Source organism: Phalacrocorax aristotelis, chromosome 1 (assembly GCF_949628215.1).
Source record: "Phalacrocorax aristotelis chromosome 1, bGulAri2.1, whole genome shotgun sequence".
NCBI lineage: Eukaryota > Metazoa > Chordata > Aves > Suliformes > Phalacrocoracidae > Phalacrocorax > Phalacrocorax aristotelis.
Window position 1 is genome coordinate 12,484,654 of NC_134276.1, and position 142,322 is coordinate 12,626,975.

Genomic DNA, 142,322 nt, shown 5'->3' on the forward strand with positions numbered 1-142,322 from the left:
GATGAAAATCAGGGGCTGAGTAGTCATACACAGCTTCCAGAGTGGTGGGTGCCAGGGGACACACTTTGCCATGAAACCAGCTCCATTGGTGCCATTTTGGGCCCAGGTTTGGCTCAGACAGTATTAGGGAAAGTCCCTGTTGTCACCTCCTCTTCAGCATCTTCCCACAGAGGCAAAAAAGCTCTTCAGTAACTTTTTGTTACGCTCCAACACTGGTGTGTTCTTCCTTGATAGATTAGATGTTGTTGATGCTAGAAGGACTCTGTTCCCTCCCAAATCCACATAATCCCGAAAATATAGGAATGGATGAAGTGCCCCTCTTTGCGTACCCCACCGGGGATGTACAGGTCCAAGGGGTCAGGGAGGGAAAATGCCTCCACATATTCTTGTGGACTCCTAGCTGCAGCAAACCAGTAGGTAGCACCAAGTGCCTGAAAGTCAGGAAAATAATTCAGTGTCTATAGCAGAAGTGGAGTTTTTGGGGTTAGGAGCTTCAGCTTTAACTGCTCAATAATCTCCATCCTTCCCTGGTGGCTCACAGCCACCGCTCCAGGGATGGGGTAGCTGTGAGAGCCAAGTGGCCAGTGGTAGCATCAGCTTATAATGTGTAACTGATAACTCCCAGCCTGTAACTCCTGTCCATGGAGGGGGAGGGATGCAGGAGCAAGAGCCAGCACCCCTGCCTGCTCCCCAGGCCGTCAGGCTGGGCATGTAGATGTAGAGCTGAGACACTCATCCCCAATGACACCCTTATGGCATGTCACCTGCTCAGAAATAAAACCCCATCCCTACAAATACTGTGAGGGATTAGGAATTTCTCAGCATTGGTCAGACTGACAACAGAAAATTGAAGAAGTCCAAGCTTTGGTGGCCTTTTGACACAGTGGGGAGACGTTTTGATGTGATAAATCAAGGCTTGGCGGAGTCAGCTGCTCCTTGGTCCAGTGTGGTCCCTGTGAACCATGAGATTTTTTTTCTTTTCCTTTTTTTTTTCCTGAAATATTGACAAGACATTTTCCTCTGCTGAGGGAAGCTTTTCAGCAGCTGGCCATGGTGCAGACCACGACAGGCACTCAGAGTATCTTCTGGTTATTCCCCAGAGAGAGCGGCAGGAGGCACTGCAAGCAGATCTTTGATGCTGCAGATCAGAGATGGACCCTGGTGAAAACTGGAAGCTGGATGAAACCAACTGGTTGTCTCATGGTGGGATCAACCCCTTTGCCAGTGTGAAAGGAGGTAGGACATGACTGCTGATTTTTAATCCACCCAGTGAATGTGCTGGGAGCCTTCCTGACATGCTGCTGCCCTGTACTGTGCTTGCAGTGGTCCCAGGGGTTTTGCTGGGCTATGTCTAGCACAAGGCAGTACTCAGCATGAGGGTGGGAAAGGTCTGACCCAAACTGCAGTGTCTTGCCAGGAGCTGGCACACTGACATAGGCTTATCTTCCTTCTCTGGAGTGGCCTTTTGCCAAAAAAACCCCAACACCCACCTTTTGGCAAGTTAATATGCCACTTGTGCTAGACATGACCATCCTCATTCTCCACAAGCAGGACTCTGCAGGCAACAGTAGTTGGGGAGGAGTGAGGAGGAGAGCTAGTAAAATACCCCCTTCTCTCTTCAATCATATTTGCATGGGACAATTTAGGGTGGCTCCAGGGAGACACACTGTCCCAGCGGTGACAGGAGGGCCAAGGGCTGCCCTGGCTGGGGCTTCCTGTGCAGGACCATTCAAGGTTTCAGGCCACCTTAGCATGACACAAGGCCTCCCAGCCCAAGGCTGGGGTCCATTGCTCTCCAAAAACTGCCAACATCAGGAAAGCACTTGGGGCAGATGCAATGGGAAATAGCCAGCAGAACCATTTCCTCTATTGATTCATCTCTACCTAATATCCAGCCAGCTGTTGTAATTTGCTTTTTAATCTCCATTCAAACATTTGGCAGAAGCAGCCACATGTGCTCCCTGCTCAGCCCCAGCTCATCTTCATCACCAGAGGTCCCTGTCCTGTGGGCCAGGACAAGCTGCCCCTCCTTGGGCAAAGCTCCTTCTTTGGCTGGGGCAGACTGTGCCCTGGACTAAAACCAAAATAAACCCACAGCCTTCCAGATGATAGCACCTTGGGAACAGAAACATTTTTGCTTTGGTAAAATGCTGTGCTTATCTCCATCTGTTTCCCTCAGCTTCCTGCTGATAGCCAGATGCCTGGGGAAAGGGAAGGGGACAGTCCGAGATGTGGCATTGCCTCCTTTTCCATGAGAGTTGAATTAGATAAGGAGGTTTATGCTTTTGAACTGAGCAGCCCTGGGATCAATCTCCCCAGCCAAGCACCACTGGGTGGCATCCTTATGATAGCACATCTGCTGCTTCTGCAGGTACCCAGCCCAGGGTGGCTCCAAGGGACCAGCACAGGGACGCTTGCTGCAGTCCATCCTTTTTGCCAATTAGGACAGTCTCTGCTTCTGTTATTTTTCTAAATCTTTACCATGTGTGTGGTCTATGTTACCATTTATAGGTTGGTTTATGCTGTTGGGTTTGGGATCCCACTGTGCTTGGGTCTGTAATGCAGAGGAGGGCATAGTCGCTGCCTGCAGGAGTTTATAAAAAAATCAAACTAGTAAAAAGTGGATATACATTGGCCCTTGGTTTTGTATGCAGCCTGTTGCTATCCTAAACCAGCGGCTCACAGCTTTTTCTAACTGATGGGCCTAACAGCATTTTATAGTGGGGGACAAGATCTCTTAGAAATGTCACAGCTATGGATTACTACATGGTGTCATGCACCTGCCCACCTGCCCTTCTTAAACATCCTCCTTGAACCCCCTAGGAGCAGTCCGCAGATTTTGGACCAAAAGGGTTTTTAGTCTAACCCATGCATTGAAGAAATGCCATGAACCTAAAAGGAAAAAAACCCCAAAGCCAACAGGAAAAAACCCACTGTGTGCAAATACTTTTTTAAAAATTGCATTGAGTTTCTGCAATTTAGCAGCATTTTGACATTGAAAGAAATGTTTAAAAATAAAGAAATCCCCACCAATTCCAAGGCACAAATGGCATTTAACACTTGGCCACATGCTCCTATGTGGCTGCAGGTCCTTCTGGCAGTGAGGGATCCCTGTCCGCTGTGGTCCGCAGCTGGGAGCAGGTGAGGATGGGTGGGCTCATAGTGGCATTGGGATCCAAAATAATCTCCCATGAGCTTTTGGTGAGACTTACCACCAGCTCAAGAGTTTCCAGAGCTCATGGTCTAACCTGCCACAGGCACTGAGTTACAGTAGTATTATTATCAGATGACTTAAAGGTTTGCTCAGCCTCTGAAAAATCCCAGCTGGAGCATTTTCCTGCTCCCACTGGTTAAGTCTATGCCAGCTGCTATTGCTGGAGGAGACCATAGCATGCAGGAAAGCTCTGCTGTGGGCAGGATGCTCCTGGCCATGCCCTGAGACCCAGGTGAGCTGTGGAAATGGAGCAGAGAGACATGGCATCACTGCAAAGGGGAGCAAGGCCAGGGTATCCCAGTGTGTGCAGAGACAGGGCAGCAGAGCTCTTGCTCTTTGGCAATACTGGAGGGGAATAAGGGTTCATCCTGCTAAGTCTCTGTCTTGAGTTGACTCTAAGGTTTTTCAATAACAGCCGGATTAAAAAAACCCACACATATAAAGGCTGTCAGGGGTGAACTGGAAGCAAGTTGAGCAGGGGCTTATCTGCAATGTGATTAAAACAGCGTTGTCACCCCAGCTCTCCACACCTCCCTCTCCAGCTGACCTTTCCAAGCATTTGTTCTTCTTCCCTCAGACAATGAGCTCTCTGAAGGTGCCCCAGCCCTTTTTGCTCTGGATCAGCTGGGTAAGTCCATCCATGATACATTTTCCTCTTCTGTTTTTCCTATGTAGAGTAATTAGGAGATAAAACACAGGGCAGCTGCTGAATGCTTTCCACTGCATAAATTCATCATCACCACGGCCTCCTTTCTGTGTTGCTTTTGAATGCCATCCCTCAGAGGGATGGGACAGCTCGATGCTAGGTGTGTTTAGTACCTTTCTGTGTTAAATCTATGCGGATTTTTTTCCCTGGGAGAGAAGGTCTCACCTCTTTGGTGGAGAGCACTCTCAGATGCTGCTGCTTCTTGGCCAGGGGTTTGAGGTTTAGCCCACTGCCTGCACTGGAGCTTCTGTGACTTTCTGGTGCCTTGCAACTCAGTGAGGGATTTCCCCTGCCCCCCGCCAGGAGGCAGAAGTAGAGGTGTGTAAAGTCAGAATGACGAGTAAGACACCTAGGGAGAAAACAACCTCAAATGAGCTGAAGGCTTCAGAGGCTGAATCCCTGGGGGACCCTATCTGGCAGTAATCTCCCCTTAATTCCAGGGCAAAGGTCAAAAAAGATGAGGTGCTCAAGGTAAGGTGGGGGTGAGGACCTGAGCTGCACGCTGGGAAGTTTCTGCAGGAGGTCTGACATGCAGGGAAGGGGGAAATCAAATCCCCAACCCCTCCTGAGAAAATGGCGAAGGCTGGAGGTGGAACACGCAGGAAAGTGTGAATTAGATGTGTGGGGAGAGACACCAGGCTCAGGGCTGTGCACCTTTCCTTGCTTTTGGCAGAGTGGTGGGACCAGCCCCGCGCACTGCAATGCCCATCACCTTACACAACCGAACACCGGCCCTTCCTCCCAAGGAAAACACACCCTCCTCTTCACTTTCAGGGCAATGAATTTGCCATCCTTGGAGATATTCAAAAGCTGTCTGGACGTGGTTGTGGACAACAACCTCTAGGTGGCCCTGCTTGAGCAGAGGGGTCGGACAAGATGACCTCCAGAGGTCCCTGCCAACCTCAACCAGTCTGTGATTCTATGACTTCCTTGTTGTTCTGGGAACCCACCTTGTCCCCAGTAAGGATGCGTGCACTGGGCTGCTCACCACATGTGGCACTGGTGGAAACTTGGGGTAGGAGAGTAAAAACTGCAGGAGCCCAGAACAGTGATTTTTATTCTGTGCAACTATCTCTGCTGGAAACCTCTGCTGCTAAGAACCAGGACCTTGAAAATATTCCTATAAATGCAAAAAATGCCTATAAACTGTATGATGCCTCGCTGGCTCTCGAAGGGATGGCTGGGCCAGCAGCTGTCCTCACTGGCAGTCTTATACACTTGATCGTATTTTAAAGGAGTCCTTGTGAGCTCTCTCCACTTGGTGTCAGGATAGAGGCTGCTCTGACACCCAGAGGAGTGTCTAACAGGGAATGGGAAAAAAGCCAAGAGCCTTCCCTTGGCTGCTTCACTCATTACCAGATTGCTGTTAAAACAAGTCAAGTAACTTTAAAATGCATTTTCTGTGACACAGCTTCCACCAGCTCCTTTTCTTCTTGATCTTCCTCATCTTATCCCTTGACTGGTGCCCATTTCTCCCTACCTTGGCAAACCCTCCAAGTCTTAGCAAACATATTCAGTGACAAAGAACAAACTCCCTCTCCCACATAATGAGATTTGGCTGGTTTTAGCTGAGTAGCAAAGAAATGCATTAGCAGCTAGACAGATGTTTTAGACCTTGACCCCTGGTCAAGGGGCAGGACCCTGGAGGGGCAGGGATCAGGGCTGTAACATGGGACCACCGGCTTCCTGGCATCCTCCTCATGTTAATGGATAAATAGTCTGTGCTATCCACTGTAATCCATTGACTCCTGAGGTGGTGGTTGGCATCTCCCAGGGCTTCTGCACAGCCCCACTCCCAGCCGAGGGGCAGCAGGAGCTGCTCGGACACCACTTTCCTCTGCACAGCAGTATTAGACATCCCTCAGTCTGGAAAAGATTATTCAAACCAGTGCTTGTATCACCTTACATTTCCACTCTGCTTTCTAAACACAGCACAAGACATGATTGCTCCATCCAAGGTAGACAAGACAGACAAAGGATGTGAGATAGCAGAACAAGTAATGGAAAACTGATCTCTCCTCTTGCCTCCCTCCCGGCTGGTAAGTTTTCAGCTGGATCAGTCTCCTGACCTGAGTCATGCACAGCTGCGTGGTCTGCGGTGCCAGGCAAGCAAGGGGGTAAGAGCAAGCACATGTTGGGGAGGGAGAGGACAAGACAATCTCAGTAGCAGCTCAGATTTGTGCTGTGTTGAAGTGATCATGTAACCAGGGCCTGAGAATATCAGGTCAAATATACTCAGCCTTGGTCAAACCAGCCACCTTGAACAGCAGGAGTTATTAGTAGAGGAGCAGAAAATAAAGCAGCATTATAACAACAACATCCTGAGACAAAATATCAGTATTGTAACAAAGCATCATCACCATAAAAAAATCACAGAAAAGCAGGTCTGAGTGGGACTTTAAGAGGTCAGCTACACCTCTCCTTTGCCTCAAGGCAGGATTAGCACCTCCTATTCACGCATCACCCCACATGGAAGACCAGCCTGTCCTAGCAGCCTTCCCAGGCAAACCACCCCAGTGCTTCACTGCACAGAAAGGGTTTTCTTGGTGTCTAATTAAAATTCTGTAATTTAAGCCAATTATGCATTGTGCTGCCAAAGGCAGGCATAAGCAGGGAAAAGCCCTCCCATGGGTCAGACTGAGAGTTTCTTGTCCTCTGTGTGAGGGCTGGAGGAGGATCCCAATGGAGGATCCCTGGATCGCATCATTTTTTTCCTGATCATCAAGCCTGCCTTCACCTCCAGTCCAGCGTCCAGCTTTCTGGCAGCTTGTCCCAGCCTGCTGCCAACTGCAAATGTAAAAAGCCGTGCTTGGATTTCGAGTCATTCGTGGGAATGCTGATCAGTACCAGATTTATGAGACGCTTTCTGTGTCGCCTCATGCCATGAGTAACTAACCTCCAAGAAGGGTTTTGACCAGTCATGCAGCCATCTGTTCATACTTTCTCCTAGTCCAGATGCCCCTCTTCTGCTTATAGTGATACCATATGACACAGTGTCAAAAGTCTTATACACCAACATATATGGCACCTGCACCTCCCCCCTCATCTACAAGGCTTATTACCTCATCACAGAAGATTAGATGAGTCTGACTAGCTCTGTTCTTGCTGAATCTGTGATGGCTATTACTCATATCCTCCTTTTCTGCAGGTTTGCAAAGCCTTTGGTCATTCTAGTGCTTCCAAGGGTGGAATTAACAATGACTGGGAAATCACTTCGTAATTCTTCTTTATCTCCTTGTCTTGAAGACTGGTGCTGTGCTTGCCATTCCCAACCTTTGGAAACCTCTCTGTGGTCTGCTGCTGTGTAAGTCAGTGCATGGGCTCACCTGTACCTTGAGCAGTGAGTACATTTCTGAGGTTCCCTGGAGAAGTACCAGGCAAGGGAGGCAAAGGTGACCAAGGGACAGAGCAGCTTCTATGAAAGCAGACACTGAGTAAACTACAACTCGATGACATGGACAAAAGAGGCCTGAAGGAGGATATGGTAGAAGTACAAGACTTATGAATGGCATAGAAGTAAATAAATGCAAGAGACACATGGACATACTGGAGATAGTCCAGCAAAGGGCCACAAGGATGATGATAGGACTGAAGCATCTCTCCTGTGAGGAAAGGCTGAGAGAGCTGGGTGTCATCAGCCTGGAGAAGAGAAGGCTCAGGGGGATCTCATCAATGTATATAAATACCTGAAGGGAGGATGGAAAGAAGACAGAGGCAAGCTCTTTTCAGTGGTGCCCAGGGACAGGACCAGGGGCCACAGGCACAAATTGAAACACAGGAAGGTCCCTCTGAGCATCAGGAAGCACTTTTTTTACAGTAAGGGTCACTGAGCACTGGCACAGGTTGCCCAGAGAGGTTGTGGAGTCTCCATCCTTGGAGATATTCAAAAGTCGTCTGGACGTGATTCTGAGCAACTGGCTTTAGGTGGCCCTGCTCGAGCAGGGGGTTGGACCAGATGGCCTCCAGACGTCCCTTCTAACCTTAACCATTCTGTGATTCTGTGAAATAAGGAAAGGCTCAAAACAACCCAAAGGAAGTATGTCTTCACGCAACACACAATTGCTTTGTGCAGTTCACAGCCACAGGATGTCCAAGGTGCCAAAAGTATGAATGGGCTCAAAAAGTGATTAGAAAATGTTCTGGAAGAGAGGTCTATGAAGGGCTCTCAAACCTGATGATGCAGCTACAACCTTTGGCTCAGGAAGGGAAATGGGATCATGTACTAGAGGAAACAGCATTTGTACTTGTACTGTTCCTTGTATTTTCTCTTCAGTCATCTACCAGAGGCCATGTGAGAGAGGGGACACCAGAGGCTCTTAAACTTTGGTGTGATCCAACGTGGTCTTTCTGGTCTTTCCTTAGGTCCACAGTGACTAACCAGAAGAAAAAACCAAACTAAACCTACTCCTCCTCTTCCTTTCCTTTCTTCATCTATCTTGCCTCTCCCACAGCTTTGGCTGCTGGATTTCAGCAGATATGAATCAGACGGTGACTGTTGTGTTCCTTTTGTTCTGTAAATGATTAAAACAGAACATTTCACACTTGCTTTGTGGGCCAGTAGAGGAATGCTGCATTGTCCCCTTGGCAAGTCCCGAGGTGGAATTTCTGGCTGTGGAGAAAGTGAGGTCAGGGAGAAACTCTCCGAACAGGGAACATGTGCAGCCTGCTTTACTGCCTCTCTCCTGTGCTTGCATGTCTTCTCTCTGTCTTCCATTCCCTCATCCCTCTCCTCTTTTCCACCTCTTTCCTGCTTCACTGGCAATTTTTTCTGCTTGCTGCTGTAAGATGATGTAGTTGAATATCAGAAAAAAGGAAGAAGAATGAAAATTCAATGCAAGGTGAAAGCCCCCTGCCCAGAAAACCTTGGATAGACTAATGAGAATGTGATGAAATGGAAAAATAAAGTGGGAGAGTGGGGTATGAACCCCACCTTGCCAAAATCAAGATGAAAATGCTTGTGTAGGAGATGCAGCATCTCAGTGGAAACCCCTAGGACCTGTGCACACATTTCCTGACAGCCAACCAGAGGAAGGGTTAGCTGGCTGTGCTATTTATACCTGCACCCTGGTCAGCCTGCTGCAGGAGACTCCCCACAGCAGCAGCTTGCAGGAAACCTGCTTTTGTGATACCATCTGCTGGGGGAATAAATACGCCCAGGAATGAAATCCCATTGGATAAATAAAAAGGGAAGGAAAGAAAAAGCCCGGGTCCCTGCCCTGTTTGTTCCCACTGCTTCGCAGCCATCCAGCTGTTTCTTTTTCTTTGTTGTCCTGACCTCATCCCGTACTGGAGTGAATCCAGAGAGTGAGTGCTCTGCTTAGCCGTCTTCTGCCAGAAACCAAACAGGTCAAGTTATTAGAGGAAAATGAAAGCTCTTTGGCAGAACTGGAAAAACAGATGTGCGGAGATATTTCTACTGCCTTGAAATACAATGTTGCCTGTTAAGTGCAAATGAGAGGGGACCTGATAAATATGCACAAGTTGTCATTATGGAAATCTTAACAGTGGCTACTAATTTAGCAGGATGGGTTTCTTTGGGTCTCCCTGAGCCACTAAGCTCACTTTCTGCCTGGTAGCAAGGTCACTTAGAAACCTTCTGCAGATGTAGTTTAGAAAGTGCTGATCCAGCACTGCAAGAAGATTCACCTCTGCTCAGTAGTTAGAGATGCTTCAGGGAGGCTGAGGGTAGGTAGAAGGGTCTCTGTAGGGCAGGTGGAGCCTGTGACTATCAAGAAGAGGTAGGATTATCTCCACCTGAGATAATGGTAAGGGCATCTTTCATGTCAAAGGCTTTGTGGCATTTATTTACTAAACTTACCTGGGTGAAGCTTTCTACACAGTGTATTCTGATTTCTTGATTCAGCTCTTGCTGTGATCTCAACATCACACGGTGGTTATTTGTGCTGTCCCCAGTGGTGGTGTTAATGGGGCTGTAACTCTCTGGCTGCCCATCAGCCATCGTTAAAAGCAGCAGCGACAGCAAGAAGTGAAACTGTGTGCAGGCATTTGGGATTGCCGCAGTGCCAGGCGGAGCAGGACAATTATTTGTTTGCTTGCAGCATTAGGAATCTGTGGGATTACATGCATGGGTGGGTGCAAATGTAATGAGCGTCAATACCCGAGTGCACTTGCGGTTTGGGATGGCCGTGTCCCTTCTGCAGGGACTTGGTGGTCCAGCCCTGGGTCTGACGGTAGCAACCACTCAGACCTCCCCAGCCACGGGGGATTCAGGATGGCACAGATATGCTGAGTGATTAACTGCTTGAGCAAGTCCAGCAGAGAGCTATCAAGATAATGAGGGGGCTGCAGCATCTCCCTTATGAGGAATGGCTGAGACACCTGGATTTGTTCAGCCTGGACAAGAGAAGAATGAGGGGGGATTACATCAATGCTTATAAATATCTAAAGGGTGGGTGTGGGACGATGGGACTAGGCCCTTCAACAGTGCCCAATGACAGGACAAGGGGCAACGGGCACAAGTCGGAACACAGGAAGTTCCACCTCAATATGAGAAAAAACTCCTTCCCTGTGCGGGTGCCAGAGCAGGGGCACAGGCTGCCCAGGGAGGCTGTGGGGTCCCTTCCCTGGAGACACTCAAACCCCACCTGGATGCGTTCCTGTGCCCCCTGCTCTGGGTGTGCCTGCTCAAGCAGGGGGTTGGGCAAGGTGATCTCCAGAGGTCCCTTCCAACCCCTGCCATTCTGTGATCCAGGGGGCTGCTACTGGCCAAGCCAGGGAGGCACCTGGAAATACTTTCCACTTCCCACGCAGCTCACTGAAATGCTTAGGAAATCCATGAGAGAGAGGTGTTTATTGTCCACAGCAGGGTATAACAGAAGTGTGCTTCCAGCCTGTGGATGATGTGCATCTCCTGGGTCCATAGTTACCAGTGAGAAGCCAAAGGGAGGTAGTGAAGTGAGATGGCACTGTCAGCTCTGCTCTGCTGACCTGACAGCTGGAATCGTGGTAGTGCTTGGCCTCAGCTGAGTAGGTTAGGACCAAAAGGAGTGGAAGGATGAACTTCTTTCCTTCTCCAAATTCAGTGGGGAAATAACATTAAAAATATAAATATATAAGAATATATCTATAAAATAGTGGAGCTATTCCAAAATTCATTGAGGGAACATTATATATATTTTATATATAGGTGTTTATATATACATATATAAAATTAGTGGAACTGCAAAGTGGAGAAGTTTGAGTGGCAGTTGCCTTGCCCTCCTGGGCAGACACATCTCCCCAGCAGTTATCAGGTATATCAAAACACAGAGGGATTAGAGAAATCCCTCTCCAATCTGCTATCCTAAGTTTATCAAATCAAAATAGAGTTAAAGAGGAAAAAGACTTTGAAAACCACTTGGAAACACACACCAGAAAATTAATATGGGTGAAAAGAGAAAAGACACTTTTACTTAGGTGGAAAAAAGGCTGTTTTTCTTGAAAACATAACAGCATGGCTCCTGAGGTCCTTGCAATGCTACTGAAAGACAAGACAGCAGATAATCCTTTTTCTTAACATACTTGTTCTTCTAGCACTGAAATCATCGCTGTCTGTCACGCAGCAGTAGGTGAAATGGGACTGTAGACTGTGGGGCCAGAATAAGAAATAAAATAAGCCCTTGGACAGCCTGGGCCTGCTTGGCTGTGGGTAGTGCCACCAGATCACACTGCAATTGCCCAGTCCCCCATGACACAGAATGCGAAGCAGAATAACGAAATTACTGTGTCCCATTTTGCCTAACCAAGTGATAAAGTTGGAGCGTGGCAAAAAGTAGTGCTTGAGTTGCTGTTTTGAATGGGGCTTGACGAGCAGAGCCCTCATCCAACTTCACCCACTGCTGTGAACAGGCACCTAACAAGCCGAGGGCAAAATTACACCTTCATTTACAGCTGAGCACGTTCATGGTTTGCCTGTGTCTATAAGCAAAGCCAACATTTACCTCCAGGGGAGGTAGGAGAGAGCAGCTGTACAATCCAAGAAACCAAAGGCCAGTTCCTCCAGGGGACTGAGGTGTCTAACTCTATCCATTGTCAATGTTCCCCATGATTTTGCAGAGGATTTAGCACTTAAAAACCTTAACCTGGGTCTGACTTGCTCTGAGATACTAAGGCATCTGTAGGAGACAAGGGAACTGAACATCCCTCTCTCAGGCCACGGCTGGTACCCTAGGCACTAGCCTGTGGTTGTTCCCCTGAGGAGGCCAAGGATCTGATTGTTTCCCTGCCTCCCCCTCAAAGAGCGATGCATTTGCAATTCTCTGCTCCCTGCTTGAGTGTGACCCCAGCCTGTATTAAGTGACTATAGGGAGACAGCTAATAGCTGCCTCCGTTTCAGAGGTTCAGAGACACCTGCAGGGACAGGACCCAACTGTCACCTTGCCTTGCATTCTGGCACTGAGGGAAGGGCACCCCTGAGGATGTTCAGCTCACCTGGGAAACGCAGTTCTGGGGTAACCGCTGCAGTGGGAGATGTGCAGGTGCGGGAATGGAGGAAGCTGATTTCACCACCAATGTTTTTTCCTTCTTTGTCCCTTTCCCATATCTTATAGTTTCCCCATGTCTTGCATACACCCAAGCAACAATGAGCAAAGCTGGGTCTTGCAATTCGAAAAAGCAATGCCTCAGACTGCTGTGATTCACAGCATGCTCCCAGAGCTTGGAGCTGCCGGGAGTCCCCGCTGCATCCATCGAGCCCTGTGGTGATGGCACTGGGCCAGCTCCCATCTCGCCATGCCCTTTGACAGGGCTACAGTGGCACTCTTCAGCCTGTCGCTGCATTTCCACTTGCTCTTACCCCTTTTGGGATTTCGGGAGGCAGAAACCACCATCAGGCCTTTGGGGCCTGAAAACCTTGTCCATGCATTAAGAGCTGGGAGAAATGAGTGCAAACCAAATGGATAATCCCAGTGTTACTGGCCATCTTGCTGGGGTGAAGGAGATTGGAGCAGTGACCTGGGGAAACCCAAGCAGTGTGCTGGTAGCACCAGCTGTCTGAAAAGATCTTCCCTGTGGGACAGTACTGGGAAAAAGATGCAGAGAGACTGCTGAACCCAATTTGTGACCCCATGGACCTGAGGAGGGGAATGAAATGCGGTACAAACACCCGAGGAGATCCCCCATGCTGCCTCCCATGCCAGACCCTCAGCAGCAGGGCCGGGGTGGGCTGGGGAGAAAAAGCAGTGGCTCCAGCACTAATGAAAATGCATCCTATGGGGCTGGTGTGATCCACAAAGAAACCCTGAGCTGCCAAACATCCTGTGTTCCCGCTACCACAGCGCTCATGTCCAGCATGGGCTGTAAATCCCTTGACATCAAGGGACATGTGCATCGCTGCTCACGTGAAAACGTGCCATGAGGCGGGTGGGCAGCAGAGGAAGGGGCATGCATTTAAGAACGGGGGGCTACATTTAAGAATGGGGTGGGGTGCCCCAGCTCCGTGCCAGCTATGTACAGCGCAGTCACTCCCCAACCGTCACCTGCTCCTGAGCCCTGTGAGATGGGGAGGATGCTGGGGGTGTGATGCAGGGGCTGGGGACTCGGCATAACTCCGATCACCTGCACATTGCCTGCCAGGCTTGGAGTGGGTTTGGGGGAGCCTGTGTTGCTGTCTGGGACGGGATTTAGCTCCCGAGCCTCCGGAGGCATGAGGTGGGGAGGCCGTGCTGCCGCACAGGCTCACCCCCGGGCGCATCCAGGTGTCTTCGGTGGCTCCGTTTGGGGCAGCAAAGCTCCAGCAAAGCCTGCGGCCCAGCCTGGGGAGGCTGGCGCTCCCCCCGAGCGCCCCGGCCTCGCAGCCTTGGCGGGGGGCACTGGGCGCCGAGACACCCCTGGGCGCTGCCCCCTCCGAGGGAGGGGGGGCGGCCGCTGAGCCCCGCCCATGGCCACTCCCTCGCCCCGCCTCCAGCCGCCGGTCCCGCCCCGCCCTTGGCCCCACCCCCGCCCCGGCCCCGCCCCGCCCGGCGGTGCGCGCCCCGGGGCGGCGGGGAGCGGCGCGGATGGACAAGGTGCTGCCGGGGGCGGCGGGGCGCGGAGCCGGAGGTAACGGCGGCCGCGCGGGGGACTGTTCGCGCGTGTCTGTTTGTCCGTCCGCGCGGTGTGTCTGTTCCGTGTTACCGCACGGTGCGTGCGTCTGCCTGCTCGTACATCTGTGTGCACACGTGTGTCTGTGTGCACCCGTGTGCGTGGGAGCGCCTGTGCCTTTGTCCACGTGTGTGCTGGGGGGCCCACGGGGGTGCGTGCCCGTGGGTGCGGGGGTGCCGGTGCGGGCTGTCCCTGCTCATACCCACACGTGCGCGGAGCGGTTGCTGCGTGGCGGCCGGACCGCGCCGGGGTCGCTGCTCCCCGGGGAGGATGCGGGAAGGCCTGGGCAGCCCCTCAGTGAGTCCCGGACCCGGCACCCCCGGCCTGCGTGGAAGCCCCACCCGCGGTGGGAAAGGGGGCGAGCTGACCCTTCCCCCGCCCGGCTGCACCGCTGGGGCCGGGCCGCCCAGCCTGCCCGGCCGCGGGGCGCCCCCACGCTTCCTCGCGCCCTGCACCCACCCGCGGACTTGTCCGGCTTCTCCCCGCTGCGAGCCGCGTTCGCCGTGAGCAGCCGTTTCCAGCTGGACCCGGAGCGGCCGCCCGTGTTCCCGCAGCGTCCCCGCGGCTGTCCCGGCGCCGGGCTGTCACCGCCGGCCGGTTGGGGGGGGCTCCAACACGCGTGGGGCTGACGGCGGGTCCCGTCCCAGGACGGGGCGAGCGCGGCCGCGTCCCGCTGGGGCTGCGTGGGGAGGGCCGCGCCGGGCGGGGGAACGCAGGAAGGGCCTCCCGCGCCGGGGGAGCGTTTTCTCACGTTGTTGTTGTTGTAGGGGGATGGTGAGAGGGAGCTTTTACGTTTAACCTTCCTACCGGGGCAGGGAGCACAGAGATAAACTCCTGTTTAAAAGAAAATAAAGAAAAAAGCATTGAAAGAGGAGGAAAAAAAACCACGTGAATTTAACTCGAATCGTCCTGCCAGGTTTTGTGATTCATAGTTTTTAAATACAGGAAGGTCGCTGTTGGTCTTTTTCCTCTTTCGATGGAAAAAGGTGGGGTTTTTTGTGTGTGGTGGGGTTTTTTTGTTTGTTTTTTTTTCCCCCTTTCCTGGTGCTGTGTGACCGTCCGGGAGGGGCGAGCAGCTGCCTGCGGGGCGGCTTGGCGCTGGGGTGCCCCACGCCCACCCGAGACCGAGATTCGTCTGCGAAGGCATCTGCAAGGCCCTGACCGGGCATCCACTGCGCTGAGGTTTTCCCTTTTTTGTGTAAAAATAAGCCTAAAAAGCTTTCTGAGAGAGGGGTGGCTTTGAAGGTGAGGAGTCCCCTGATTTTTTTCTTGTGCGCAGCTACCTGGACACACTGTTCCTGCTCACAGGTGTGCATGGAGATACATATTTTTTAATATTTTTTTACATAAATGTAAGTGTTCTATGTATACATATATGTATATATATTTTTAATACATTTATATATGTAGAGATATATAAAAATATATGTAGATATCTATGACAACACATATATATATAACCATAAAGTATACTATGTATATTTATACTTTTATATTTGTGTATATTATATGTATTGGAATATATATAAGAGATATGAAATACATATATGTAATAATTGATAATGGCTAGAAAAGCTCTTAAAAGGCTCCTATAAATACCTTACCAAGAGATGCTGGCATGGTGAGGGCAGGGATTATGGGGTGGGCGAGAGCCCAAAATGACCCCGTCTTTAGGGTTGCCCTGGGTGCATGCTGTGGCCCCGCGGGGAGGGGCCACATCCTGCCCAGCCGCCCCCAGCCCCAGCTGGAGCAGCAGTGTGAGGGAGTGGAGTTGGGGGGCTGGTTTTAGGTTGTTAAATAGGGAGGGATGTGCCCCCTAGCGTGGCTGGGGCTGGTCCCCCCAGTTTCCCCAGGCTGTGTGGGGCCGGTGGGAGCCCCCCCATCACCTGCATGTCCGTCCTCCTCCTCCTGTCCTGATGTCCATCGCTCCCCTTTGCCCTGCCAGCATTTGGCAGGGGGAGCTTTGCTTTTGGAAAGCACTCAGCTGCTGGAGGAGGGCAGCTTCGACCAAGACAAACGCACGCTGCCCCTCCGAAGCCCCGATGCCCGCAGGATCAGTGGTTGCTCTCTCTTGTTTTACGTTTCCAAGCACGTGCTGCTCCTGCGACATCGTGGAGCAGCATAGGGGCAGTTCCCAGGGTCCTGGCCCTACACAGTGATCTGGGCCAAATCCACCGCACATCGGCATCCTGGATGGAGGCACTGATGCATGAAGATAGCTCCGGCGCTCCTTGCAGGGGCTCCTCTGCGAGAAACTGCCAGCGCAGAGCTGAATGCATTGCATTTCTCCAGTGTAGGCCCACTGCAGGGAGTTTGTAGGGATCCCTGCAGCAGCTCTAGGAGGGATGTGCAGGGGGCTGCCCACAGGGTCAGGCTCAGCTGGACTCTGGGGGTGCATGTGGAGGTTTCAGGGTGATGTGGAGATGTTACTGCTGACCATTGCAGCTCCCCTTTGGAAAACGAAAGCCTGATTCAGCCTGGCACTGGTCCCTAATGCCATTTTTTAACACTGCTAGGCGTATTACTTGCTTTAAAGGCCAGATCTGGTATAAATATAATTTGGTGCTAAGGTGGGAGTATGTGCTTTGCGAAGCCTCCTTGTCCTGGAAACCATTAGGAGGACGGCTGCATACTCGGGTTTTCGCACAGAGATCTGCTAATGTAATAGTCCCAGTGGAAACTTTAGTGCTCGGGAATATTTTGCGGATTTGGGAAAAATCCCGTGAGGATTTTTGGTTTCATACAGCAATTGCTTTTTGGCAGCTTTGGGGTAGATGTAATCTGGTTCCCATTTGTGTCCTGAATTTTTAAATGAAAAAGCCTGCCTTCGGCTGAGGGCAGAAGTAGAAATAGATGGAAGTAAATAGAAAATAATAGTAGAAACAACAAGAACAACATCACCTCCATAAAAAATGTTAGGGCAACTTTTCTATTGAAATGTGGCATTTAGGAACTATATCTGTTCTTTTTTGGTCTTTTAAGTGTCTTTTTCAGTGGGTGGGATGCTGCTGTGGGTGTAAATCTGGAGTAAATTTGTAGAAGCTGATGAAGTCACTCTGGATTTGTACCAGTGTGGGTGAAAGCAGAGTTTTGCCTTGCAGTAAAGTGTATCCCGTGTGCGGCAGCAGGTCCTGCAGCATTTGCTGGCATGCCTGCTTGTCACTACCTCTCGGTGGCCTTGCCACAGCCCTGCTGTGTCCCGCGGTGGTGCGCGGCCGTGCCTTTCCCTACACGTGTCTCTACCACTTCTTGAAGTTGTAGCAGGTCCTTATTGCACGAGCCAGGTGGTGACAGCTGGTGCGCATCGAGGCAGTGCCTTTCCAGGAGCAGGGTGCTACCACCTCTCAGGAAACATATTCTGGGATTAAATAATTGAGCAATACTTGGGGTTATCTGCTCTGACCGTATTGGTTAGCACAAATATAAATGTGCTTTAGACAACAGCAACTCCAGCAATCAAGGCTCAGGCTGGAAAATAATGAAAAAAATTCCATTTTATTTGATTTGAGTTTAATGAATATTTTTATGAATTAAAATGCTTTTGTAAAGTTCAGTCTCCATTTAAGGCCTCGGCCAACTGAAATAATCAAAAACCAGTTATTCTTCTGCCCTCCCTTCTCAGCGTAGATGATGTGAGTAGGTATTTCAGTGAAGTCCCTGCTGGGTTGAGGGACAGCTCGTGGGTCCCTGACGTTCCTGGAGAGCAGGAGGCACTGGGGTTCCTCCCATGGACCTGGTTTGGGCTCCTGCATCCCGCAGAGGGCTGCCGCTGGGATGACTACCTGTCTTGGGCAGGCGGTCCCAGCCAGTGGTGTGGCATGTCCCGTCCCCTGGGACATGCTCCCCTGCCTGCGACGTGCATTGGTTTTGGGCTGTTTTGAAGGCAACGGCTCCACGTCCTCAGCCGTTACTGTGATTTTTCCCTGTTCTAAATCTGAGCTCAGCCGTCTGGGAGCAGGAACTAAAGGCAATTATCTTGTTAGCACTTCTGTGTAAAATACCTTTATTAAATTTCTGCGTTTTAAAAGTGGCTGAATATAAATTGTGTGTAATGATTTAATAGCAGAAGGCTCATAATTTTAATATATATTCTGGTAAGGAGACAGTTTAATTTCTTTTTCCTTTAGACATGACGCTTAAGATAAGAATAATGCAAAGGCTCCGCTCAGTGTAGTGTTATTGCAAGCAGTTCTTCACGCGGATCAAGTGAAGCACTGTAGATCCTTAGCCTATGGTTTATTGCCTGTGTTAAAAAAAAAGGAAAAGCTTTAGAAATCAGAAGATCCATATGATAGAGTTCAATGCCTGCATTTTCAGTTAGAGAGCACTGTACAGTCTTTGTACTATTTTTGTTCTGTCCTTATCCCAGGCTCCTTTGTACGCTGCAAGTTTGTGGGAATGACTCAGGGAGAAAGCTATTTAACCTAAAGGACACCACTGGCAAAAAAAAAAAAAAAAAATGGATAAAGAGCAATGTCAGTGACTGCGAGTGGGAACCAAGAAGAATATTTGTGTGTATCTGAGGAAGAGAATCCTGAAACCGCCTCCAAATGGGGCAAAAAAAAAAAAAAATCCTCTTTTTCAGATGCTGTTTTTTTAGTTCAAGAAGGGAGTTTTATAATATGGTTGCTTGAAGTAGCGAGGAACTAGACTTAATGAACCACAGTCCTAGGTCCTATTTCACTTCTGGTTAATTAATGGAAGAGCTGAAATATCCAAGTGACACTGATCGTGCCAGTGCTTTTCTGTAACATGATCGTTTTTAAAGGCAGTAAGTACAGCAAAGTCAATCATAGCTTAAACTCCTGCTTTGCGAGTGTCTTGTCTGCATGGTGTAGCTGGTTGATTTATGATTTTTTCCCCAGTGGAAAAAAAGAAAAAATCCTTCCCTAAGAATTTGAATGATGAATTTTTACCTTGGGAGTTTTTTGTGGCTTAGAAATCAGAATTTACAGTGTAGAAGATGTCTGCAGACTCTGCTGTGCTGACAAGTGGTGTGGCTGTAGCAGAAGCGTTGTCTCACTCAGCCTTTGTATTTCATTCTTTTACAGAGAGTTTCTTTCTTTTCTTTCAGCTCTGATTAATAGTTTCCCTTTTATCTCGGAGCAGCAATGCTGACATGAGTCGTATTTGTGCCACTGGCACTTTGATCAAAGTAGAAATTTCAATTATTGATTCAATTCTTTGAATATATTTAGGCTGGCTGCATGCTGTAGACTTACTGTTATAGCTGCAGAGGCAAATACATAGCTCATAATATATAGAGGCCTTTAAAATGCATGTAGTTCTGCAAAGCCTAGTGCAGCCACCTAAGGCACATGCTTCCCTTCCTCCATCGGGTTGATGCCCAGGTGACTGCTCGGGGCCTGGAGCTGCAACAAAAATACTCTGCCTGCATCCTGCCTCTCCTCCGGGGGTGAGCCTGGGAAGGGGGAAAAAACCAGCGGAGTATTCTGAAGTTATAAAACCTGTAACCATCTGAGATGAGAGAGCTGTGATGGGCACCATTTGCCCCCACATGCCCGTGCACCTGATTTCCATGGGGGAGGCACGGGCATCTGTGGGGGATCTCCCGGGCAGGCAGTCTTGGCTCTCCTCTTTCCTGTATCCATCTGATCTCATGCCAGGTTCAGGAGCTGCTTTCAAGGTGCCTTTGCTTTGCTTCGCTCGTAGCTTTTTTGCTCATCCGTTTTGTTTTTTGCTGATGGGAAGTGCTTATGAAAATAAGCATGTGAGGCTGAAGTTTCATGGAAAGTGTTCATTCTTGTAGGCAGTTAAATTTGGATGTGTTAGCACGATTCCTTGGGAGAGATGGGGTTTGGCTGCCTCCTTCGCCTTTCCTCATTAATCTTGCTAGTGCTTTCTTGGACGATGCACTTTTTGGAGAGTGAAATGACGGTGCCCCAGCTGGGAGACTGCAGGAGCACTTCTCGAGCAAGGGAATAGCACAACATGGATCCTGGAGCTAACACTGGAATGGGGATTTCTTTCCCCAGAGCAGGGCGCTGCGAAGGGGAGTCTCGGCTTGGTGAATCCTTCCGGGCACAGGGGTGAGGCTTCTCCCGGCTCAGATGTGGTAGATCCCCAGCTTTCATGTGGGAAACGAGAGGTGCTGGTTGCTCACATCTGGTGTGCGTTACGTGGATTGGATTTCTGTCCTGCAAGATGTTGCTCTGCTCCCGTGAAAATAATATTAGTGATGCTTGTTCTGTCCTCGCAGGGCTCGGGAGCCCTGGCAGCTGATGTGAGGTTCCCAAGCAGAATTACGGGGTGCGGGAGTGAGTCAGCCACCCCAGAAGTGACCTAGAAAACCTGCACATCAACTGGGGAGCTGCTGATGGGAAACAATCACCAATGTGTGTCTGAGCCCCTGCTCCTCTTTGGAGCTGGGGCTGCAAAGAGTCCCAGTGCTGCTGGAGAAGAGCTGCGGGCGGTACCAACAGCATCCTTTGCAATGCTGTTGGAAATGGCATCTGCTTTTTGTAGGTAAACCAAGAAGCGGGAGTTAATTATTTCTGAGCTGAAGGAAACTCAAATCTGCCTCCCAGCCTTGGGAGAGCGGCTTGGCTGTGTGGATGGGGTACAGCAATCCCTCCTTTCAAAAGTGGGCTGATGCTTAGGAGAGAAACTAGGGTTCATGGGCCAGGATGTACATGGAGCGGGCGTCCAGCCGTGATGGACAGTCCCTGTGACCCATTGGAAGGACTGATGAGTCCACCCTGGGGGATTCATGGCACAGCCTTTGGGCACCTGGCGCGCTTCGACCATCCTTTCATTGGTTCCCTTAAATAATTATTTTCCTTTCTTGTTGACCTGAGATTTTTACACAGCAACAGGGCAGAGAAAATATTTTAAATGTGGAATAAGGTATTTATATTCCTTTCTGGCTTGGCTGTGAGACACAGGGACAGATGTGGGCTTGGAAATGATGTCATTTTTGTTCCGTCATTTTTGGACCTCTCTTACAAACCGCCGCAGAGTTTATAGGAAAGTGTAAAGCCACCTTACTTACTTTTTAATTTCAGGTGATTGCTTTGGATGGTATTTGAAACGCCTCGGTCTCTTTCAAACCACTCGGTCAGTAGGGTACATATTGGGAGAGGATTTTTTGGAGGACAACTCTGTGTTTTTGTTTGGCTGGGTGGCTTTTGGGTGGTGGAGGAGGAGTCGTATGTGCCGGCAGCGTGGGCTGTGCCACAGGGAGCCGCAGAGCAGTACCCGGACAGGCAGTGGGGTGTGATGCAGAAACTCATCACTCGGGTGCTGCCTCGAGGTTTTGCCTCTAAAAAGCAGCAAACTGTCATTGCACAAAGGGCATTTTTTGGTGTTTTACTGAAGGTGAGAGTAGTAGTACAGTTTGGCTGTAAGAAAACCATCTTCTTCAACTATTTTTTTTTGAGGAGGAAATTTGCTTCTTGGGGATAATGTTATTGCTCTAAAACTGTGGCTTTCTGTAATGTCACAGCAGTGAGCTTCCTATGAGGTTTTGCTTTAGATCCGTTTCAAAACCAGACTGAAACCACATGAGAAACAGGAAATATTGAAGTGTTGCTCCTCTGTCTCTGGGTCCTTGCTGACTGTCTGGTGTTAATCTTAGCAAATGATTCATTGAAATAGTTCTGAATCTTCAGATGAATTAAGCTGCTGTGTAGTAACCCTCCAGGATAATGCGTTTACTTCTGTATGGTGTGATGCATGTTTATCTTAAAAAAAAAAACCAAACAAACAGAAAACAAAAAACCCAACCCGAACCAAAAAAATCTATGGAAAGCAAATGAATTGGTGTCAGGCAATCACTTAGATGTGGCAGAGTCAGTAGAGATGCTGAAATGAAGGCCTGGAGCAGCTACCCAATTTAGTAAGGATTGAAGCGGGCCAGGAATGTGGTCATGTCTTACAGAGTTGGCCCTGAGAGACACCAGGTATATGGCAATTGGAAAGGTGATGTCTATGGACCATGCTGTATCCTGGCATGCTGGGGCTGAGGGGGCTGGGCTGGCTTTGGGAGGGGGCACAGCACAGCCAGCAGCTGCCCATGGGCACCTACCGAGGTGATGGGTTGAGCTCTTCTTGGCAGCAGCAGCAACAGTACATGGGGCAGCAACCATGGTTTGTGGCTTGGGATGTTTGGCCTAGATGTCGGTAGAAAGTCCTACCCTCGGTACATGACCTTGGAGGGGTGATGGTCTGTCCTAGGTTGCCCTCAACCAGCTGCTTACCCATGGACCCTGGGCACTGCTGCTCTGGTACCAGGAATCAGTTTTAGGGATGGAAGTTGCTTTTTTTGGTGAGCATCAATAGAAGAATGGGGAGGTCTGGGGAAGGAGCAGGAGCTTCTGAGCATCGGAAGGGAGCCTTGCACTCCTTCAGAGCTGGGTATAGCAAGCCCTTTCCCTCTGGGGAGAGGAGCTGGGATTTGGGAGGCTCCAATAATAGCAAGTGAGGAAAAAAAAAAGCTCATGCCTTGCTCCAAATAGCTTGTGAAGCTTCCCTAAGCTTTCAAGTGTTGCGTTATTGCCTATGATCTGGTCTGTGGCCATGTGCCAAGCACTGATCTTTCAGTAACTGTTATCATTTTTACACATAAACTGGCTTTCTGTGGCAGTTACAGCTGATGTTTTATTAAAACCTACCATGAATGAACATAAAACATTGTTACGTCATTTTTAACATCATAAAACATCATTATGTCATTTTATGATGATAAAACATCAACATGGGTACAGCAAAGTGCGGTGGTTTCTGCCCAGGTCAGAGCTACTTGGTTTCAACTCTGACGTAACAGAGATTGGAAACCGAGCACTTTGACAGATGCCGGCATTTACCAGTCCTTGTGATTAAAGTACAATATTGCTTGGCCATGGCCACAACCTCCAAAGACAAGTGGTTAGGTTAGAATATCTGCTCTTATCACAGAAGAAACAAGTCTTTATTCTCCATTTTGCATCTTGGAAAATTTGAAAGCATGACCCAAGGGTGCCTACAGACTCAAAATGCAGCAGGCGAGTGTACGGTTTTAGTAACAGTTTCATTCTTTTAAGTTCTGTTTGGTGAATGGTGAGGCCAAGCTGGTAGTTGCTGGTTGTTCAGGTTGCCTTTAATGTTTGAAACTGCTTGTCTTCCTTGGGTCTGTGGATTTTCTTTGTTTCACCCCAATCTACTAACTCCTTTGTTTTATACAGAATTCCTGATTCTGAGGCAGGACCATGTGTATGGAGGAGCAGTAGAGGGTGTCTTTAATGTTATTCTGTACCAGAATAGGATAATAATGTTGGAAATTAGGGTTCTTGAGATTTTTCTTGGGTCTGCATCAGCACAAATTCCAGACCAGTCTGCCATGCTCATTTTCACAAGTGTACTCGGCTTAGATGTGCTCAAGTGAGCAATCTTTCCCTCTCTAAATATAGACAGCTGCCATACACATTAATGCATAATATGAATGGTAAAGTGATGAATTCATTAACATTTTGCAGAAATGCCTATTTCCTCTCCTCTGGGCACAGAAGAAAATATTATCTTCATGCCTGTGGAGAAGATAGACTGGATCCTGCCCTCCACTACCCTCCTTCTGCTCTGTTCTGTGCAGGGACATGGGGTTAGCGATGACCTGTACATAAGGAGAGCAGCAAAGCAACTTCCCCGTGTGATATATGCCAGTGAACACGCAGTTAGCTGAGTGCAAACCAAACAGTAAGGATTAATAAGTCTGGGTCATCTGTGGTCAGTGTTTTTTCCTGCAAAGCAGGGTGCTGTGGGTCCCTATGCTTGTGGGCTTCCTGCCCTGCTGGGATGGACAGATGCCCCGCTGGGACAGATGGATGCCCTGCCGGTTGCTTGCCACTGCGAGCCCTCTACCTTTTGCCCAAGCACGTCCCTTGGCAGTGGCTGGTGCTAGAGGTCGATGGCCATCCCTTAGTCTAAAATGGCTGCAATGGGTGGTGTAAATGGAGAGTGATTCTGCTGTGTCCCTGCTACACCAGGGTGCTTGGGGCCAGGAGATGCTCGCCTCCAAGGTCTGACCCTCAAAGAGCCTTCTCTTTGTAAAAATGAGGTAGTGCTCAGAAAAATCAGTAGGAAGCAGAAAATCATAGAATCATAGAACAGCCCAGTTTGAAAGGGACCTCAAAAGGTCCAACTTTCCATGGGAAGGGGAGCCTAGATGAGGTGATCTAGGGCCCTCTCCAAACACATCTGGAAAACCTTCAGTGATGGGGGCTCAACCGTGTCCAGTGAATGATGGTTCTCACTGTAAAAAATTTCTTTCTTATGTCAAGATAAAACTTCTCGTGGTGTGACTTGTACACATTGCCCTTTGTCTTCTCCATGTGGCACCTTGTGAAGAGAGAGTCTCTGTCGTCTTTGTAGCCACCCTTTGACTACTGGAGTTCTGTGATGAGCGCTGCCTCCCCCGCCCCCCCAAGTCTTCCCTTCTCCAGGGAGAAAAGAGCTAACTCCTTTAGCCTTTCCCTCATAGGGCAGCTTCTCCAGCCCTTTGATCATCTTTGTGGCCCTCAGTTGGTCCCTCTCCAGTCTGCCTGTGTCTTTCTTGAATAGTGGGGTCATGCCAATGCCATTCCTGTCTTGAATTGTGGGGTCAAGCCAGTGTCATTCCTGTCTTAACACTGCTGTGATGCATTTTGTATGAGCTTGTTAGAACAAGCACTGCTGGAGAAAGCTGCCCCTTAGAGCAGATTCAGGATGAGCCTTGTTCCTGCTCACTGATTGTGAGAGGGGCTGGGGAACTAGTCCAGCCATCGATGTCTGTGGGATGCTGGAGTTTGGGCTCCTGTGCAGTCGGTCTGCTGGATACATTCCCATGGCTCTCTAGCTGCATCATCTCCTTACCATATTAAGAACACCTGGAAAAAAATATTTTTAAACTCTCTCCCTTGATAGCATTGGCTGTATTTTATGTCTCAGCAATTTTCAGTATTGCTGAACTATTATTCACGAGCAGATTTTGTGGCAAAGCCTTTCCCAGACTTTAATCCTATAGAATGTGTGGCTGGGTCCTCACCTATCCTTTCTTTCTTTTTACCTACTCCTTTCGCTTTGGCTCTATTGGTTTCATGTCCCAGGGACGTGCCTTGATCTGTGAGCTTGTCACTGTCAGCTCTTACAACCCAGGCATTGCCAGCCTTGTTTTGTATCTGGTCTGCAGACTTCAAAGGCTGGGCTGGGTCGGTGCATGGAACATGACTTGGTAGCTGCCTCTTGTTCCTTAGAGCTGATGTGTTATTTGGGTGGTGAGGACAACAGAGGTGGTTGGTTCAGTGGCCTCAGCAGGGCTTCTCAGGTACCTAACCATGCCCAAGAAAACGTTCTACACTTCTGTCATAAGTCATGGCTTTATATTTTGTCATTCAAGTGATCTATTTACTGACATCCCTTTCTTCTTTCTTACAGGCTCCACATCTGTTTGTTACAAGCCTACTAGCCCAGTCCAGGTACTGGAAGACACTGGTTTTCTTTACCAGGATCACCAGTTGTTTGCCGGCAGGCATGAAGTTTCTCCGCTGACAGCTGAAGCAATCAGTGCCAAAGAAAAAGCTGGTAAGTGGGTGGCCATGCTTCCATATGAACCTACCAAATTTATTTGTAGGGTTTTCCCAAAGCATACATTAAGCAGTTTAGACCATTTACCAATAGTATTTACAGAGTTGAAGGCCAGCTTCTCATCCTCAGTGGAGTCAAAGGGGAGTTCCCTTTGACTTGGGTGTTATAACCCACCATCATTTGTCACCTGTGCTTGTGGAGGATGGAATGTTTCTGCTTGTCCTTCAGGACATGGCTGCTCTTCGCTGCACAGCTGGACTGAGGTCCCTAGCTTTTTGCTGATGGAGCACGACCACAGGCACCCTGTGGAAGTCTCACTGTGGTCAGTCCTTTTGGACTTCAACGATAAGCAACTAAAGTATATCTCCCAAGTATAAGGATGCTAACATGTCTAGCGCAGGGGTGAAAATCCCTGTGGTGTATGATAAAGAGCTGCCTCGACAATGTAGTGTTGGCTTTTTCCACTTTCCGCAGGCATATGTCAAGCGTAGTCTTAACAACCCAGGCTATGAGCTCTCTGGTATGTTAGGGAGATTTTACTGCACATCTGCAAAAATGTCCAGTATGGTGAGGCTTCTGTGCGCTGTGATAACACAGACAAAGCAGTAAGAGGTTGCTGTAGCTGCAGTGGCATATTAAGTAGGTGAGTACTTGGCTGTTGTGCAGACAGATAGATGGAGATGTGTGTGTCTGTGCCTCTTGTTGGCTGAAACACTGGCCTGGGCCACTGACAGACTGTCTGAAAGCTGGTGGCCAGGCTGCAGCCCCAGCAAGTCAGGCTGGTAGGCAGATAACATTGTCTCATGGAAAGCAGGAGAGGTATATCTTGTAGGGCAGGCATGGTTTGTAACAGTCTGCGAATCTTCTCTCCCCCTTGAGCCCCGCAATCATCTTTAAGGCTTTGCTGCAGAAATGTTAGTGGAAATGACCTATTCTCATAGTTAAGAGCCAAAGGCTCTTCTTCCCCTCTGGCATCCGGGTTATATATAAGTTAATCCACAGCATGGGCAGTAACTGATGAAACCTCAGGGAAATACCAGACCTCAAGAGAAAGTTTGCTTTTTAACTACTTTCAAATGCCAAAAAACAAATGTAAGTACTTCTCACAAACTCCTCTGAGAATTGAAAACAGCAGGAGAGAAAGTTGCCAAGAATGACCTCAAAAAACCAAACTCAAAACGGCACCTCCTTCTTGCCTAGGGACATGGAAGGACTCTCAACAGAGCTGCAGGCTTATTCTCGCTTTTGTCCAAACAGGGGTTTTTCAGGAGACCCCTCTGGGCTCAGACACTTTCAGACAGATGTCTCCCAGCAGGGAAGGATCCCAGTCTCCCAGCTGTGGTTATGTGCCAGTAGATGCTTAGCTCCAGGGAAGCTCCACTGTGTGTATGGTGCAAAAATGGTACCATTGCCTCTGAATTAGTTCAGTAGCTTGTGTTAGGGTTGTGTAGCTGATCTGCCTGTGCTCTTTTTAAAATGCTGGCATTACATCTATGACCATAACGCCTTCCTTGAACTCACCCAGCAAAATTACAAAAGTTGGTGTTGACTCCCTTAGAAATAGTGTTATTGGCCAGAAGGGAAACTGCAGTTTTAGGGGAAGATGCCAGAGCACAGATTGTTCTTTAATTACACTTTTAGGACTCTCTTATTTCAAATGTCATTTCACAGTTTTTCTGCGATACATTCTGCATTTTATTTTGTCGTGGCAGGCAGTGCACTTAGGAGGGGATTTGACTCATCTGACTTTGGCCATCAAAAATGGAGCATCTTGTTTAGTATTGCCATGCAAGCTGCCTCTCTAAGCTGTGCTAGGCATCTCCAGGGGAGTGGTCAAATACCGGGAACAGGCTTCCTAGAGAGGTGGTTGATGCCCCGACCCTGTCAGTGTTTGAGACATTTGGACAATGCCCTTAAGAGCATGCTTTAACTTTTGGTCAAACCTGAATTGGTCAGACAGTTGGATCAGATGATCCTTGTAGGTCCATTCCAACTGAAATGTTCTGTTCTGTTCTGTTCTGTTCTGTTCTGTTCTATTCTGTTCTATTCTGTTCTATTCTGTTCTATTCTGTTCTATTCTGTTCTATTCTGTTCTATTCTGTTCTATTCTGTTCTATTCTGTTCTATTCTGTTCTATTCTGTTCTATTCTGTTCTATTCTGTTCTATTCTGTTCTATTCTGTTCTATTCTGTTCTATTCTGTTCTATTCTGTTCTATTCTGTTCTATTCTGTTCTATTCTGTTCTATTCTGTTCTATTCTGTTCTATTCTGTTCATTTTAGAAAAGACAAAACTTCCCTGTGACATTGCCTGTCTCTCTGTTGACTCAGGGGGGGTTTAAGAGCTGTGGGTATGGGACATATGGAGTATTATGTAGGGGAGGGCCAGGGAGGGGATGGGAATATATTTTTGGGGTCACTGCAAACAGAATTAAGGATGAACTGGGGTGGAGGGATGAACCGGGAGCAGTGCTTTACTTCCTTTGGTGGCTTCCAGCCATGTCTCCTCTGCTCCCAGGGGTACCCTGGCAGAGAGTGCCGCCATGGGGGTGCATCCTGGGCAAGCGGTCAGAGCTGTGGGGTGTCGGAGGGGAAAAAAGCAGGCAGCAGAGCTAATGGTGGCCTCTGTCTCTCCCTGCCCAGCCGAGGAGGCCCTCTGCACCCTGCGCCCACCCAGCTTCCGCCGGATCCCAGAGGCAGAGATGCGAGGGGCGGAGGAGGTGGCAGCCGGCACCGTCCTGCAGCGCCTGATCCAGGAGCGGCTGAGGTATGGCAACCCCAGCGAGAACATGAACCTGCTGGCCATACAGCACCAGGCAACGGGCAGCGCCGGCCCCTCCAACAGCACTGCCAGCACTCTCTCTTCCGCAGAAAACCTCGCGCCCGAAGAGCCGTCAATGGTCCAGCCGTCAGGGCGGCAGGAACCGCAGGGGCAGGAGCACCAGGGGGACGGTGCTGCAATGGAGAAGCAGCCCCGGGCCCCGCAGCCCCTGCACAGCACAGAGGAGCTCCCCACCTACGAGGAGGCCAAGGCCCAGTCTCAGTTTTTCCGAGGCCAGCCGCCGGCCACTGCCACCGCGCCGGGTTTTTATGGCGCATCCAGCCAGAAGTCCAGGACGGAGGGTAGGCCGACGGTGAACCGGGCCAACAGTGGGCAGGCGCATAAGGATGAGGCGCTGAAGGAGCTGAAGCAGGGCCACGTCCGCTCGCTGAGTGAGAGGATCATGCAGCTCTCGCTGGAGAGGAATGGGGCCAAGCAGCACCCCCCGGCTCCGGGGGGTGGGAAGGGCTTCAAGGTGGCCCCCCCACCCAGCAAGGCCACGGACCTGCGGGGCCCGCCACCCGAGTACCCCTACAAAGGCAAGGCGGCAGCCCCTGGCAGCAAGGCGCCCGAGCATGGGCTCTTCTATGGCGAGCAGCCGGCGCAGGATGTCCTCAAGGCCTCTTACACGGCCGCCCCGCAGCCCGCCCGGGCGGAGGTGGCCCTTGTCCGCTACCAGCCACCCCCAGAGTATGGCGTCAGCAGGTAATGGCCGCCGAGGGGGGTGGGTCTGCCGGAGGGGCCTGATCCTGCCCTCGATGGAGGAGCGGACATCTGCAGTGCTTGGGCTTCGCATGGACACAGCCCATGTGTGCTTCAGCCTCAGGCATATGGTGGGCACATTGCAGCCCTGTGGCCGGCCCTGCTCAGGATGGCTGGTGGAGGCACCTGTATCTCCAAGAGAGCTATATAAAGCATATATGCCACTTATGCACTACTTAAATCTTCCCAACAAAGCTAATGTGGGGCTTTCAGGGTACCTGGCCCCTCATGCTGGGCCTCCCTGCAAGAACAGGTTTATTTCAAGCGTGTTAAAAATAATCCAGAGGGTTTACCCACTGCAAGCTGACAACTGCGAGTGGTGCGGGTCCTGCCCAGTGCCCAAGCAGGTTTGCTGCCTTCAGAGGCAAGCCCATGCTCCCTTTTCCTTGCTGTACCTAAACAGAAGTGTTTCTCTGTCTCGTCCCTGTTTGCCCAGACAGTATTTTGCTGGATTTGGAAGGCTAGTGCTGTTTGGTGTGATTGTGGGTGGTTTTCGTGTTGCAGGCTGCCTCATTAGGTCTTTTCTGACCCCAAAATCCCCAAAGGTTTTGTCAGTGTTGACTTAAGTTGCATGCACTTACTTAGCCACAGCACAGGCACAGAGAAAAGATTGTGAAGCTGACCAGGCTATTCCTTTCCAAAATTTGTAAGGCATGAAATCATGGGGTAAATGCTCTGCCTTTCTGTGTTTGCAAAAGTGACAAGCTTCATGTCAAGACAGGGAGGAACCCAGAGTGTGGCTTTGATGAATGTTGCAAGGTAGTCATGATAAATGGAGGGCCTGTGCTGGCTTTCCCCCAGCTACCCATGTGTTTTGATTACCAGCCTACCATGATATGGAGTTTGTGCCATTTTTTCAGAGTGAGATGATAATTTTAAGAGCTCAGCAAAGATTGCTGTTTATGCTAAGAAACAGCTATATGAACTTGAGGGCAATGGGGTCAAGCTGGGGCCGTGCTCTGCTGCAGCCATTTGCAATGCTAACAAACATCTCTGGCACCAAGCAGATTCATCCCTACAGAAAATGAGTTGGTTTGGGTTTTTTTTATTATTCTTGGAAAGTGCTGATTCAATACCCACAGAGTCTGTTCTGCTGAGTCCGTGTAAGCGAGTGGACCTGGGTGCTGCATGCGCTGCTGCAGCTAACTGGGAGCGGCACAGGTGTTGAGTGGGAAATCCTTTGGAACCAGTTTCAAAGCCTTGTCCAGGTGCCTGATCAGCAAGGTTAACGCTGAGCAACCCCTTGATTTCAGCGCAGCTTTCCACAGGAGCATGGGCCAGCCCCCAGCCTTATCCCAAGGTGCTGCTGGATCACACCAGCAGTTGTGGGGAGAAACACCCAGGCTCGTGATGGTGGTTACTGCTCATTCTCAGTAAGACAGTGTGGTTTACCCCCAAAATCACACTGCAGAGGGGTTGCCTGCTACCCCTGCATGCCGTTGTCTTTGCATGATGGTGGAGAAACATCCTTCCTGGCAGGTTCAGGGACACTGGGGGGATGTGTTGTGGAGCAGAGGACTGGCAGCATGGCAGAGCAGAGCTGCTGCAGTTTGCAGACTTATTAAAAAATCTTGGGTGGTATCTTTCTTGCAGCTCAACAAGGGCCTGAATACCTCTTGGTCTACATATAGTCCTGCTGTGGCTACTCCAGCATGTGTTTCCAGGGGTAGGTTAAGAGGTTGGCATAGCCAGGGAGTGTTTCACCAAAGCTAGGTTTGGTCTAAGGCATATGGTCTCTTGTGCTTTCTTTAAGGCAGTTCTGGGTCCTGGTGTGCAGATGGGAATTTTCAGGTTCTTCTTAGCTGCTTTCACACGGTGCCTGGATTTTTAGGGGATGTTTCCTGCCTATGTGTTCCTGCTGGCTACATTTTAGGTGGTAATTAGTACTAGCTGGACAGTTGCTCACTTGCAGACTATATCTTGTGCCATGGCTTTGCACAGCACCAGCAGCTGGGGGGACATTTGGCTGCACAGATGTCAGCAGGCAGTGGTCTTCATCCTCATCTCAGGTTTTTTTCTGTGATGTTTTTCAATACAGGATTGTCAACCCTTCACTTTGCTTGGGCACACTGAAATATTCACTGTTGGCATTACACAGACTTTTTCTTAATTGGTATGAATTCACAGAATCACAGAATGGCAGGGGTTGGGAGGAACCTCTGGAGACCACCTTGCCCAACCCCTTGCTTGAGCAGGCACACCCAGAGCAGGGGGCACAGGAACGCATTCAGGTGGGGTTTGAATGTCTCCAGGGAAGGAGACCCCACAGCCTCCCTGGGCAACCTGTGCCCCTGCTCTGGCACCCGCACAGGAAAGGAGTTTTTTCTCATATTGAGGTGGAACTTCCTGTGTTCCAACTTGTGCCCGTTGCCCCTTGTCCTGTCATTGGGCACTGTTGAAGAGCCTAGTCCCATCATCCCACACCCACCCTTTAGAAACTTACAGGTATTGATGAAATCCCCCCTCATTCTTCTCTTGACCAGGCTGAACAAACGCAAGTCTCTCAGCCGTTCCTCATAAGGGAGATGCTGCAGCCCCCTCATTATCTTGATAGCTCTCTGCTGGACTTCCTCAAGCAGTTCCACGTCCTTCTTAAACTGGGGAGCCCAAAACTGGACACAATTCATTTGGTTTCTTCTCCTGTGCCATATTGCAGATTATAACTGGCCCCGTGGGCTGCAGGATCCCCTTATGGTCATGTTACCTGGGAAGATTTGGGTGACAAAACCTTTAGGAAGTGGCAGTAATACTAGTGTAGTCATCACTTGCTGTTTTTCTGTCTGCAGCGGGGCATCCCCGTGCTCATCTCCGGCTGTGTCACAGGATGGGCTTGCCCAGGTCTGAAATGAACATGGTTAAAATGCAGTTTCACAAAATGGCCTCTGCCCCAAATATTCCTCTCTGTGGAAAGGGTTAAGGCAGGCTACCTGTCTGGGGATGTCAGCCCCATCTCTGCCTGAGGATCTGTCTGGGCAGCAGCCCCTGAGCGCTGCTGGAGGGGAGCTGGGGGTTGTGTTACACTGCAGGTTGCTCCCAAGCTCAAACCTTCCTGTGCCTCTGCTCTTGCTCACTCCTTTCTTCCCCCCTTACGTGGGCTCTGGGGAGGCTCACAGACAGCCATCTGGCTGGGATGGGGGACCTTGATAAGAGAGGTCGAGGTAGGGGACGACCCGGTTTCATCAGGTTAATGGAAGAGTAGGGTTTGGAGAGGCTGGTTTTTCTATTAGAGAAGCAAGGGAGGTGAGAAATTCCAGCTTTCATCTTGTTAGGAGGGCCTGGGAAAGAAGCTAGTGGAAACAGAGCTTTGCCCATGGACAGAAGGGAATCTCATATATCCCAGCTTCTCCTTCCCTCTGTCCTGGCTGTATCTGTTCTCCAGCCTATTCATCCTGGCATCCCTTGGACAGGGACTGTGCAAAAGGCTTCTTCCTTCCAGAGAAGAGAGAAGCACAGAGCTGCACTGGTGCAGAAGCAGCGCCCACAGATACCAGGGATGGGAAAGACCTGTAGGGTCACCGATCCCCCATTCCCTCCAGTCCTTCTATGATGAGGGAAATGTGGCTGGAAACCCACAAATGCTGGCAGGGAGCTGTTGAAGGAGATGGGATAACTGCAGCTGCTGCTTAACTTGCTCTTTTGGTTTGGCTTTTTCTTTTTTCACATGGCTGGTTTTAAAGGGAACGTTGCTTTTATAATTACTGTGGTGAAATCTTGCAACTTTACTGTAAATCTCAAGGTATTTGGTATTGTCCTGAAAACCTCCTAGAGTCATATAATGCTGCAGTAATCTCAGCATTTATATAAATTAGACTTAGTGGCCTCTGCTTTATGGACATCACAATTGCAGAGCTGAGCTGGAACCCTGAAGCTTAAAAAGCCAAAACTCAGAAGGCAAATAAGAAGGAACCAATATTTGTTGCTGTTTTAAAATACCAGTATTTTAAAGCCAGTTGCATGATGCTTTGGGCCCTTACTCGTGACTTCTGAATGCTTTAAGTTGGCAAAATGTAATAACCTTTAGAAAACCTTTCCTTTCCTAGATGTGCAGCTATGTCTGCATGGTGTCTTTGCTAACTTTTCTTAGGTGCATGTTGAGAGAGTTGCAGCTTGTCAGGTAGAAGGGCTTGGAAATAATCTAATTTAGTCTTTTGTACAACGCTGTGAATTAATTCCAGTTTGCGAAACATTCAGTCCTGGTGATTATAACACTCTCTGTCTGGAGAATCCATCACAGCCTTTACAGACTTGTTCCACTAGCTAATTGGCGCAGATCTGCGTTTTAGTTTTAGCCTGTGTTTTCTAGTTACCAGTTGAGATTTTGCAGTATCTTTGTCAGATACAGTGAGGAGCACTGTGCTGTCAGTCCTTTAATGCATTTAACAGATGGAGCCTGGAGCCCTGTAATTATTTGTTGTTGTCAAAAATCCTTTTTTCACTGTGGAAAGCCAACCTGGACACAGTTACAGTACCAGCTGAATCAGAGGCTAATCAGATATAATATCACCTCTGCAATGCGACTCGATGTTCCTCATCTATGTAGCTCATTAACACTTGCTGTTTCAGTCATTGGCAACCCTGGAGCTCCCCATCCAGCTTGTTATCTGGTCAGGCATGTGAGGGTAGTCACAGCCTGGGATAGGATTTCCCACCCTTTTGCTGTTGCATGCTGTATTTATTCCTAGGTGGATGAACTGGGACGTTGCTGAAACCCATATTGTTTCTCCATGCCCTGCTTAAGCAGTGATCCAGATCACTCAATGGAACGAATCCTCTTCATTGCTCCCAGTGGCCCTTGTCAGATCCTGGTGTCTTTTAGCTAGAATGATTTCTTTCTCTGCACCGTTAATAAAAAGCATGTATAATGGAAACGAAGTCTTGAACTAGAAACACCACTGCTTGTTGAGGGGGCTTCATTTGTGGCTACATGCAGAAGTCAATCATGCAGGCACCTTTTAATTCTGATATAATCCATGCATTTTAAAAGATGGCATGCAACTGAAGAATAAATCTGGGCTCTTTTTAAGATATCCCAGGTTTTTCTGTGCCTAATAAAATTCCACCCTGCCTAGGCGTAGAGGCCTGCATTTAACTGTTGAAATAGTCTGTGGCTTCTCTGGTTGGTTGTGCATTAACTCACCCCACCACTTTACCACTGTTTTCAGACAACCTGTTGATATTTATTCATTCAGCCACATGTCTGTGGCTGCTGAGGGGACTACAAGAAGCTCCTTTTCCTCCCTGAGACACCCCAGGCAGACAGGCATGCTGGCAATGTGGCCAAGCCGAGGGATGTCACACCCAAGCTGACTTCTGCTAGGCGTTTCTCTGCGAGGATAGCCCAAGCTCAAGCGTGGGTTGGAGGCTGCACTTCCAGCTGATGTGGATGCTGGCAGCCCTGCAGAAGAGCTTTGTACGCTCTCCTCCTGGTCTAATTTGCCTTTCAGTGAAATAAATGGAAGAGAAATGAAGCCGTTCCCACAGCTTGGGTGATGCCCATGTCGTTTCTCCTTACCCTTCTGTGTTGTTATCCCCATTGGTTCTTCCAGGAGGGCAGAGGTTGAGGAAGGCACCATTTCCTTTGCTGAAAATCAGCTGGGCTTTAGAAGGAGTATTTATTCTGAGTGTGAATCCCTGTGAAGAAATATGATATCCTGTACCTCTCTTAACTATGGAGAATATGTTTAATGCAGCATGTGTCTTTTCAGATGATAATTTTGCCCTGCAAATCTTGATGTAGTCACCCCTGAAGAAGCTGGGCCAAGTCTTTCCAGCACTAACAAACATCACTAACAAAATAATGAATTCTGGAGTTGTCAGTCCAAGTCTGCAAAATGGTTTTTGAAATAAACCTTTGTCTTTGTAAGGTGTTGCAACTGCTGCTGATTCCATAAGCCAGAGGATACCATGAGGGCTACATCATGGCTATGGAAAGTCATCTCCCATTTCTGGCTGTATTAGCATTTAATGACGGGTCTATAGCTGTTTCCTTGTACCATGACCACCAGACTGGACTTACTGACTTTCCCAGGATCATGTCTTTTTCCCACACAGTGACAACACTGATTCATCTATGTTGTTCACAACTACAAAGAACAGCATTTTAAGTCTGCTTCATGACAGCAGAAATCATAGCGGAGATTGGGTAGACAGCTGGGTCTGAGGGTTAGTATCCAGACTCAAGATGCCTGGTCAGTGGGCACACTTTTTATTCTCATTGTAAGATAAAAGCCTAAGGCAGTTTCAAAGATCTGCGCCCCAGAAATGCCACTTTCATTTTGCTGACTCAGCTGAAGCATCCACAGTAGATGTGTGAAGTTGGGAGATGAAGTCCCTTGGGAGAGTCTTTGAGAGATGAAGTAGGCCAGTCTGCCCTAGAGGCAAAGGAAGGCAGACCATTCAGAGAAAGATGAGCTAAATAGGTTAGAGGGTGTCATTTTAATTATGAATGTAAATGCTATGGTATTCTGGAAACAAAGTCCTCCTTCCACTGGCCACTCTTCATCCCTACGCGGAGGAGAGCTGCACTGTACCTCTAGCAGGGCAGTGGTGAACTTTTCTTTCCAGAACATTTAAAGGCATTTTCATTTCATTACTTCCTTATTTTTTGCTTATTACTTAATTACTACTTCCCTGCTTTATTGAGCAATAGCTCTTCTGTATTTATGATTTTCTGTTGGTCAACAGCAAGTCGACTTCATCGTGAATTGTCCTTTCAGGGTTTCTTATTCCTACATACAGCTAAAAATTCCCCCCAAAACTCCTCTGTGTTTGTCATTCTTGCTCCCGGGAGATCCAGTACAAGAGGTGTATTAAGACCATGCTGAAATCTGGGGGCTTGGGTGGCTTTGCTGAACTCTGAGGAGTTTCTCATGAAAGTGAGGTCCATGGTCAAGTATTTTGCTGCAGACACTGTATTTTGCAAGCTATGCATAGCAAGCTATTACATGTGTCACAAGCTATACATCACTTAAAGGAGAGAGCACACTGTGGCAAGCCTAGCATGGTAGCCCTTGAAAGGCTCGCTGCCTGCATGGTGCTCCCTATTCTAAAAGCTGGTTTCCTTAGTTCTTTTCTTTTTCTCTTCTTTGCGTTGTGGAAGTATATAGGAGCCTACTTCTATAATAATGTCAACAAAAAAAATATGTTTTCAATAGAAATGTAGCTGCAGTGTTGCAGAGGTATCCAAAACTCATATTGTTCCACAGTTTCATGCTTTTAATAAGGATGATTTTCGATGAAAACCTGTTTGGCTGGAAGATTTTGTCTTGCTGTAATGCAGAGTAAGATCAACATTTAAAATACAGTAGGAAAATTTTGAGAATGTCATTCTTTATGAAGTCCAAAGGAGTTCAGGATAATCCTGATTGCTTCGTTTCTTTGGAGCTTTACGTGAGTGGTTGGATGTGAACTAATCTGATAATATAGCTCTCCTATTTCTACAAATGTTGATTTGTTAGTATGAATCGCTGTGTTGATTTTATTGCATATACACTTGGAGATTTTGCAGTAGGCTTAGTCAGAATTAAATTGGGACAGTTTAAGCAAGTAAAAGCAAGAAACATGTTCATTTTGTTGAACAGATGTGCTTCAAGAGATGTAATGTTGGTTTTGCTTGTTGAGTTTCCAAGCTGGAAAACACTTTGGAGAATCTCTCCTGTGGCCCTGGCTATTGAGACTCTGGTGTCAGGCTGCTGCTATTAGTCCAACAAGTTGTTTGTAGTTCAAGATCCTGGGGAGCTCTCCTCCCTCTCTAGTTAAAAGCTAGACAGACCAAAGTACATGTGAAAAGGTTAAATTGATGGGAGGTTGAGATTTCCCAAAAGCACAGTGTCAGGAGCTCATGCAAGTGTTTAAAGGGTGTATCTATGACCAAAGAATGTACTACTTCATTATGAAGAAGAAAAATTGCTGTATCTCCACTGGGTTGGATTCAGAGATCAATTTAATTTTATTGCTCTAAGCTATTCCCATAAAGAAGTGAGAAAATCTGTACCTGTAGCAAATGTGTGTTTTTGTAGTGGTATAACTGTGTCCAGACAGCTGGGCTTTTACTTGCATAAAGTGAACTGTTACCTTTTATTTGGTAAAGACAAACAAACTCACACTTAGCTCAATTAATTGCTGTGGTAAAAACACACAAGTGCGGACTGGGTGTCAGCAGCGCTGAGGAGGCGCTGCATGCTTGGCTACATTTGCAAATGCTTGTGGAGCATCTTTTGCATCGTGGGTGACATCTGTTGCTCCACTGCTCGTGATGTTCTTTATTGTTCATATTTTTGAGCAAAAAATATACTAGTCCCACGATGAGCATGGGGTCCCTTGCTGGGATTTATACACTTGGGCACCAAAAGAAAGGGGCACTGTGGGGATGGTGTGAGAACTGTGCCCATGCGGGGCTGTTCTTGTGATTTGCCAAGGAACTTGGCACAGGGCTTGCTGGGCTCTCTGGCTTGCACGGCCTTGGATCACCAGGTACTGCGAGGAGATGTGGTTTTGGTCTCATGAGGTAAAATGAGCCCCCCAGGTCAGTGTGACCCCACAGGGCATCCTGCTGTGAGGACCCAGCAGCAGGCAGAAGTGGTGAGGCTGGAGGAGCAGTAAACTCCAAAGGCAGGTGAGCAGGGAACAGCATCTCAAGCCAGTACTGGTGTCCAGGAGCTCTGGGGCGGCTACCTTGGGCCCACTGCTTTAAGGGGATTTCAGCGGAAGTCATGACTGCTTCTTTTGGCAGCCCTGGGCTTTGCTGAGCACCATCTGAAGGCAATAGTGCAGATACACCAGCCAGAAAGTCAGCTTGGGTGTGGGCGTGCATGCTCCTTTCCTTTCTGTGACAAATGCAAGAAAGCAAGGCAGCCTAACATCCTGAAATAAAATTAAACACTCCCTGTTGGAATGCCCCCTGTCCTGCTAAGGCAATTTCGAGCACCACAGCAAATCACAGCAGTCAGCAGAGTCCTGAGCTGTGGTAGCATCCTCTCCTCTGGTGGAGTGGGATGGTTTTTGGCTCCAGCTGGTGTGGCATTCGGTGAGGGCTGTGTTTGCGTAGCTGCTGCAGTTTCCTTTTTCCTGTTTCTCTGTGCTGTCGCATTTCTGCTGTGGTATGCTCTGTGCGGGCACAGGGATGGGGGCGTGGGCCAGCATGAAAAGAACCTTCACCAGCCATGACAGATAAAACTTTGCAATGTTCCTCCTGGGAGCTGTGTCAAAACATATGGAAAACAAGTGATTAGAGACAACCAACGTGGCTTCACCAAGGGCAAATCAAGCCTGACTAATCTAGTGGCCTTTTACGCTGGCGTGACTGCAAGAGTGGAGAAGGGAAAAGCTACAGATGTCATCTGGCTAGACTTCTGTAAGGCCTTTGATATGGTCCCCCACAACATCCTTGCCTCTAAATTGGAAAAATATGGGTTTGATGTATGACTATTAGATGGATAAGGACTTGGCTGCACAGCTGCGTCCAAACAGTTACAGTCAATGGCTCAATGTCCAAGTGGAAACCAGTAATGAGTGGTGTCTCGTAAGGGTTGTTACTGGGACCATTTAATGTCATCATCACTGACATAGACAGTGGGGTTGAGTGCACCACCAGCAAGTTTGCAGATGACACCAAGCTGAGTGGTGCCTGGGGGAAGGGATGCCATCCAGAGGGACATTGACAGGCTAGAGAGGTGGGCCTCATGAAGTTCAATTAGGCCAAGTACAAAGTCCTACACAAGGGTTGGGGCAATCCCCAATATCAGTACAGGCTGGGGGATGAATGGATTGAGAACAGATGTGTGGAGAAGGACTTGGAGGTAGACAAGAAATTGGACATGTGCCAGCAACGTGCTTGCAGCCCAGAAGGCCAACCATATCCTGGGCTGCATCAAAAGAAGCATGGCCAGCAGGTCGAGGGAGGTGATTCTGTCCCTCTGCTCTGCTCTGGTGATACCCCATCCGCAGTGCTGCATCCAGCTCTGGGGTCTCCAGCACAAAAGGACATGGACCTGCTACAGCAGGTCCAGAGGAGGGCCATGAAAATGGTCAGAGGGAGCGCCTTTCCTATGAAGAAGGGCTGAGAGGGTTGGGGTTGTTCAAGTTGGGGAAGAGAAGGCTCTGGGGAGACCTTATTGTGTCCTTTCAGTACTCCAAGGGGGCTTATAAGAAAGACAGAGAGAGACTTTTTACCAGGGCCTGTAGTGACAGTAGAAGCAGCAACAGTTTTAAACTGAAAGACAGTAGATTTAGATTGGACTTAAGGAAGAATTTTTTTTTATGATGATGGTGAGACACTTGTGCAGGTTGCCCAGGGAAGTTGTGGATGCCTCATCACTGGAAGTGTTCAAGATCAGGTAGGACAGAGCTTTGAGCTACCAGATCTAGTGAAAGATGTCTTTCCTCATGGTAGGGGAGTTGACCTAGATGATCTTTAAATGTCCCTTCCAACCCAAAACGGTCTGTGATTTTATGAATTACTGTGTTTTGTTGGCCATATGTAAAGTGTTGTACAGCATCTCCCTGCCCTCCTGTCCTGTGGAAAGTTTTATCCACTTTCAGTAGACATTTAGCTGCTTAGTCATTAGGCTGCACCTCTACTAGAGAAGTAACATGCCTGGATCTGAAAGCAAACCCCCCCTGGCCCTGGGAGCTACCCAGGGGGAATGGCCTCCCTGCTGTGCTCCAGAGCTGCCTCCATGGACGTTTAGCAGGGAAGAAGGGTATGTCTACACTCTGCAGGTAAAAGCCATTTTGAGGGCAGGGTGAGCTCAGCACAGGCTTTCCCAGTGCTGGCTGCATGAAGCTTGGCCGGGATATTCCTCCCAAGGACACTGAGCCTGGACCAGGGTCTGTGCTGCTGGGCAGGTTAGCAGTATTCAGGACTTTGCTCCATTTCAATACCTTTCCATGCCACGGTGGATGCATCGGACAAAGCATGGGAGTGTGGGACTGTGTGTACGCTGCATCTAGGGGGCTGCAGAGCCCTGTTTGCTTTCCCTCTGGTTTGACAGGGAAGATATGGCTGAATTGCTGGCTTTCCTCGTCATCATGTGGCTTCGTGAGGACAGGCTTGTTAGAGCAGTGCTGTTCACTTTTAGGGCAGGGCTTTAAAATTACCTTCACTTTTTGTCTTGCTCTGCTGCAGTTGAAGGCAGTGACGGGTTATTGTCAGCAGAATTAGGCCAACGCTGAGAGCTTTTGAAAACCCTGCTTTGAGAAGCCGTGTAGGTGCTGAAGAGAGGGGTAATCTTATTTATTATGTATTTATATAGCACAAAATCATCTCTCTAACATTCATGGATCTTTGAGGCCAAATGGGGTAAATACATCTATTCGTTAGGTCTCTTGCCTTGTGTGGGGTACAGAAATAAAGGCAATGATAGCTACAGTAAGCCTAATAGCTTGTGGTTAAGCTAAAATACAACTTTCAGAAGGTGCTTGATTGCATACTTCAGGTGGAGTCCAGCAGCCAGCTTACTTTCCAGCCAAACTGGGTTCTGACACCTATGTGTTGCATGGTCTGGGTTGAGTCTCTTAGACAAGCACAGTGTAGAAATTTCATAGCTTTGGCATCTGGGCTGAGGATTGGCTCACCCTGTGCACAGCAAGGCTCTTTGTGGCTGCTCACCCTGGCCAAGGCTCCAAGGCTGCCCGTGCAGTGGATGGAGGGATGGAGATGGGTCCAGTGCAGACAAGCTTTGAGCTGCTCCCTGCCTGATTTTTCCCCCCTTTGAAACAGGGGCAGTCTCCCTTCTTGAGCTTGCAAGGCTGAAATGCAGGACAGAATTGAGGGACTCCGGGTCCCATCTGGCCACCAGCCACAGGGTTACCCTCACTGCTAAGATGTCCTCCTGGGTTATCCTCCAGCCATTGCAAATTGTGACTCGGGTGAATTAAAGAGCTGCCACGATCTGAAAGGCTAGCCCACAACCAGGTCTGCTGCCAGCTTGCTTCTCATCCTTCTCGACACAAGCCTGGTGTGTGATGGATGCCGGTAGTCGGGGAGTGACACAATGAGGTCTCGCACTGGAAGATGGCTTTCATGGCTTGCCGTGATTGACCGGGGCTGTGCCTCCAGCAGCTCCACAGCAGCCCTTCCCTTTGCCGCTTGCTAAAGCTGCTTGGGGACGCTGCTTCGCTCACATCACTTCCTTTCGCCTCCCAGTTCGGCCGATCAGCCGGTCTCGCTCCAGGCAGGGAGCGGTGCTCGAAGGGTGAGTAATGCATCCCTTGTGTTTCCTTCGAGCCCACTGGCTCACGCTTCTCAGCGGTGGGGTTTGTGGCAAGGGGGGGCAGGGAGAGGCTGGCTGGCTGCTGAAATATTAGCTGCGCACCTAGGCAAAAATGCTGTTTTCAAGTCAATGCTTCCTTTATCCGTTCATGCCAGATGTATACATCACTGTCAAGAGCAGGCGAGGAGACAATTTACCCAGTCCCTGCTGCGATTGTTGGTATTTAGGAGTGACTAAGGACCGGAATCATAACTGTACAGTTATAACCCTATTAATAAACCGTGCAGTTATTAGGCAAAAGCTCCTGTGCGCATTTTGAGGGCGCTCGGCTCTAACGCCTCCCCCGCGTGTGCTTCCCTGCAGCCGACAATGCCAGCCGCCCTTCCCGCCGCCGCCGGCCCAGCAGCACAGCCCCATGTCCTCACAGGCCACTGCCGCTGCTGGCTCTCTGCTCCCGGGAGCCTTGCCCCCGCTGCCGGCCCCTGCCACTGCCCAGACACCGACACCGCCGGGCCAGCAACTGACGCCCGACGCCTTCGCCATCGTGGAGCGGGCGCAGCAGATGGTGGAGATGCTCTCCGAGGAGAACCACGTGCTGCGGCAGGAGCTGGAGGGGTACTACGAGAAGGCGGACAAGCTGCAGAAGGTATGTGGAGGGGTGGATGGGGCTTGGGCAGGGCAACCATGTTGGTGATTCTGCATTTGGGTACCCTAAGCTGTTCTTCATAGTCATGTCACTGCGATGGGGACGCACCAGTGGCCATCTCTAACCATTACCTCTCCATTGTGGTCTCCCAGAAGTGTAATCCTGTGCCCCATGGCCTGTGGGCTCCCCTGCCTTTAGAGCAAAATGGGACAGCCCATCACATGTCTCTCAGTTGGGGACTTTCCCCTTCCATCCTTCCATGCTGGCCTCAGCGGAGCTTTCCCTGGAAGTCTCCCATGGGCAGAGTCTGCTCCTGGTGCAGCTGGATCCTGCACACTCTGCGCAGGCTGGAGGGCTGCAGATGAGAAGCATTTGAAGAGCATGGCCATATCTGTCCTGAGCGGTTTTGTCCACCACAATACGCTCGCATGGCACTCCATGCTCTTTGGAAGCATTAACAGCTGTTGGTGGGGTTGCCCATTATTTGGAAATTCATTAACTTCGTTGTCTCAAGTTTTCAGTGGCTGCTCGATGGGTTTCTAGGAACTGATGTTAGATACCCACCTTTGAACATACTGGCTTAAAAAACACTGCCCCCTTGTTTGAAAGAGCTATCTGGTAAAGGTTTTGCTCAAAAACCCTTTTGTGAAGAGATCCTGCACCCCTTTTTTCTGTATGCAAGCTGGCGTTTTTGGTGGAGAAGGGCACTGTCCTATGTACTGCCTGGGGTGACAAGATGGAGAGTCAAATCAAACAAAGCAGAAATTGCTTAAAAATGAGTGCTCACTGAAGGCGATGCAGAGATGCTCCCCAGATCTGCTGGCTTTAGGTCCCAGACCAAATGAGTGATTTAGGATTTTACACTGCTACTTAATTTATGTATTCCCACTGCTTATGCACAAATGGGCTTATACTGCAGGTTTTTTCTCTCTGAATTTAGGAGTCTAAATAGGAGCTTATTTTTTTCTGTGCTGTGTGGCATCAGGGTACTCTTGGAGATACCCGTCACAGGACAAGAGGCAGCTCCTAGAGTCCATGTCCCAGCCTCAGCTTTGGGAGAAATCTGTGACAATCTGTTCAAACAGGTTAGAAGAAAACCTGTTGTTTTGTAGCTGCCGTTGTCTTTCAGCCTCCTCCTTTGCAAACAGATGAGTTGAGTTTATTCACAAAATTTCCTAAACTTAGTTGAGAAGTTTTTGCAGCAATGTTAACTCTGTGTGAAGACATCTGCAAAGATTTTAATGCTGACTTCCCTGTGGCTTTCATGGGCAAAAAGAAATATTCCAACTATTAATTTTACAAAAGCTGCGTTGTTCAGTAAAAGGTATTTGAGTGCGATGCCCTAAAAATACTCTGATTTCCTTTTACACTCTTGGAAATGGCTCTCTCTTTATCTTGGATGCCCCACGAGTCGATTGCATCAGACACCAACAGAAAGGTATTCAAGCATGGGGTGAAGTCTCACTTCAGTCAACAGAGCGTGGACTCGAGTCCCATTGACTTCGGGGGAATGTAAGCGGAGTATTAAAGGGAAACACATCCTCAAGTGCATTCTTTCGTCAGGTCCTGAACCAAAGCCTTAACACACAGTATCCCTCCCATGCTGTTTTTTCTGTGTTTGAACACAAGGACAAGGCAGGTCCTCCTCTGTTTCCACAGTTTCAGCTGAACATCACCTCTGAAAACAGGACAGTGAGTTAAATTACATATTTTTGATGTGAAAACTCTTCCCTCTTGTTAGAAGTGGAAGGGTCATGAGGAGTACTTCTTGTTTGTCAGTGCATAACAATTCTATTCTAGGTAGGGCCACCCTCCCATGACTTTTACTCATTACAGAATAGGAGAAGAAATTAGAGAAAGTCAGCTTGATGTAAAGGGCTCCCTGGGCATTCGTACAAACAGATCAGCCCTGAGGATTGTCAAATTCTCAGTTGTGTCTGAACAGACTTTTTGCAGAGAGGTACAAGGTGGTGATTAATCCCTGTGCTGTTTGACAATTGGCTGGTTTTCTTATCTAAAAGAGTTGGGAGGTGAAGAGGAGTTGTGCACATTTAATTTTGACCTTTTTTTTTGCGAAAGCAAAGCATTATCTTCTCTTTTTTTTTTTTTTTTTTTTTCTAGTGCTGCTGTTTCTCTGTTGGGCAGTGTTACCTTGATTAAGTTTAATTGCCAGGCTGGGCTCGCTCTTCCCCATGCTGCGTGTGTGGGTTGTTTGAGTGTGTTGGCTCTAGGAGCTACCAGACAGAGAAAAGGCTGAACTGTTTTTTCTTCTCCATAGAAGAAGGGGAAGGAAATCCCAGAGCTGCCGAGAAACACCAACACAATTTATGGCTGTTCTTCTGCTGTCCTTTAATTTTGTTCAGTGCTGATGGAGGTTCCTTCTTTTCCTGCAGCAAGTCTTTTCCTCTAGGGCTGCAGGAGACTTGTGTGGTGATGTGTTTTGAGAAATAATAGCAGATAACAGGCAAGTCAGAGTCCTTGTGGTAACCAGCAGCATTGGGCAGGACTGCGGAGTTTGGAAACCCCCTGACGTGTTGGCAAATCTGCTTTGCTCTGTGGTAGGAGCTCTCTGGAGCAGTCATCTTCTCCTGCAGATAGTGGCTCACTCCAGGAGAGTGGAGGCGTGGGAACTGGCAGGTGTCAGGGCACCCAACCAAGCATGGTGTCTGGTAGGGATCATGTAGTTAAGGATTCAACAAAGTGCTTTAAAAATTATTTTTGCTAAGCCAAAGCATCCTTTCAAGGAGAGAGAAGCTCAATCTGCTTGAATGGTCAAGGAGAGCAATGCAAGGTAGCTTGAATATAGCCTCTAACTACTTATTGGAAGAGAAAACTTCTGCTAGCAGAGGTAACGCTGATCTAAAGAAAAAGCTGTAACAGAATCGCATAGTTGAAACTATGCTGGTATTGTAGTAACTAATCGACATGTCATGTTGATTCTGGAAAATTCACATGAAACAGAGTTTGGTTGTAGGTCAGACATAGAATAGAATAGAATATTTCACAGAATCACAGAACAGTAGGGGTTGGAAGGGACCTCTGGAGATCATCTTGTCCAACTCCCCTGCTTGAGCAGGCACACCCAGAGCAGGGTGCACAGGAACGTGTCCAGGTGGGTTCTGAATGTCTCCAGGGAAGGAGACTCCACAGCCTCCCTGGGCAGCCTGTGCCCCTGCTCTGGCACCTTCACAGTAAAGAAGTGTTAGTATAAGGTCCAGCAGCACATCTCGCCTTCTAGTCTCCTCCACCACCTGTGTCAAAAAATTATCCTCGATGCTCTGCAGGAACCTTCTGGATCATGCATGGCTCGCTGTGTTGCTTTTCTGGCAAATATCAGGGTGGTTGAAGTCCCCCACGAGGACCAGGGCCTGCGATTGCGAGGCTACTTCCAGCTGTCTGTAGAAGGCTTCACCAACTTCCTCTTCCTGATCAGGTGGCCTCTAGCAAACCCCCACAACAGTGTCACCCATATTTGCCTGCCCCTTAATTTTTACCCATAAGCTCTCGACTCGTTCTTCCTTCAACCCTAGGCAGAGCTTGATGCATTTTGGTTGCTCCCTCACATAAAAAGCAACCCTCCCACCTCACTTTGCTGACCTGTCTTTCCCAAAAAGTATGTAGCCATGCATTACAGCATTCCAGTCATGCGAGCTTCAGTCATGCAATGTCCTTCAGTTGGAAACGACCTGCAAGGATCACCTAGTCCAACTGTCTGAGCAATTCAGGACTGACCAAATTAAAGTATATTGTTAAAGGCATTGTCCAAATGCCTCTAAAACACTGACAGGCTTGGGTCAATGACCACCTCTGTAGGAAGCCTGTTCCTGTGTTTGACCACCCTCTTGGTAAATAAATGCTTCCTGATGTTCAGTCCCAACCTCCCCTGATGCAGCTTTGAACCATCCCCACATGTCCTATCACAGGATCCCAGGGAGAAGAGAACAGCACCCCCTTCTCCACTTCCCCTCTTCAGGAAGCTGTAGAGAGCGATGAGGCCGCCCCTCAGCCTCCTTTTCTCCAAACTAGACAAACCCAGTGTCCTCAGCTGCTCCTCATAGGACATGCCTTCCAGCCCTTTCACCAGCTTTGTTGCCCTCCTCTGGATGCATTCAAGGACCTTCACATTCTTCTTTAATGGTGGGGCCCAGAACTGCACACAGCACTCAAGGTGATTTTCTCAAAAAAGTTCAGGCTTTTCGATAAGGCTTTGTACAAGCTTAATTTGCCATGCATATGAGGAAAAATAAAACCCATTGACTTTTTTTGGACCACAGTAATATTCAGTCTGAATTTTAAACAGATTGGAATTTATGCAGTGTTCCTCCAAGCATGCTCATGGTGGGAACACATTTGGTGTCTGACCATGCATTAGCAGGGTGGGAAGAGGACCTGCTTTTCTAGATGTGGTTAGGGAAAATTTAATGGGGCTTCCTGGAGCCCCTGCTTTAAAAATAACAAACAAACACACAAAAAACCCAAACCAAACACCAAAACCAAAATGAAAAGTCAGAATAATCTAACTAGGTTTGTAGTTCACCCAAGACAGAATATCATAGCATGGGATACGGCCAGTTCAACAGGTCATCCTCTTCTTGAGCTGTGGAAATTTGTCAGCTGAGAACTAATCTACATATGGTACCTTTTAATGTCATGCACGTAGGGGAGCAGCATGTATGTGTATGAAATACCTGCGAGCTGTTAAATCTCCACCAGCGTGAGATAGGCGATATGATACCCAGCAAGGTACTAATCCAAAGCTTCTGTTGTCATGGGGGCCACTCCGTTGACTTTGCACATGGCCACTTGTTTCAGGTTTTGTGCCTGAGCGAGCTGAAAGCAGAAATCGGGGAAGGTAACCAGGTTTCCCCATCATGGCTCTGCTGGGCTTTCCTCGGTGCGTGGTTTGGATGTGCTGGATGCCCATGGGCCATATCCAGACAGAGTGGCCCCAGCATCATGGGAAGCACAGGTCCAGGCTGATGGAGCCTGGCTGCAGGTTCCTACACATACAGCAGGGTGACAGCTGCAGTGGCCCTGGAGCTTTTATTCTGTAAGTTGTTGCAGCTGGCAAATGATACCTAAAGCTTAACAAGCCCTGGAGAGGAACCTACCTCCACAGCAAGTGGAAGTGGGCTTGCGCCCTGGCTTCACAGATCACGAATCCGTTCCAGAGGCTAAAAAAGAGCCAGATTTAGAAAGGTATGTGGGAGGATATATATATAGCACTTGGTTTTCCAGCCTGTGCACGTTATCAAGCTTTTTTCCGCAAACACAAGGTCCAGGCATGCAGGAGCAGATTCCCACATTGGTGTTGATCATTCCTGCAGCAATGATTTTAGCAAAGCTGTTACACTTAACGCGACATTAGCTTATTAAAAGAGTTGGATGGGACTGAACTAAAACATTTCTGGGGGCACACAGAGCTCAGAGCTAGGTCTTGAATCAGGGATCTGGCAGAGTAATAAATCTTGCCTCCTGCAACCCTTTCTAGGAAAGAGTACAGGCCACACAAATACACAGTTTCCTTTGTTTCTTCTCTTGGATGGTGATAAAGCAGCCACCTCGGTCGTAGAGCGAAGGCAAGTGAGCAGCTACATCAGGTCCAGCTCACCCCAAGCTTTATTGGGAGCTGCCAGCGGGGTGCCATGGGGTGTTGTGGCATGGTGAGCTGCTCCACAGAGCATTTGCAGGGGTCCCCACTGCAGGAACCGTCAGCACCACTGGGGGTTTCACACCATCTTCTGCCAGGAAGATTGGTCATTGTAGAGCTGGTGGCTGGCGTGACACTTGGCATGCATCAGCATTGTCCCGACCCCAATGCCCCATCGAAACATGCTGGGCAAATGCTGGGACAGGACGCCTTCCTGTTGGGCTTTAACAGGAGCTCTCTCTCCTTTCAGTTTGAAATAGAGATTCAGAGGATTTCAGAAGCTTATGAGGGCTTGGTCAAGACCACCACTAAGAGGGAGTCTCTGGACAAAGCAATGAGAAACAAACTTGAAGGAGAAATTAGAAGACTTCATGACTTCAACAGGGATCTCCGTGGTACGTTACACTTGCTTGTGTTGGTATTTTTTGCTGCTGTTGACATGGTGTTTCACTTCTCACAAGCTCCAGAGCAGCAGGCTTTAGAGGAGTAGCTTCACACGTTTTAGATAAACGTCTTGAGAAATCAGACCTTGCTTATTGGCATAAGATAAAACTGCTGTCACCCCCCTTGTTGCAAGGAAACCTTCTGGCAAAACATAAGAGTCAACTTCAGATGGTGCCTTTGTATTTAGCACTTGCAAATATTGATTTGACAGCAAGGCCACCAGTCCTGAAGTCTTGTCCAGCTCTAATGAGCTGAAGATCATGTTGCAATAGAGGGCAATGCTGTACCACCCATAAATGTCAAAGTTCTGTGCCTTCAAAACCAGTAGCAAGTATCAAAGGGTGTATCTTTTTTTTTGTGTATTAAAAACATAAAATTGATGGTATATCAATATATATAGTATATATATATACACACTATATATATATATAATATATATAAATATATAGTATAACAGAGGATATGTTGGGTAGCTATTACCTGTAGCTATTACCTGTCCAGGTTCTTGATGGGGGTACTTGGTACCTTCTTGTACAGTGAGATGCCTTCTGCAAGCTGGCTCATGCTTTATGGAATGGTGCAAGGAGGATTGCATGGTCTTTTTGGAGAAGGGAGGCACTTGAAGGCAGGAGCTTAACAGGGTAAACTGCCCCTGGCTGCAGAAAACTGCTCCTTTCCCAGGGCATCCCCAAGGATTGGTGTCACTGGGCTGGGGACTGCCTTCCCCCAGGGCATCTTGCTGCACCAGGGACAACACTCTACTGCAGGAAAGCACCCATCCCCTTGCAAAGCTGGGTAATTCAGATTGCAAATGCCTTGTGCGTTCTGGACAGTGTGAGAGATGAACTCTCTGGGCACGTCAGCACTAATAGCAGAGGGTTTTTCCCCAGGTTCTGTAAACCTGAACAACACAGCTTCATGGAGGAGGTCAAAGGCCTCATCTTTTACGTGTGTGTCAGCCTCCATTTTAATGTCCTCCTTCAGAGAGTCTATTTATACTGCTCTGCTGGCATGCATCTTATTTTCTTGGTTGGCCTACAATTTTATATACATATATTTATACTTAAAGTATTTCCTGTTTTTTGCAGAACGACTGGAGACAGCCAATAGGCAGCTAGCCAGTAGAGACTTCGATGGGCATGAGGATAAGTCAACAGAGGGCCTTTATGTGACTCAGAGTGAGTACTGTGCTGATCTGTTTCAAAGGTGCATATATATATACAAATACATATGTGTGCTGGAGTGGAGGTGAATACTTTGCTATTAATCATTACTGTCTTTATGGTTTGGTTTTACGCAGCTACTTTGTCACATACTCTTCTTTAAGCTGCAGACTGGATTGTTTAGGCAGTTGTTTTTTTTTCTCTCTGAGCACCAGAACCAGGCAGTGGAAGTTAATGGTAACACAACTTAGCTTATTTTTGATAAATATTTATCTGAAATTGTGAAGTGTTGCTTGCAGGGATCATCTCTAGAGATGCACGCTTTTTAGAGAAGCCAGATTCTTATCTTGGCTTATCAAGCTCAGAGCAACCTCTGCTGACCTGTCATCAGTGTTGGGGGTTGACTAACAGGAGGCAGAGCAGAGCTGGACCCTCCTTTTCACAAAGGGTGGAAGAGACAAAGATTTTACAACTTCTACCACTATGAAAAACATCTGCTCCTGGCAAGTTTTAGGCTCCTGTAATGACTGAGCAGAGTGGTGCAGCATTCCCCTGCCCTGTGCTGATGGCTCTGTGTGACCAGCCAAACCCAAACCTGAGCATCTGGATGCTGCATGACAGTGCGTGGCTTCTCATGTATCCTGAGCATCTTCAGCATGGGCTTGACCACCTGGGAGCTGTGCAGTACCTTGTGGGCTTAAATCCCATTGAAGCATCCACCAGCTGCTCCAAATGCAGGAGAGCCTTCTCCTAGCTGCCACCAGCAGAGACTATGCCAGCATGGCAACTTCGCTGATAGTTGTGTGTGTGTGTGCACAAACCAGAAGAGAATCTAATGATCTTTTCCATGACTGTGTTAGCTTTGCCATATTAGCAGATGCCACAAGGGTGGGTAGGTACTGCTCCGAATCCAAGGGGATGATCTGTTAAGAAAACAGCATTGCTATGTAAGTCTTGTCATCCTTGGGAAGAGTTCAAATGGGGTAAGTTGCACAGTGCAAATTGCAGACTGAGGTCTGCTGTCTTCGTATAGAGACAGCCTGGCAGTGTTCCCATATGCTGGTAGCTGCAAGGGGGAGTTAAATCCCCAGGATGGACTGAATTTGAGAAATTTTCCAGTGCATAAATACGGTCTGTGCTTCTACTGATAAATATCTAGCAATAAAACTTTGTGCTGTGCACTCAGCATATTACTGCTATCAATTCACAGCTTACGAACAAATATAGCTTTTCATATCCTAACGCATAAGACAGGCTTGGATGCTTGGAGTGTCTTCTGGCTAGGCCAGAGAGCTAAATGTTACCAATGTGATGCAGAGTGCTTCTAAGAATAGAAAAATGGGCACATGTAAAGCAGGTCCTCTTCACTCATGTTCTTTGGGCTGCTGGGGCACATGCAGTAGTGACCTTGATATCAGGATACCAGCCTAAAACACCCCTCTGAGAGCCCATAAAAGGTTTTGCTTGGAAATCCTCTGTTGCTGACTGCATTTATATGCTGATGTTTGAGAGTCTTCCCCAGGGGCAGACCAACCTGGGGGTTTTGCAAGCATGATCTGTACCCTCCTCATGTCTTTTGATGGGATGCTCAGGCAGGAAACTGAGAGGAGAAGGCGTGCAGCTTGTTTTAGCTGCCATGTGTATACCTGTCTGCTGAGACTGAAATAGTAATTTTTAGGAGAAAAAATGGTGCCTACAAGCACTCCTATCAGCTGTTGCAATTTTGTCATAAAACTTGTGTTTGTTTTTTTTCCTAAGGGTAGTAGCTATTAAGTCAGATTAGTAAATGCAAATCTTAGTTTTAATTAGAAAAGCAAAAGCATATTTCTAGCCCCTACATTTATGGAAAGCAACCTGAAAACATGACCCTTAACATCCCAACCCAAGTTATATAAAAAGACTCCAACATATAGCAGGTTCCTGAAACTTACCATTTTTAAGCCAATCTCATGATGAGGTGAAGAAGGAAAGAAACTCTTGAGGTTTTTTTAACACTTGTCCTTGGTAATACTGCAAATGTGGAACTAATACTGTGGTAGTACTCCAGTAATGGGAAAAACTCCCTGAAAAAGAAATCTGGCAAGGCAGAGCATGCAGGAATCATTTCTCAGTTTCTTGCAGAGCTCTCCATTAGCAGTGCAACAGTGCAGAGCAGTCGTGCGCTCTGAGACGGAGACCAGAGGTGACAAAAACGCTTATTCTGTGTCATAATAATAGGCAAAGCCAGGCTGCATGCCTCAAAGTATTAAGTGCTAGGCATTTGTGCCTAAGAAAAATGCTACTCTTCTATTGGGGGTAGGAGAGAACTCGTGGCCTATTAGTTTCATGATAATTATGTGATGTTTTGTCAGAGAAAAAGGTTCGTATAAGGAAAGATGTGAAGCAGCGACCGATGAAGGTGTATGGGCCCATACAGGCAAGAGAAGAGCCAGGCAGGAAGAGGCTGAGAGATGCTGTAGAAAGGGAGAGGCAGAAAGATTGAGGATGGTTTCAAGGGCACAGGGCAGAGAGAAAGCTTATGCTACAGCATATCATGGGAAAAATTTGTTCTGGTGGAATCTGAGAATTTTGTGTGTTTTTCTGGGATTTCTGGACTTACAGGCACTCTGTCAGAGCAGGGGTTCCTCCAAGGGGCTGTTTTTTCAGGTGTCTGAGGCAGATCGAGGTCTGTGCCCATTCATGTGGCTCTGCACCCATTAGTGGGGTTGCACAGACATTTTTGGCAGTGCATTGGTAGACCCTCATGCTTTGTGGGAGCGTGCAGTGGATATGCCGTGTACAACTTGTGCATATATCTCGGTCTCAAATATCCCAGGCAAATGAATATTCCCATCAAATGAATCCAACTGGCAAAAATGTTCACACTAAACGTTTTTGAGAATGGTGTTTTTGGCAGACTAAGAGCCATTCGGTATTAAGAGAGAAAATAATCAGGGCAGAGGCAGAAGTTTCAGGGGCAAGTGAAAGGGAGCTCCTTGTCCTTTAATTTTACAGCCGCGAGCTGCATGTGGGGAGGTGGGGAGCCACTTCCCCCCCGCACCCAGAGCCAAGGGCACCTGCGGAGGGAGCAGTATCCTGAAGGAACGGTGCTGTATAGAAGAATGCATCTGTTCTGCATGACTTCACCCTGCCCTCCAAAGGGAAGGGGAGTGGGAAAACTGATTTCAGTTTTCAGCACGTGAAGGTCAAATTCTCCCCTGACTTGTACTTCATGACATGCAAATGGAAATGTCCTAACTGTAAATCAGACCATGCTTACACTGCCTGCGATACTTTGTAGGATAAGGAAAGCCATCACGAGTTTCGATGGAGATTCGGTGACTTCCTTTGACAACAGAGCATCAAACCTTTCTGCATCCCTGCTTAGGTCAGTGGCCACAAGTAACCATGTACCTAACCATTTATTAAGTATGTTACAATTGACCATAATTATTAATGCTAGTGCAGAATCCCTGTTAATCACCATGTGAGAAAACAGGCTCAGGGACCTCGAGAACAACCTCCTGTGCTTCTCAGGCTTTTCTTGGTGGTGGCGTGGTCCAAACTCCAGAAAGCTGTTGGGAATGTGCTGTTTGTGAGCGAAACTGAAGGTGATGGTAATGATCTGTGTTGGCGTTTGGCTGGGATGCAGGAGTTAAAGCAGCTGCTCCTTATGAGGTGTGCAGGGTGGACCTGTGTGGTCTATAATGTAGTGTTTAGTTGTGAGTGGCTTTGAGGGCACACATTCAACTAATATAGGTAAATGTATGTTAAAAACGTATTTCTTGTTTTTCTTTCAAGACTGATCAGATCAAAACCTCCTGTTAAGCGTGAGGTCTGTGTGAAAAGCTGGGGGTCACATCTGAGCAGGTGAAGGGGTGGCAGAGATTATATCTTTCTGTCTAATGTTTCTGCTTCAAAGCAGGGTCAAGACTGGTCTACTCTTGGTGTACCTAACCAGCTTGACAACCAAAAACGCCTGTTTGCGAAGCACTGAAGCAGGCTTTTGACTTTATCTCCACTTTCTTTTACCCAGTCAGAATATCAGTGTAATGTCCTCAGTGTGTTGAGGTGCAACAGTCAGAGGCAATGGATGGAAAGCTGTGAGACTGCAACTGTAATCTACCGCAGAGAAGCCTTTTGGGGATTGTTCAGTAGCAGGATGTAGCAGTGACCCACCAGAAAATAGAAATAGTTATTAGCTGGAGTCTGTTAGGTAAAAAGCACGTGCATGGGCAGAAGGTATGTGCAAGTGTAGCTCAGTAAAACACTATTTTTAGAGTTTAAGGACACCTGTATGTACTTGAAGAGAATTTAAGGTACGTCCAACAAAGACGTTCTTTACTAAAAGTTAGTGCAATGTGGGAAAGTACTTATAAAATGTGCCTCCAGCATTTTGCAGGGAGAAGCTGATGTGGAGAAGTGTTGAGAGCTGTTAAGTAAATTCTTCTTGTCAGCTTTCTAGTGGGTTCAGTGATCATTTTGTGTACAGCATAATCTTGCCCTCCTTTTAGGGAGGGATAGAAAACAATGTAGCAGAGTAAGCAGAGTGCTTCAAGTTCCACAATGAAAGTTGAAGGTGAATATCCCAAGTCCTGTTTTTCTACGTTCTGTCCTCCTATAATTGGGGTTTCAAATCTGGAGCACAGCAAGTGTGGCCCAGCATGAGATACTGGAGTGCCAAAATAGCATTCATCTTCCAGCTTCTTCACCCTTTAATGAAATTAGGTGCTTGATAATTTGCCTAGATTTACACTTTTGTACAATAGATATTAATGTTATTTCTGGTGAATCCGACTGAAGTAAACGTCTTTGCATGGAGGGAAGAGACCTGCATGCCCAATATAAAATTTCTTGCTAATGTGGGAAGATTAAGGCCATGTCATACCAAGATGGCTCGTGGTGGCAGTCAGTGGCGTGGTGTGCACTGCACTTGCTGGGCTTTGCTCGTGGGTTTTGCAGAGGCTGGTGTACCAGTGTTGCTACCAGGTGCATAGTGAGGTGCTGAATTGCTTCTTCTGGCGTAAATGGGAAGACGGCTAGGTGGGTTTGCACTCACCTCAGCCACTGATTCCTTGTTCCACGTGGCTCAGCTCATACGCATCTCACCTTGTGGCAGGTGCCTACTGGTAGTGTGTAAATTAAACCTGTTCTCATCCCACCTGTAATTGAGATGGCCTTAAGAATAAGGCCCTTCTGGGGGTAGTTCAGGTGTGGAATGGGCTGGCTTTGGCCATGTGAAGTTTCCTGACCCTCCTTAGGGGTGGCGGATGGTGGGGCTTCCAGCCTGAGCAGTCATGCTTGGGTGGGATGGGGTGGATATTGGGGGGAGATTTTCCATGTTTCAATGTTTTTTGAAGCAACTTTTCGCTTCACTTAAAAAATAATAAATTCTGTAATGCTATGTTTAAAAAGTAAAAAATGAAAATAATCTTTAATTGACACCAAATTAATTTTGGGGAAAAACCTTCCTTCCTGGAGGCCTGCCAAGTGCTCTATTTTTGTTGTCATTCAGAATGAAGAGCAGATTTTGAAATCTCGGATTTCACTGAATGAAACCTCCATCCTCTGTTCCCTCCGGTCATTAACCCTTTGTGGTCCAATGTTGGGGTTCTAGTGATTGGCCCGTGATGCTCATGTTCCCTGAAATGGCTTCTCAGCACTGTCAGGACAGAGGTAGATGGAGCCGAGCCTTTCCCCAGGCAGCTTGCCAACAAAGTCAGTGGTGGGCCTGCAGTTTGTTGTTGAAGAAAAATGAGGGTAAAGCTGACTGAATTTAGCCAGGTGGATTTTTTTTAATGTAGCTTTAAATCTTATCCAAAAAAGGGATGATTTTTCAGAGGTTATCCACATGTTTTAGTCTCGCTTCTGGTGCTTTAAGGCGCTTAATAAGGGGGAAGCACTGATTGCTGGACCCTTTAGAGGAGGACTGGAAAGTCATCCAGGGCCCCGACAGGGTTGGAATTCCTCCCACAGGCCCCCTTTCTGTATATATCCAGAGAAAGCCTGTTCAGATGCCTCCTATCTTAGTCTTCCTTATCACTTTCCTCTCTTTCTATTTTCAAGCTTTCCAGCACAGGCCTGTATTTATTATTTGGCTTCTTCACATGTTCTGTATCTCATGATCTCCATCCTTGCAAATAAAATGGGCTGGGCACAGCACAGCCCGCATCCATGTAGCTGAGGTTTCTTGTGCCTTAGAGAATGGCAGCATCCAAGCTGACAGCTATAAACAGTCCTGACGTAGGCTGTTCTCAAGTAAGGCCTGGGCATCGTGTGGGAAAGGAGTAGCTGGTGCAAGCCAAAATTTTGCTGGGGAATATGCTGGTAGTTCAGCAGAATGGACAGTTATGAGGCAGTGCTCAGGCCCACAAAGCTCTGCTAGTGCAGATGCAGCCCAAGCTGTCACTTGTTTCCACTTGTGTAAGGCTGGGCTGAGCCTTGGCAGTGGAAACTCCTTGCCTGCTGTATCTCAGCACTATGTTGTAATGGCCCCATTCGCTGCTGCTTCGTGTAATTGTTGCTTTTCTAGGGGCATGGCCGAGGGCATGTGAGCTGTCCTTGAGCGGCTCTTGTTCTTGTCTTTCTTCCAGACAAAGAGCACTTGAAGGAGAAGGAGAAGTTGGAGGTGGAGCTGGCAGCTGTGCGCTCTGCCAATGAGGACCAGCGGAGGCACATCGAAATCCTCGATCAGGCCCTAAACAACGCACAAGCCAAGGTCATCAAACTGGAAGAGGAGGTGAGGCGTGGGCAACATTTCTGTGCTCTGAGGCTAGCAGTGGCCCATGGTTAGGGCTTTTTCCATCCAAGTCCTGCATCTCTTCTAGGCATGGTATGGCAGGTCTTCCTGCTCCCCTTGCACTGGCCCTCTTATAGAGGAAATGTGTAGTTATACAATACTGAGCCAAACAAGCAAGCAAAGGAGACCACAACCATAGGTGTTTTCAGAACAGAGCCTTCAACATGTAACCAAGAGGAACACCACACTCAGCTAGCTGGTGGCTGAGGTAGGGGTAGGACTTAACAGAAGTATCAAATAGAAAGCTGACTGCTCACTGGCTTGGGACTGCGATACAAACATGTGATATTAGTGCATCTCATTTCTCCTCAAAGAATGCCAGGAGATTTTTGAGATATGCAGAGCAGCACAGCAGTGCAGGGCTTGGTAACTTTGCATCTGAACAGTGGTCTTAAAAGAACTGACTGATCTGGCTGGATGCAGACCATCCAGGATTTAGAGCTACAGAGAGCTACAGGTTTTATGCGAGAGCTGGAAAAAAACTATCATACCATGAAACCCAAGAAGCACCATCTGTGCAAAACCCCCAAGAGGTCATTAAGGCTCCTAGAACCCTGATAGTGAAAATAGGTGTTCAGGTGGGAAGAGAAATCCCAGGAACAGAGGGCTCTTCAAACTGACAGACAAGTCCAGAACGACATCTGGTAGCTGGAAGCTGGAGTTACACAAATTCAAAGGGGAAATAATGCTCAATTTTAACTAGAACTAAGGGTGATGTCAGTCCTCCATTATGGGAGGTCTCTGAATCTCAAATAAATTTTATTCCTTAAGACCTTCAACCAAATGGTGTGGATTCAATAACTCACTGAAAGTCTATGCACTCTGGCAGATCAGGCAAAACTATCAAAACAGGCCTTTTTGGCCCTAAAATCTCTAGCCTTGTGACCAACAAAGGGGAAGATGTTTTATGGGGAATACAATAAACATAATCTTTCCTATCTGAGTGGGCAGGCCATTGGTGAGGAGAAGGATGCTCACCCGGCAGGTTTGGGTAGAGGTTCATGCTCTGGCACAGACTGCTGGTATGATCTTGGGCAGGTCTTTTCCTCTTCAGTGCCTCATTTCCCACCTGTACCCTCCCCAGGGCTGGCCTGGGGATGAATCCACAGGAGTCTGCTGGGTGCACAGATGCAAGGGGTTCTGTGAGGAGCAGGGAAGATCTTTCTCAAATACCTGCGAGTAACTTAAGTGCAGTTCCTTGTCTTGGAGAGATGAAGGCTGAACTGACCTCAGTGATATTTGGATGTTTTTTATAAGGGCATCCAGCATGACAGACCCGCTGTTAGGCTAACTGATGGTTACTTAGAGTCTGGAAGATTTTTAAGGTACTATAAGTAAGTGCTGAAGGCATTGCTGCTTTGTTCCTGACCATTAAACCATTCTGACTTCCCATTTAGAAAACTTTTTAAAACTCCATTGCCTCCAGTGGATACATTCAGCAGCAAGAAGAGGATCACATAAAGTTTAACTGCTCCTTTGTTAGTTAGACTAAAGCCTGCTCACCATCCCAGTCTGGGGCAGTCCCTTTGGTGTAGCTGCAGGAGCTACTGTATGTTTAATCTGTACATAATTCACTTGACACTGCTTGCCTTAAAGGCAACCAGAGGTTTTCTGTTTGCATTTCATTACAAAGTGACTGAATAAAGGATTGTTTTAGGTGGCAACACCTGCTTCTACAGTCATGGCATCACGCAGGGGATAGGAAGAAATAGGTTTAGCTCCTGGCTGCTCCACAGACTGTCAGTGTGGTATTGGCAGGTAACATCAACCTGCTGAATACACACTGGTGAAGGCAGCAGAAGCATAAACACAGATTTCCAGGCAGGTGGTGTAAGAAGCTACCCTGTGCCTGCTGGGTTGTAGTAATGTTTGCAGTCTCTGGGCTCTGCCTCTTAAGAGCTTTGCAGTTGCCAGTTTCATGTCTAGTCATCCAACAGAAATGTGCCTCTGCCGGGGATCAGAGCTAGAATCCTGGATTGTGGGCTGGTGGAGCTGAGGAGAGGACAAATATTCTCCTCTAGAGAGCTGCTAACCATCTGCCTGGGGCATGGTACATGTTGTGGAGGTGGTAACCTCCTGCCTGGGGCATGGTAGATCTCAGAGGTTACAACATATGAAGGTGATGCAAAGGTATTTACCAGAGTTCGTCTGTCAGAACCCTCAGCCTGAGCAAACCCACATCGATCTGGTAGTGTTTAACTGTTTTTTTTAATTCGAGGGGGAGTTTGAATGAATTTTATATCAGCTGCCATGTTTTAATAGTTCAAGGCAGTGTCATGCATCTTGAGAGAAGTGCAGTTTATCTGTGGCTGTCAGCATGTGCCCAAGCTCCTGTGCTCCCCCTCCCTTGCATTTGGCCTATTTCATCACTAAATCAAAGCACCTTTTCAACAGTCTCCAGTGTTTCCGGAGCTCAATTTGATATATATGCGGCAGATATTGTTGAAGTTTTCAACCTTCATCTTAAACCTGGGGTTTTTACTATAATTTGGAATATATTGACAGAAACACAAAATCGCTCTAATGAAAATGACTATTATTAACAGAGTTCTACCTCATGAGCTGCTTTGTAAATCCACCCAGATTTCTTCTACCACCAGAATGTAATTAAGTTTAAAAGCTTTTTAAATCAAGGCTTGAGAAATCAGCAGTAGCTACTAAGTTGAATTAACATAAGATAGCATATTGTGTAAATCTACATTATCCCGAGTGCCTGCTAGTAGAAGGATTTAATTCAAAAATATGTAGGTGGTATTATCACCACATGTCATTTAGAAGTCTGGTGCTGGAAATATGTGTCTGGTCCACACTTTGGACAGAAGACTGAATAATTGGAGAGGGTTCAGAAAACAGCTGTAGAATTTATTTGGGGCCCAGAAGCTGTTCTTTGCTGTGAACAATTAAAGTGAAGAGGTGGCTGAGCTCCAGTCCATGCACATGAACATGAAGAAGGGATTGCTGTCAGCCAGATTAAACGCTGCTCTTTAACATAAGAAGAAATAATGAGATGCAGTGTTTGGGGGCTGAAGCTGAGCAAATCAGCTGGAAGTTAAGAGTTAGAGTACTTAACAGTGAAACAACCTGCTTAGGGTGATAGTGAATTCTGCAGCTCTTACAGTCTTTGACTCAAGTGTCATATCTGTAGAATAGATACTCTATAGCTCAAACTGGAGTTATGTTCCTAGTGCAGATATTTTTCCAAGACCCACTCATCTTTACTCAGATTTAGTTGCTTGGATCATCCCCTTTTAGCCTTAACTCTTCTTCATCTTTATTTTCTTAATCCCTGGGACATGGGCAGTGTTCAGGCAAGTTTGCTGATGTTCTGAATATGTGAATTGTTTCATTACATGCTTCTTGCTCTAGTAGATCACAATCTGGAAACAGAACAAGCAGTAATTTGCTTAAATTGCGTAAGAGAAAGTCAGATTAGGCATTAGGGTAAAAGTTTTCTGGCAGTATAGGAAAATAAGCTGTGAAGTAGTTTGCAAGGGGAGGTTGTGGAGTCCCTGCTCCTGGAGGGTTTTGTAAACAGATTACACAGACGTGCCATGTTTTAGGTAGAGTTGATCCTACCTTGCAGCAGAAGGATGGACTGGTAACTCTCCAGTTACATCCAGTTACTGCCATCCAGCTTTTTTTATTTGAGTCTGCATGTCTTTGAAGTAGTGGAGCTTAGTATCACGTATTTCTGATTGCAGTCTCCCTCCATTACAGATGCATACTGCACTGACAAGTCCATTAATTTAAATGACAACATTTTGTAATTTGTTTTTTAAATGTGCGGGTGAATTTTTTGCTTATGAATCTACAGGCAGGATAGAAAAGTCAGAATTGGCTCAAGAACCTCCCTATAAATTTATGAATGTGGGAACTGTTGTTGTGTATCTCCAACAAAATAGTTTTCTGAGGCAGTGAATGCCTGTGCATCGCCTCAACCGCATGGGCAGAGGCGCACTCATGCGTGAGTGTGTGAACCCTGGGGCTTAGAGGGCTGCTGCAAAGCCAAATTCTGGCTGCTGTGGTGCAGATGGACCCTCCAGCATCTGGCAGGATGCAGGGGAGCGGATGAGGTCTGCTGCCAAGGAGGGACCCCGGGGGAGCCCCCTTCCCCTCTCTGATCCACGTTGACGCAGCTGGGAGGTGGCACAGGCATCTTCCTACTGCCAAAATAGCACATTCAGCAAGAAGCCACCACTGTGCCTGTCTTGCCAAATTGTGAGCTCCCAAGGAATGCAGTCTTCGTGCCGCTGCCAGAGACTAGTGGGGATTATAATCTCATTAATTTTATGGAAAACCCCAGGAGCCGTAAGCATTAGCTTGGATTACAGAAAGCTAGGGAGGTCACGCTGCCAGTCATCTCTGGCTGAGGAGCTTTGTTTAGGCCAAGTTTTGCTTTTGCTGTGAACAAGGCCATATTTCACTTCACCTAAAACATGGATGGATTTAGGGTGGCAGAAGAAGAATTTCAATAAAAAGTTATTATCATTATAATGAGTAGGTGAATCCAGGATCACACAAGTGGAAAAAAAAAACTTTCTTTGTGGCATGGGAGTCCTGGGCTAAGCAGAGGACTGTGGGCGAAGGGGAACCCCACAGAGTCGGTGGAACCCAGCACTGGTGTTTATTTGCTCCACATGCCCAGGAACAAGGCAGCAAACTTCTCACTACATCCCCATGATATTTAGACACAGATATTTTGTGGCCATAGCTCCTAAATCGTAACCCATGTTACAGTTAATTTCAGTAGTGATATAAGTACATAAAAAAGAGGTATACACCAGGATATCATTTTGGCGCTGGACTTGCCAGCTCACAGCACCTCCCCAGCCTCTCTTATTTTTCTAGTTCCCCAGTGTCAGCTGGGTTTAATGTGTTTTTCTGCCTCCTGTTTTGCCTCTGAAAAGCTTCAGGTCTCAAACAAGCATAAAAATAAATGAGGGAGCCTAGAAGTTCTAAAGAGGATCTTAGTGATCATGGCAATGACCTTCAGCATCCCGCATTAACCCCCAGGCTGCAGATGGGGTCTGACTGAGGCTTGGCAAAGTCTGCATGATTCAGCATTCAGACTGATTCACCCTCCCTTTCTGAGTCAGGGAGTTAAGTCGAGAGTGTTTTGGGGTCTTTTGGGGTTTGTCAAGGTCTTTTGGGGCTTGCAGCTTCAGTTTGTGTGCACTGTTAATTTCTCTGCTATAAAGCAGATACCTTTCAAAAGGTACATTTATTCATGCTCATGAAGAGAAAATTCATGACAAAAGATTAGGGGAGAAGAGGGGAACTGGGTTTTCTGAGGCTGGGACTGCAGCCCCTGGGGAGAGCAGGCAGATCCCACCGCCACAGCCCCGTGGGTGAGTTTTTGGGTCAGTGTCCATACTCCCTGGGGATGAGGACTGCTCATGGACACCCAGGTGCCCCTGGCTCCCATGAGCTCGCCCCATCTCAGTGCCAGATTTTGGCTGGGGGTCAGGTTTCAGCACAGGCTTTGACACCCATACAAGTGCCTGGTACAGCAGATGCCCATACCAGTGCCTGGTGCAGCAGATACCCAGTGTGTCTGGCAACTGCAGCCCCCTCTCCCCGAGGGCTCCCAAGTGTGCCAGCTCCTGCCTTGAGCCCTGATCGTGATACCCTGCGGTGTCACTGAGTGCCTAATGGCATCGTAGGAGGACAGAAGAAGTGGGGATAGCCACTAAGCACCCTGAATACCTGCAGTCTACTTGCAAATTCCTTTTGGATTGCTGCTTGAGCAATCTCTGGCCGTAAAACCCTGTGTTGCAGGATTTTTGTATCATGTTTAGCCTTTCAGTAATTAAATAATTATATGCATAAGGAGGGCTCGCCTTTAGTTGCCAGCACATCTATACATTGGCATGAGCAAGATAGAGCAGGTGGAGTGCTTCTGGCTGCTGGCACTCCAGTTGTTCCCCCTGCGTTGGACAGATCCACAGGGTTGAAAAACAGAGACTCTGGATGCAGACAATGTGCCAAGTGTCGTCAGTTGATAAAACCCACTGGGATTCCTCGTAGCTGAGGCCAGCGTGTGTGCTTGCCCAAAGAGTATCCACCAGCACGATGGCTCTTGCTCAGAAATGGCCAGGGGTATTCATGGGTACCAGGTCCCCAGTGGGTGGAAGATCTGGTCACTGTTCCCTCCGAAAGGGGTAGAGCTGCCCCAGCGATGCCCGCTGTGCCCTTCTCCTGCCCATCAACTGGGCACCATCCTTCCCCTGGAGAAACCCTGCAAAGCAAATGGCCAAAGCCATGCTTGTGCCCAACGTACACGTACCAAGTGCACAGGGGTCTCAGTGGCCCAGGGCGGGTGTGCAGTGCCCTCCGGCGCTGCTGACCCCCTGTCCCCCACAGCTGCGCAGAAAGCAGGCCTACGTGGAGAAGGTGGAAAAGCTGCAGCAGGCGCTGACGCAGCTGCAGGCAGCCTGCGAGAAGAGGGAGCAGATGGAGCGGCGGCTGCGCACACGCCTGGAGCGAGAGCTGGACTCACTGCGGATGCAGCAGGTGAGGGTGGGGTGGGCTGTGCAGGACCCCAGCATGGGGCCTTTGCTGTTGCTTTTAAAGGGCAGTTGCTTGCATCCCTGCCAGGTACTGCCTTGCTTTTGGGTTCAAGTCATTGGACTTTCTGCCTCAGCCTTTCCTTTGTATGGGATTGTGGGTGTCCCATCACGGGAAGTGTTCCAGGTCAGGTTGGACAGGGCTTTGAGCCACCTGATCTAGTGGAAGATGTCCCTGCCTATGACAAGGGGGTAGTACTTTGAAGGTCCCTTCCAACCCAAACCACGCTATGATTCTAACTCCTCATTTTCAGCGGAGGATGGGGGAGCTCCACAGTGGGGCTGCTGGACGTGGCTGAGCCCTGCCTGCTGCGTGACTGGGAGCTCCTGGCTCCCCTGCACAAGGGCAGGCAGGTCTCTGCCCCTGCGTGTGTCCCCACACTTGCCAGGGGAGAACGTCCTTCCAGGTTTCTCCCCAGCAATCACAGGTTGTGCAAGATCAGCTCCACACTAAAGGAGGAAAGGAAAGGTGCAGTACACATGGGTGTGAGATCTGGCACGCAGATTTTGGCAGATCTTTTACTGAAAATGCAAGGTGGGATGATGTGGGATTAGGTGGAAACAAGGGCTTGGGCAGTATTCACTCTGGACAAAGATGATGTACTTGGTTCACAGAAACCTCTGTCCATAACAGATCTGGAGACAAATCATAGGAGCATTGAATATCTCAAGTTGGAATGGACCCATAAGGATCATCAAGTCCAATGGTGCATTATCTTCATACTGTAAATTATTTAAAATCAGTCCAGTCCGGACTGGCTACAAGTGTAGTTTTGCATTTCTGTCCGCTTGGGTTTTTTGGCAGCCCTGTGTCCTCAGAGGGATGGTGTTGTGCTTGTATTTTAGGCATAGTTATTTCTTTGGGTAGGTAACCTGGTCTCTTACATTATCCTCCATCCCCAAGTCCCAAAGTCCAGTCATCTGTGAAAAGGGGGGAAAGAAGCATGGAGAGGTTGCAGGGAGGATTTCCAGGTTACAGCCAGCAATGAGGGCCGAATACATGGGCGCTGGCAAGCAGATGTACAGAGTGTATCAAACCACCTCTTGGGGAAAAATCAGCAACATAAGCAAAGCATAATGCTCTTGTAACGCGTGAAGGGCTCACTCATATCCATGTCAAGAAATGCACGAGCCGTTAGTGGAGACCAAAGCAGCTGGTACACAGAGCTTGTGCTGCCCGAAAGCAGAGGGTCTGATCCTGCCTGCAGGATGCGGCTGGGAAATAGCTCTATGGGCAATAGCAGCTGTTTGCAGAGTCATAAAGTGGCCAGACCTGAGAGCAGCTCCTTCTTGCCGGCAGCCACAGCTCAGGGCAGGTCCCCCAGCACCCCTCCACTGGCATCACTGTCACTGCTGCTCCCTGGAGACTCTTCTCATCCGTCTTGGCTCTTGCTTGCTGCTGTATAAGTCTTTCTTGCCCTGCCCACCAGGGGCTTGCTGTTCCTGTCTTCTTCCAGTAGCTCTTCTCAATTACCCCTTCTCCAATTTAAAAAAGAAGTTATGTGGATTATGACATACTAATGCTGGTACAAGTGAAAGAGCATTTGAGAAAATACGATTAAAATTCAAGTGAGGGTAAAACTAGGACTAGAAAAGGTTTTGTTCTCTGGGCTGGCATATAGGGACAAACCAATATATTAAGTAACTGGGATGGACTGTTGACAAAGTCCTTGTCTTGAGAGTTCAGGCAGTTCAGTTCAGTTTTGGCAGAAAATTTCTCTGTAACTTACACACTCCTTAATTTTTAATTGGTTTTTTTTTTGGCATTGTAATCAGCAACTGCATTTTGGGTTGCCATAGTTCTCAAATGCCTACACCAGCTCACGCTAACAAGTTTTAAGAAGAAAGATTCTCTGACTTCACATCTCACCTGTCAGCTTTGAGAGGAGACTTTGGGGCATTTTTTACTATTTATACCTTTTGTTTTATGAGCCGCAACCCTGCGATGAATCATGTTGCTTCAAGGTGCCCCAACTTTTTACTTCAGCCGTGTCTTCTCTGAGTTATCAAAGTTATATCTACTGAAACATTTTCTCATCACAGAGAAAAAAGAGCTTTATTTTCTCATTTTTACTGGAGTCATCAGAACAGACAGCGCACAAGGAGACAGCGAGCCAGAGTACCCTGTGTTCCTAGCTTGGTGGTAACTGAGTTGAAATGGCAAATCTACATTATCACTTATGCATGAGCTAGGACCGAAAAAAAGCCTTAGACTTAGCATTGCAGGCTGATCATGCAGGGCTGGCAGAGGTTTTGACTGAGAATGAAGATGACAGGCACCTGTGATGTCCCAAAATGCCATTCACAGACCCAGGGCTGTGCTTCCAAAATATTACCTTCCTGCCAGGGATTTGACAATATTTGAAGCATAAGTGGTGTTTTTTTGCAGGAGAAGGCTTGCAGCCATTGCTCCTAAGGGTTACTCCGTATTGTACTCTTCCAGGAAGGAGCTTCCAAATGCATTACTGCACCAAAAAGCAAAGACTGCAGCCCTCCCCTGGTATGTCTAGTTTCCCATAAGCAGAAGACAAGTATCTAGAAGGAGGAAACATGTTTTGGAAAGTGGAAGCAGTTGCTGCAGCCCTTGCTCAGGTGTGCTGGTACTGCACCCGGGAGCCGCTTTGCCAGTGGAAGCTCATGGTGTAGACATGAGAAACAAGACACGGTTTCCCTTTTAACACAGTCCTGTGCACCATGGAGTGTAACAAATCTCTTGCATTTTTTTACTGGAAAAAAAAAATTTATTTCTGACACTTCTCCCAGAGCTTCATGCCTCTCCCCCTGGTGAGGGCTCATTCCATCCAACCTCTCCTAAGCTGAGGGCTGGATCTCCATCCTCCTCCTCTTTCAACTAACAACAAAAGGAGCTTGGGAAGGCTGCATGTGCTGCTTAGGTGCTTTAATTAAGTGCCTGTAACTGGGTGGGATAAATCCTGCCTGGGTAAGTGCTTTCTTCGCAGTATAGATGCTTGTCAGCATCCCATGGGAGCCCCCCTGCAGTGCCTGGGGATATTCTGCCCCTCAGTCAGAAAGTTACCTGCTGCACCACAGAAAGCATCTCCTGAGGGCACATGAGAACTAGTGTGCCAGATGAGACAGGCATAAATCCATATCTGGGCTATTTTCCCAGCTGCTGTTTTAAATAGGTTACATGTAGCTAGGTTACGTGTCACTTTTTTTCTGCTTGTATATATAAATCCTCTGGTAATAACTGCCTGTCCATACCAAGCACTGCCCAGCCACGTGATGGAGTCCCAGCAAGAAGAAAATAATTTAAAAGCTTCATTGCTTCTTTTTCCTACCAGCTTTTTTTCCTACCTTTTCCCTTGGGTTGGGGTATCCCATTAAATGCCTGCACATCCAGGGAGCAGCCAGATCCCTGCTTCTGTTAGCATGGTCCAGAGAAGCACGTGCTGGGCTTGCACACATGGTCAACCTGCCTGTCCTCCTGCCACATAAGGGATTCCCCTTGCCCGTGTCAAAAGACATGGGGGCATCTTTGTGAGCTCCAGAGAAGACGTGGGGAAAAAAGGTCCAGTAGCTCCCATACCTGGCAGGAGGTGAATATCTCGCTGTTTCCACCTGCAGAGGCAGGGCAGCTACCAGGCAAGCAGCCTCCCAGAGCACAGTGCCCCAGCCCTGATGGAGCTGGTGCGGGAGAAGGAGGAGAGGATCCTGGCCTTGGAAGCCGACATGACCAAGTGGGAGCAGAAGTACCTAGAGGAGAGTACGATCAGGCACTTTGCCATGAATGCTGCAGCCACAGCTGCAACAGAGAGGTAAGATGTTGCTGCAAGCGGGCAGCTCTGTTCACAGCAGAAAGAATGGGGGAATAATAAGGAATGGGTGTTTTCTTGAGGCTGGATTTTGTTTGCCTTTTCCTGCTGAGTCACACTGCCAAGGTTAATGCTCCTCTCTGTGGTGTCATGCTAGTGAGATACAGTAGTCAGTTAAGACAGGATTTACCCCTCTGACCAGGTCCAGAAGTTGATCAAATCCAGGTACCAGACTCCAGCCATGGCCTCAACGGGAAAGTCTCAGGCTGCCAAATTGCACAGCATAGGTAAGGCAACTCCTGCACCAAAGGAGCAAGGAGGGACTGTTGGTATATGGCTGCATCCATCCCACGGTCTGCAACGTGCTTGTTCAACCTAGTTTTAAAAAGCTGTAATGAGGGAAATTTTGTGGCCTAAGTCCCCTGTTCCACAGCTTCATTAAGCTTCAAAATAAAAAGGTTCTTCTGATAGCTAAGCTAAACCTCTTTACTGCAAAGTACCTCAATTGATTCTTGTGCTTCCCAGGAGCACATAATCAACAACAGATCACTGTCGATGTATCAGCCTTGTAAATATTGGGAGACAGATAACCCCTGTTGTGTCTTCCCTGGCCTGAACTAATTTACTTCCTTCAGCCATTCCTCACATGTGCTAGTGTGAACCCCTTCCCATTCCTGTTGCGTTTGCCTGGACTGTCTCCAGTTTGCCTGTGTCAAAGCATGGTGCCCAAAAGCACACAAGGCACTGCAGCGAGGCTTTCCAGTGATGAGGAGTACAGAATAATTAACTTCTTGCCCCAGTTTCTTAGAAGCCAAATCCCCTGAAAACATCCTAAAAAGAGATTTCCCTTTGAAATGCGGTTAAGTGCATGACTCAGGATGATCGTTTTCTTTTGCACTCCAGTCTAGGCAGCAATTCCTGTGCTATTTTTCACCTTCCAGAGTGTGCAATTTTGTTTCTTATTTGTGATGTAGTCTTTTTGACTTGAGACCATTTCCCCAGAGTGAGTCAGACAGTGGGAGTCCTTCTGATGTCTGACCCTGTCCTCCAGGATGGCTGTTAGCCCCATGGGTTTTGCCCGTGATTTTAGCATGCTCTCTGTTCCATCAGCCTGGTTGTTTAATGGTGTTAATGACTAAACCCGAGCCAAGAGTAGACCACAGCAAGGCAACCCAACACCAGGTAGCTGTCTGCTTGATAGGCAACCATCAGTAGCTTGCTCTTTGAGTGTGGGTTTGGGCTTTTCTTTGCAAGGACCAATCTCACTTGCAAAAGCTGCCCTCGCAGTCTCAGGAGCCCGACTCACCATGTTGAACCACTTTGCCAGGGACGCCTCGGCCCCGAGCCACTCACGCAACGGCAGCTATGGCGAGAGTGCGCTGGAGGTGCGGGGCTGGCAGGAGGAGGAGGAGATCGTGCAAGCCAACCGGCGCTGCCAGGACATGGAGTACACGTAAGGGGCTGTCATGCCATACCTGCTTGTCGTGGGGGTTGAGCTGGGTTCAGATAGAACAGGATGCCCTCTGTTTCCTTCATGGATGCATGGAAAGGATGGGCTTAGCTTCACTTTGACTTTTGCTCTTCAGCATTAAAACAGGGATTAAAGAGTTGCTGTTGTTAGATAACTTCCTCCTCCCTACCTTCGGTTAAACCTTCTCTGTGCCAAAAATGACCTTCTTGCAAAACAGAGTCTTTTCCACTATTAAAAGTAGGTTGGCATGTGATGAAGCTGAATGCTTGTTTAATCTCAGTGAAAATCCCTCTCTGGAAACAAGAGCATCTGGTCATGAAAGCTGAAGTTGTAATCCCACTCCTACATAATCAGCAATGCAAGGGCTTGCCTTTGCCTCACTTCGCTTCTTGCCTGCTTATTGCTCTTTCTAGATGCACTAAGTTTCCCGCATATAAGTTGTCGATGGTCACATTGGCATTTAGGAACAAACCTGCCAAATTTAGCACCATGAGTACTGCGAAGAAAAGATGCATTTACAAGTAGTAGAAGATATAACATAAACTCTTTTGGGCACAGTCATCAAGAGTAACATTCATTGTTTCAGATTCTTCTCCATTTTCAGCACACAAACGGACATGTGGCTGTGTAGTTCAATAAGCGTTAGACCTGGGCAGTATTTTTAATTCAGACTTTTTTCCTGATGAAAAGTGGCTTTTTGCTGAGTAAAAATCCCCTGAGAAAGTTTGTGTATTCCTCTAGGTTTTTACTGAAAAGCTATTTAAAAATCTGTTCTTCAGTGTTGGCTTCCCCACAAAAACACCAGTCTGCAGACACTTTTATAAAACGGTGTGTTTGTTGCTTGTGGAAAATATCAGTGATTGTTTTTACTGGGTTTGATTTTTGTTTTCCACTCACAGATGCAAGCTAATCCTGCTTCCAGTTAAGTAATGGGTTTTGCCATTGGCTTCATTAAAGATAGATTAGGATCTTGTGTTTTTGTTGCAATTTAGACATCTGATTATGAAAACTAACGCCAACATGAAGTTACTAGCTATCTCCCTTGTACATATAGGTTTTCCAGATGCAGCATTTTAGCCTTCACTGCTTCACAAAATGCAGCTGCATTGGACTGTATATTGTACATCACAGTCAAGCTAAAGTCATCTGGCTGTCATATTGTACATGTACAATTATTTTTTTTTAATGTGGTTTTGTAGTCTTTTGGTATGATTTGGTGTTAATCGTTCCTGGAGAAAAGTCTCAAATAATCCGTTTATTTTGTGACTCGAGAGTCTTTGGGGTCTGCGTGAGAGAAGTAAGCTTAGCTCAGGTCTGCACACTCTGTGCTGATCATTTCTGCAGTGGTGAGGGGGAAGCAAGAGCCCAGCCCAGCTGTTAGGGAAACTGAAGGGAACCTTTATGCTTGCTTCAGCCGGTCTTTACTCCAGCTGACAACAGACCCAAATCATGGGGTTAACTCAGCCTGCCAAAGGAGGGTTTCCAGATTTGGCCCTGATGTATTACAGGGGTGGAAATAGCCTGTGTTTTTGTATTCTGGTGAAGGTAGCAATCTGCAGTGCAGCCAAGATATTGCCCTCATTGCTCCTGCTGCATTGGTAAAGCCACAGCAATAGATGGGTTCAGTTAACCCTGCAGAAAAGAGTTCCCAGATTTGGTTTAATAGCTAGAAATGCTGCCTGTTTCAAAGTGCATGGTTATCCTCAGAGGAACTGGTGGGAGCTGCCTTGTCTGAGTCACTCAGACCTGGAGGGGACAGAGCAGCAGGGCACATGTCCAGGGACCAGGGACCTGTCCTGCTGCCCCAGCATGGGGAGGGCTGCCTGCTTCTTCCATTCCTGTAAGCAAGGCGTTTATATTTTGGCAGAATAAAAAATCTCCATGCAAAAATAATTGAGAAGGATGCCATGATCAAGGTCCTTCAGCAACGGTCACGGAAGGACCCCGGGAAAGCCGACAGCGCCAGCCTGAGACCAGCTCGGTCCGTCCCCTCCATCGCCGCTGCTACGGGCACGCATTCACGCCAGACCTCACTCACCAGCAACCAGATAGCTGAGGAGAAGAAGGAAGAGAAGATCTGGAAGGGAAGCATAGGTGAGCTCAGTTTTTACTTAAGCTTTGGCTCATCCATCACTTCATCCTAATCCTCCTGCCTGAGTTTAGCAAAAGTGTCCCTGGCCATGGCACATGCTGCCCCGATGACTCATTTCCAGAGCACTTTCCGTGGGAAGAACATGTGTCCTTGTGCTGAAGTCAAAAATTAGTCATTTTTTAACCTTGCATTGCATCTTAATTATATCTTTAATCATATTAAATCGTTCTGCACTGATTATAGAAAGCCATAATTGGGGGAAAGCCTACCAGAAACAAGCAGATGATGTTTGTAACTTTGTGAGAGTAAATAACAAATTTGGGCTAGAAAAAAAGCCTAGTTAAACAAGAGGGTGAGCATCCCTTTGGTAGGAGTGCATGATGTAATGTGGCAGCTAAATGGGAAAATGAGTGCAGGACTGTGGTTTGGGGCTGCATGGGACAGGGAGTGTGGAGATGTGTGAGGCTCTGCTGGGATGAGCATGCAAAAGGGGATGCAAGAATGGGTGGCTGCTCTCAAAAGGCTGGTTTTGTACGAAAGTACTATGTGGATGTCAGGAGAAGAGCAACAGGTGGTGTCAAAGGGAAAAGCTAAGCCGAGCTAAAGGGCTGGGGACATATCCAGACCAGCGCCTTGTAGCTCTGGGGTGGGATGGGGGGGCAGCACTTACATTTACGTGGGGATATGACTGAGCGTTGCTTGTTTTCAGGACTGCTCTTGGGGAGGGAGCACCATGACCACCCATCAGTACCCTCGCTGCCTCCTCCGCTGCCCTCCTTGTCCTGCATGCCCGTTCCGGCACCAGCAGCCTCCCACACAAAGACGGGCAGCAAAGACAGCAGCACCCAGACAGACAAAAGCGCTGAGCTCTTCTGGCCCTCTGCTGCTTCCTTCCCTGGCCGTGGACGGCTGGGTACCACTCCATTGCACAGCCCGGCCCCACGGCCCCCAGGGACACGAGTGGCCAGCGAGAAACTGGGTGAGCTCTGCCAGATCCCCACGTCAGTGTGAAACACCAGGACCCCCAGGGCTGTCAGCAGAGACACCCCAGTATTGGTGGAGGGGGGTGATGCCTTCACAGTTTGTAAGGTGGTGGGGAGGTTTCTTCAGGGAAACCAAAATCATAAGGAGAGAACTTTCCAAGGTTTCCCAGTCTGGCTTTGCAGCGCTTCATGCTCAGTAGCTTCTGTAAAGTTCCACTTGTCTGCAGCAGGCAGTTTACAACAAATGCAATTATTCATGCCACCAAAGATAAAAAGACAGTTTTACACCTTGAAAATACTCCACAGCGGCTCAGGCCCTCAGACCCTTCTCTTTTTTTCAACTTAAACCATGGTTAGTGAAGGCACCATTTTCTCCCTAATTTTTAAAGGAAATCTGGGGGAAGTAGTAAGGAGAAAGCAGAGATTTTGAGGGGGAAGTGGTAAAGAAATACAATTTCAATTATTTTTGAAAAGTGGAAACTGCTGGTTTGCAGCAAGGAGACATTTATTTTACACACATTATTTTGAAAAAGCCAGTTTCCTACACATTCATCTTGTCTCAAAAGCAAGCCTTCACTCTAAACACATGCCATGTATCATTAATAGGGCTGAATATCACTGATTCCTTGAAACTCTGTATTACTGTGTTTTGGGCAATCTGAATTGGAATTTGTTTCCAGGAACTCTTAAAATAGCCTTTCAAAGCTATTGCTGCTTGTAAGAAATTAAGAGTTCTCTCTGATTTTGGCTTTTGGGAACTATGGTGATGAAGATAAACACCTAACAACATCTCTCATACATTTTGATAATTGGCCATATACATTCTCTTAGCCCATCCCACTAGCAAAGTAATACATTTTAGATGACACCACCTACCTGATTATTTGTGTACTGCCTTTGTGATGTTTTAAACTCCTAAAGTTTGTACCTGATGTAGAATAGGAGCATACGTGTGGAGAGCTACCATGGATCAGACAACAAGTAGTAACTTGGTACCAAATGATGTAAACCTTTCACAAATGGCTGTTTCTCTCTAGGGCCACAGCTAAAGAGGTACTTTGGTTTGTATCTCTTAAATACCATCTTTATGCCTGCCCTTGGGGTCTGTGCTCACCAACACACCTGCTGTCATTGCACAGGCAATTCAGCGTGATGTTCCGAGCCTCCTGATCAAATCTGGCTTTCAGTATGTGGGACATACAGTTAAGATGTGTTCCACCACTACCCAGAAAAAAATGGATTTATATTTGCTTTGAAAAATTTGCTGTTGAATTTGAGCTGAAGACCAACTTTCCCCCCTTCTCATTGCAGAGAACTCAAACCACGGGAAGCTGCCTGACAGCAAAGGCCGAGTGAGCAGCTTGCTCCACAAGCCCGAGTTTCCAGATACGGACATGATGGAAGTCCTCATCTGAGCAGAGGATGGCGCCTCTGGGGTTTTGTGTGCGTACAGCCAGGTGCAAGGTGGTCCTCCGTGTGCCAACCTTAAAAACTAACCCTGAGCATTTGAACAAAGACAGAGGAAGTTTGTGCCCAGAATGAATCTTGAGTCTGATATGTTGAGACTTTGGACCAAGCAAGAAGTCAAGAGCACTGAAGAGGAGTGATGAAATGAACGTCTGGGATTTTCTGAGCAGAAAGGGGCATTGAAAACTGAATGTGGCATGAGAAGGGGATCGTTGAGGGAAAAGGAAACTGCATTTTCTGGTGTAAAGAGAAGGTAGTAAAGTTACAGACTGGGTGCAAACTGCCACTTGTTTTCCTGCCTCTCTGCAGCCAGGACAAGGGAGTGAAATCCCATCTCTTTTGAGGCCAGAGGCAGTTTCTAAATAACCAAGGAGAAACTTGCGTCTTCTTCAGATTCAGTTCATTTCTCTAAAGTATTCACTGCTTAATTTCAGTGAATAATTGGTCCATAGATGTACACAGCAGGTTCTTGTAAGTATTTGTTTGAAGTGGTGTGGTGTGGTTTTCCTGGGCAGGCAGGTCAGGTGCCTCTTTCCTGGCTGGACAAGTGTTGCTCTTGGAGCTGGATTTACAGTGCAAATATTCCTGTCTTGCAACCTCCAAACTTGCCAAGTCTTCTTTTTTTGGTAGGAGCAGTTGTTGGCTGGAATTCCCATGGAAGATGAAAGTAGAAGGGGGGAGGAGGACCCTGCTGAAGCAATGCCTTTTGTAAGGATGGGAAGGTTTCAGGATGGAAAGCTGGGGGAGGATCCCAGCAGCTCCCCAAAGGGCTGTGCAGTGCAGAAGCTCATTCAGAGCGGGGTTGCATGGCTGCATTTCCAGTGGAGTTAAGCTGGGCTTGCATGTGAGATCAGAAGATGCCTCTAACTGTGCACTGGTTCATAGTAGTGGAAGAACCAGTGTGCTTGTGGTAAGAACAGCATTTTTCCGTATTTTCAATGCCTACAGCCAAATCCTACCTTCCTTGAGTATATGAACCTGCCATTCAAGCTGACATGGGACTGGGCACTAAGGGGTGTAGGATCAGGCTGGGAAGGGTTTAACTGCAAAGCAAAGCATGAGCATCATCTGTTTTCTGCACTGAGCTGCAGTTTCTTTTCACCTCGTTTTACCCAGGATGGAACATTTCTAATTTTTAGCTTAGTCCCTGATTTCTGCACGAGGTCGCAGCTATCTTTGTAAGACAGCCAACTCACCAGCAGCATTAATCATGGCATACCATTTGCTTCATGCATTGCACATGCTGATGAGGAAATTTTCCTCTTGGAGGTATTCTGTATTGGCTTTGGGGTTCCTGAACCTTGTGGTGCACTGTTATGACGTTAAGACCTTGGCTTTGGGAAAAGGGGTGATGGGATTTTATGTGAAGCTTCCTACAGTGGAAAATTGATGGGTGCTGGAAGTAGTCATGTGCTCAGGGCTGGCTTGAGGTCACCCCTTCCTGCAGGTATCGGATTAGAGCCCTCGATTGTGAAAACACCAGGCACTTTAAACTCTGCTTTTGCTGAAAACTGAAGTCCTTGCAACCTCAATGCCTGCAGGGGCCAGGGCCCTGCGCTCAATACTGCCTGGCTGATACCTTTTTTTTAAAACAAAATTGCTATGTTAAATCTATGCACTTACTTTTGCGTGTACATAGAATTAGACATATGTCAGTGTTGCCCTCGTTCTGATTTTTGCACTTGTTAAATGAAGTAGGCGTAGGTAGGTTGTGCGGACAAGCAAACTGTGTGTTTTGAGTATTAGAAGCTTTGCATTGTGAAACCAAACGTGTAAAACCCTTGGACGTGTTACACAGCTTAATATATGCCTTGTAAAATAATTTTTTTTTCTCTAAAGTTAATTTAAAGGTTGTAAGTGTTTGCATAAAGGCCGGGCCTGCGCATGGCAGCAGCGCTGACCCACCTCCGTAGCCCTTCCTTGAATGTCTGTGGTTGGAGCGGCGCAGGAGGAAGACAAAGCAAGGGAATACAAATAAAATAATGGTGAATGTTTCATTTCATCATTTCTCATAAAGAAATAAGGATACCCAGGTGCTTAGAAGTTTCTAAGCATTTTATTACCAGCTGTATTATTTCTTTTGATTAAACTATTTAATTTGTGTACAGGCAGACAGCTAGGCATCCCACAGCAGCAGTGTTGGATCAGCATGTGTGATGTGGCTTTCAGTTATGTTTGGTAGTGGTGCAGCTCAGCTTCTCCAAGTCAGCTAGAGTACAGCACTCCTCCTCCTCGTGGAGACCACAGTCTCTTGAGTTTCTGGTATCCCAAGGTGCATTTACAACCGATGCTGCCCCAGATTCATGGTGACATATAGGAAACCATTTGTTAGAGACTATGGTGTAGGCAACTCCTTTGCTTTTGGAGTCGTGGCTCAGATAAACTCGAAGATTCATTCTGAATTACGTTAAACTCAAGAGATGTTAGTTTTCCTAGATGAAGGGTCTGGAGGACCAGTGGGTCTTCCCCAGGCCTGAGCACTAGCAGGACTTGCATGGAGCACTACTGCCATAAATCAGCCCTTCTCAGCAGAGCGGTGAAACTCCATTTGTGCTGGTTTTCCCAACTCTGTGAACTCTTCTGTGTTTTGAGAAACTGTGCTGTAGCCATTCCAGGTGACGTTGGTAACTAGTTGTAAAATACTGTCATTTTTTATTGTTGTTGGTTGTATAGAGAAGTTGGTGTACAGTGTTGTACAGCTGGAAGGTTATTTGTACATAGGGGGGGAAATGAAGAATGTTACATGTCACCCACAGCAAATACTGATATTGTTGGTCAGCCAAAGATTTCTTACTCTTTGCTGTTTAAACTTGTGCCTTAATATTGTATATAATAAATGTATAAACATGTTCCTTTTCTCACTTTTTCAGTGTGAATATATTCAGTCCCCAAGAACAAAGGACTTTTTAAACAATTCTCTAAGCTTTGCACAAATTCTCTAAGCTTTTTTCTCGGTTAAGACTGAGAAGTGATACCTTGGCACTTTAAGGTTGCGTCTCCTCTGTTTTTCACAGCTGTTAATGAAAGTCCCCACAGCAGGTGCCACCAGTAGGTGTACGTGGGCACGAAATCAGTGGGGCTGCAAAGCAGAGGGTCAGACTGAGAGCTTCGCCAAGCAAGAGCAGCAGGATTTTAGTGAGATCATCTTAACCCTGAAGGAAGTGAGGGTGGAAGCTTAACAAGACACTTTGGTGAAGATCTGAAGATCCTTTAGCCCTACATTCCCACTAAGCACAGCACTCCCACTGGGGGTTTGGGAGTTTTGGTTTGGTTTGGTTTTGTTCTTGAGGGTCTGGGGGTTCTTTATTTGACAGGTGTTGGATCGGTATGAGAGAGATACCTAAATACCTTGTAGATCTAGGCGTTCTTTAATCACTGTAACATCCTCAGTAAGGGGTAAAAATCAGATCCCATTTCAAGCTGTTGTGCGTGCAAGGGGAGTGCTCCGGCCCAGTGGAAATATTGCTCGTATGCTTACTTATGCAACTGAAATAAACTGGGGGAGGGGAGCAAAAGTTACCCAAGCGTCTGGCTTTGAGTAAGGGAGGTTTGCTCAGCAGGCTTTCACATGCTCTTGAAAGTGTCTGTTAGAAAATTCCCAGGGAGCTGCAGGCATGAAAGGCATGAAAGCCACTAAGGGCATCTCTCCCCTATGGGCTCTCCTCAGCCTGTCCCAGCCTCCTCTCCCCAAATCCTCACACACAAGAAAAAAACAACCTGCCTTGGGCAGGAGTGCATCAGCAAAGACCATGGAGTTTTGCAGAACAGTGGTTTGCTTCACCCACATCCCAGCACCTTGTGTTCCCCGTGCAAGCACAGGTCGGCCTGACCCATCTGATTACTCCATCTTGAAGATGTGGCAGCTGGAAGTATTTTTAGTGCCCTGGTTCTTTACCACCAAGAACAAAAATTTGGTGATTGCTGAGATTGTGGCTTTCCAGCTTTCTTCAAGTCAAGATTTGACAGTAAGATTTAGGGCTTAGCTTTGTTTTTCAAGGCCATGGGAGAAAGGAGATCAACAGAGGCAAACCCAGTATTAGGGAGGGGAAAGCCTTGTGGCCAGTGTGTTCAGGTGTAACAAGGCGGGGTTTTATCCCATTTTGGGGCTGTGCCTTCACCACGGATGCTCCTGCCAAAACAAGAACATCACTGCAACGGTGTCTCCAAGTTAAGTACATTTTGCACGTTAACCCTGGGGAAAAAAACAGAACAAAGCAGCAAACTTAGTCAATTTGTTTACATGTTAAAATCCCTGATTACTGCACATTCCCAAAAGTAGGTACTGGACGGTGGTCTCCTCACTTACCACATACAGGGAGAGAGCTCAGAAGAGCTAAAAATATTAACAAAATTGCCATTTAGAGGAACTCAAAAATCATGAGTCAAGTCTCGCCCAAAATGATGAGACCTTTTCAGGATTCCCTGGGATTCAGTGTACTATACAGCTGCAATGTCTCTTCTGCTCTGGTTTGTTACCATATTCAGGGCTTTCTCTTCCCTACATTGTAGGAACAAACATACAAACAGCGAAGTGCATTCTTGGAGAAAAGCTGTGACTTCTCACATTGTTAAACATCTCTTGGAGCTGGCACACTGCAGTGAAACATCTGCAAAGTGCAGACATCCCTCGCCATCAGGAAGGATGCTGCCAGGTGTCCGCACACCACTGGGATCTCCAGTCTGGGGTCTGGATGCAACCCAACAGATTAGGCTGGGTTTGAGCATCCCACTATGTTCCTGGACCACCCTTACCCAGGGTTTTATGTACCCTGCAGCAGCTGAGCTTCTTGGCCAGAAAACACAGCATGGGGGTGGGAGAGCCCCGGCAGGACCATGGTACCTCGCGGGGTCTGGGCCGGGCTGCCCTTCCCGGCTGTCAGCCTGCAGTGATGGGGGCTTGGGAGACTGTCTGCACATGGACTGCGAGCCCATCTTCTTACAGGTCTGTAGCTCTTACTACAGAGATTACGGTAATTTGGGAAACATTCTTCCTCACCCCCATGGTGCAAGTGGTGCTGCTCAAACGGCAACCTGGGGGAAAAAGCAAAGTGCAGGGGTGTGCTCAGGGTTGGTGCTGAGCTGCCTCCTGTGCTGGTGCTGCACTGGTGTGCTGGGCATGGACACCCCTCTTGAATCCCAGTATGAAAACTGGTGGACCCAGTGTTCCCACAAGCCTGAAGGTAACATCCCACACACAGACAGACCAAAGAAAATGACTCAGACCAGTGGGGAAAACAGGGTGCAATGTGCAGAAGTGCGATACCTGCTTGAAAGCTGGGTAAAACATGAGCAGCTGTCATCGTCCCTGCCATGATTAACGCTCAGCCAGACCTTAAGCTACGGATTCACAGCCTTGTAAAACCAACCAAGAGTGTCTGGCATTCCTGAGCTATAAAAGGCCCAGGAATTCATTGACTCGAGGTATGAAAGACCACAAGCTATTTTCTTTCATACCAACCACTTCAGCTTTAGATGAATAAAATATCAGTGCACATATTTTCCGGCATAACCCTGCGTGGCCCTGCTGCAGCCCAGTCCTCGGTTCTTTGCCAGTGCCCTCTGATTTGACGCAAAGCAGAGCAGCTATGAGAGATGAGAGCCAGGTCCACATCGGCCCCCCCATCTTGTGAGGGTCTGAGGGCCCATGGCAAAGCTCAGTGCTGGACTGGAGCTTGAGTTTTCCTGGCACTGCTCAGAGAGGCAGCGACAGAGCTAACAGCAAGCTAAAAACTGGGGGACAGCAGTGCCACCACCTCTCCTAGGAGGTTGTACCCACGCCTGGCCATCGTGTTGACTTTTCTGGCTGCTTGGAGGCCTCTGACTCCCCGGTCATGGCCCACCGTATGCCCTGGGGCCTCTGCAGAAGCAGGGTGGGTAGCCAGTGACCCTTCAGGCATGTGAAGCTTCCCACAGGACAGCTGGGCTTGGAGCAAGGACAGGGGACTGCAGAGGCAGCCGACGTCCTCCCAGCAGTTGCTGTTGTGTGACTTGATCAACACCAGCAGGAGAAATCCCGCTGGGAGGAAGTGCCGGGAAGAAGAATGGTGTCACAGGGCATGAGGAGATGGAGGTCCCCTCCCTTGACCCACTTATTCAGAGTATTTTTAAGACCCTTTCTGGTAGGCTCAGTCTTATAATCTCATTGCGGTTTTGTGCTGCTCAGGGGATTAATTCCACCTGAATTCATAGCACACCCAGAAACAAGCAGGCCAAGCACCAGATCTGGTGGTTTTCTGCTCTTATTGGAGGACCGATGGCCACCATGTCTTTACTCTGATGCTGGCTATGCCCTGAGCCCATCAAAGGAGTGGTGGGACCTGGTGACCCCATGGGGAACATGGAGTACCCAACCTGGCTGCCCCAGGAATGTCAAAGGGGCAGGATCAGGCACTCAACCAGGTGCAGACCCCGGCCGTGGGAAGCTTCTCCCCCCTTGCAGCTGGGTGAAAGCAGGATGCAGGGGTGGGGAACCCCCAGGGCCTGTGTGTCCAGCCATCTCTCACAGGGGCTGGAGAGGGCCCTGTGAACAGGGTACATTCACCCCACACCTGCAGGGAGCCTGTGTTCTGTGGGTTTGGCCTTAGTCAGGTTTGGGGCTGAAGCAGGTTAGAGGCCTGAAGCCACTGCCTGCACAAACTCAGGTCTGGGGTGGGCATGATGCCAGGGGCAGCAGTAACCTGTCTGCTCCCTCGGAGGGGAGTGGGGCCTATGGTGGGCTGTCCCCATCCACGCCCTGCTCCTCTGCAGAGACACTTTATCTATGCCTTGCTCCTCTGCAGGGAAACATGCCCTGTTTTCTTGCAGCGACACATCCTCAGCCATGTCCTGCTTCTCCACAGGGCCATGTCCCCACCCATGCCCTGTTCCTCTGCAGGACATGTCCTTGTCCCCCCAACCCTGCTCCACTGCAGACTGGCAGGGTCATCCTTGCAGCATTCATCCCACCCTGCCCCTCTGCTTCATCCCTCTCACCCTGCTGCCCTCCCCCCACCCCTAATTTCCTGACTCAGCTCTGCCAAAAACAGGCAGGGAAAGCCCAGGCATTCAGGTCCTCATGTACTACCATTTTCCCACATTTCCCTGTTTAGTTTTAAGATTGCACAGCTGGGAGGAAGGGGCTGTCCTTATTTAGGTGTTTGTACAGGGCCTTGCACAGTGGAGCCACGTGTGGTGGCCCAGCAGCATTGCCTCAAGCTGTAAATAACAATATTTATTTACTACTACTGCTACTACTATTATTATCTTCACACCAGCTTGGTGCACCTCTGCTATTAAAATGAAGTTGTTTTACAAGTTCCCCGAGCCTAAATCTGGCGCAGAAGTAAAAGCCCTTTCACTTAAGTGTTAAATAATACCTCATCCCCACCACAGGCTTTTTTTAGATGGATGAGCCTTTATTTTCAGATGCCATGAGCTCCTTATCATGTTACCCAGATGGCTGCGTGTGTGCTGGCTCTTCTCCTGCCCGTGGGGCCCCACAGCCTCACCCGACCCCAGCTGGGGCTACACCGCCAACCTCCCTCGTCCCCGTCCCCATTCACCATCAACAGGTCCCCCGTGCCGGTCTCCAGCGGCCACGAGCCAACCCCTGGGCAAAGCCAGCCGGCAGGAAGGGGTCTGCCTGAGTGCTGGAGCAGCGCGGGAGCTGCTCGCCCCACTGCCCCGTCCTGCTGGCACTTACACTGGGAAGACTCTGGGGTGGGGGTCACGGTTGTTTTGTGTTTGTGCAGCACAGAGCATGGTCAGATTTTGGTGCAAAAGGTGGCTCCAGCCTGTAATGGTGATGATGATGTAATAGTAACATGGTAATGGTAATAGTAGTAATAATAGTAAGAGTAATAACAATAGCATTAGTAGAGGAAGAGACAGAGTAAGAATAAGAAGAATGGGAATAGAAACAAAATAAGATAAACAGTAAGAACAGGAATAGGAGTAGGAATAGGAATAAGAATAAGAAGAATAAAAGAAGAGTAAGAAATTCAGTTCATCACAGGGAAAAAGAAAATGAATAAGAACAAGAAATTTGTTCACCACAGGTGGCTAAAAAAGGGTTTGAAAGTGGAGAATTTGCTCCCAGAGTGTGCTATATGTCCATGCAAGGGGAAAGTTGCCAGTTATCCCCCTGTGACCACTGGCTGTGGACAGGCCAGCTCAAACTTAGGCCTTTCCAGGTAAAAATCTGGAGCACAGTGTTTGAGTCTGTATGGAGAAAATGGGTTGATGCACTCACAGGAACTGGGCTGCATTTGAAAACTCTTTATTTTATTACCTAGCCTCTCCTTGCTTCATCATCCAGCCGACTGGTTCAGACCCAAAACAGCTACCACAGGCTGGATTAATTTCAGTTTTAGAGAGTAATTTCATACACCTCTTTAGAGCAAACACTTCCCAGCACTTGGCAGCCTTCACCCGCGGCACACGTCGGCTTTCTCCTTGGATCCTTCATCAGCGGCAAGATTTTTCCCACGTGAAAAATGCACTTGAAGTCCTAAGTAGAAGAGATTTTTTTTTCAGCCACACAGACTCACCCCCATCTCACTGGGGAGGGGGACACCGTTTCGGGGCCTGCCCCAGGAGCATCTCTGGCATCGCACTGCATCAGGCATCCATCAGTGGGACCTGCTCTGCAACCCCAGAGGCCCCTGGCAGCACTGCGTTATCATCATGTGCAAAAATCGTGACCCATGACTAGTCCCTCTTGATCCCGGCAGAGGTGGCATGCAAGGGCACAGCAGCCCATGGAGTTGCTCAGGCACCGACCAGCAGCAGAGAATCACCTTGGTAATCTTCTCCTCACCACGCCAGCTCTGTGTGTGTGCCCTGGGCCAGCCCATGGATCTATCAGGGAGTGTCCACCTGTCACCAAATGCATTTGCAGGGACTGCAGACTTTCCCCCTTGTGCTGGTGAAACATGTCTGTCAGATGTCTCCAGTCCCTCTTTTCTAAATCTTTCCTCTCAGACCCATGAAGCAAGTTGTTCTTGGTCATATTCATGTTTGTTTGGGCCCCAAGTTAGCGGTGTGCTGTATATCTGTAAAGACCCGAGCTGTGTTTGGGAAAAGGTCAGAGGAATCAGTCCCTGCACAATGGAGGCAGAGCAGGTTCCTGCAGGTTTCAAGCCATGGGACAGAGGTGATCTAAGGACCTGATCTTATCTCCAGAAAGCCAACAAAAGAGAAGGAAAAGAGGCTGGAACAGTTCAGGATACTTCTGTCATTTATCGAGCTTTGCCATCATGGTGCTGAGACCCACTGACAAGGGGTTGATAACATGTAGAGTTCCTCCTAAGTCACCAGCAGATACTAACTTGTTGCAGCAGCAGAATAGCTATTTGACATCCCGTTTTTACTCAGGTTCCAAAGAATTCAGCCTTCCATGACCTGTAAGCCTCAAAGCTCCTAAAACATGCCTGTTCCTGAGGACTGGGGGGATTACAAAACTTCACAAGATGAGAGCAATGGAGAGGCAAAAGAGGAGGCCAGAAGAGGAGTGGAGAGAGAAGCTAGACTGGAGTCATCTTGGCCTTGAGACTGAGGATGGGGCCCGGATTCCAACCAAGAACCTACAGGCACTTCCAAATGACACCTTTATTAGGGGTCGAAGGTAAAGCGGGGTCTAATGAGCTTAGATTTGACTGAGACTCCTGGTGAAGGAAAGGGAAAGCCAATAGAATAATTTTCAAAGGAGTTGACTTTATATCAAGCAAACCAGCTGTTTCTCATGGCAGGCCCCAGGGTAAGTCTGCAGAAGATCAGGCAGACAGGTGGGTCAGACCAGAGAAGTGTGTGGGAACCGATGAGTGGGACATAGGCTGAGCAGCAGGGGGAGTAAGCAGGGGATTAAGCAGACCTTGTAGTGGCTCTGCAGAAACATGATCTAATGAGAGCATTAGCATGGGAGAGAGGAATCGCATCCTTCGGTGCTTTAGCTAGGAAGTATCTAGCAGGTGTCAGCAGCTATAGCAAGGAGACAGGAGCATCAAAAGGCTGTACAAGGGTAGTGCTTGCACCTTCCTCTAGATCATCAAGGTCAGGTGTAGGTATGGACAGGGATTTCTGTGCTGATGTCATAGGGCTGACACTGTCAAGCATGGGAGTATTGACTTTAATGAAGACCTTAACTTCCTATCACGCTGCTAGTAACAATGAGATGCAGCTACTCCTAGACACAACAGTCTGTTTTCTTCCCTGAAGTGTCATTAATCCAACAGGAGGGAAGGCTTTTTCGCTTGGCTTTGAAGCAAAAGAAGTAAGATGTCCTTAAGAAGTAAGGACGTTATAAAGGAATTTGTCATAGAAAATATCTTGGATTTAATGCCCTCATGGTATTTAAAATTTAAAATTTAAATGAAAAAGGAGAAGTTAGCTTGCTTCTAACTTTTACAGAGGGTGAATTTTGAGAAATTAAGGGAATTAATCAGGGAAATCAACTGAACTTACAACAGTCTGGAATGCAATCTTAGGCAAGAAAGGAAATCTCTCAGAGGAAAGACCAAAGCCTTAACTGGATGAAGAATTACCACAAAAAGAATATTAGAAATAACCACAAGCCTGCAATGGATGGAAAAAGGGATTAACCAGCAAAGCCGGGTTTATGTTAAAGGTCAGGCAGTGCAGGGGTAACATGAGAATTGCTAAAGTCAAGCTCTGTTAGATCTTGCAAGGGGAATTAAAACAACTAGCAAAGTGTTTGTGAGTCATAAATGAGAAAAGAAGAAAGAAATGTGGCGTCTGCTTGCCCAGGGTGTGACAGAGTCTAAAGATACTAAAACTACATCCCTCAGATGAGGTGGCTGTTCAGTGTCAGGCTTTGGGAAGAAAGAGGATGCTGAATCTCAGGTCAAACCGAAGATGGCTGGGCATCAGGATATGGAAACCACCACATCTAAATGGGAAAGAATTCTTAAAGGCTGGGTGCATGCAAATGGGAGGAACTGGACCAGCTCCATCCCAGAGTCAGGGAAGAAATGGCCATGAAATTGCAAGTTCAGCAGCAAGTTTTTGAAATTAATCCATGGCATTTTAGAAGCGGTACTGGAAAACAGCAATTTAAGAAAGGCAAGAAATATGCCCTGGGCGACTACAGCTCCACTTGTCTACAGTAGGTCTGCCAAATTACATTCTTGCCAGAGAATTCTGCAAGCTTTCCTGAATAACTGATTTTCTGGGTAAAGGAGAGGCATTCAGTCATATCTTGCCAGAATTTAGTGCTCTTTTTTACAGTGTCCCATGTGAAATTATTAGTTAAAATGGGGATGACCATACCTGGTGGGAGGAAACTGTGGGATGCGTAGCAAATGGACTAAGGGAGATCCCACTGCTCTGTCTCAGTAAGGGTTTTCTCATGCTGTGGGGAGGTAACTCCTGGAGATCCTCACAGATCAGTCTTGGGGATCATTTAGTATTTCTGGCAGTGCCAGTGGCACAAGAAACAATATGCTAATGAATTTGTTAACATGTAATAGTTTTCACCAGGAAAAAAAAAAAGAGATTTACATGTCATTTTGGAGGAACTGACCAACTCTGTGGAGTGGAAGAGTAGAAATGGGATGAAATTTAATAGGGCAAAAAGCCTGAATTTATGGATAATGGCCATGTCCCCTAGCAGGCAGGCTATATATTTATATATAGGTTTCAAATGTTTGAGAGAGATGATGATGCTGAGCTATCAGCATGATGGTGCCCCGGAAAACCCAGGTACCCTCACGGGAGTACTAAGCAATTAAGAACAGCCTACTGCTTTTGGAGGAGACAGCCACGAAGCAGGGAACACAGCTCATCCACTTTGGAAGGAAAATGAGTCTAAACTGGAACAGGTCCAGGGCCAAGTGGAGCAATGCAGAGCACACCAAAAGAGAGGAGAAAGCGGTGTCTTGGCACTTCCAGCTTGCAGGACAAGGGCTGGATGGATGCTCTTGCCTTCTATCAGAGTATGACTGGGGAAAGTTGGAGAGATGCAGAACTACAAGAAGGCCCTTGGGATGGGGCCCCACAGCTGTGGTTTCATTTCCTTTAGCATCTCATTTCCCACCTTAGCCTGGTCTGGGAGGATTGTAAGGTAATCTCCTTCAGGGATGGATCTGTGCCCACCAGCAGAGCATCTGTTACTTGCTGGGAAAGCAACACAGTGAGGTGCTTACCATCCAGGAGGTTCCTGCCAAGTGTTGATGATAACTTCTTGACACAGGTGGTGGAGGAGCCAATGACGCCAGATGTGCTGCTGGACCTTATACTAACAAGCAAAGAAGGTCTGTTTGAGGATGTGAAGGTTGGGGGCAGCCTTGGATGCAGTGACCATGAGATGGTGGAGTTCAGGATACCGTGTGGTAGAAGCAGGACGACAAGTAGGATTACAACCTTGGACTTCAAGAGAGACAACTTTGGCCTCTTCAAAGACATGCTAGGAGGAATCCCATGGGCTAGGGCTCTAGAAGGCAGGAGGGTCCAAGAGAGCTGGTCAATATTCAAGTACCACTTCCGCCAAGATCAAGATTGGTGCATCCCTAGGAGGAAGAAGTCAAGCAAAGGAGCCAGGAGACCTGCATGGATGAGCAAAGAGCTTCTAGAGAAATTCAAATGGAAGGAAGTTTACAGTATGTGGAAAAAGGGACCGGTCACTTCAAAGAAATACAGGAATGTTGTCAGGATATGCAGAGATGCAACGAGGAAGGCCAAGGCCCACTTGGAACTAAATCTGGCAAGGGATGTCAAGGATAGCAAGAAGGGCTTCTTCAAATACATCAGCAGTAAAAGGAAGACCAGGGATACAGTGGGTCAACTGCTGAACAAGGAAGGGGCCCTGGTGACGCAGGATGCAGAGAAGGCAGAGTTACTGAATGCCGCCTTTGCTTCAGTCTTTACTGCAAAGGCTGGCCCTCAGGCATCCCAGCCCCCAGGGGTGGGAGAGAAAAGCTGGAGAAAGGAAAACTTCCCCTTGGTTGAGAAGGATTGGGTTAGAGATCATTTAGGTGGACTGGATCCTCACAAATCCACGGGCGGGAAGGATGCGGAACAGCTTGAGCAAGTCCAGCGGAGAGCTACCAAGATGATAAGGGAGCCGGAGCATCTCCCTTTTGAGGAAAGGCTGAGAGATCTGGGTTTGTTTAGCCTGGACAAGAGAAGACCGAGGGGGGATCTTATCAGTGCTTATAAATATCTGAAGGGTGCGTGTCAAAAGGATGGGGCGTGATTTTTCAGTGGTGCTCAGCGACAGGACAAGGGGCAATGGGTACAAGTTGGAGCACAGGAAGTTCCACCTGAATATGAAGAAAAACTTATTTGAGTTTTTGGGTGACAGAGCGCTGGCACAGGCCGCCCAGAAAGGTTGTGGAGTCTCCTTCTCTGGAAATACTCAAAACCCACCTGGACGCGTCTCTGTGCACCCTGCTCGAGATGTACCTGCTCAAGTAGCAGGGTTGGACAAAACGGCCTCCAGAGGTTCCTTCCAATTTCTACCATTCTGTGATTCTGTGATGTGTATCCCCCAGTTTATTCTGCCATCTGTGTGTTACGTAGCAGGAGCCAAAGCCAGAGATGCTGAAAGATTTCCTCCAAGTTGTGCATGAAATTATAGATTGCAAGGGCTTGAAGAATTCCCCCAGCTAACACCTTGCACCGTATCAGCACCCAAGGTTTCTGCTGTGTGTCTCGCATGGCCAAGCGGTTCAAGCTGTCGTGATGACACTGGGGGATGCACCATGCTTGGACTGTGCAGTGCTCAGCTCAGCTCATCCTGGGAAATCCCTGCTGAGCCAATCAGGCTTTCAATTAAGTGTTTCTTTTCATCTCGTTTCTAGTAGGAAGGGTCAGGAGGAACCTTTGGGATCTGCTGCTCTCAGAGAAGACACCATGGGAGCACATTTTCTCCCTATGTTTCCAGCTGTAAATTCCCTGGCTCCCTCCTGGGGCCCCCCTTGCCAGGACACCCCCAGGTTTGGGAGGGGACCTGGCAGTGAATAACTGAGCATGGATCTGCAGTGGGAACCAGCACGATGGAAACCAGGCCCCAAATGGATGGAAACAACCAAAAGACTGTTTAAATGGAATTGCTTTTTCCTCCCTACCTTGAAGTGAGAATGTGTTGCACAAACACATCTCAGGGACCAAGGTGCCCATTTCCATCCTCCCTGGGTGGACGCTGCTGCAGCAGCTGGTGGATTCTGGGGTGGTGGAGCAGTTGATGGTGCCCCAAAGATTTGGGTGCTTTTCCAGACTCCTTCCAGAGGCTCTGAGGGGATTTGGGCAAAATGTGCTGAAAACTAGAAATCCCAGGAAAGTTGTGGATTGGTACAGTGACTTCTGACCCCACCTGGGAAGCCTGAGCCTGCCGAGCGTTCAGGAGGGGAGAGGAAAAGCCACGTGTGAATCACATCCTTCGTTTAAGGATGAGAAACCTCAGCCTCAGAGAGCAAAGTGAATTGCTTAAAGTTCAACAGGAAAATGATCAAAAATGAAAGCTTGTGAGGCCAGAGTCCACCTCTCAATCAGTGGGCACTCTTCTTCAAAAAATAACTTTTTCTGAAACAAATTGTTAATTATTATTTGCTAACTTGGTGTGGCCTGGCCACAGAGCCCACAAGAAGGTGCTTCTCTCAGCACACACCTTGAGCACTGAGCCACAGGCTTTGAGGAGCTCCCTGAAACACAAAATAGGAATGACAACCAAGAGTATAGGGAAGTAACTCAAACGGGGTCACCCAAAAACCAAGACATCCAAAGCCATGAGTCACTTCTGCACAGCTCCGCCCATCCGAAGACACCTTCTGCCAAAAACCTCTGACTTGCATGTTGTGCAGCAATGGTTGTAAGCTGGTGAGTGGGAACATTGCTGAGCGGCACTGTCCTCTGTGACCAGCACATCACACAGCCTGAGCATCAGTGACACGCTGCACTGCCCAACTGCCCTGGACACACTGACACATATATATTTTTTCCAAAAAAAGGATTCCCTCCTTATGCTGCAGGCCTCTTCCCACCAGATCCCTGCCAAGAAAAGCAGCTGTTTAAGTAAGGGGAGAGAAAGCAAATCTGCTGTGATCTCGGTCCCTTTGCCCCAGGCTGATGTGCCCTGAGGCTTGCGGAGGTGCATCTGGGTGATGCTGCTTTTGATTTGAGCACTGCTGCACCCGTAACCAAAAACAGTTGCTGCAAGGCCCCCAGAGCTATGTATAATAGTGGTAGTATTAGTAGTAGTAACAATAATAACAGAACAATAATAATAATAGTAGTAATAATAACAATAACAATAATAATAATAAACAACCATTCTTACATATCCACCAGCAAACCTACCCATTTGTCATAGCTCTCTTATTTTCAACCAGGAGGTGTTGCTATAGGCAACATGGCAATGGGATCTGCTGTCTGGCAGAGCAGAACTGAAAAGGGAGTTGCAAATGTGTCATGATATGTAATATTTCCACAGCAAAAATCCATCCAAGGATTACTGAGCACTTCCCCAAGGCGAAGGGGCCTACCTTTGCAGCACCCTGAAAAGGCAGCTGCCTGCCATCCCCAGGAAGGGAGGTGCTCAGAGCCAGCTCCTTAAATCCTTGTTGTCCCCTGGAAGATGCAAAATTGGTTGTGGCTCCTGCCAGCACACCTACATGCCTCGGGGGATCCAGCATGGCTGGAAGCAAGCCCACCACTTAAATGGATTTACCTAGGTCCAAAGCACCTCCCCAGCTCACCAGAGAGCTGGAGTGGGGATCAGCCCTTCAGCTTGTCTCAGCCTGTGGATAAATCACAAACCTTTTATTTTTCATCCAAAGCCATAAAAATAATTCTTGAAGAGGAGTTGAAGGACTCTGGAGGGGTTCTGGGATTGGGAGCCTCCTTTCCTCTCTCAGCCATGTCACCCCTTGGTGTCCCCCAGCCATCACACACCAGGTGCAGCCTGGGGGATCTTGTCCTACCAAGACCTCCACGTCAGATGCAGGGGGTACTTCTGCGCCGAAGGACCAGGCAGGTACCTAACCACCACCTGGGTGCAAACGCTAAAACAGACCTTCTGCAATGTTACACCCCCCCAAAAAAGCAGGCAGTGGAGCAAGCTCAAACACTGGATGGCCAGTTGCCCACAGGGCAATGTTATTTGCCTGTTGACCCTTGCCAGTGTGGTGAGCTCCAGCTGGCTCTGCCCAGGGTGAAGCCACAGCCCAGCTCTGGGTACGCTCCAGGGGACATGTTCAAAAGGCACAGGGCCATATCAGCACAGCCTGGCTCCTTCTGACCTGCACGCTCCTCCAGTGCTACCCCAGCAGACTTCATCCTCTCAAACACCCATGTGTGGTTGTGAGCCACCACCTTGTGCTAGCTTGTCCTCAGCCTTGCACTAGGAAAACCCTAGACCAGCAGATTAAGGGACATCCCTCCCTTTATGGTGGAAATTTGAATAAAAATAAACCCCCCTCACCAGTCAAACTAATGATAATGCCTGTGAGCCCCAGGAGTGCTGTGGAGGAGAGCTAGGTGGAGGGGATGTGGCTGTACAAGGGGGAGCAACCCCAGGAGTGGGAGCACAGCATCTGTGCCCCTCCTGCTGGGTCATATGGCTGACCCCCACGTCCCAGACACACCTCTTCACCTGGCACGGCCATCAGAGATGAGTCGTGTCCAGCTAAGCTGGGCTGGCAGGATCCATCCATTCCATAGCACTGGTCTGCCTTGCCATCTCGGTCAGGAAATACGATGGGGAGCAGGTACTGAATGTTACCTGGGTGGTTCACACTCAAGACACATCTCACTGGGTCCAGGCGCATCAGCATACGTTGGTGTTTGCCCGAGCTAGTAAAATGGTCCAACAAAGTGTGCTCTGGAGGAGCAGGAGGTGAGGACTGTAGTGGGGCCAGTGCAAAGCAAGTGGCCACCGGGTCTGCGGGAGGTGAGGGAGGTTGGGGGTTTGGGAGAAGCCAAGCCCCCAGCCCACACAGGGGGCACTGAAGAAGGAGGAGGAAGAGTAAGATGCAGGAGGAGCACCGCTGTGGAGCCTTTGGTTTAATGGTGGCAAGCCATTAGTTTACCACCTCATAAGCATGAGAGGGCTTTCTTGCTCAGTGGCTGCTGTGACACTGCTCTGACGCTGCTGACAGCTTGTGCTAAACATTTTTTGATGCTCTAAATGCACAAGGAAATTCTGGAAATGTGGTGAAATAGGGGTGGTGGATGCTCCCAAAGTCAGCAAAGACTGAGTCATGATTCTCAGGGTTGGATGCAGATGTGGAGTATGGCCACTGCTGCATGAGACTGTGCCCTTCCATCAGTGATGCTGGGCCGGAGCGTCCCAGCATGGCGGGGGACAGAGGCCACAGGGAAGGGATGGAGCTGTGCCCTACAGGCAGGGAGGGACTTCGGTGTGGGATGGGTCTGAGGGGGGAGAGAGCTGTTTCTGGAAGAAATGCAGTGATTCCTGGGTGAGATGCCAGGGCTGCCAGGAGTCCCTTCAGCTCTGAAAACAGCTCATTGTTTCCAAAAGCCAACAAAGGAAATCTTCCCTCTGGTTTAGCTGGCCCAGGGCAGCTCCAGAGCATGATCAAAGGGAAGCAGGGAGAGGAAATGAGTCAGGAAAAGAGCGTTTGCTTGGCACAGGGAGGTAAGGGGAAGGTTTTGTACTGGGCATGGGCTAGTGCAATGGGGCAACAGTTGCCCTGCTCGCTGCCGCTCCAGCCCTCAGCCACCCCAGGGCTGAGAAGAGTACCAGAACTGGTCAGTCTTATATAAATAACAGCTTTTGCACTTTTCTTCTGGTTTTCCAAAGAAACAGGGTTCTATTCTTGGAAAAGATACTGACTCAGTAGAAGTGACCTTCACATAAAACATGACCTCTGTAAACAGAGATTATTCTAAATATTATTGAAATATTAGTCTGTGTTACCATGACCCAACGTTGTTCAAAATGCCAGCCAGCATTTTTGATAGAAGCTGAAAGCTCGCTTCTTTTTTGCCTCCTGGAGATGGGTTTTCTTTGACCCTTTTGAATCAGCAAGTTGAAATGTTTTACTTGACTCAAGGTTTTATTTTCCCTCAAACTTTTAAAATAGATGGAGGCACATGTAAAGGGAACAGGGTGCTGTAGCCTTGCCTCGGTTGCTTTTGAGCCATTTGCTCAATCATTTCAAAAGGAAAACACGAGCAAATGATACTGTTTAAACATGGCACAGAAAAATCTGATGCTGCCCTTCGTTGCTAATGAGAGTTGTCCTCTGTCAGATAAACACTGCTCGTCAGAGAGGAGCGAAAAATGCAGTGTGTAAATTGAGCGGGGACAAGAAAACATACAGTTTATATTAAAGTAGCTTGTTTTCATTTCTTTCTCTTGGGATCTCTGGCCTTGCCTTGACCTGTCATGCTGTGTCGTACAGCCTGGGATGTGGAAGAGCCCCCTGGGCTGGAACAACAAAGAGGCCATTGCAAGAGATATTCCTGGTGGGCAAATGAGGTTGTTTTGTCTTCACCGTGATCTCCGCGTCATACCAAGGTAGCATTAAAGCATTGCAAAGATGCAGCCGAGTGAGCCTGAGGCTTGGCTTTAGGAGCTGAATGCTTCAAAGTAAGGAAAAAATAAAAGGGATGTTGTCATGAGCATTGGGCTCCTTCCATGTGCCTGGCATTGAGGAGAAGGGGTGATCCTGTGTTTTCACACAGGCTTTCACCCTCCCAGCTGTCCCTGGGTGAATCCCGCTCATGGCAGAAGCCTTGTGAGGACCAGCTTTTGGCTCATGGAAACCCAGTGGGTAGCCCTGGGTGAAAACACTTTCACAAGAAACAAGGTATTGGCACAATGATAAATGCATGGACTTGGGGGCATTCAAACATCGTAGCTCTAAACTTTTTGAAATATCATACATAAGTGGGCAGGAGAAAAAGGAGAGGGCTTCAAAGCATCTTCTTGAAAATGAGTTTTCCTGATGGGTGGGAAGCCAGGGTCTGCAGGGCTGGGCGCAGTGTGCTGGGTTTCCCCGCCACCACTGTACGCATGCTGGAGGGCTTCAGCATGTATCCCCCAGGGAACGGCATTGTCCCCTGTGGTACAGGGTGTCCTGGAAAGCGGCTTGGCCAGCCTCTCCTCTTGATGCTGAAGTGATGACTTGAAGGTCTCAGAGGGGAGCAGCACAGGTGCAACACCCTTTTTGGGTGCTGTTTTCAGCTCTCCAGCCCTGCAAGAGCTGCTTTGCTCCCCTAAAAGAAACCCAGCGAAGCAGAGGAGAGCATAGGCAGCATATCTGAGGGGGGCTTTCCTCCTTCCCCAGAGATGCAGTATTTGAAACTCTCATTCTGCACCCAAATCACAACTGCTGGCCCTTTTACTGCCTCCAAGAACAGCTGCAAAGAGCTTTTTTAGAGCTGTGAGTGCTTTCCATCACTCTCCAGCACCACTGTCCTGGTAGCCACAGAGAGAGAGTGGAAGCAGCACGCACAGACGTGCAGAGCCACCCCAGCCCACAGCAACTCCCCATCCAGCACGCTCTAATGCCCGTACATCAGTTATCACAAGGTGAATGTTTGACTTGACTCAATCAACATCACTGTGATCAAACCACATCTGTTTTGCAGGCTTTCCAGCATGGAGGGGTACCCTCTCTTGCTCCTTGGGTAGAGCAAACACCTGCCAGCCACCACAATCCCTCCACAACACAGCCATCACAGCAACTAGGGCAACTGAGAAGTTTTATCATTAGCCTCAACCTTTTTTCAGAGACAGGAGGACCCGATTTCAGCTCCTCTGGTCAACTACCTTTCAGGAAAAGCGAGCTCTTGGGACTGGATTTTAGTGCTGTGGTAACATAAACCTCCAAGGAGGTCTGAAGCCAACGGTGCTGCCCTACCAACACCAAAGAGCGTCCCAGCAGTTCTGAGTCTCTGTTAGAACAAGGCCTACAGTGTATAGGTATTTCTCCCTCCAAGGTTTAAGCTTATACAGTAAAGCAGCTACCTGGTCCTGCCTCATGCCCACTCATGTACGCCAGCGATGTGCTCACGCACCCCAGGAGCTACAGGGGTCCTGGCCAGGGACGTGCCCCAGGCTCCGTTTGTGAGCGCTGCTTGCGATGGAAAGGAGAACACGTAAAATTGCACACAGAGTTCACCGGGACGAGTGAGAGGGTGCTTACAAGTGTTTTAGAGGTCTGGATTAGATTTCAGCATAATCTTGACAAATGAGGAAGTCTCCACCCTGGTGGAGACTGTAGAGAGCCTTAAAAAACAACTATGATACTGGAGAGGCTCAGCCAAAGGCAGAAATTCCAACAGAGAATGAGCAGCAGGAGCCCATGTCAGGGCTGTGGTTACAGGGCAGCACAGGCGAGCGGCAATTGAAGCACCACACAAGAAGGCATCTATCACACGGAGTCACGTCTGAGATGCACCACTCTGCTGCATGGGTGCTCTGCTCAGCTGCAGCTCCGAGGACAAGTTCAGGACCTCAGACTGTGAGAGTTTCACATTTCCTCCTCATTTCCCCTCTCCAACTGCGCCTGCAACCACAGCGGTGTGCAAGCACTGAGGGTAAAGGACACATCTACTACAGGAGATGACAGGTGTGAGCTGGAACCTCCATCCCTAATGCATCTGTCATGTTCGGTTTATGGGCATTAATTGTTACAGCAAAGCTCTCTCTAGCCGTGGTGTCCAATGCAAATTCATGTTGTCTTGCACAAGGCAGCACCTGCAGGTGTCAAGCCTTTCCCAGTTCCCAGCTCACAAGAAAAAGAAAGAGGAAGCTTGGGAGTATCTTCATCACTTTTTGAGTCCCCTGGATATCGCTTTAAAATTACCACCTATATTGTGTCCTACTGGATAAAAAATTCCACTGCTTTGCCTTTCTTTAAAATTAAGGCATTAGAGAGGAAAGAAGAGAATTAAAAGCCAGGAGCAGAAAACAAGCTCTGGACTCACTCCTCTGCTGGCAGAAGTTGCCTAAGCTGAAGACCCAGTGCTGGTCCCACCATGTCCTTCATGCCCCCACCCTGCTGTCCCCACATCACTGTTTCTGCTGCATTGGCAAAGAAAACTTGCGGGGGGGTTTCAACTTGCTGACAAATCTCTTTCCTTAGGAAGAGCAGCTGCTGGGTTAGTCCCATAATGATGCCCTTTGGCATCAACCCACCCCTCTAGAGCCCAGCTGCCACCCCTGATTTGCAGCTGGTGCTCTCAGACACTCAGTTATTCCCTGTTGCTGCAGCTGGCGGGGGCGGCTCGTCCCACCAGACTCCCTGCACTCGGCGGGAAAAGATGCGGCTGCCTGTTAGGATGTTCAGCATATTCCAAAAACGTCTTTGGTTTATTGTTATTTCCACTTAGAAAACACATTTCGCTAAAAAAAGAATTCCAAGTATTTAGAAACAACTTGGTCTTTCTCTCCCATTTACAGCAGCGAGGACCAAGAATAACTCCACTGCAGCCAGCGGTGCAATGCTGGGATAAAACCAGAGCCACGCCAGTCACAGGATTAATGTCTCAGAGCACTGATTTTCGAGCAGCCCAGGACAGAAATTAGATCTTCAAAAGCTCCCAGCTCCCTTTCAGATGCTTCTTAACTGACCACAATTTCAGACGTTGCTCAGCACTTTCCTGCAGACGCTGAATGCTTTGGAAAACCTGTTGACAGGCCCTTGAACTGTTTGTCAAAAAACCAACGATCTGTGCTGAGACTCTGAAACTCATCCTTTGTGGCAGCTGAAACAAGTTCTGCTGAGCTGCCGATAGCAGACAAATGAGTCCATCTGGTCCTAGTTAGAGAGTTATCACCTCTTCAGCTAAGGCAGATTACAGGAATGGGAAGAGCTTCTCTCTGTCTACCTTACTCTGCTTATCTTATCTTTCCTGCTCATCCCTCACATTCCTTACCGTCTCCTGATTTCTTCCCTTTACTCCTTTTCAACGTTGTTTTTTCCTTTAACTTTCTGCATCTGCTAGTTCTGCACTGTGCCCATCTCCAGTTGAGCATGGTCCAAACATCCTCCAGGTCTTCCTTCTGTCAAATCCCTTCTCCCATTCCCTTGTACCAAGGTGCCTCGTGGCATCTCTCAGTTTTCTTGCAACACGCTCACCCCAGTTCTCAGATTTTATATTCTTGGCAAGGAATAACTATCAGGGAAAGAATGGATGAAATTAAATAACAAACCCACTCCAAACCAACAAATGCCGAGGAGGAGCCTGCCAGCCGGGTTGCAGCAGTATAAAAAGGAAAGGCTTTATCCATAAATGCTACCATCTGCAATCAGCAGTTGCTAGTAGCTTTCTATTAGAAGGAAGAGTAAAATTAAAAGTGTATTTCTGAGACAGATCAGTGCTAATTGACAAAAAATGTTGCCTTTGACAATGTGTAATTTTAATAACATTTTAATGCCAAAGGCCGTAACTCCCTGTTCTCGGTCTAGATCTGGCCACATTCTCATGCTATGCAACTATGGCTGAGCTAACGGGCAGCTCAGCAGACAAACGTACATCCCAGGCTCTGTCCTCCTACAGGAGTTTGACCTGGAAAGCAGAAGTCCAGGTGGGCTAGTGCCACCCCAGGCATGTCCCAGAGGGTGGCTGTGTCCCCTCACTGTGACCACTGCCCTCCGCAGAGTGCAGTGCAGCCTCTGTCTGTGCCAACACCCACCTTTCTGCACCGGGGACTACATTTGCTTCATCTCTCTTCAGTGCTCCACCCAGACCGCAGAAGACATCACTTCCCAGGTCCTGCTGCAGGACCACAGGTGGCTGATAGCCTCCAGACTGAGGGACCCATGGGGCACAAACTTACCCAAGGGACCAACACTGAGCAATTCTGCCTCTATCCCCTACCTCAAGCAATATTAATTCAGCCCTCCTGCATCTCTGTTTCAACCACCGAGACTATCAGATGCTCTAAGGTGGGCCCTTGCCTTGCTCCCCACGGTTCAGCACTGCAAGGGTTAAGGTGCACCCCCTTCAGCGGGAATGGAGCTGGGCAGACCTGGGATACCAGCACCCTGCTATCTGCTCAGATCCAAGGTTTGGACTGGAAGCATTTACACGCCTGATACACTCCTGCAAATTCACACAAACTGCAGCAGAGGCAAAAACCGAACCCTGCTTTCCTCATGTCTCAGGGCTGAAATGATTGCTTTGCCCCTCAGCTTCACGCCTGACTCCATAAATATAACAAGTTCTGCAGCATAAGTCCATCAAGGGGAATTAAAACCAGGCCACCATCCTGGGTTATGGCTGCAAATAGACTCCAGGAGTCCTGATTACCAGTCCCTGTTCTAATGGACCCAAGGGAATGGCAGGAAGATGTGCCAGGGGAGGTTTACATTGGATATTAGGGAAAGGTTCATCACCCAGAGAGTGGTGGAGCACTGGAACAGGCTCCCCAGGGAGGCAGTCACGGTGCCAAGCCTGACGCTATTCAAGAAGCACTTGGACATTGCCCTCAGAGACATGGTGTGAATTTGGGGTGTCCTGTGCAGGGACAGGAGCTGGGCTTGATGATCCTTGTGGGTCCCTTCCAACTCAGGGCATTCTGATTCTATGCTAATGCCTACATAACACCACCTTGCTTTTATTCTTTATCGTAACAAATAGCAGAAAGGCTTATTACATAAAGGAGGACTTTAATTTGCCTTTTTTGTTAATTTTTTTGGCTCTAGAATGTTCTAAAATTATTCCTTCTCTTGCTGTATGCATTGAAAGACAGAATATACATTTTTAAGAAGCTGGTGTTTGAAAAACAAGCATAAATTAAAGAAGGCAGTGGGCATAAAACAGCTATAGATTTCAACATCTATGAATAATTTCTAAAGCTCTCAGAAAACATGATCCATTGTCTTTACCATCAGCTTACTTGTGCCTCCAATTGAAATTCAGCCATAGAAATGTTAAATCTGAAAGATGTTCCAGTGAAGTATCATCTTCTAAAATAAATCACAACGTTCACCGTCTTTGCTGCACTGCCCAAAACAAGTCTTGCAGTAAGAAATGTGATGAATCCATATATTGTTAGCGGAAGTCGGTTTTGCTGGGGAAAGTTGGTTAAACTGAGTCCTTTAAGAGGTGCAAGCGACAGTTCACTTCATCAGAAGAAAGAAACCCAACAGGACCCCAACTTCTTCCACTCTTCTGTCTGGTGTTGACAACCTCTGTTGCTGCCTGTCTTCAGAGCAGCCTCCAGCTGCAGTAACCTCTCCAGAGCAAGGAAGGAGACCAAGACTATCACACGCTAAGCTTGAGTGCTGCTTAACAGCACCCAGGAGTATCAGCCTTTGCAAACTAGGTCATGAATTAGGCTACATGACTGGTTTTGTTCAAGCCCGTTGGCGACCTGTGCTCAAAGGGACCGTGACATTTTCATGACATCAGTTTGCACCAGAAGGACAAATTCAGCAAGAGGATTTAGAGAACTCTGAGTCATGCTGGTCTCACCATAATGGCACATCTGGGACTCATGAACATGGGACGTCTAGGATACATGCACACCAGAGAAAGTATTCATGGGAATTTCAGTAAGAACAGATGTTCCTTTCAGAGAGTTAATCTATCCTGCAATGAGACTATACTGAAGTTTAGTACTAGGATTCCACCATCCACATGGGCAGTAATTCAGCATGTGATGCTTCAGCAGAGCGTACCATCCACACACCCCACTGATCTCAACAACTCATGTGCCACCGGGTCCAACCGGGCCACCCCAAAGGACAGGGATCAACCCCAGGGGACCCCATCTGAAACCAAGCAGACCAACTGGCAGGTCTATCCTCCACCCTTATCCCCTTTTCCCCTGGAGGAAGACCAGCTGCTTGAAATCTCACCCGCTGGAAATAACTCAGTTCAAAAATAAATAGCCCCACTTCTTAACTAGAGTATTTCTAAGAAAAGGGCTGGGATGAGCAGCAGATCTGTAGGTAAGGCAGTGGGCAGGTACCGAGGGGAGAGGGGCTCACCTCTCGGCTCCCAAATACAATTTTTTGTGGGACTGAACAGTCTGTCTCCATCCTGCCTTCATCCAAGCTTCCGAGCATTCAGACTCTTCAGAATACAGCCTACTTTACACTCCCCATTTGCATAAAACCTATCATAACAGACCCCCACTGTCAGCTATAAAATTATATTATAGTATAATTTAGAAAGCATCTTTTTCCTATCCAGATGCTACTGATTTCACCAGAGAACAATCAGACATACCTATTTTCTCAGTTTCATTTTTCTACCTCCTGTACAGTGCCACTTCCCTCCACTTCAGAAGGTGTTTCTTCGGCTTGGTGGCACGTTGGGATTTAGATTAGGAGATATAATTTGTTTAGATCTAGATGACTCTTCCTTCTGGTTAGAGCTGCACTAGGAACATTAGAATTCCCAGCAATTTTGTGTGGCTTTTGTTTGTTTGTTTTTAAATCACTAAAGCTGCATTTCCCACTTGAAAGATCAAATTTTGAGAAGATTAGTGACATTAAGCTTCTGCTCCTGAACTGCTGGTCAGAGGCTACAAAGGGAGAAAACCCACACTGCACATACACTTTTATCATACCCCTTAGTGTATTCCAACTCTTTGAACTGAAGCAATTTAAAAACTAGACATAGTCACTATTTAATTTTCAATCTTATTTCCCTGCCAGTCACAGCACCACGGTCATTCTTCTTCAGTTACGTCCCATGATATGCCCACCTTGGACAAGGAAACAAAGCCAAGACTGAAATCCACAAAAGCGAACCTGTATGATCTCAAGGAGGAAAGCAGCGCAGCAGTGAAATGTGTCTGTGACTGAACAACATAAGAATTCAGGTTGGGTTTTTCTTCTTTTCAAATTTATTTAAAAATGAGTGAATTGGACATCTATAGAAACATCATTATCCTTTCTGCTTATCCCTAACTCACAAAAAGAGCTCAGAGGAGCCTTTCTTAGGAAATATAACTTTTCCAAATATGCCTATTTATGCTCTCCTTGAACTATACCTTGAGGGACAAAGTATGGTGATGAGGCCACATTTGCTTTTATGGGTCAATACGACAATACGTCAGTCTGCCTGGGGAAAAAGTAGCTGAAACTTACAACCAAACATAGACTTTATTTCTTTGGAAAAAGCATCCCATAATCTTTCTCCCAAAGAAGCAAGACAAAATTTGGCAGGAAATTTTGTTCTTGACCACTACTAACTAAATTTCATTCTAAAAGTTGACAGGAGATGGAAGGAGGGCTTCTGTGGATGGAAACATTTCCATGGGTACTTTCCTTCCCTCCCCCTGAATCTGTACTGCAGAGCACTAGGCACTGAGAAAGAAATAAGATCAGAGAAGCCCCTGCATGTGATTCTGACTTTCCTTAGAAGAGAATTAAGGCTTCAAGCTCCAACTAGCCGTGACTGCAGATATGAATAAACACTTGAGCCTGCAGCACTTTCTGGGCACCAGCACATCCCTTCAAGGCTTGAATCCTACAGATATTCCTTTGAAGTGAAGCGCTTCAAGGCAACATGCCCCATCCATTTGATGGTTTGACCCTGTGCTCAGATCTCGCCTCCAGCATGAAAGACTTCAAGGTATTTGTAGTTGTAGGAAAATGCAAAGAGAAATTTCAGCAGCTCGATGGGAACTGATACGTGCACAGCTGAAAGGAGACACCAGGCTGTCACCACACCAGGCACCAGCTGCGCTGCCCTTGAGGCACTCAAAGGTAAATAGAGCAAGTACCAGATCACCTCTGCCCCAGGATTTTATTTCAAACAAAATCCAAGTTAACAGAGGAACTGGAACTCACCAAAAAGGAGCTTTTTTTTTTTTCTTTTTAAATATAAAATAAGAAATCTCCTTCCAGGCATTCACAGGATGCCTACATGGTACCTATGACTATGCGAAATCCTGAAAAACGCAGATGATAATTATTCTGGTTGCAATGTGCAGCCTTTAATATTCAACCATGTACTTGAGGAAGGTAAATAGATGCTAAACATTTTAGAACCCTGTATACACAGAGCACAATTATGACCAGCTGCAGGACTATCATTAAGCTTTACTCCTCATTCCCTTTAGAATTATACATACTCCAAGACAAATTTTGAGAGACAAGGCTTTTTAAAAAACCCTTAGAAGTTTAAGTGTTAGTCCTTATGGAAAGTAGATCCTGGTTTTCCGTTCCAATGCTACACCAAAAATAACCATAAACAAGGGGGCAACTGCTTATAAAGCAAGTGGTTTTGTTTCAAGCCATCACTTACAGTGACTTCAGGTGTTGCTTGCAAAAACACAGGATTAAGCAACCCTGATCGCTAGGAACTGAAATATTACATTCCTTGAAGTATCTAATGTTAACTTTCTTCCACTTCACCTCCTGGGAACAGCTGCCTTGCCAGCTCCACTGCCTTTGTTGAAAGTTACTTGTCATACTGCACAGAGGTTCTTGAAAACGATTATGCTTGAACCAGACAGAAGAACATCACAGTCTGGGTTTTTTTTTAAAGAACTCACAGTCACACTGCAGTTTTACAAAAACACATTATCTGCTTGTTTTTTCCTAGGTGAGTACAAGAAGCACAGTAGAAAATTAAACATCAATACAGCATCAATACTGAAAGCCCAGGCTATTTCCCAACAAAAAGCACAGAGCGTTTTACAGTTTTCCAGTACTAGTGAAGAAAATTCAGCAAAACCCACCAAGAGATAAGGCTTGCGATTCCTTAATTATCAAATTGTGTTTGTGAATTGCTGAGTCCTCAGATTGTGGGTCAGCTTACACTGCAGGAGGCTAAAATACAAAAGCCTTGAGGGGGGAGGTTAGAGATAGGATCTGCAAATTCTGTGGTTGAGCTGAACAACGTCAACAAAAAAACCTCAAATACAGCTGCAGCCTGGAGCTATAGGGTTCCTACAGCTCCTTCTCCAGAACCAGCGAGGGAGAGCGCTACTGGAAAAAATGACTGAGGACACCTATGCATTATGCAGAAGTTTAAGAAAGGGATGTTCCTCCAGGTGTGGAGAATAGCTGCCTGCATAGCTGAAGACGACCTCATCCAGCCCCAGCCACCTGACTTCTTAGAAGTACTACCTTCTCTAAGAGGAGAGTTACATTACTTGAAGAACAGAAATGATGGCATTATGCACTTACAATTTCCATGAAGGCATTGAACTGGAGTTGCAACTATGCCTCGCCCTCTCCAATAAAACTGTACGCTCACTTGCTCACTTTGGCACAGTCATTATATCTTGCAATACTGTGAGACCAATGTATTTTTTTGTTGTTGCCATGACAGTTACACTGTTAGGTCAGACCTAAAGCAGCAGCTGGCTTCTCCACTGCCAGATTCTGACAAGTACAGCTCTTAACCTTTTTTTTCCCTTCTAAATAAGTTGCCTATATACCAAGATTTTAGTACCTTCAATTTGAAGAGACAAAATGACAAAGTGCTCCCATTTTTCTGCTTCCCAAGAATCATTACCATCATGAGGCAGGTAGCAGAAGTAATACACACACACACTCCTGCAGTGGCTGTAGGAGCTCACATGACCTTAAGCATGCTGAAAATCTCACTGCCAAGTAAATATGGATATTAGCTGCTGGCATTAGTACACTATGCATAGCTTAATGAAAGGGTGGAAAATACAGCTAAAGCTAATGAAAGCTTTTACAGGATACTAGAGTCATACCCAACAAAAATCTAAAACATTGTGCTCTACATTTACACTCTTAGAACGAAAATCAGATATATGTTCAAATTAAGAGCTGGAAAATAATAATAGTATTAGAAAAGTGTCTGTAAGAATGAACTAGGCTGAGCATAACATAAGCAAGGAAAAAGGCAAGAGTTTTACATAAGCACACCTGCTTCTGCCACTGTAGCCTTCTAGGTAGAGAGGTAACTACTACATTTTGCAAGTGTTAGGTTCACAACCAGCGCATCACCCGGCCAAGGCTTCAGACGCAACCGAGATGACAGAAGAGGGGAGGGGAAAAAAAAATTCCTTCACAACTGAGATGTTTTTCAATCATTCAGATTTTATATTGTCCTATTAAGTGTTAAAATGGACATTTAAGAAGTAAAGCATGTGATGGTATCTTGAAGAGATCACTCGTTTAATAAGAACACTCACTTGCAAGTTTCTGACAACGCTATTACTACTGAACCACACACATGCAGACTGAACCTTGCGGCCACGTGGCTGTGGCTGAGGGACTGAGCACTGCAATGGCTTTTCAAGGAGGACAAACCCCCCACAGTTCCACAGAGCATTTCCCTCTCAGAGTTCCCCCAAGCATTCTATGGTACCACCCCAGAAGCGCTAAGCCAAGAGAGCCCAGAAAGCAGCGCTGCTAAGAACTTGGAGCTACCCCGCCAAACCATAACTTGGTTGATAATAAGAAATTAAAAAGCAAGATTATTAACTAAGTTTCTAACTAGCTGTTAACAGGAAGTAAGTCCAGTTTGCTACAGAAAGTATACCTCTTCTCAGTTCACACTGCTTATCGTGCTCAGCTATCCCTTGCTTTGATAATGGTGACATTTATGTAAGTTGCGCAAGTTACATACCACCATCATTACAAATACAGGTTGTTTTGGAAAGCAGTTTAAACAATTAGAAGTATTTATTGCAAACCAGCTTCTCTCTTCTACCATTTACAAGACAGCCAGTAAAAGTAAACGCACCTGAACAGAAAAACATTGATGAAACACAAATTCATTTAATTAAAACTGAAAAGGAAAACATACTGAAGGAATAAAAACTCCAGATACATAGCAATTATTAATTATGAAGCTGCTGCTGATCTTGGAAAAGCATTTGGGAATTCATGACCATTCATTTGTGAATTCAGCCTTGAATTCCGAGGGAGAGGGAGGGAACAACCATGACCTTCCAAGTCCTTCAGTGCCACTGCACATAAAACTGTACTACTTGATATATTTTTCCATGAACTTTTTGTGAAATTCTGATCGCAGAGTATCATTCACGAATCTTTTGTCCTTTTTTGTTTCATCTATCCCCTTGGCACAATTCTTGAAGACAACATCATCATCCCATCTGAAAAGAAAAGTTTTTAACTTCAGTAAGTTTGTATGAAAATTAGGTGCAATTTACAAAAATATCTAATGAAGTTTGACCCTTGCATTTAAATATATTAAGAACAGCTAGTCATTAGGATTTCTAATCCAAGCCATCTCCTACATGCTCCTGAGACAGAAGCGAGAGGATTATCAGTAGATTAAAGGAGCAGGAAAAAACCTTTAATCAAATGGCCTTAATTTTGATAAACACAACAGTAGCTGGAATATCTGCAAATGAGAATTGTATTCAGAAAAAAGCTGTTATTTATTAATTTGAGTTAGACTAAAAAAAACCCAAAGAAACAAAAAGCCAAACCAGTTAGCTTTTAAAGGGGGGCATAACATCAAATTTCTTGAGGAGCTTTGGTCCTGTTACGTTTGGTATTATTATGAACAACATCAGGCAAACATGATTCTCAGTCTCTCTTTTTTAAACACCCAGTAGCAGGATGATTTGTTCAGAGAAACGCACAAGACAATCACCACATGCATCAGTATCCCACTTCTACATTACACTGCTTGTGACAAGATCTGAGGAAGGAAATAAAAACCAATGGCAGTGACGGCATTTTCAGACTCTCAGTAACGAGAGGGAGTAAGGGAATAGATACCACAGCCCAGGTTGCACAGTACCTCCTCTTCACTTTGAAGTTCGCTTGAGGCTGTGCTGGGCCAGTAAGGTTCAGCAGTGGGTTACCACTCAGAATGTTCTCCATCCGAATTCTTTCTTCTTCAGCCTTTTGCTCTTGTTCCTGAGAACCAGAAATGGATACGATTACTTTTCTGGGCCATTTTTCTCGTCTAGTTGGTAGAGATAAACATTATTGAGCTGTGAACAGCCATACAGATGAAGCTTTAATTCCTAGCTCACTTTTCAGAGTGTTTGACATGGATATGAGTAGAGTAAGGATAGAAGCAGAGATACTCTAAAGAGCTTAACATTACTAATGAACTGTCAATCTAGCAACACTCATATATGCTCCACTTACCTCTGATGTTCCACTAAATACTCAGAGTCTAGCTTTACCATTTACATATTTATTATATGAAAAACTGTGTACAGATTAAAAGATCTTTTTATCCCCATGAGAAAAGAGAATTCATCATACAATATTCATCAGGTGGAAGAAACCTTACAGCATGTTGAAACTTCTCTATCATCTTCAGCAATCTGCTAGGGTTTTATGACTACAACTTCCCTAGGGACCAGTTAAAAAGAATATTGAGAAATTTAAGATGAAACCGAGCAGTGGATAACATAAGACTATTTAAGAGGTCCAATATTAAGGAGCAGAAAAATTTTCTTCTTGAATTACGTGCTTTTGATGGTACAAGTATAAGTGAAGCACTGCACTACAGGCAACACAAAGTAGATTTCACTGCCCACGCTTCCAAGCTGTATTAATATATTGGGTGACTTACATGTTCACAGACTTATGAATACGTAATATTCATTTTACATCAACATATTTTTTCCACAACCTTTCAAATGTATTACAAGGACTGCTCTTTAATGAAAGTACCAGAAGGAAAAAAAAATTCTTTAATTTGGATGACTGACTAGGTCTCCTGCTCCCTGTATGCTGAAGTATGGTCTGAAGACATTTTACTTAAGAAAAAAAAAAAGCACCAAAGTCTCATTAGCACTGCAGAGATCGCAGGGTTGGTTCCCCACCCCCACCCCCCCCAACTGCAGAAAATTCATGGCTGAGGGCTGCTGTGGGATCCCAGAAAGAAAAAAATGTTTTTCTTGGTGATAGCATTTACAAGGTTTAAGTGCTGAAATTGAACACTGATGCTAGCCAGAGTTCTCTAGCTTCAAACATTTCATCAATACTAAGTGATATATTAGTAAAACTAGCTACAATTTACAATGTTTTTCAATTGGATTGATCAGGTATGTGGAATACTCCTATAAAACACCTCAACCCTCTTAAGAACAATACCAACTTAACATACGTACGAATACCAGACGATGCAGGATCACTGGTAAATATTTTACCTTTAGAAATCTACTCAAGTATTAATTACAAAAACACATCTACCTTTACACTGCTTCTCACAAATAAAAGTTAGAACCAGCTGCAATTAATTGCCAGTGGGATGAGAAAAGCTCCCCAAAAGGGCATATTGCTTAAACGCATAGCGCAGCCCTGTCATGCCCTTATTAAAACATGTGCGTAGGCAAGACTTGCCCTTGCTGCTATATCCATGTAACTGCAGCAGTTAAAAGTTATTAACACAAATAAACTAAAGTTTTGCAATTTCAAACATAACCCTAAATCCAACATTTGCATTCCCACTTCAGTTATTACCACCCCAGTGAATAAGAAAACACAGAGAGCAAAAATATTTTATATGAAACAACAACTTCCCCGATATTAGAAACAAAAATTCAAATTATACATTTCTTTCCTCTGTGGATTACAGACAAAAAAAATATATGCAGCTGCTTATGCCAACCTCTGATTTACCATCTTCTTTCCCTGTAACATGGAGGAGCCAACAGCAGTGAAATCCTATTTACTGCAGTCTGTGTCGTGTTCCCACCCGAAGCCAAGCAGCTCTCAGACTACCGTACAGCACATGCATGCAAAGTACTTATTTGAAACCAAGCAAAATCTAGGATACTGGTACAAGCAAAAAAAAAACCAGAACAAAACAAAACCAGTATTGACTTTTAGGTACCTCCCGAGAGGTGATCAGATTCTGTTTAAGCCCATTAGGCAAATTTACAACAGGATGCAAGCATGTGAAGTGTTCTCTTGTGCTGTCCAAAATGAGGTGGGCTCTGCATCATTAAGTTTAATCTCTGATGCTCCATTAACAGTGAGACTTTGGAAAAAACAAGAGGTCTGGGACTAATCTTGAAATCAAATACAGCAGCTACAAACCAAAAACTCATACTGAACTATGTTCAAGAGAAGGTAGCACTAACAAGAGCACTGTAAGAAATTAATACCCCCCTGCTGACAAATGCTTCTGTAGAGAGAACTTTTTCCAAGTCCTATATATGCAGACAGACACAGCAGTTTTCCATTTTAGAGCTGTGCTCCCAGAGAACTCTTCTCACGGTGGCATGCAGAGCATGGCACAGTCTCACCCTCAAATTTCTAAGACATTAACCTCGGCCGTGATCCAAAGTTACTGAACATGTGCATCATGCACCACTTTATCTGGGGCACACACAAATATCTTATGCTGGTTTTTTTACAATGCATGACAATGCATCCACACACCACCAACAAATACAGAACTACAATGCACTCCACACACAGTATTTATGTGGTGGTCAAAAGTCGACTGGAATCACTCAGCATCTTTTAGGGGCAGGGGGGAAATTACAATTCTTCTCTTCCCCTGTTTCAGATTTAATCTCAACAGCTCCTAAAAAGCTGATTGTTCCAGCATTCTCTACCATGCATGAAGAATGAAAAGCACCCAGTCATCCAAATCACTGGAAGAAGCAACTGTACATTGACCCCAACAACTTAGCATTTCAAGCTCAACTGAATTCTGCCTAAAACCACTAATTGCTAGCAAAAAACTTACACCATCTCAAGTCTACTACAATTCCAGAGCACTAAAGGGTAGCAAAAATTGCACTGCACTCAAAAGAAATGGTAGGGGCAGCCTTGGGAATTTCAAACTATTACATTTTACTTTTGCATCTATTAAATTATTAAAAACAATTATGAACACAACACTAAGAGAAGCTGTTAAACTTTCTTTTATAGCGACAACAGGTACAGAAAACATCCATGACTCTTGTTTTTGAAGCCCAATTTCCCCTATCGCCTGTCAGAGATGCTGCAGAGCCCCTGGGCACTTGCACGGCCATTTGCTGTTTCTCAGCTCTGTCCACAAACAGAATTCTGCTGCCTTTTAGACCCGCAGAGGCAGCACAACTAGAAGTAGTAACAAACTGCATAAGCTTATCTTTGTCATTAAAGGTGAATAGACTAGAGTCTGAAAGCAAACAGGGAACAGATGTGTTGAGTAAGGCATCGTGAAGTCACTTTACAAAGACCTGGCATGCATGATAGCTTATTTATGGCATTCAGTCAGTCAAAGCTGTCCTAAGTTGGATGATGTTTCGACATATTTGCTCCCAGTTTTAGGAAGCAGGCTAATTCTGAAGATTAGTCTTGAAGGTCTTTTGTATTATTTAGCTTCACTAAAACCTCCCAAAGAAGGTATTCAAGATTTTAAAAAAAAAGGGCAAATTTAGTAAGTTTTGTATCTTAGAGACATGACATAGAGAAAACACTACATGTGACTCACAGTGGTATAAAGCTGACATTTACACTTAAGCTAAGTTACACATTTTGGCCAGAGCTGCAGAATCCCTCATCTCCAGCCAAATGAGGTTTTTATTATGTTTCAGAATTTTCCACATAAATCTTCCATTGCCCACTCCTCCGCTGAAACCCGGGACGCTCCAGGCAATGGAGCATGGGTTGCATCAAATCAAACAGACCTTCATAGCTGTCTGAGCTTCACACCTCTAAGGCACAATCAAGCACAGCTGTTCACAAAATAAGCAGCTCGGGTTGCTCCAAAGCCTGCATTGGTCTTTTGTGGTAGAACAAAGGCTTATTAAGCTAAAACACTATGAATACAACAAACCCACAACAGAGGAAAAGCTTGAGGGAGAAAATAATATTTCTCTATTCACTCCACCTTTTCTGAAATAATGTCTCTTTGCCTGCCTCTGTTCAGTGAGATGAGGTGTACAACTCTTCCTAAGCCATTTTAGCAAAAAAACCATGCTGCAGATTAGTCCACCACCACAGACAGCAGTGCTGTGCTTTTCAATGGCAGCATGTTGTACCAACTGCAGAGATGAATCAGAATTCAACCATGTTGTAACCACCGTGTTAGAAGCAGAGGAAATAGGACAGGAATATAATGGTGTGGGGGATAAGACTGGACTGGCAGAGGGAGTCCCACACCCCAATTGGGGGGAGACAGACACTGCTATATGAATTGGATCTCAAAGCAAGCCTCCACTGTACAACTGAACTCACCATGTGGCATCGCAGTTGAGGGGGAAAAAAGCAGACAAAACTATTAACCTTAACTAAACAATTATTCCTTATCTTGCTGTAAGAGTAACAGTCCCTTGGCATATTTGTTTCTGACCGCAAAGGAAAGAAAAACATTATTGTTACCATGGTTATTTTTTTTAGTATAGTTCTTACCCTTAGCAGAGTGAGATTACTTTTACAGAAAGTGCTGAAATTCCTGAAATGACTCCATTGTATTAAAGTAAGTTATCCTGTTCGGTTTTTATAGATGTTGAATAGCTGAAAGAAAACCTGAAATACCCACATTTTACTGAAGGCTGGGGGTGGGGGGGCAGGGAGGAAATCACATAACCTTGTTTTAATGCTTTCAATGATAAACTATGACAGCAGTCCTTTCCACAGCAGGGAACAAAACTTAATAATGCAGAGTTCCACTCCAGGTATTTGATCCTTTACAAATTACTAACTTGGTCCAATACAGCGATTCAAATAGCTGATTGAAACTTAAAAAAAATAAGAGCACAGAGTAATCATAACTGCAGTATCTATACACAGATCTGTTGTTACTTTGCCCACAAGGGAGCGCACACGATCATTAGCTCTTGGCAAGGGTAAGTATTGCTAGCATGTCTCAAACATTTAATGAAGAAAATACTCTGCCATCTGCTTTTGCCTCTTTATTGAAATTCTTTCTTAATCACTGATTTGATATTCTAGTTGTAGTCAGACCCTTAAAATTTAAGTGAAAAGATTAACGTCTATCAAGATTTATTTTCTGATGTTTTATTTGAAAGTCTGACACGGCTAACACACAGGAGAGAACTAAGATCTATTTTGACCATTGGTAAAGTAATACATTCAGTTATAGAGAAACACTTGGTGAAATAAAACTGTAAAAAAACAAACAGAAACCTTTAAGTCTGTAAGATAAGCATAAAATGACTGGATGTGAAAATAGCTTTGCTGGAACTGCACGCGTATGTTCAGCTGCTCACTGGTTTGAGGTTTGTTTTTAATTATTTCCATTTACCTTTTAAGGAAGTGCTTGAAAATTGACAATCGAGAACATCGTAATGCTGAGTTTGGAATACTGAAACAAGCTTCCAGGAAACCTACCCATGGATAGTTCACATAGGCAGCAGACCCAGCGTTTGTACAGTGTTAGACAGGTCCAGAATTATTCCACAGAAATGGCTTTCAAAACTAAAATTTCCTGGTCAGCTTAGCGTCTACTAGAACAAACCTGAGAGATTAAAATCGTGGAGGGCATGAGAAAAGTCATGAGGACTGCCATGCTCAATCAGTTTTTAAAAACACTCATAGCATTTATTTAATGTTTCTACAGAATTCAAGGGAATTTAAGCATTTTGAGAAGTTAACAAGCTTTGACAGCAATTGCTTATTTGGTTGACAAGCAATTTACTTCACAGATTAAAGGGAAATATCTGTCTGAAGGAAGATAGAACCTCTTAATACTAATATTTGTCAAAATTAGGTTTAGAGGATTTCTATGGAAATTGGTATTACCACATAAGGGGAGCTAACAGAGAACATGATGATCTGCAACCCCTCCCCCCCAGATTCTCATGTTTTGTTTTTAACTGCTGTCTCACCAGAGATGCATTTTAAAAGAAGCAGTCTTCCTTTCATGGCAAGTTAAATACTGGACTGTAAAATGAGGGGAAAAAAGTTAACAAAAATATAGTTTGCTTTAAATGAAGTCTCAGAAGTAATCAGACCAGCATTTAAAAAAATCAAAATAACTCAAGTATCAGGGAGAAAATTACATATGGCACAAATTTGGGGTATATTACTGTATTTTACCCACTTCATCTTTTTAAGACCCTGGCATCACCCAAGAAGATGCAAAGACATTAATATGTATAACAACAAAGAGATTTGAGAATGATGAGCAGAAGAGTGAACAGCCATTCACTCTGCAGTTTGCCTTTGGCTTGCTTTACCCACGCTGCCTACTATGGACAGCAGTGTTTCAGCAGATAAACCATCCCTGTATGCAGATTAGGACTAATAACGACTACACAATTAAGACTACGCATGGTGTCACCCTGAGGTCAGCTGGATGACTAATATAAGGTTACTTACAAAATTAGGTTTAAATTATGGTTTGCAATACATAATAATATGAAATCTCACGTATCTGAAGGGAAAAGGGATTTATATAAAATGGCTATAAAATGCTTTGCCGGTAATGTCTTACTTCAAAGCCATGGAAAACAAGGTATAACATAAACGGACTGCACCCCTACAGCCAATATACATAAATAATCTTTTCTAAGGAGACCCTTACTCCCAAAGATTCTTTCTAAGGCTCCACCCCACCTTGGTTTTCACTTTTTCCAATCGATGTAGTCTTAGTTTTCTACTCTCAAAAAACCCCCAAGAAAATAAAATTCCAAGTACCTGTAGAGCATCTACTATTTACTGAAGATGTCAATTTTTAGGAGACCCTATCAGCCACCAATCAGCGAAAGGATGAACAGAGCAGGTAGAGAGTGTGCAATAGTGTGCACTATTGCAAATAGATAACTAATACTAACTTTTAGGAAGAAACAAACATATTCATTTCAGATTAGCCTGCACATGTTCAGTGTGCACTTAGCACTGGCCATCATAAGTCCTGCTTCTGGGGGAAGGAGAACACCTATGAAGGTAAAAATACCACTTAAGAGACAGCAAAATAAAGCAAGCACTGTACTAAACACTTCATAGCTTTTAGCACCCTCTAGTGACAAAACAATGATTTCACGGAGATGATAACATTCCTGCTTTCCACACACAGAGAAGCATGCACTTGGTTGTCTGTGCTGCAATTTACTGTCATTATTTTCCTAATGCAAGTTTGCTACACTGAAATATGTGACATATTATACATTTAGATCAAATAGCATAACTTCAACTATCAGGCAAAGTAAAAAATCTATACAGACCTAAGCTTTCATTTTAAGCACTGTGCAAGAACAGCTGACATTCCTCTCCTACACATCGCTACTGTTAATTTGTAGTTTAGTACCTTTCACCCAGAAATATATGGAATTGTTGCCAGTGTTTTGAAGTAATTTTTACCATGTTACTACTGCAGAACACAATTTAATTGCTGTGTGATGTGCTTCAAATGCCTAGATAGAGAGATGTGACACACTTTCAAACACTTTAATGTAAAAGAACACTCGCAGGCCAAATGGAGAATCAAGTACCAACAGTTTTCTGCAGCAAAATTTCTGCACTGAAACAGCATGGTACAGCCTTTAGCCTTCCAAGGTACTTAACTCCAAAACTGCAGAGCTCACTGGCTTTACAGACCTTTTTGATTCTAAAGGTAAATTTCTGTATCGTTAGCCAAGAGCAGACAAGCACTATATTGCTGCCTACACCATTTAAAATGTTTTTGTCTCCTGGCTGTTCCTAGTGTCTGCTAGATGCTGTGCCCTGTTCACTGCCAGCTGACTCTACTGGAGAGCATTTGTGTAAAACATTAAACTATAAGTGTGTGTGTTAAGCTACGATAAGATTATTAGTAGTGCTAAGGCACCAAGTTGTCACAGCAGATAAGATTCTGATCAGTATTTAATATGTTTATTTAGCATATCCTAAAAACACCTCAGACTACAAAGATAAGTTTCTTTTTGTTCTTGTTCTTTGTTTTTACACTAATGTAGAATAACGTATAACAACATATACAACTACTCAAACTGATGTATGCAACATTTCTCAAAAGCAATAAAATGATTTAAGACCTACTCAAAAAAAGAAAGCACTTACTAAAAGCAGAAAAAGGAATGCTGCACATATCCACCACTTGTATAACACCACCAAAGGCAGATCATTTCAGTAGCGGAGATGAAATACCTGGACTCTAAACTCTGCTTCAAGGCAATGTTAGAGCCAATATAGTTCATCCTAAATCCCGATCAGTTGACAACACGACTATTCCCAGAAACAGTCCCTACAAGTCCGTTCATCAATCAGGGATTTTCCTAATGCACTCCACCCCAACAAGCTCTTACACTGTGGAGGTGTGGGAGCCAACAGCATAGGATTTGATCCTGCTCACAGGAAAATGATCTCTAACTACAGGGACTTCCCTTCCTTTTCAAGGGTAGAACATGGTGTTTCTATCGGGAGAGAGAGAGATTATGGGGAGGTATGAAGGCTACACGCGAGTTGACTTTCCATGTTCTGAAAAGACTAACTGCCATATTATTAATTCATTTTTGTGGAGACATTTTTCAAATAAACTTGCCCATGTATAATGGCATGAAAATAGTTCTGGTCTTATAGTTACAGCCGGTGCTCCTTGCCAAGGCAACGCAGCACCGATGCTGTGAAAGAGCAACCACTGTACAAAACTTGCAGCCATATGCAAAAGCATCAAAAAGCACGTTTATTTCATAAATAAAAAACTGTACTTCCTGTTTCATAAAAACTAGTTAGCAGGTGAAATTGCACTGGATAACAGGTAGCTCACTAATGCCACTATGTGGCTTGGTATGATATTTGTCTTCCTAGAAGAACTTGCAGAAGAAAGGTTAAGATTACCTTAACTCAATGCCTCTACAAATGTTGGGAAAGTGAATAAAATGTTTTAGTGAGTAAAGCGTTCAGTGTGTCTACTGAAGAAAAAAATTCTTGACAACAGTTTTTATGTAGAAGAACAAATCCATCAGACTCTACTTGAGAAGAGCTAATGGGCACTTACTTTGTTTACAGATTCTCACTCATCCTAAGTACTTAAGGCACACCAATTTTAATAAACACCAGTTTGCAAAAAAACAGATGCTCTTTAATGGGTGAGATTTTACCTTTCGAGCCTGTTCCTCAGCTCGTTCTTTCTTGATTTTTTCCAGTTCAGCCAGAAGAGCTGCAGTGTCATCATCATCACTGTCTTCCAAGTCCTCATCTTCATCATCTTCCTAATAGCAACAAATGGAAAAAAGAAGCAGCTTGTTCATTTCATTTAACAAAACCAGCTTTTAGTTCTGAAGGTTACTGCAGAGACATGTCTCCAATATAACAAAAAAAAAAAAACAAACCCAAAAAAGCCCCCGAACAGTCCTGGTCTGCCCAGCTAAGGCTGCAATTTGCTGCTGATCGATTTCTGAAGTACTTGGGTGCTTGCAGCAGCAGCAAATACAGTACAAATGGTTTATTTGCTCTTGTACAGTAAAGTCAAGATAAAAGTACGTTTATGATTTTTGGATGACTGCAATTTATTTTTTTATAATTCAAGTGCCAGGTAGCTGACAGATTCTAGAGAACAACTGTCCTCAAACACTTTCTAATCATTGTAATGTAAGTCATTATAATAGTGTGCCCAGATACCCCATCCGATATTGCTGGGACAAAATATAAACAGGATTAAAAAACCTCAGCTTATCGTTAAGCCTTAGACCTAACTCCTAGACGTCAGCATCAGGAGAGGAGCCAAGAGCAAGAATTCATTGCTCACACCGACAGTGTATCTCAACAGTTCTACCTTGGGGAAATTCTAACTAACCCAGTAATTGACCGAGTCTAAAAAGCCACCCATTCCCCACACTTTAAGTGGCATTTTCAGTTCCCTAGTTTTTGTGTGATTTCCAAGAATACCATTACAACATGGACCAGAATACTCTGAACTACTCTGGACTTCCACCTCAGCACAGTAACTGTAAAAGGTTATGTTGGAACCCATCTTAAATCTTCACCAGACCTAAAATAAAAGTACATATTCTATCAAGAGCAAATCCTGGAGGCATGACAATGAAAGGAAAGAAGACAGAAAAAGGTACATACATCAGTAAGTGGATCATCTGCATCAAGATTTGCTGCAGGAATCTGGTCTAGCCGAGGCTTCTTAGACACAGAAGATGACGTCGTGTGTTCTATGGCATAAGATTTAAAAAAAAAAAGTGACTAAGTCACTCCATTTAACAGCATCTACTGTCAGAAAGCAAAAATCTTCATAAACAATTCATCTTGCGTTAGAGTAACAGATACAAGCTTATGCTTACTTTCTGCTCACTTGTCAATCCTAATGTCCATGCTAATTCCTGTCCTGTAGGTATCCCCAACAAAAGCAATAGTGTCCCCAAATTTACAATTTGGCCTCCAAGAGTTTTTCTGAAGTCATTGTTTGAAGAAGAAAGAACAGCAGAAGAAAAAGCTGTGGAGAAATATTTATTCTGCATATCCAGTTGGACGGTTGCCACTGAGGACCACCCCAAAGCATTACTGTTGTCTAACCGGGTCCAAACCACAGCTGCTTTCATCTGTGAATCTGAAAGCCTCACAATACCTTCATACCTAAAGTACCTAAATTCTGTCAAGCTTACTATTAAAAATGAGTATTTATCAAAAAACCCTTTGATTTTCAATTTGTCACTTACACTGTATCTGAACAGGACTGCATGCTTCAAAAACGGATTTGTTATGCTGGTGCTGTAACACTAGAAGATGAGTCATTTCCCTTCTCCTTCCCATCCCACTTGTCCAAGTACAAAAAAAGCCCTTTATTAGCTGTACGTACTTATTGCCAATTCATTACAATCATACTGTATCAGCTGGCCTGCATGATAGTCTACACTCTTCTACTGGCTGGCCTAGATTTTTTACTAGCACGAAGCCAACATGAAAGCCAGAGGACATTCACTTGCAGATCAACAGTTCTGAGCTATCAGACCAATACCCTAAATTCTAGTCTCATGACATGCTGTCTGCAACCTGCAAACTTCTTACAACACCAAGTTTTGTGCAAGAGCAACGCCACACAAAGGTATTAATATTTTTTGTTTGTTTTTACCTCTGGTTGGTCTGTCTCTATTCTTTTCCCTTGCAGCAACCCGTTCTCTCTCCTCCAGCTCCCGTCTGAAATCACGGTTACGCACCTCTTCAGGAGCATCCTGAGTGGTCTGCCTAAAACGTGAGGGGGGGGAAAAGCTGAAGTTGATAATCCCAATCTGGGAGCAATTTTCTGAAGGTCAATAAATCCTGGAGTAAACAGCTAAGTATAAAGAATGAGAACAGGGCACCACGTAGACACAAGTTGCTTTATTCTCTTCATCAGCCCCCTTCTCTGTATGCATTACACATATGCAGACAGGCAATGCCACACACACATGCTCCTTCCAGTGGCTCTCAAATGAATTAGAAGACGCTGCATAAATTCCTGCAAAACCAGGATGACCACATCTACCTCTGGTAGCTAGGTCTAAGCCTTCTATTCTCCAGCAGTCCAAGCCCAGTATCCTAGCAGACATCCACCAGCATTATGGCCAACTTTCCTCACCATTTTATTATCCCAAGTTGCTGCTGCAAACACAGTCTCTAAGGCTTAGAGATAAGACCAGGACTAGAACATACTTTCCATAAACCTTTGCCCCTCCAAGAGACATACAAGATAATTTCCCATGACCATAAAAAAAAAAAACAAACCTTGGGAGAACAGACAAAACACTAGCTTTAGTGACACATGCTGCAAAGACATGTTTTCTCCTCTTACATAACATACACTGGCCAAAAGCAACAGGCTATTTATATTTGTGTCACCCTAAGTTCCACCCAGAGAGCACCGCATTTCCTGTGAAAATCTTGAAAAGAACTAAAGGATAAAAACAAACAGTAATTCCTTTCACCTTTCTGTGAACCCAGTGCTGGAAATAAGAGTGCCTGGAAGAAACCCAGACTTGAGCCATTATAAATACATTGTGTGCACAGACTGTCTTTATGATGAAGTATTTCATTTGCTTTTGTAATTAAAAACCTGAACCCTGATATAGCTGCAAAATCCCCCCAATCCCTGTGTCATTCAAGCGAATGTGAGTGGGACTGAAACACTGAGCTTTTCCTGTATGATGCAGCCCTGGCAATTTAACAAAGACAACTTGGTGTTAGATATTTGGGAGAAAGAACAGACGACTTTTGATGCTCCCTCCACCTCTCTCTCTCAGGCACATGGAGGGATTTGTTAAAACATATGTTGTGTATTTCCACACATACTTGTCCCCACACACTTCTTTCAAAGCAACAGAGTGGTTTTCCAAATCCCACTTTTGTTTAAAGAAAACCACCAGCAATTTTTCCCATAACAACAAAATGCATTTGATATCACTTTGGTGCTGTCGATTTTGGTGTTCTCCAAAACACACCAACTCCCTTATCCACATGTATTCTTCAAAACCAAAGGGCAGGAGGGAAGAGGTGAAAGGGTGAGCTTCTGCATGAAAAAGTGGAAACACAAAACCTTCGCAGTAATTTCACTGACGGGGTAACATCAGTTAGATTACAAAAAAAGCATTTTTAGGTTGACGCATTTAATTTGAATTCTAGGTATCTTTATCGGTATCTGTATCAGTATCTGTATCACATTGACTCCACATTTCACTTAATCTTTCAACAGGATAATGAAGATTTATTATGCATTTCAAACAGAGGAAAATATTCATGAGATCCCATTATCTTTCACTGATTAAAGCAACTTCCTCCCCCAGGACCTGCACGCACCACTTGCAGCATTTAATGTCAGCTCTTCCAACACATACTACTGCCTAAGCACTACTCCATGATTTCCCTGCTTCCTCTTAATGCCCCTCTCCCAGTGGTCCTTCACCAAATATATGATGTGATTTTCCTGCTTTTAAGATGTGCTCAGCTTTGCTCCTCTTATCTCACCTAGCTCTGTAAGTGCCAGCATCCTCAGCAGCTCAGTCGGCTCCTCTTGTTCCCAATGATTTTCTTTCCACTCCACTGCCTGAAACTCTTTGTCTCCCAACCTCACTTCTTCTGATGATTCACTTCCACAAGCAGTAATAAATACCACTAAAATGAAACCTCTCCAACTACTTGCAAAGCATTCGATCTCCTAGGTCTGCACTGTCAGCCCACTCATTCAGCACAGCTGCACAATCTCTGGTGCCTGCTCAGTGTCAAGCACATCAACAACTATTGGGAAAAATTCCAAAATACCGCTCATAACAAAAAATCATTCCCAGACTGTTTTGCCCTAAGACCAAAAAACCCAACACTAACCTGTATTTTATTTTAGTGTGAGAAGGTAGGTCTCTGCTGGAGTATTGTTTGGATAGCTGACTTAAGTCTCCTTCACCTTTTCCTCTTCCTCCTCTCGCAGGTTCAAATGTTGGCCTCGCCGCTGTCGTCATTTTAACTACTACAGAATCAAGGAATAAAACCAGTCATTACTAAAACCTACAATGAAAAACATTCACTAGAAGCTACTTTGTTCCTGGAACTGCAGAAGCAATGACGAGTCCCACTACAAAACACCAGCTATCACTCAGCTCATGAGCCTCAAAATTTAAGGGGCTTGCTGTTGACAGAATCTATTCACATTTTCAAACGACAGTCTTTTCCAAGATGTTTGAAAGATGATACACAGACTCAAACAAGAATGTGAAGCAATGTTTATACAGTAAATAAAACTGCCCAGAAGCCAGTCTCCTATCCTTAAGGTACATGGTAGAGTCTTGTAATTAAACTCTTTCCCCTCCTAAAAAGTGACGGGCAAAGATGACTGCCTACTGGGAATGACACCCCCCTCCCGCCGTTATTCCGCAAACCATTCTAGGTATCATCACCAGAAATGATGGGTGACACAGACCATTCCTAGGATGGTGTTGATAATTAAATACTGATGAAGATCACACAACCTGAATGCTCCAGCCCTCCTCATGGCCCTGTTCAGTTCTCTAGTACAGACACAGTAATGTCACTAATGCTGCAGCGCCACCCTTTGGGACCAGCCTGCGCAGGGCTCCAGCTGGCCAACAAAACCTTCTGAAGGGCCAGGGTTAATGGTTCCCTGGTCACACATGGCCAACAGCTTTACCCTTATGTAAACAAAGTGCAATTAAAAAAGCTCGGACAAATGCAGAAGTTTTCACCAGCTCTCATTTAGAAACTGCATGAACTCACATACTGCTACCATGTTCTGAAAAATTAACTAGCTGATGCCCAAAATTGCTACTATCAATTCTCCTGTAGCAAAGGAGTGAAACAGGCTCCAACCAGCCCCAGCCACACAGACACCCTGTCAGCACACGCTGCATTTAGTGCTGTCGGATAGAAGCTGGAGACCCGGCAATCCTAAACCACAGTGCCAAGAGTTTAAGATGTTTAACCAATGCCAAAAAACCCTACAGGAACAACCTGCGCCATCTTAAATCTACCATCTGAAACTATGCTCGTTCCTGCTTCACCAAGACATGTGCATCCATTAACCACAGACTAAAGATATATAAGAGAGATATACAGCAGACACACATAAAGAAACCAGTTCTACCAACCAGAAGGTTAGATGTTAAAGCGTGTCAAGAGAACATATTAAAGAATATTTAAAAAAAAAAAGAAAAAAATTATACTACTGCATATGCTTTTGTGATACACAAATAAAAAATATTTATGCTCTGCTTGCATTATTTGTTATTTTTCCACTTTTGATGAGATCTCAAAATGAATTACTTCAGTGTTAAAATTATAAAATGATTTGTCACTCAAGGTAACATCCCATCAGGCAGAACACAGGTACTGCCACTGAACTACTACTCAGAAAACACAATTACCAGAGAGGAACGCCTTTACAAAGAAGTGAGACAGTAACTAGCCTTGGCTCCTTGACCAAGGATTGCTGACAGCTTTCAGTGACGCTCTGCAAGTCAGCTGGAGCTCAGCAAGGCATTTTAGCTCTGCCTTGGCGCAGACTCTGCCAGACCCATAGCCCCAGGAAAGCCACGTGCTCTCAGAACTTATCTGTGCCAATCAGATGTAACAGGGGGATCCGTGAATTCAGGTAAAAAAAACAGATCCCACGTGGCTGGACAGTTTCATGAAGCATTAACAAATCCCTTGGAAACTGTCCCTGCTTCTTTCTGAGGCCAGCCTGCAGTCGGCTCGGCCTTAAAGGTCCCAAGCTCAGCCTGAAGCCGGTCAGGGACCCTCACACCGACCTCTCAGGTTTCAGAAACAGCCCAGGAGAGGCCGGGCTGCGCCGCGCCACAGCCGCCCTCACGGGCGGCCCAAGCCCAGCACCGGCCCCGGCCCCGGCCCGCCCCAGCCGCCACGCCGCGGGGACCCCGACACCCCGGAGCAGGGCCGGGGCTCGGGACTCCGGTGTGCGGATCCGCCGGCCGCCCCCCCGGCCCGGCTCCCCTCAGCTCTTCGCCTCAGAAGCGCTTCCGCCCAGCTGCCCCCAGCGCCCCCTTCCTGCCCCGGGCCGCCCCCGCACAGGCAGCCCACCAGCACTCCCTGCCCCAGGGCCGCCTTCCCCCTCTCAGGGACCCCGCTGCAGCCCGCCAGGCCCACCCGCCTGCCACCTCGCCGGTACGCACCGCCCGGCCTCCTCCCGCCCTGCACCACCGTGCCCTACAGCACCGCCATGACTCCGCCTAGCGCCCACAAGGCACCGCGCGGGAGCAACAGACGCGGAGCGGCGGACTTACCATAGAGAGGGCTGGAGGAACTGTCACGTCAGGACGGTGAGTCCGCCATGATGGCTACCGAGGCGGAAGTGGGTGCTGTGTTGCTGCCTGTGTAACAATGGGGGCCGCCTCCTCTTCTTCCTCTTCAGATCGGGGTCGGGCGAGCTCAGCTGGGAATGAGGAGCCTGGGTTTGCCCTGGAGGAGGGCCTTGCCCTGAGGTGCTACCGACCTAACGTCTAAATCCAAGTCTAAATCTCAGGGGAGTCTGCCCAGAGGCTGCTTGCTTGATGTAGGAGGCTTGGAAAAAGGCGGTGTGTTAGTTACGTGCAACAGCACTTCATGGCTTCAGAGCGCTCGCCCTGGTTGTCAGTGCGAGAGGGCCTGGGATGGTGAGGGAAGGACCATGGAAGAGGAAAGGGATTAAGGAGATAGGGTTGGGATCCTTGTGGGGAAGATGGGGAAATGCAGAAACCAGGCAGCCGGAGGAAGAGGGAATACCTCTCAGTCATTCTCTTTGCTCAGAGCTCTGTATTAACAACATCAGCCCATGTCAGACTGTCAGTCAGGAAGCCCCTGCCCTCCCTTACAAACAGCTCCTTTACATGATGTATATTCGTGGCTGTCTCTCTAAAGAAGCCAAAGCATAAATAAGCATCTCTGGGGCGTTAAATTCCCCCTCTTAAAATGCAGTTTCTCTCTTGTGTTTGCTTTTGCTTTTAGATGCACCTTATTATCAAACTTCTGTGAATTCACATGAAAGCATGTGGAGCACCTATCCTATGGGAAAAGGCTGAGAGAGTTGGGGTTGCTCAGCCTGGAGGAGAGAAGGCTTCAGGGAGACCTTATTGTGGCCTTTCAGTACTTAGAGGGGGACTATAGGAAAGATGGGGACAATCTCTTTAGCCAGGCCTGTAGTGACAGGACATGGGGTAATGGTTTTAAACTGAAGCAGGATAGATTTAGACTGGACATAAGGCAAAAAAATTTTACAATGAGGGTGGTGAAACACTGGAACAGGTTGCCCAGAGAGGTGGTAGGTGCCCCATACCTGGAAACATTCAAGGTCAGGTTGGATGGGGCTCTGAGCAATCTGATCTAACTGAAGATGTCCCTGCTTACTGCAGGGGGGTTGAACTAGATGTCCTCCAAAGGTCCCTTCCAACCCAAACCATTCTATGATTCATGTGAAGTAAAAGGCTCTTTGATGTATCTACAAATTAATACAGAAGCATTTTCCTGAACATGCAATTCAGAAGAGAGTCCACAAGAGGTCCCCGAAGATACTGCTACCCAGAGAGCTACAGCAACAAAGTAAACTACACCCTTTGGGTCAACAAGCCGTCAGAGAAAGCGCTTGGAAGAAGTGGGCCATTGGTATACAAACAAGCCGGTTATTTTAAACAACTTGTCATAAATGTTAAGCTTCACTCAGAAGTCAGGTAAATACTAACAATAATTACGGTGTAATTTCTTAAGAGCTTCACCTGTCAGTAACCATGCATCCACCGTTGCATTTTCTTATCTGCAAGCCTCGGTCCATGCCCTGTGAAACGGGTTTATGACTGATTTCACTACAGGCAGTTTAGACTCAAGATCAAACATTGCAGACGAGTCTGGCTTCCCAGCTGGGTGGTTGAGAATTCAGTACTGTTAGGCTGCAGATTGCAGTGGCCTGAAATCAGTGCATAATCCTATGATGGTGGGTGTTATTCGTATATTATAAATCTGTGGACTTTCAATCAAAATGAACTGTTATGCTAATTTGACTCTCTTGGTGCAGCAGAATGTTGTATTTTGCTCAGTAACATGTTCTGAGGGCAGTGCCTGCTGTTCCATTTTAATATCCATCTGGCAAAAGGTATCAAGTCTTGATTAAAGACCTCAGAACTGAAGAGACTTCTGCTGTCAGTTAAGAGTAAATGGCAAGCTTTCTCTACGTGGATGATTACTTGAAGATGAGAGCTAAAAAACTAGCACAGTCCCTGCTCTGAACAGATACAATGATTCTTTGAATAATAAAGGACTGGATTAGTGTCTTTGGCCCAAATTGTTCCCCACAACCCCAAGGAGGTTCCCTTCCCCCAACTTGTGCATATCAATGTGAAGTACAAATAGCTACAGACGTTTTTTATGGTCAGAGGTTTGGATTCATTATAAGATCTGGGCACTAAAGAAGGATGTTGGTGGAGTGGAGGTGCCTGAGTCCAGACTCCTGAAAATCCTTACTTGGTCTTGTTGGAGAGGCACCTAACCTGAACCACAGTGTTTGGTTTTAAAGATCTCTAAGCATACAGTTTTGCCCAAAATTGAACTTGTTTAGACTTAGTTTAGGCCTCAGAATTTTGGTATCCTGCTCACACCAAGGCCTAATAGAAGAAGGATATATCTCCTAGCTCAAGTGCTCAGGGAACATTAATCCAATAATTATTCTCAGAGCACATCCAGCACTTGTAGACACCATGATCAGCCCCTCAGCCCCTTCTGGGGCATGTCCCATAGCCCTTTCCTGAGCAGGGCTGACCCTGCATGTGGAGAAGAGTTGCTCCATCAATCAGGCAGCTCTAGGCTGCTTTGATATTTAGGGATCCTGTGGCTTTGAAGCTGACTAACCGAGTGTAAAGGAAGGAATTAAAGATTCATAGAGAAGGAGAGTTTGTATGTAGAAGGGAGCCCAGCCAAGTTCAATGGTACAGGCGCTCATCTCTAAGTGAGAATTCCTGGATTCCAGGATTATGCATTAAAATGTGTTAAGACAATGTAAACAATCAGACAATGACAAAACCCCATGTGTTCTCCCCATGGCTGCTTTAATCACCACGCAGCTCAAGGCTGAAGACTTCTTTCTTCCTGTGGCACGCTAAGCCTTGGATCTCTTGGATCTCTTTGCACCACAGATGCACCCTCAGTTATTCCTCTGCTGAGCAATTTGGCTGTGGCAGTTCTGAGAAAGGTATTCTGTACTGCATGGAAAACATGAAAAGCGGGAGAAGTCACCACTTCCCTTGATCATTTCCTCCAGTGACTAATTATCCTCACAGTTTAAAACTGCACCTTATTTTTCATTTCAGTTGGCTTTATTCCCAACCACGGGTGCCTGTTGTGCCTTTCTCTGGTAATTTTAAAAGCCCGTTTTCTCACCAGGTATTTATACTTTGTAATCTAGTCTTGCAACTGCCTTTGGATAAGGTAAGCGGACTGAACTCTTCTAGTGTCTTAGAATCATTTTCTTCCTCCCACCAATTACTTGAGGGCTTTTTCTTGATCTCTATCTAACTTACCAACATCAGAAGTATAAGAACTGTTTCAGCATCAGCTCCACTAATGTTAATAGATAAGATCACTTTCCTCCCCCAGCTTTCTAGGCTGTTGTTTAGCTATCCCAGGATCACACCATGGGGCTTTTTTCTCCACACTGCTTTACTGGGTGCTTGAGTCCAGGTGGGTGTCCACGGTGACTCTTGAATCCTTCTCAGGGTCGTTGCTTTCTGGATTAGAAAATTCCAGGTATTCTTTGAGCTGAGATGAATAAACGTGTTTGGCTGTGGTAAAGGCATCTGTCTTGAAAAGAAATCCCTTGCTGGTGTCGCTGGCTTGGCCTCTTAATTACTGTCCCAAATTTTTCATGGCACCTGTACGTATTTAAGGGCAATTTTATATTTGCTGATCACATCAGGAGATCAATATTCTTTGATCATTCTGTGCTCTAGGGTGCAGGTCTCTCCTAAGTGCTGGTTCTTCTCTGAGATTATTGCAAGACTGCAAATGACATCGTGTCCTGAAAGAGAACAGAAGCATTTATAGAAACCTTGTGCCTGTTTGGAACCTTGTTAATGTTTTTCTCATCTACTTCTTGGCCTGTAGCGTTATGAAGAATGCTTACATTCCTAATGGACTTTAAAAACTCCCTTTTAGCCTTGCCAATGCCAGGATTTTTTCCTGTTTCCTGAGTCATTTTTCTGTTCTTTAAAGCTTCTCATGTATACTGTTTGCTATCTGGTTCCCCTTTCTTCCATCTGTAACATTGCTCTTAATTGTTGCTTTTCACTGATTGCTTCTGAATTCGATGGGAATTTAGTTGAGGCAATTTTCTTTCATGAATTTTTGGGTCTCCCACTGTAGGCTCTGGGACTATCTTCTGCCCTTAAAGTACAGCAACAGGGCTTTCAAAGCAGCTACTCCAAAGCAGGTACTGTGAACAGGAGCATTTTCCTTGAGCAGGGCAGATGTTCAGTGACAGAATGGAAATCTCCCAGCTTAAATTTTCCCCTTGCCTCCCTTCCTGTAAGAACCTGTCTTTTGCTGCCCAGGGCACAGCTTGCATGGACCGAGCAGCAGTAAATCCTATTTCTGCTTTGGAGAGGCCACAGTGTGTTTCCTCCCTCGGGACACCGTGTGCTCTGAAGGACCATGTCTCCCACTGGGTTACAGACATGGGAGGGCACAGGGCATTGTCAAGAGTGGAGGCTTGGTGTAGGAATGCTCGACATCTGAATGGCAGCCTTAAAAGAATTTTGTGGGAAGTTGTTGTTTCCTTGATTGGGAAAAGAATAGAGGCTGGGCAAGGCTGTGACTCAGTCGGTGAGTCAGCGGGGGCTGCTTTCCCATGAGGCCATTGGGTGCTGTTTAGCTCTGTTACACCCTCCCTGCTGCCATGGGACAGTAAATACCTTGTGCTGCTGCTTTTCTGTGCTCACAAAGCACAGAGAGTTTGTGTCACCCTGGCCCTTAACCTCTTCCCTGCCACCTCCCACTGCACTGTCTCTCCAACTTTCTGCTTCTGTGCTCCATCCCATCACCTGGGCTGCTGTCTCCTTTGTGTGTTCAGTGCTCCGGTCCCCGGTGGATTTAGCGGGTGTGAACTCCTGCTTTGCAGCCAGGGAGAGTCCTTGTGACCTATTCACAATGGAGGGAAAATCCCAGGAGTCAGGAGTGATTCCCTGAAAGAAAAGGCACAGGGTGAGGACCCGATCTGGATCCTGCCTGAGGCAGTGACGACCTTCTTCATACACCACAGACTGTGGTTCCTTTGCCAGCCATTAAACGAGCTGGACCAGTGCTGCAGGTCCAACATACTGGTTTTGAATGCGTGTTCTGTTTACTGTGTCTTTGCTTCCCCATGCACGCGGCTCTCTGCTGAGATCCCAGTGCTCTTTCATCGTGAGACGTGATGTCAACCAAAAGGCACTCAGGGATGTGGGGAGGGAGGGTGCTGGAGGAATGAGTGACACCCCAAGATACACACAGCTCATGCTTCCTGGCCTCACAGTCTTGGATGCACGCACAGCTCCATGGAAGCTCTCTTGTTTCTACTGAACTGATTCGGGTTTTTTGAGCTTGGACAAAGCAAATAATTTTAGCCATGCAGTATTTACATCTAGGCGAGCAGCCAGGACATACCTCTGTGGTTGCATCCACTGTTAAGCAAAAATGTCCTACTGTTCTATTTATTAGCCAAACACTGTACTAATAGCTAAGCTAATTTTATCCTTTTCTTAATGCTGGCTGATGATGACTCAGTCTGGCTGGGGGAGTCTCAGTAGCACAATGTGCCCAGACTCTAAAAAACTGGTGTTATACAGGAGGAAGGGCCAGCTGTCCATGCACCACAGTGGCTCTGGCTTCAGACCTGCTCACTTTCCCTCTATCTTCTCCATGTAGATGTGGAACAAAGAAACCAGTGAAGTATTCCACAAGTGAGCTTGTCAGGCAGGATGGAGTGGAGATGCACTCGCCTCTTAAGAGCCAGATGCAGCTATAACTTCTAGCAATAGGATCAGGAGCTGGTATCCATATTGCTCTATAAGTTTTTTTCTCAGTTTTAGTTCTTTATCAATATTTTCTGCCTGAATCAGTCCTAAGTTTACAGGCTACTCTCCCTTAACTTCAGGATTACTCTCACAGGGCTCCAGGTAAGTGAGGTATTTAGTCTAGGCAATTTGTTAAGGCTCCTTTTCTGTTCAGTGGATAGTGACAGGTGCCTCTGGGAGGTGATTCACTCACTTGTCTTGGGCAATCTCAGAAAATCCTGGCCTGTATTTCATTAGTACATCATAAAAGCAGGCAGAAGATGTTGAGTTTACAAGGTAAAACACTAAAAGTACTTTTGTTCCAAAGATGAGGTTAGGTTAGACGAGATCCTTCTGGATTTAAAATTTCTGTTACTTCAAGCTTCAAGATGCAGCTAAGTACTTTTTATAAATGGGGCTGTAAGGATCAGCCCTCGTGAAAGCACAGAACCTCCTAATTTATCTCGAGTCTCCAAACCAGGAATACAAGGAAGGGTTTATAAGAAGACTACAGCTAAGTGTCATCCTGACCAAGTTACAACACAGTTAACGCTCCTTTCCAGCAACATCTCAGTAATGCAGTCCTCAAACTCATTGAAAAGAAGGTCAGGCATAGGATCAATCCCCACCTTCCCCAAAGATGCCATATGAATGTATCATGTTTTCCTACTGTTGTGGTTTAGCCCCAGCTGGCAACCAAGCCCCACGCAGCCGCTCACTCACTCCTCCCGCGTTGGGATGGGGGAAAGAATCTGAAGAGTAAAAGTGAGAAAGCTTATGCTTTAAGATAAACACAGTTTAATAGGTAAAGCAAAACAGTAATAGTCGTAGTAATAATAACAATAACAATATAATGAAAAGGAAAAGCAAATGCTGCACGTGCAAGCAGACAAAACAAGGAATTCATTCACTCCTTCCCATGGGCAGGCAGGTGTTCAGCCGTCTCCAGGAAAGCAGGGCTCCACCACACATAGCGGTTACTTGGGAAGACAAACGCCATCACTCCAAATGTCCCCTGCTTCCTTCTTCCCCCAGGTTTATATACTGAGCACGTTGTCATATGGTGTGGAATATCCCTGTGGTCATTTGGGATCAGCTGTCCTGGCTGTGTCGTGTGTGTGTGTCGTCGTCGTTCCCCACACCCCCCCACACCCCCCACCCCCCGGCTTCTTGTGCACCCGGCAGAGAATGGGAAGATGGAAAAGTCCTTGACTAGTATAAGCACTACTTAGGGACACTTAGCCGCTACTTAACAACAACTAAAACATCAGTGTGCCATCAGCACTATTCTTATACCAGATACCAGCTACAGTGAAGAAAATTAACTCTACCCCAGTAGCAAGGCAATTCTGGTTTTGGAAGAGTTTTAACCACTTGCATTGTTTCTTTCAGACGTGGGCAGAAGCGAGTTTACTCCAATTCAGTTGAAAACAAAGAACAACAGCTTGGAAAACAATGAACTCTAGACCCACAAGTGGGATGAACCAGGTTGATTTTCCCTTGGCTCTTGATTGCAAATTCATCATATTTTAGCTGCTGAGGCCTCAAGGGAGCCTTTTGCTTATGTGGGGCTGCATCAGTGCAAAGGGCTGGCACTCAGGAAACTGGTATCTTCTTCCCAGCACTGCCACTAGCCTGGGGACCTTGAAAAAGTAGCCCCCTCACCCTAAGTCCTGTGCATTTCCTTCTTTATAACACCACAGATAATGGACCAAAGGCTTTTGCTTTGCCATCTGTAGGTGCAATATCCCATGTAAAAGCAGGCTATGAAATTTGATCTCCTGTATTACAAAGCCCAGAGGGCTTTGCCATGTAATTTTACCATCAGAACCATCACCTCTATTTGAGCTAGACTTGTACGCTGAGTCCTGTTGTGGGACACAGATTAGGGATGAGGCAGGCATCTCCTACAAGATCAGTAACCATGACTGAATCCTTTCCTGGATGAGATGATCTTGGCAAAATTTGTTTCCTTCCTGGGTTTTGATCTCTGCCTGGGGTTTGAGCAGAAGGGCAGGAGGTGTTCAGCTGAAGTTTAGGCTGTTAGTGCTGGTTAGGAGTATCAAAACCCAATCAGCAGAGTTGCTTCCTTCAGGATTTGTGGTGGACAGTTCCTTCAGCTGAACACAGAGCTCCATGGCGCATGTAAGCAAAGCCCTACCTGCAGAAGCAGGAGGCCTTTGAACGGGCGTTGCATGCTCCCCTGCAGAGTCAGAGCACAGTGAGAAGGTGTGTGCTGCAAACATGTTTGCAGACGTGCCTCATCTTGGCAAGACTTGGCCTGTTTCTGTATTGTTGCTGCTGAGAATTAGTGACTGGAACCAAACTTTGTGTTCCCCTCCCTCACTTTCCTGTTCTCCTTGGCCTGTCGCCTGCCATGAGCATGGTGCAAGCAGCCACATCTCATGTCTGTCCCTGCAAAAACATATACGTGAAGCAGCTTGATCTCATCGCTCCTGTCAAGTACTACCTTAGCATGCCCTTAGTAATTTTGACTTGACATTCTTGCAGAAAAAATTTTAAGCAGGAATAGAGGCAGGAGTCCTGGTCCTGTGCAAGGTGCTGTGACCCACTGGTGGGGAGTCCCACCACAGCACGGTGGTTCAGTGAGCAGCTGTGGAGGGAAGCACTGGGGGTAGGGCTTGCACAGCAATGTTTGGCCTGTGATGAATGTGCTTTCTGCACTATTCACATCTCTCCCTCCTTCAAGTTTTCATTGAGTTGGAGCCTGCCTACTCCGACAACTCCAACTCCTGCAATCTTTACCAGCTATGAGCTCTATAATCTGTGCTAGGTAGGCTTCAAAGCACTTCCCATCAGGTGTAAGGCTGTTTAGTTAGTAACACGTGGAGTAGTTATACACTGCCTTGTGCTTGAGGAAGGGTAGAGGGCTGGGGTGCTCTCCAGGGAGTTCTGGTTCATTTGGGTGCTGTACAGAGGAGACCGAGAGCCTTGTGTCATGGCATGGGCACAGGTGCCGCTGCTCAGAGGGACTGTGAGCAGCGTGGTCCAGGCTGGACCGTGAGTCTCTTGCTTTTGTGCTTTCACTACAGAACTAAAGGGCAGAAAGTGTTTCACCTTCTGACTTTGTGAATAGGTGACTGTGCAAAGTCCAATAGCAAGGAGCCCAGGGCAGCAGGACAGTGCCTGGAGCACTCTTACAGGAGCGATATAGTTGACCCCAAACCTCTCCTGCCTCCTGATGGAACTAAGACTAAAACCTCAATCTTCTAGATGCTGATACTGAACTTAAGAGAGAGAGAAAAAAGCTACCTTTCCTTGAGTGCCCACAGCCAGGAGAAGATTCATGACTACAGATCTTGAGGATATACAGGCTTTTAATTCTCTTTGCAAAGCTGTGCTGAAGGCTTATATTTAGTCATTAGTGAATGTCTAGCTTACGAGGGTCCCTGCGTAATATGCTGGCCTTTATGATTTCTGTTGTCCTGAATCCTCTGGGGAGCCCTAATGCCTACCCCGAGATCTTGAATTTTACTGTGGGGAAGGGGATCTAGACATGAGACACAACAGCACTGAAGCTGCGTGCACCCTGAATATCACCTGATGAACCATGTGTTTGGGGACTGGCTGCTCCTCAGCCCAGCGTATGACGAGTGTTACACAGCCACATGTGATGGATGTGCTCGACCCCTTGACCAGACTGGCAGTGGTTTGGTGCAGGCTGCAGAAGAGGTAAAGGCCTGAGCCATAGCCAGACTGTGAACTCCTCTAGTTTCAATCTGTTCTCTAAAAACCCACACAGGAGGAGAGTGGCACTCTGAGTACCGATGCATGTGAGCTTGGAACACCAATCATGTGGTTAATGCATGAACAGCAGGTGGCTTCTCCAAGACTCATTTATCAAGGAACAAAGTAAGTTGTGGGTACAAGGACTCTCATGCATACCTTTTCCATCGTATGTAATTTGACTACAAGCCAACAACTATATCTAAAAATATGGTAGCCTAAGTAAGCCTTCTTTAAGCTCTCTCTGCTAGGCAGCGTGGCTGCATGGCACAATGGCGGTGATCTCCCCTTGAGCTGGGATGCCTCTTAAGGTTGCTTCCTGAGGCAGAGGGACCTTTTACCAATGACAGATCTTTGGTAAGCAACCAATATCATGCATAACCTTGTAGTATGGTAACTTTGATTTTGTCTTGGTGACTTTGATTGCATGCTGAACTGATTCTAATGAAACATTAAATAAACTTTGCGTGTACAATCCTTTAGACATAAACTGTTGACCAAGTCTGAGACTAAGGTTAGACCTAGCCACACCTAAGCTCCATCAGGAGTTTAGAAAGCAAGAGGGTCTACTCTGAACCTCATGACTCAACTGGAGGGTCCTCCTGACCTTTTTGTGTCCCAGGTCTGTGTGTGAATCGTTCTAACTCAAGTGTAACGCAATTTTCCTTTGTATGTTCCTTCCACACAGTAATTATTAAGTGAACCTTGCCATCAAACTTTGTTAAGTTACACTTTTACAACATTAAAACCACTTTTGCTAATACCTTTGATGGTGATTCTTTAAGTGATCTAAATCACCCCATTCATGACACCACAGACAAGGTAATACCGTCTCCCAAGAAAGTAAAACCAGACAGTGTCACAGCAGATCCCAGCAGAGACACTGAAAAGTCTGTCCTTTCTCTTCTGAGCTGTTTTTGAAATCAGGAGGCTCCCAGGTCTGCTCTCCAGAGGCTTCAGGTTTTGCACTTGTAATTTAACCTGCAGCCCCAACCAGTCACCCGTTTATTTAAAGCACTAATTTAAGGCCAGTACTTCCTTTCACCCTGCTGTCAGTGAGTGTGTCTAAAAGCACTGCTGCTTTTGTCTTTTAGAGGAAATACTTTGTCCTGGCTGTTGTACAACGATGCTATTCTGTGAACTCTAAGGGCAGGAGCTGTGCCCTGTACTCATGGCGGTGATGGGATCCTGGGACCGGTGATTGTTTTTCACATGTGAATATTTCCCCAGGCAGTACTGGCCAAGAAGCAACGTATATGGGAAATATGAGATTATGTTTACGCCTAGCAGCGGTTGCAATATGTATTTCATTATCAAGGCCAAGGCCTGAAAGGAGCACAGAGAAAGACCTGCTCACTCTTTCCTCGCACAGCCAACACCCTTGATTTTTCACAGGCTAAAACCCTGGGGTGGCAGAAGTATGTTTGGTCCTGCGCAAGGTTTTTCTGACCAGCTGTGGACATCCTGGGCTCACTTTAAAGCTGGTGCAGACACAGAGGCACATCTGGAGGATGCCGTCTCGTCTTCGCCTGTCCTTGTAGGATGATACAAGTTATACCCTTGCAGTGCCTGCTTCTCTGCTTTAGCTGCTGGGATGACTGGGCTTCATGTGGACATCTCCACTGTGTCAAAGCCAGGGAGCAGCAGGAACCTCACCTCCATCTATTGGGTCTGGCCAAATCCTTAATGCAGAAGATCTCACTCCTCCTCCCACTCCTTGGTTCCAAAACATGGTGGTGTTACTGGAGACAGGTAGTCCTGGGTGTGGCTACTATCTTGCCTCTTGATTAAAGCTCCTGGAACCTGCCAGCAGGTTTGGCTTTCTCAAGGATTATGACTTTCTCATTCTCTCTTCTGAGATGATGCAAGCCTAACAAGTCTGTACCTCTAATTTTGCTCCCACTCATCAGTCTTCTGTCAGTGCAGACTGTCAGGAGTTGTCTCACACGTTGCTTTCAGGTAGCACCTAGCACAGTGAGCTCTCAGCATTGGCTGGATCGCACCACACTTTTGAAACAATAAAACAGCAAATAATAAAAAGTCACTATAACACATAGAAGAAAAGTGTGCAAGTGGGTAACTTTCCTGTCCAAAACAATTTTAAGGTGTGAAAGAACTGTTGTGGCTCTGATCAACTGACAATCTCTAAACCAAAGGTCATTACATTTGAAGCATCAATTCTTTTATCATAGTTGCTATTGTGTTAAAAAGCATCTTTGATTTAAAGAATGAAAGTGCTGGAGCTTTCAGCACATCTCCAAATAACTCATTCCAATAGTTAATTGTTTGCACTATTAAAAATGTTGCCTTGTACCACTAGTCTAAATCTATTCTAGTTCTGCTGTGGTTGTGCTTGTTTCTAACAGCCTGAAGATTTAAAAGAGATCTCCTGAGTCTGAAGTTCATGATAAAGTGCCAAGGGGTGTAGCCTCTGGATTTTATTAACTTAATCCAGTATCTGTGCAATGCATTTATACTTCGTGGTTTACAAGGTCCCTGTCAGACTCCCACTGTGCAAGTTTTTGTACAAACACAGAACCAGTCCCTGTCCTGACGGTGTTATCACCCAGAGAGCAGTATGTTTGGGTGCTTCACTGTTCCCAGACATCACCCTCTTCCTCTAGCCATGTACCACAGACAGCCTCCTCTACAATTTTATGTCTTAAACCTCTCCATCTTTTTCTCTTCTGATTTCAGCTGTGACACCACTTCGAGGCATCCACTGGCTGCTGTGGACAGAGAGTACAGCCAGGAGGAAAGGCAAGTGAGGAAGGAGAGTAGCCAGATCAGCACCCCTGGCGGTTTGAGGTGGTTAGTGGCCTCTTGCTGGCCCACCCATGTTTTTGAGCGTCACAGCAGAAGGTAACGAAGCAGTGCAATCAGCAGTGGACCATTCCTCACCAGCACAAGGGGCACCATGGGGAAGGCATGAAGACATCTGTGTAAACACCTAACAAGTAGGCAGCAGAGACTGGCATCAAGACCTTTTTTAAGGTGGGAATCAAAATCCCAACGGCATGTTGCTAAGCTCTTCCCTGAAGAGTTTATTGTTCTTCTGCCCTTCTGGCCCCTGAATCTCTTAGTTTTAGCAGGAAAATTGTTTCATTCCTGTTTTTCTCCCTAGTTCAGCACTGGGCTCCTTTCCCAGACCAAGTTTTTAAGCTAATTTTAAAAAGGGACTCCTTCCCCATGAGACAGTGAGGAGGCAGATGTGCTCTCTGACATGCCATGGCATGCCTGCTGGCACTGCCATGCTCCAAGCCCAATCTTTGGTGTCTCCACTGAATCAGATGGTGTCTCTCCAGTGGGACTACTTGCCCTTGGAGACACTTTCTTCTTCCTTTCCTTCTCAGAAGAATGGGACACTCACATACAGCACTGGGGTCCCACCCAGAGGTCATGGTAGGAGACAGGAGATCTGGCCTGGAAAAATATTTGGAGTCAAGAATGTTTTGAAAGACTAGACCAGAGGGGTCAGGCATGCGAGGAGAAAGATTTGCTATTTGTAGCAAATCCAGTGTCAGCTGTGTGAACAGAAAGACAGGGCTGGAGGCACAGTGTGGGAAAGCAAGCAAACAAGCCCGGCAGATTCTTTGTGGCTAAAGGGTTTGAATGCTGGTATGTTTTTCATGTTTGTTTTGCAGGGAGGTATTATTTTCTTTGAGACGTTAGTCTTTGTTCTTGAGACCCTTGAGAAAGAGGAAGACTGGTCACACATATTATGTCAATGAAGATGGATGAAAACCTCCTTTCGTTCTCCTTTCCTCCTCCTCCTCCTCCTGTTTTCTCCTCATTTTCTTATCACAGAAGGAGACAGCTTTCCTCAGCTCACTCTCATCTCCTTACTTGAGCCTAGATTTCCTCACACCTATTTCCATTCATTTTCCTTCTTAACCTTTCCTTAGTACCCCAATTTTTAAGGAATGTAGATCCCCCTCAACTCTAATTTTTGCCCGATATGCTCCTTTTCCTCCTGGTCAACACCATTTTCTGGATACTTATCTCTTTTCTTGCTTTTCCCTCTCTCCAATCTCTCTGTCTTCGAACCCTTTTCCCCAACACACTTCATCTCTGATATGCCTTGCCAACTCTGTGTCCATAGTCCATTGCCTACAGCCTCTCCTCTCCTCCTACACAGCTCTGCCTGCCACTAAGAGATCACTTTTCTCATGTGTCCCTTTGACCACATCACCTACCTCTTTGTATCTTCCCTGGGCTCCCTCTCCTCCATCATATCAAACACAAGGTGCTTGCCTGCACCGCTGGCACCGCTGGGCTTGTTGCGCTGTCACCCCTTGGTGGGTTTGGAGGAGGCAGCCCCTGCTGCCACTGCTGGCTCATGCTGCCTGCTTCTAACCCAATGTGCATTTTTGCGGAGCCCTTCTGTTCACATCAACAGCCTTAGGTCTGCTTTGGATCCGATATTAATATTCCCTTTTGCATTGCTCCCTACAGGCATCACTCCCTGTGATGCCTATAAAAGCCTGTGATAACAGAGAAGCTACTGGAGCACTGAGTCGTCAAAACCTCTGACCAGCTCCATCTCACTGTGTTTGACTCCTTTGTCTGTCTGTGATCCCTTGGCTGAGAGCACAATCTTCAGGGGCAGGGCAGTCCTTTGGCCTTTATCTTCCCAGCATGGTGAGTGCTACACCATGATGATGACACCCAGCCTCTTTAGTAATAGGGATGTTAGCAGGAACAGAAAAAAATCCAGCTCCACACTCAAGCTATCTTAAACTAGAGAGAAACTGCAGAGGGGCTTCTTGCTTGTAGAGGAAATAGGATTGAGAATAGACGAGTGGAGCTTTCATGTTGATGCTTTTCAGAGGAGATGAGAGCCTGAGGCTCTTGCTTTTCAGACTGATTCAAGGGTTATCTGTTTGCTGGTAAATGCAGAGCTAAATAGGCAGGCAGACTCCAGCCTCACAGGAAAGAGCTGCTCAGAGTTCCCAAAAAAGCAGATAAGAAACCCCTGAGGCTTGGAAGACAGCCTGGGCTGTGCTTCCCACTGAGACAGAGGTGCAGCATTGAGGGAGAGTTGATCTGCAGGTCCAGGTCAGAGGAAGGCTGTCCATGTTTCCTGCTGGAAGTCATTGATCTGCTCAGCCTGCTGGTTGCTGTCATGCTCGAGACACCTCGTGCTGCTATTTCTTTGGATTGGGACCATGCCTATCCTGGGGTAATGCATGTCAGTCTTGAGAGCGGGGTGTTTAGCGGTATCACCTGGCCTAGGTTTGCTTGGGGAGCAGAGTTTACTATACTTGTGAAAATCATCTCCTCTGCTGCCCAGGTAGTTGCAAGCCTGGGATCAAACAAACATCTAATAGCTAACGTTTAGCTTCAGTTCTTGATTTCCCAGGAGCTTTTTTACATCCAGGAAAATTAAATTTTAACCTGTCTTTTGGAGCCGCTGTCTTCAGGTTGGTCTGTGTCTGTGCTTTCAGTTCCACCATCTTTCCTGAACATGACAAACTCTGTCAGGGCTGGGTAACCAGGCATCCGCCTGGACTGAAACCAAGCCCACTTACTACATTTCCTGTTGTTCCCCAGCCTGTCCAGCCCGCCTCTGTCTCCCCCAGCTGATAATACCACACCAAGAGGTGCTGACGTATTTCCTTGCCTTGATACTTCTAGAAGTAGAGGAATGATAGTCTTGGACTCCAGTCTATTTTTAGCACTTTTACAGGCTCCGTCTCTGACCTCAGGCAGGCACTTTAACCACCCGCTGTCCCATTTTGTCATTTGCAATATAGACTAAACATACCTCGCCTGCAAAGCACTTGTGGGTTGGTAGCACTTGGAGATTTTTGCTTGGAAATCACTTTAACAGTATAAACCAGCTCTGCCTAAAAGGGACCTGTGCTTTATTGGCACCCAGGATTTTTAAAGGCTGTTGGTAACACATCTGATCATATCTAACTTCTTGGGTGGGAAATTGCGCATTTTTCTGATGCCTAGGAACTGCTCTGTAGTTTCCTTTCCATCCCCACTATTTTGAAAACATTAATTTTCCCAGTCACTGGAGGAATACAGCCTTTACCCAGCAGTAACTCTGCTGATCATGAACTTAGATAAGTGGTTTCATTCCCTTTAGGTAGATTTTTTTTCACTAATTCTATAGGTTTGGTCAAAATATTCAAACGTGGCTGTTGATTCTGCCTCTTGTTAATCTCTCCTGAGGGAGGGTCTGCCAAGGTGAGGTGATACTGCTCCACAGGAGGGTTTCAGAACTCTATTATAGCTCCCAGAGAGATGGGAGCAGAATGCCTTTCCAGGTGCCTTAGAAACATATGACTGGCAGCAACAGTGGTGACAGACACCCCAAAAAGGGGGAAAGTGGGTACCTAGCAGTGCCAATATCCTGCCATCTCTCTTCTCCCTCTCCTCTCCCTTAGCCAGGCTCATGGCTGGAGAGGCCAGCTAGGACCTTCTTCGGGGTGCTGAATCTGACTTTGCAGCATCCCCCTGGCAGCCCCAGGAAGATTTCTGGCTGTGTCAGCCAAAATTGCTGCTGGGGACTGTGCTGCAATGCAGCACACCACAGCCCCGCCAGCATGGAGCCCCAGCCTGGACAGCCAGTGCTGCTCAGCTATAGTCCCGCACCGCCGTAGGCTTCCCTCCTCCTCTTCCCAGCAAGCCCTGATGATTTCAGGTTGCTTGGCATTATTTCCCGTGGGCAGTTGGCGTCCGCAGCGTGTGTCAGTGCAGCCTGGCGCACGTTCGGTTTCACAACGTGCTGCCTGCCGAAAGCGCTGGCTGCCTGAAGGGATTGGCTGCGGTTTCATATTTCATTTCCCTCACACGCTACGCCCGAATTCCAGACGCTTTCTGGCTTTGCTGCTGCATGGACTCAGAGCACAAGTCCTTTGCCATACCCAGTGGAGGCAGACGAGGCTTCCCTCAGCTCCGGGGAGTGAACCATGAAGACGTCAATTGTGTTTTTGGTTTGCATCTCAGTTTTCCCGGGCTTCTCCCAGGGCAGAGTTGTTGGAGAGGATGAAACTGGTTTTGCCGAGTGTAATGTGTTCTTCCCTGGACAAGTCCCACCCGAAGGATTTACGGAGCCGTTCCACGTGAAAATCTGTCAGCAGTACAACAAAAAGCCGCGCTTTGCAACCCTCTACAGTACTAAGGACAAAATACCTCTTTATTCAGCTTTTAAGTACACAAAGCCAGCCCAAAATAAGGAGGAGAACTGGCTGGTCGAACCACAGGTAAGTCAGCTTTTCCTTCCCTGTACTGCAAATGTTCCTGGAGAACGTTTCCTCTAGGGTGAAGCCAGGGCTAGGGTTTTGCAAAGGAGGCAGGAGCTCTGTTTGTTGAACTTCTTTTGATATTAATTTAACATAAGCAGAGCTTATTTTTGTACTTGGAACTGAGCAAACAAATAGTTCCTTGTCCCACAGGGCTTATAATGAAAGCTGCGAGGCTGCTGCGTGCAACGTGCAGTGCCAGGGGAGAGGAAAGTCATCTTTAACACCAGCTGATGTGTCTGTCCTGCCTAGTAAGCTATCATGGGCAGGTAGCACTGCTGGTGGGTAGCAGGATTAAACATCGCAGTGTCAGGCTGAAGTTTATCTGTTGCCACTGTGATCGCAGTGTTGTTAAGAGTTCTTTAGCTTCACTGTGCAGGGATAAAACATCCATTTGCGGTTCACCAAGTTGACGCTGCAGCTTTTTGTTGTGTCCCTGTGCGGCAGACTCCCGTAGGGAAATGAGTTGCCATGTCCTGTAGCGCGCAGGCTTCAGTCAGGTCAGAAGTGAGAAGTATAAAATGAATTTTGCTGGAACCTCACTGTTTTTTTGTCTCCCCTGACACTTGGCATGTTTATGGAAGTCCTTCAGGCTGTTAAATTTAAAGGAAATCCTTAAAAAAGTTGCTGGTGCCCTAAGAGAACAAGCATGCTTGCTTTACCTCTCTTTTTTTTTTTTTTTTTTGCCATGTTTCAGGTTTTTCAGCAGTGATCATGGGGAGTTTTGTAGCAAACATCAAGCTACCCCCATCTATTGAGCTCAGGAAAGATTGGCGGTGTGCAGGGGTGCTTTGTCAGGGCAGGAATGGCTGCAGTGTCAGAGCAGTGTGTTGGGAGCAGGGCCCTTGGGTGCTGGACACAGCCAGAATCAAAGCTCACCCCTGTCCCAAGAGAGTGGCTGCCATGCTCATTTTCCTTGTGTGCGGTGATGAAATACTAAGACATCAGGTCACAGGCAGTGAAGACAGGAGATCCTACATCCCTCTCTTCACCTTGGACTGTCTCCCTGCTCTCTGGGCTGGGTTTTGAGTTGCAGGAGTTCTCAAGGGCCTTTTGATCTGCTCTCCTTCCACTTCACAGATATCCTGGGGTGGTGTCTGCTCGCCCTTTTAAAACAGAGGGAAGCATTTTGCAGGCTGCCATTATGGAGCTGAGGAAGGGGGATGAGTTTTTAAAGCACAGAGGATCTAGGCAAGTGAGCATCTGCTGTCAGTGCCATGGAGGCAGCGAGGCAAAGCAGCAGAGATGAGATCCTTTCCCATCTGCCTCAGCTGCTGATGCCCTTCCTCACTGCTAGCCACCATATCTCCTCCTTCTTCTCATAGTCTGACTCAGCAGACCTGCCCAGGCAGGCTTGAAAGCCATTGCTGCCATGGAGCAGCCTCTCCACAGCAGCTTCGGTTCTCCAGCACCTCCCTCCAGCTGGCTCCCCTGCCCTCATTACTCCACCCTTCTTCACCCCTCACCTTGTCATCGTCCCTGCCTGCAAACCTTGTGTCTCCTGCCTCCCAACTGTACCACAGCCCCCAGAACAATTGGCCAGGCACTACCTTTAGTTGCTCTGGCTTCTTCAGAGCATCCCCATGGGCTGCTGTGGGTCCATTCTTAGTTTACACTTATGGGTCCCCTTCACCCATTGCTGAAATGCAGGTGTCTCAGAGGTGGGAGGTAGCAGCTCTGGTTCACTGGAGGAACCTCAGTCTGAGAGAGAAAACCACTAGAAAAAAAATTGGCTGAAGAACCTGTAAGGAGAAGAAATCAGGACTATGAAAAATTCCTCTAACTCAAAAAAAAAAAAAAAAAAGCATGTACACCCCTCTCCTCCTTGGATCTGGGAGGAAAAAGTGGGGAAGAGATCTCACACCCATTATGCGTGTTCCTGTCAAGACTAGGTCAGATGGTTAGGAAAGGTTCGATGGTTGCTGAAGGGAACCTTTAGCAAGACCTACTCTGCAGCATAGCCCCATGAGGTTATATTGCCTATTTTCTGGGTAATTTCCTTGTCAAGATGGGTAGGCAGGGATGAGCAGGCTCAGCCGCACAGCGCCATGTGCTTACACCTATGTGCATGCACACGGAGATGCAGAGACAGAGCAAACAGGAAGAAATCACTATAAAAACACTCTCTGCACTCTGGTGAGGTCCTCGGGGTTGTCACACTCTTTTTTTGAGGTAATGATGTAAGTAGTGAGGGCACCGTCTCAGTCCCTGCGTGCCTCCTCAGGAATGTCTGCCTGAGAAACAAATGCCAAATGTAGCACAGAGGCAGTAATTGGGCGAGAAGTGGGAGGAATGTCAGTGCCACCCACTGCCGATTGGCAGCTGGAAACAGCTAATTAATTCAGCAATTAGTGAAAAATTAGAGAGCCGGCAGGGTAGGCTGATGAGCAGGGTTCTGATGGGACTCCCCCAGGCTCAGGTCTGGAAACCTGCTCCACCACAGATTTCCTACGGGTTGAGTGCAAGCCTCTTAGGTGGCTTTTACCTCATCTCATTTTGATTGTCCGACAAACCTACAGTTTGACTCCTTCCATAGCTTAGAGAGAGGTGGAAAACGCTGGAGTTTTTTTCTGTCCTAACATATGAGGGTCTGGATGAATCAACTTGTGTTTTTATTTGGTTGATGACTACCACCAGCCAGATGACCAGGGTGGGATTTGCACCACCCAGCTGTAGCTACCTCTAAGCTGCTCTTGCCATCTCTCTTGGTAGACGGTCAAGAGAAACAGGTACTTCTAGAGCTACTCATGTGAATGTCCTACAACAGAAACCTTGGCATAAGATGCACTGTGCCTTCTCCCTGGGACCTATACTACGGGTAGATGAAATATGGCCACTGCAATCAAAGGTGTAAGCGTGCCTGAGGAAATAGCAAGTGAAGTGGGATGCTGAAGTTTCCCTGGAGTGGTACTAGGGTGGGGAAGGTGAGAGGTTAAATGACCAAACATGATGGAAGCTGCCCACTCTAATAGCTATGTGTTGCCATACTTTTAATCCGTCTCTTCCCCTTCTGTGAAACTGCAACCCCCACTTTATGAAACATATCAATATTGTTAGGTGCTCACATTCATACAGGTGTTCAGATGCATAATTTATTTTTAAATCCCTGTCCTATGAATGAGGTGTTTACCTGTCTGCTTAGCCCTTAGCTATTCCAAGTTATTTGGACAGGTGGCTTCATGGCTGACTCCATGAATGCAGATATGCTTTGGCAGTGACACAAACCAAAAGCTTTTTGAAGCAGTGAGGAAAGATAGCTTGCAATGCAGGCTAGATGTAATGCTGGAGACAGCTTGCCTTTGGGGCTGAGCTGGAGGAGGCATGAAAACTTCAGTTACACATGAGTTATTACATACCATAATATGAGTTATTATAAGCATAACTTGGTGATGTCAGAGCCTTTACGCATGAACAGCACACAGCCGCATTTTTATCCTGTTCTCTTTTAATGGCACCTAAACAATCCCAATGGTATGTGCAAAAGCTTGAAGCCGAAAAGCTAACCGGAGACATATTTTCTTGATAGGCACCTCAAGGTTTGCATGCATCAGCTCAAAGGAAGAGAAAATTAAGTGTGTACCATCTGCATCATGTAGGCTGGGAATCTCTGTTAGGAGGCAGAGGTGACTTGTCTTGGGTCTACGTGTCCTTGTGATACGGGAGCACTGCCATGGGAGTGAGAAGGGATGAATATCTCTCTGCAAGGGTGTCAGGCTCAAAAGGACCATAACATGGAGGGCGGTTCTCAGGCACAGCCTCGAACCCATGGCCGCTCCCCTCACCTGTACTGTGGAATTAAACACACCGGGTGCATCCCATGTGTGTCCCATGGCACAACACTGGCATTTCATCAGAACAGGGAGAAAGAGTTGGGGTGGCATGAAGGGACAGTGATTTTGTGGAGTGCAAAATGTCTGGCTTCATCAGCCAGCTACAGCTCATGAGTTTGGGGTGTCTGAGCAAGAGGAGCAGAATACGGCAGAAGCAGCGCAGGATAAGTCTTTTTTAAGTGGTGTATTTAGAAAAAGCTATGACTTGCACATCAGCACACAGGACTCGCTGTGACCTTTCCAGTCCTGAAGCAGTAAGCACCAGATGGTTCAAATAAAAGTGCAAGAAACCTCCTCAGCAGGATGGGGGTAATGCGGCTCACTGCAATGGCCAGGGTTGGCACTGTGACTAGCCTTGGTGCAGAGGGAGCCGGAGCCTGGACTGCAGGGGCTTGGCTGATGCAGGAGGCCAGCCAGAGCTTGGTTCCTACAGCGAGGGTGATAGATAGCTGCTGACACTCGCTGGCGCTGGCCCTTTCACCCTTACTCTCAGCACAGGCTGATGCAGAACTGTGAGGAGGTGATGCGGCACTAAGAGGATGCAAACTCTGGGTAAGGTTGCAAGGATATAGCTGGATGTCTGTCCAAGTGCATTGGACGATGGCCAAGGGATGAGGAAGGATGACTGGGGAGTGATTCAAGGTAGACTATGAACTGTCTACCACAGATGTCTCCAAAGTACCTATTATATAGTGCAATAAACAGTCTGTAGGCCAGGAGCAAAGACAGCAGGTTTAATTGGGCCAGCACAGTGCTGAAAGCTGAGGCCACAGCCTCTGAAGCAGGGACTACAGGAGGCAGCAACTGCCACAAACCATCTGCCACCCCCGAGCTTCTACCAACACGCTTACCCTCTAATCTGGGGAAGAAAACAACAACCTGGCACCCTCCTGGAGTGGCTGCAGGCAGTGTCAATAGGAGTGACTAAGGAGCAGACAGCTACGGCCACCCGAGAAAGACCTGAGCACGCCCTGGTGTTTAGTGCTCGTGCTCCCACTGCTCATTACCTCCCCATGCATGGCTCTGTGCATGGCTCCGGGATGAATTCCCGCTGCAGCAATTGCTACCTCTGGCTCCGTGGCATGGGAATAGCAGACGCAAGCAGGTAGCACGATTCCGTCAAGGACCTGCAGTGATGGCATCCTCACCGATGTTATGCCAGGAGCTGTGTGGCCATTAAAGATGAGGTTCAGACTATTAATGACATTAGGTTCAGACTACTAATGACAAGCCCTGAGAGAGCCCTAGGTGCTCTCTATTCAGGGCAGGGAAGTTCAGGTCACCTGCTATCGTGCCTGGCTTCTTACAGAATCAGTGGTGAGAGGTAAATGCCTTCTCTAGGCATCTTGTATTGTGGCGGTGTGCTCCCCTCCCGCCATGCAAGCAATAACCACCAGTGGGGGCCATGATGTCTGCATCCAACTTAAGTTGGACTTTCGGGAGATGGATGGAAACACTGTAGCCAAGGGCTGCCTGGAGCAGTGACCCAGATGTTTTGCTAGTATGCAAACATGACTATAAGTCAATCATCTCACCCCCATAAATACTGAGCAGCCCAAGAGCCCTTTGAGCACTCCTGCATGACAGTGGGCTGCACGCCAGGAGCTTCTCTTGAGCAGGGGTGCCTCTCAAGGTTACTCCTTGAGGTTGAGACATTCCTTGCTGCAACAGACCCTTGGCAACTGACTAATAGCATGCTAATCTTTGAAATCTCAGCTAAGTGTTATAAAGGATTGATTGCACATATATAATCCTTTAGACGTAAACTGTTGACCAAGCCTGGGACTCTGATTGGATCCAGCCACACCTAGATTCCTCTCTGAGGAGGAGTTTAGAAAGCAAGGGCGTCCTTTCTGAACCTCATGACTCAATGGGAAGGTCTCCCTGACAGTTTTGTCTCACCCTGTCCTCTGTGCAGTAAATAATCAAGTGCTCCTTGCCGTCAAATCTTGTTAAACCACTGTTGCATTTACTATTGAATTTTGTTAACTCACTGGTTTGTATCCATAAAGTATGTTGTTGCTTCTCTCTTATGAATGAATTGCACTCTCACTCTATCCGTGACATATTTACCATGGGTTTTTTTCTTCATGGCTTGGATTTGATAGTTCATAGAGCTGAATTAAGGTGATATGGTAGCTGCTTAAATGAACTGGAGGTACCACCACCATAGGAGGTAAGAACATGGCCCGATATCAAGCCACCTATTGGTCTTAAAAATCTCTTCCAGAAAAAAAAAGCACAAGTTAGAGGCTTGGTGCAGGGTGGCTGGTGAGATTCTGGAGGCTGTGTTGTGCTGCGGACCATACTGGAGAGCTGCTAGCATCACTTGCAGCCTAAACCAATGTGTTTGGCAGGGCAGCTAAGTAAAGCATACACTCCTCTGAAGCGCTGCAAGGAAAATGAGGAGGGACTGTAGGATGTGGTCCAAGGCACAGCATGTAGTAGGAGTCATAATGGAAAATATACTTCAAGGCCCATTTTACATGTTGCTTTCTAGAAGGGCAAATTGCATCCAGTAACTCTCCTCTCTACTATTTCAGATAGATGATCCAGAAAATGACCTGCATGAGATGGTGCATGAAGCTGATATTGTTGGCACTGTGGCCAACCTTGGTGCAAATCAAGCCCTGACCTCTGACTACATGGGCTCCGGCTATGAGAGAGGGCTGCTCAATCCCAGCTTGCTCAATGAGGAGGATTTCCAGATGGCCACTTACACGCTCACAAACGCCGTCCCTCTGAGCCCGTCTCTGAGCAAAAGCTGGCACAGAGACATTGAGAGGGTAGTGGAGCAAGCTCTGGTCCCTCACTGCTCCAAGAAGGATCACCTCTATCTCCTTGCAGGCGCGATTCCTTCC

General features: G+C 46.8%; 3 protein-coding genes and 1 long non-coding RNA gene across 7 annotated transcripts in view; 3 read left to right on the forward strand and 1 right to left on the reverse strand.

Annotated features, from left to right (window-relative positions):
* Positions 1-1,097: 1,097 nt before the first annotated feature.
* Positions 1,098-9,112, forward strand: LOC142051870 (uncharacterized). Its single transcript, XR_012658658.1, has 4 exons — positions 1,098-1,236; positions 3,792-3,842; positions 5,853-5,959; positions 7,069-9,112. It is a non-coding gene; the product is annotated as an uncharacterized LOC142051870 (long non-coding RNA).
* Positions 9,113-13,868: 4,756 nt separating this feature from the next.
* AMOTL1 (angiomotin like 1) lies at positions 13,869-75,234 on the forward strand. 2 transcript variants are annotated; one of them, XM_075081509.1, is made up of 13 exons: positions 13,869-13,958; positions 25,407-25,553; positions 28,198-29,080; positions 41,713-41,995; positions 47,896-48,040; positions 49,178-49,267; positions 55,825-55,970; positions 62,394-62,543; positions 66,185-66,375; positions 67,700-67,825; positions 69,711-69,937; positions 70,645-70,914; positions 72,230-75,234. In XM_075081509.1, the coding sequence occupies exons 1-13, from the start codon at positions 13,916-13,918 to the stop codon at positions 72,331-72,333; spliced, it is 2,805 nt and encodes a 934-aa protein (XP_074937610.1). In that variant the 5' UTR covers positions 13,869-13,915; the 3' UTR covers positions 72,334-75,234. The 2 variants fall into 2 exon arrangements, with proteins under 2 accessions (XP_074937610.1, XP_074937618.1); XM_075081517.1 differs by lacking the exons at positions 13,869-13,958; positions 25,407-25,553 and having other exon boundaries at positions 28,223-28,321; positions 28,426-29,080.
* Positions 75,235-102,002: 26,768 nt separating this feature from the next.
* CWC15 (CWC15 spliceosome associated protein) lies at positions 102,003-119,099 on the reverse strand. Of its 3 annotated transcripts, none has more exons than XM_075081652.1 (7): positions 118,863-119,099; positions 116,437-116,575; positions 114,212-114,324; positions 113,206-113,294; positions 112,233-112,343; positions 103,013-103,131; positions 102,003-102,356 (listed from the first exon to the last, which is right to left on the reverse strand). In XM_075081652.1, exons 2-7 carry the CDS (start codon positions 116,565-116,567, stop codon positions 102,227-102,229), a joined length of 693 nt encoding a protein of 230 aa, XP_074937753.1. In that variant the 5' UTR covers positions 116,568-116,575; positions 118,863-119,099; the 3' UTR covers positions 102,003-102,226. The 3 variants fall into 3 exon arrangements, with proteins under 3 accessions (XP_074937753.1, XP_074937734.1, XP_074937744.1); XM_075081633.1 differs by lacking the exon at positions 118,863-119,099 and adding an exon at positions 118,752-118,837; XM_075081643.1 differs by lacking the exon at positions 118,863-119,099 and adding an exon at positions 117,987-118,373.
* Positions 119,100-134,632: 15,533 nt separating this feature from the next.
* Positions 134,633-142,322, forward strand: part of ENDOD1 (endonuclease domain containing 1) — a 12,187-nt gene continuing 4,497 nt past the window's right edge. Inside the window, exons 1-2 of the mRNA XM_075081567.1 lie at positions 134,633-135,592; positions 142,005-142,322. The exon at positions 142,005-142,322 is cut by the window's right edge and continues 4,497 nt beyond it. Of these exons, the coding sequence (XP_074937668.1) occupies positions 135,299-135,592; positions 142,005-142,322 (612 nt within the window). The 5' untranslated portion in view covers positions 134,633-135,298. The remainder of the gene's footprint in view (positions 135,593-142,004) is intronic.

Coding starts and splice junctions, on each gene's coding strand:
- CWC15 (XM_075081652.1), bottom strand. CDS start 116,567: ATGACGACAGCGGCGAGGCCAACATTTGAACCTGCGAGAGGAGGAAGA. Junction 112,344..113,205: donor CAGATGATCCACTTACTGAT/GTATGTACCTTT, acceptor TGTTGCTATTAG/GAAGATGATGAAGATGAGGA. Junction 103,132..112,232: donor CTGAGGAACAGGCTCGAAAG/GTAAAATCTCAC, acceptor TCTGGTTCTCAG/GAACAAGAGCAAAAGGCTGA.
- AMOTL1 (XM_075081509.1), top strand. CDS start 13,916: ATGGACAAGGTGCTGCCGGGGGCGGCGGGGCGCGGAGCCGGAG. Junction 62,544..66,184: donor ACTCACTGCGGATGCAGCAG/GTGAGGGTGGGG, acceptor TTCCACCTGCAG/AGGCAGGGCAGCTACCAGGC. Junction 69,938..70,644: donor GATCTGGAAGGGAAGCATAG/GTGAGCTCAGTT, acceptor GCTTGTTTTCAG/GACTGCTCTTGGGGAGGGAG.